Raw genomic sequence first — 131,105 nt, forward strand, 5'->3', positions numbered from 1 at the left:
AACTCCTTGTTTGTTTTGAAACATTGTTTGTTTCAGCAAGTTGAGCATCATCTTCTCTAATTAGATAAAATGGATCGATCTTATTATTAGGTGTCAGATATTATTTTACCAGAATTACATCTAACACAAACAACGAAGGTTCATTACATAGAACAATATGAATTGAATTTGAAATAGAACAATCCATAAAACAACGCCTGTAATACTATTTTCAATGAAATGCCCAGAAAACCATTTTAAAACGAAATGCCCAAAAACAATGCAATGAAAAGCAAGAACATTGACATCTTACTTTTTCTCTTAGCTTTATTTCAAATTAAAAAAAATAAATTATAGATTAAGTTTCAGGTCACTGATGACTGGTTCACATTTTCTCCATTTTCTATTTTTTGATATTATTGTTTTGGTGAATTGTTAGGTTCATTTTCATACCTAAGACTAATAACATAACATAAACTGCAACAGCATACATAAAAACTTGCAAAGTAATAATGCTAACACTAGATTTAATTGTGAGAAGATATTGATTAAGATTTTAGTAAGATTGGAAACAAAGGGTTTATGTTTCATGAAAAAAAAAATAGGTCAAGCCATTTCTAGGAATGGCTCTATGATAGACACAAATAGGGCTCAAACCAACAAGTTATGAAATCTAAATCTAAAAAAATAAATTTACATCATAAAAAATGAAAAAAAAAAATCTAAACATAAAAAATCACAATTTTTTAGGCAAATTGAAAAAGAAAAAAATCAAATCAAGGTGAAGTACGAAAAAAATAGAGAAATGATGAGAGTACCTAAGATGAGAAGAAGAGAGGACTGAGAGAAGAAAGGTGTGAGAAGTAGAGAGGGGAAAGTTGTCATGTCTCAGCTAGAAATGCTAAGCCTACAATGTTGTGTAATGGAATGGAAAAGAGAGCAACTAAAAACTTAGGCCTTGAAGGTGTCGTTTGTGTGAAGATGTCTTATACTAGTAAGATATGGCTTGATGTTAGGAATTGGCGTGATTTTTTTTTGTCTAAAATTATATTTGAGCTTTTTAGTAGTGGGATTGAGAAAGTTTATATGGGTAGGCAAGGAAGCACATGGACCTAAAACACATCTTAGCCTTTTTAGGTGCGGTCTAGTGGAGGCCTCACCTAAAAATTCTCTTGAATAACGGATTTTTCTAATCCCCGCCAAAAGCTTGTCACAATATCTCCACTTTCTAGTACTGTAAAAATGTACATTCATGAAAACTATGGTCATACTAGTTCCCTAAGTGAAACTTGACATTATCTCTTGGAAAGCTAAGGCATGTTAATTAAATGCACATTAGAAGGATCTATAACTCAAGGATAGTAGAGGTAGTCTTGAAAGATTGATAGTTTTCACCTTGTTAGACTATGAACACTAGTTCATAGGGAGATTGAATGTAATGAATAGAAGTTCACAGACTCAAGCACTTAGTGTCTTGTTGTTATTTACATAAGGTACTGGAGTTCAATTGATTCCTTATAGTGGGATACTGAATCAACTTCAGAATTAGATTATGATAGGGCTAGTACTGTCCTATGGGTCCCAATAGTCCCCATTCGAGCTCATGTACCTTGTTGATACAAATTATTAAGGTTGGATGGACTTTAGGTTCACTTTTGTGCATAAAGGCATTTTGGTAATTATGTAAGGTTGCACTATGGTAAGTGAACAAGGTCTCTAAATTGGGCTAATTGATTAATTAGTAGGTCCTATTAGGTTAATTAATCAATTAGAATCTATTTTGGTTTAGATTAAGTGACTCAAGCCCTTAATGGGCTCAAGTCACTTAAGTCCATCAAGGAACCCTATAAATACCCCCTTAGGTGTTAAGGTTTCTATATTTTTTTCCATAGAGTTGACTTCCACCTCTAGAAAGAATGAGAGCCATAGCCTCTACCCTTTCTCCCCTTATTGGAAGTGTATCAAGATCAAGGAAGAGTCATCGAGTGGAAGATCTTGGGTCTACGAGACTTCTGATGACATTTATTTGATTCTTCAACACTTAAATTCAAGGTTTGGAAACATCTAAACTTAAGGCTAGTATTTTAACCCTAAAGATCAATTTTTTTAAAAAAATAGTATTGTTTTCATTGCTTAAATCTAAGATGCCAACAAAACAAAATATAAACAAATCATCTACTTATACATACATTTACATATTATTCTCATCAAAGAAACCATGATGGCTAGAATAGTAGTAAAATTGTAGTAGTGCATTTATCTATTGTGGTCATGATGAAAATGGTGTTTGTTTTTTTGACTTAATTCTATTTCAATCCAACAAAAATTTAAAAGAAGTAATAAGTAAAAGGAAAAAAAAAACAAATCATTTGAAATCTGAAAGTAATTAATTTCTTTCAACAAAAAGTTAAAAAAACAAATGCTATGTAACATTTGTGAGTCATCAATTCAATAGTAGCATGATTTAACTCGTATAGCAAATTGTTTTATGTGTACATTTGTTTTCTATTTTCTAGAAAGTGAATCATATTGTTTTTTCTTGTTGCATGTTTATTTGCATAATTGAAATTTTTGTGCAGTCTTGTATACATAATAACATATGGGGTTGGATCCTTATTGCTTTCCTATTTCAAAAAATAAAAATTAATAATTGATGTTTTTTTTCAATAGAGAAATGACTCAAAATATTGAAATTAGTAGGACAAATTTGATTGATTGCATTCAAAGAAAACACTTTATTCATCTTTATCTTCACAAGGCAAATAAAAGCTTTAGATCAAGTAGAGGTTTAAAGCTTAATGTTTGACCTCACATATCTCAAGAGTTGGAAAAGTTATTTAGATGACTTTATACTCCAAAACAACTTAAGATTGGGTGAGATTACATGAAAAGGCAATATCTTGCATAGAATAAATTGATGACTATGACAAGACATGGTTACCCCTCTTTAATTAAAACTTTTGATTTGCCAATTAAAAGATGGGAAGAATATGTGTAGGTAATTTTCTTATTGATTTGAGTAAATTCTTAAAATGATTGTTTTATTTATATGTGTGACTAATTCATCATTTATTTTGTAAAATAGAAATATCTAGAATCTAAATAATTCTATTTTAAATCATTGAAAAATGCTAAGGAATTAGAGGGATTGTTTGGAGGAGTGTTAGCTACTAAGACTAAAAATTGGAGTTCTAAAGGAGTAATGGCGTCTAGTATTGAGGAATCATTGACATGTTCTACATACATGCCTAGTTAAACCTTAATTAGTTTAAAAGAAGATGAAAATTTGCCAAGAAATATTAATGATGAAGTACAATGTTCTAAGAAAAAATTGAAGAAATGAAAAAAAAAAAACCAACAAACAAACAAACTCAAGAAGAAGTGAATAAATAATGAACGTGTTGGAGAATTTTGAAGGATTGTCAACGAAAGAATGCATGAAGATTTTGAAGAAACTCTTTACTTATGAGGATTCATTGTATTATGTAACAATTGATGCATTTTGCAAGAAGAAAGAGTATCAATAGTTGTGGATGGATATGGAAAGTGCCAAAGAGCAGATGAAATGGATTTAAACCTTGCGAAAATTTTAAACATTTAGTTTGGATTTGTGTAATTACTTATCATAATTGTACTATGTTACATTTGGTGTTCTTATTTTAAATATTTGATACATTTGAATTCTATTATCTTATTAGACTTCACATGATGATTGTAACATAGTACATTTGGCTTCCTTATTTTGAATATTTGATATATTTAAAATTTTACAATTACAAGAAATTTATCATTTTTTATGTTTCTTCATTGTAATAAGTTTGATGTTTTATGTATTAACACAAAATGTGATGTTGGATATTTAAAAATATATAATTGAATTGTTGTATTTTTTTTCTTTAATTTGATTTAGGTTTATTGATTTATTATTACCAAATTATAAATATTTTATATTAATTATATAAAATAAAATAAATATAACTTTTTAAGAATTATAATATAAATTATTTATTTATAATTTTGTTATTACAATAATTTCTATTGTCTTGATATTTTTAGAAATATATTAAATAATTTTTTTTTTGGTCAAACAAGAATGAATATAAAAGTAATTTTTCAAATATATTGATTTTTAGTTTATAAAAAAAAAACTCAATAAATAATGGAAATAAAATATAATAAAGAAGGAAACAACTTACTTCTTAAAGCTATTAAGTTATATTTTGATTTAAGTGAAATTAAATTCTATTTAAAATTGAATAAAAACAAACATCACCTCAGTCCATATAACTCTTTTCCATTTTGCAAATTCATTTGATCCCCTATTCTATTTAGGGAGAGAGAAATTGACAATCAGAAATCAACGATGGAGGCATTTGAGATGTTGGAGAAGGTAGGGGAAGGGACATACGAGAAGGTGTACAGAGTGAGAAAGAGGGCGATGAGGGTGTTCCTCCAACCACTCTCCATGAAGTCTCCTTCTTTGCATGTTGTTCTTAGATCCCCATGTCGTTAGATTGATGGAAGTTAAACAAAGCCTGAATAAGGGAAGACAATTTTATACTTGTGTTTAATTGAGTATATGGACACTGAGCTTAAGAAATATACTCAAAGATTCCTCCAAACTATGGAGAATATTCCCACAAAAACCATTAAGTTCAACTTGATGTACCAATTATGCAAAGATGTTGCTTTCTGCCATGGTCATGGGGTATTGCATAGGGACCTTATGTGTCATCCCCCGAATTTTGGACAAACTAGAATTCAACTCGTGATCCCTAAGTAAAAGATTTAACCCTAAGGGTTACACCTATCCAATCTGGTAATCAGTCTTGATAACTTGAATTTTTTTTTTTTTTGGAATAAATCAACATTTAATCCCAAATAAATTTATTAAGCTAAGATTTATCATATGTTTGTTTGTTTTTTCAAAACCAACCATTACATGTTCACAAGTATAATAAATCCACCAATTATCTTATCACCCAAGGTAATAGCTCAAATATTTACAATAATCACTAAGTTAAAAATATTTCCCAAAATGTTTTACAAACTAACAAAATATAATTTAAGTTACAAAAGTTCATATAACTCAAATTAGTACATGCCAAAATGGTAATATAAATTAAGAACAACTATTATTAGTATTTTTTTACTCTTGATCTTCCTATGCTTCTTTAGAAATTATATTTGCATCTAAAAATTTTAGAAAATAAAGGGATGAGCATTTCGACGTTGCTCAGTAAGGTGTTTTACATCCAAATGGATTCAAAATTATAGGTCAATAGAATACAATCATATATCAAAATATAATAGGGGGAATCATGTAACTATGCACTATTTAAAAAATATTTCATTTTTTGAAACTTTTACTTTTCACTTTTCAAAGCTCATGTATTTTAGAAAAAGTAATACTTTAAACATGCACTCAAATGGTGAAAAGTATCAAAGTTGCCAAACTACCCTTTCTATCTTTTTCCCTTCCCATCAGCCATTTTTTTTTTTTTTTATTACTTTGACATGAGAAGTCAAAAATTATTTTATTGTCTTTAAACTTGACATGTGGCAACCAACATGATTTTTTTTTTTCTTTTCCCTCTTTCCTACATTTTAATATTAACAAGTTCAATATTTCAATCTAATATATCTTACAATATTATAATATATAATATATAAACATTATTATAAATATGTATTATTACTATTATATAATTAAAATATGCATATAATAAATATTATTATTTAATTAAATATTTTATATTTTTAATATTTTAATTTAATAATTGATAATTTAATTTAATATTTAATAATTTTTAGTTCTTTATAATGCTATTAAATTAATGAACATTATAGTTTTTATTGTATATAATTATAAATTTCTTTTTTTTTATGTGTTAGCTTTATGAATTTTTTTTTCTTTTTTTTTTTTCCACTTATCCATAATACCTCCACTTTTTTGCTATTTTTTTTTTTCAAAAAAAGAAAAATGATAGTTTCATGATATTTTTTAATTTTAAGTTTTTTAACTATTTCATCTTTTCATATTTATTGGTTTTAACTTTCATTTTCGTTAAAATGTTTACTATTTTTAATTACATAAGATAAAAACTTTGTTGTGGTTCTAACATTTTGTTTTCTTAAATTTTTTATTTTTTTATTTTTGTATTTTATTCATATAAAATAAAAAATAAAAAATATTTCTCATAAAAAATTATATTAAATCATTTATATTAATTTTCTCTTAATTTTTACATAATGAAGTTGCACATAGACTGACACAACCCTTTGAAAATAGGGTGCTATTCTTTTATAAAAAGTTATGGTAACTCTACACTGAGTTCAATTATAAAACCTTGTTTTTCAGGAGTAATGAAATGTTTTTAAACAATAATGTGTTCTAAAGGTTTGTTTCTCCATATAGACATGGTTTTTGTTTCTCCAATGAAATGAAATAATTTATTTCGGGTTGGTCTAAAATCATAAATTTGAAAGGCTCTAAAGCAAGTAAAAAAATTTGGAAATTCATTTAAACAGGTCATTTCCCATTCTAGTTCTTGTTGAGGGATGAGTGGTTTTTTATTGTGTTTTATATAAACATGGTGATAGGTTGGCACTATTGATCCATTGGTTTGAAATAAAGGTGAAATGGTTTCTAAAGAATTGTAATACGGCTCCTCTAAGGGTGATTTTACTAAATTCATAAATTTCTTGTTGATTTTCAAAGGATTCTACTATACCAGCTAAATTTAAGGATTATTCCCAATTTTATATAGCTTTCTTAAGGTTTTGTGTATTATCTATATCTAATATTGTTCCATATTCATATATTGGTTGTAAAGAACTAGAAGGTTCTATTCTGGTTTTCCATTGAAGTCCTTTTGGCTTACTATACGGCTTACTATACCTTACTATTTCAGTTTTTACATTTACGAATTCCTTTTCTATATTTATTGTATTTACTGACTCATTTGAGATTGTTTATAAGTTTTCTTTAGCTTTTGGTTGAATAGTAAATTGATTTATTATTTCTATATCTATAAGTTTTTTTATCAAATTGGTTTTATAAGGTTGTTTAATTATTTGTTCATCTGTATAGGTTTTACACATTATATCAATAAAGTTTTCTTGATCTACCTGTTCTTCTAGTAACGTTGGGGTTCTAAATTCTTCTAACATTATATTAACTAGTTATGAATTTTTGTATAGGTTTTCTACTGTTTTGATGTTCAATAAAATATCTTCTTGTATAACATTTACAAATTATATCTCACTATTTGACTCTACCTCTACATTTACAGTTTTATGGTTTCCAAAAGCTATACTTGGACGTCCATCTTAATTTTCATATAAACTACTAGATGTTATATATTTTATTACTGGATTATTTATTTGGGGTAATTCTCATTCTCGTCCTAACAAATAGTTTATCTTTACAGGTTCTGCTTCTATCATATTTACAGTCTTACTTCCAAAGCTTTTTACTATATCATCAAATTCCATCATACATTTTAGACTTAAAGCATTAGAGGTTTTTCTTATAGATCCTATAACTATGCTAAGGTTCTTACTTCTTAATTCCATATCATAACCTTTAGTATTTACAATTATTTTTATTTTTTATGTGAATTCCTTAATATCTATTTACGATGCAGTCTTATTATTCCTATTAGAATTATTCCTAAATGCATATATTTATCGGTTTTATTTTTTAATAGTTTATGTTTTGTTTTTGGAGATACTAAGTCTAAATATACAATATTTCCTATTGAACTTATAGTATGTTGGTTTAAAAATCTAGTTATTTTAGAATTTTGAACTAATTATTTTTTGTAAGGTGTTGCTTCATTTATTGCTTTTGTTAATTTTTCTTCAATAAATTCTTTTACATTATCTTTAGGGTTTATAGCTTATACTATTTCCATGGTTTTATTACTAAATTTTTTGGTTCAAAATGATTTATTTTTTGTTTTATTCTAATTATTGATTTTTCTCCTAAACTAAAGTTTTCAGATTATTTTAAAAGGTTATTTAATTTTTGTTCTTCCAATGATCCTGTCTTTCTTTGTTTTAAAAATTTATCTACTTTTTGGTTAACCTTTTCTAGTGTTTCTTTTAAATTTTGTTGCTCTAACTTTATTTGTTCTATTTCTTTTCTAACTTCTTTTCTAATTCTAAGGACTGTATTTAATTTTTCTAAGGATTTTCTTTGTCTTCTTTGGATTTTTTCTAAACAATTGATGCTATTTTGGTTGATACTATGTTTGTAATACTATGTTGTTGTAATACTATGTTTGTTATCTTTAATTGTGTTTCTACTAAAAAAATTAACTATTTTACCTCTTAGGTTTGTAGATGAGGGTTCATGAATTTTTAATGTTTTCTAATTAGATGAACTATTATATAAATTATCAATGTAATATTTTATAATTTCTTTTCTAATTAGGGTTTCTATAGCACAAAGTGTTGAGATATTAGGAATGTTTTCCTTATATCATTATTTCCTTATATCATTTAGTATTGAGATATTAGGAATGTTTAGATATTAGGAAAGTTGAGATATTAGGATATTAGTTGTTATTTCCTTATATCATTCTTTCCTTGTATCATTCTTTCCCATTCTTAGAATGGCTATTACCCTTTATATATACTCTGTACATGAACGAATGAAAATATGAATGAAAAAACTATCATTTATCAATTTGAACATGGTATCAGAGCCATGGAACTGAAATCCTGGATATATTGTCGCTATGGTAGTCCGACAGCGATCAACCATCCTAAGACAAACCCTAATATTGATAAGTCAACCTTCAAATGCACTCACTGCAATAAGACTGATCCCACCAGTCTGGATATCCCACAATTTCAAAGCAACGACTCTTGGTATATGACCAAGAAAAAAATGAGGAACCGAGGGTTTGAACCATGGACCTTTAGATCATGTTTAGGTTATCAACACTTTGCTATTAATGATAATAATCGTGATCAACGGAAGAAGGATTCCAAGAAAACCTCGACTGCAACTGTTGCCAAAATAAAAATAGAGGCTAATGTTGCTGAGAAAGCCTCTGCATTGGTAGCCGTTACAGATCATGGTGGTAAGTTTTTAAATACTTTTACACCTGTTATTAATAGTGCATGGATAATTGATTCTGGTGCTACAGATCATATGACTTTTGATTCTAGACAGGTTTCACCTCTTAGACTTTCCTCATAAAAAATTATTTCCACAGCCAATGGTAACACAACCCCAGTCATTGGGGAAGGATCCTTAACTCTTACTAATACTTTGAATTTGGATTCTATTTTAGTTGTTTCATCTTTAGATTACAATCTTTTGTCAGTTTCTCAAATCACTGCAGCCTTATCTTGTATTGTCATTTTTTGGCCTGAATTTTGTGTGATTAAGGACATCCAAACAAGACAGACGATTGGTTGTGGTATTAAGCGGGGAAAACTCTATTACTTGGACTTGCAATCAAAGGATTCAAATAAGTTGCAACAAGCCTTGATGGCAGATGGATGTGAGGGGGAGAAGAAAAAATCTGAAATTTGGTTGTGGCATCGACGTCTGGGACATGCTTCCTTTGGTTATTTAAAAAAATTGTTTCCTAGTTTGTTTGCAAAGAGTGATATTTCTGGTTTCCGTTGTGATATTTGTGAATTGGCTAAAAGCCATCGTGCTTCGTTTCCGTTAATTTTGAATAAAAGTCCGTTTCCTTTTATGGTTATACATTCTGATGTTTGGGGCCCATCCAAAGTCCCAACTTTGAGTGGCTCACGTTGGTTTGTTACTTTTATTGATGATTGTACCAGAATGACATGGTTATGCTTGATGAAGACCAAAGATGAAGTGAACTTGTTGTTTCAAAATTTTCATAAAGTGATTGAAACTCAGTACAATGCAAAGGTTCGGGTTCTGCGTAGTGATAATGGTGGAGAATATCAAAGTTCTGATCTTCAAAAGTATTTGGAAGGACATGACATCATTCATCAAACTACTTGTTCCAATACACCCCAGCAACATGGAGTCTCTAAACGAAAAAATCGGCACTTATTAGAGGTTGTTCGTGCTTCCTTGATAGCAACAAAAACACCGATATCTTATTGGGGAGAAGCAATCACATCTGCCGCATACTTGATCAATCGGGTACCTTCTAGCTCAATTAACTTTCAAACACCTCTCCAAGCTCTTACTAATGCTGTAGTTGCCCCAACCGTCCCAAATCTACCTCCTCGTGTTTTTGGTTGCGTGGCATTTGTGCATCTACACAAGCACCAACGCACCAAGTTAACTTTCCATGCATTGCAATGTGTGTTTGTTGGATATGCATTGCACAAAAAGGGATATCGATGTTACCATCCTCCAACTCGACAAATGTATATTACAATGGATGTGGTGTTTCATGAAGATTCGATGTATTTTTCATCTGAGTCTGAACTTTAGGGGGAGTACCATAAGGAAATTCAGACTTTAGATTATGATTATCATATCTCTGAGGAAGATGAATCTGGACAATTTGAACTAGTGAACCAGAAAGTGAGTGAGTTGGATATGAACGGTCAACAATTTGGGTCCGAAGATGTCTTCACTGAAATACCAAACCAATCGTCGTCTGTTGAGGGTGTTCTTAATTTGGAACCTGATCCATTCATGAAACGGTTACCACACCGTCATAATAGAGGTATTCCTAAACCCACATATGAACCTGAATTGTCTACTAAAGTCAAATATCCCATGAGCAACTATGTGTCTAACCATCGTTTGTCTGAATCAAATAAGTCATTTGTAAATCAATTATCTACTGTAGCTATTCCTAACAGTGTGCAGGAAGCCTTAGCTGATCCAAGGTGGAAAGCAGCCATGAATGAAGAGATGAAATCATTGCAGAAGAATGAAACATGGGAACTCGTAGAATGTCCACCAGGAAAGAAGCCAGTTGGGTGTCGTTGGATCTATACTGTGAAGTATAAGGCAGATGGTAGTATTGAACGATTTAAAGCAAGACTAGTAGCAAAAGGGTACACTCAAACTTATGGAATTGACTACATAAAGACATTTGCACGTGTAGCTAAGATCAACACAGTTCGAGTATTACTATCTTTAGCTGCAAACCTAGATTGGCCATTACAACAATTTGATGTGAAAAATTCCTTTCTGCATGGCGAGTTATCTGAAGAAGTATATATGGATCTTCCACCAGGATGCATGGTGTCAGAAAAGCAATGTCAGAAGGTGTGCAAATTGAAGAAGTCATTGTATGGGTTGAAGCAATCCCCGAGAGCATGGTTTGGAAGGTTCACAAAGTCAATGAGAGCTTTTGACTATCGTCAAAGTAATTCAGATCACACTTTGTTCCTGAAAAAGCAACATGGTAAGATTACGACACTCATCGTATATGTGGATGACATGGTAGTTACAGGAAATGATCCTGAAGAAAGAAAAGCTTTGCAAAATTATCTATCTAGAGAATTCGAAATGAAAGATCTAGGTCATTTGAAATACTTTCTTAGGATTGAAGTTTCTCGATCAAGTGAAGGAATTTTTATGTCTCAAAGAAAGTATGTCTTAGATCTTTTACAGGAGACTGGAATGTCGGGATGTCAACCTGTTAATACACCAATAGAAGAAGGTCTGAAATTATGTGTTGAGCCTAATCAAGTATCAACCGATAAGGGAAGATACCAGAGACTTGTGGGGAGATTAATGTACTTAGCTCATACAAGACCAGATTTTGCTTATGCATTGAGTGTAGTGAGTCAATACATGCATAATCCTGGAGAGCAACATATGAATGCAGTCATGCATATTTTGAGGTATTTGAAGAATGCTCCTGGGAAGGGAATTTTGTTCGCTAAAAATGTTGATCATCAGAGTATAGAAGTATATACTGATGTTGATTGGGCCGGTGCAGTGGATGATAGGCGATCTACATTTGGTTACTTTATCTTTGTAGGTGGTAATCTTGTGACATGGAAAAGTAAGAAGCAAAATGTCGTCGCTCGTTCAAGTGCAGAAGCGGAATTTAGAGGTATGGCTCTAGGACTTTGTGAGGCATTATGGCTAAGACTCCTCTTACAGGATTTAGGTTACTTATCTAGGCAATCAATCCAATTGTTTTGTGACAATAAAGCCGCATGTGACATTGCTCATAATCCAGTATAACATGATCGTACAAAGCATGTCGAGGTGGATAGATTCTTCATTAAGGAAAAGTTGGATGATAAGATTGTGGAATTGCCTAAGATTCGATCAAAAGATCAATTGGCTGATATCCTTACCAAAGATGTCTCAAGTCAAGTGTTCTCAAAATTTTTAGACAAGTTAGGCATGTGTGACATCTATGCACCAACTTGAGGGGAGTGTTGAGATATTAGGAATGCTTTCCTTATATCATTATTTCCTTATATCATTTAGTATTGAGATATTAGGAATGTTTAGATATTAGGAAAGTTGAGATATTAGGATATTAGTTGTTATTTCCTTATATCATTCTTTCCTTGTATCATTCTTTCCCATTCTTAGAATGGCTATTACCCTTTATATATACTCTGTACATGAACGAATGAAAATATGAATGAAAAAACTATCATTTATCAATTTGAACAAAAAGTTCATCAAAGGTGTGGACCTTCACCTGATCCACCGGACCGACGCGACTCGCTTTTAAAAGAAAAGAAAGAAATGAAAACGGTGTTGTTTGGAGTCGCCACTTACTTTTTATTTTTGTTTTTAAAATAGGGAAAATTAAGTAAGAACAAAAACCCCTAATGACCCCAGTATGGAAAAAACGGTCTACGAAAACTAGATTCTGGATCCGGGGATCAGGTTACCCGTTGGAAAGGTACCTCATGCGATGTAGCACCCCTCTAGGCCCGAAACTCGGTCTCTACTAATGAATTGGGTATGTGGGAGCATATGGGTCAAAGGTCAAATGAAACCCTAGGCTAAATAGATGTCATGAATCACACAATCCTAATTGGTATTTGGCATGCATATGAATTCAACCAAACAAAACAATGGGTGCGTACCTGTGGTCCCTAGCCAAGCGCTGCATAAAAGGTCAGCCAAACACAGATAAACACATAACAAACATTCAAGATTAAGCACCATGCATGCATATGAATTTAACAACCAAAGCCAACGATGCGTACCTGTGGTCCCTAGCCAAGCGCTGCAACAGAGGGTGAGTCAATCACGCAACATGTATTCAAAATCAAGCATCAAAGCTTCTGCCAAAAAGGAAGATAGCTGGTTGAAATGAGGCAAGGGACTCCCAAAATGTCATACAAATTGAACTGGACTCATCTAGACCACACCACCCATAACTTCCAAATTGCCCATACTAACTGAAATCAAACACTGACTTAAACCTTCAAGATGGCTCACAAGTGCCCTATAGCAAATGGGTTTGAGCCCCCATGGATAAGGGCTAGAAAAATGCCAAAATCGAGGGCTACCTAAAGTCCTCCAGCAGAACAGGTTGAACTAGTTTTCAACTGGTACAACCTATTGAGAAGAATTCCCAAATTTTTCTAGAAAACTCCTAAATGAGTGAGGATTCAAACAAAAGAAATGACACTCAATCCCGAGCCCGGATGAGTGAGAACCAGACAAAGAAAGGCAGGTGTTCCTCATGGCTGACAGAGGCTGCCAGCTATGGTGCTGAATCGGTTCAGCCGATTGGTAAAAAATCCCAAATTCGGTTAGAAAATTCCTAAGTGATAAAGGAAGCAAACAAAAGAAACGACACTCAATCCCGAGCCCGGATGAGTGAGAACCAGACAAAGAAAGGCAGGTGTTCCTCATGGCTGACAGAGGCTGCCAGCTATGGTGCTGAACCGGTTGAACCGGTTCCCAACCAGTTCAGACGGTTGGTAAAAAATCCCAAATTTGGTCAGGAAGTTCCTAAGTGATTAAGGAAGCAAAAAAAGAAACGGTTCTCAATTCCGACCTTGTATGAGTGAGAACCAGACAAAGAAAGGCAAGTGTTCCTCATGGCTGACAGAGGCTGTCAGCTATGGTGCTGAACCGGTTGAACCGGTTCCCAACTGCTTCATCTGGTTGGTAAAAAATCCCAAATTTAGTCAGGAAGTTCCTAAGTAATTAAAGAAGCAAAAAAAAGAAACAGTTCTCAATTCTGACCCCGTATAAGAAAGGCAAGTGTTCCTCATGGCTGACAGAGGCTACCAGCTATAGTGCTGAACCGGTTGAACCGGTTCCCAAATGGTTCAGCTGGTTGGTAAAAAATCCCAAATTCGGTCAGGAAGTTCCTAAGTGATTAAGGAAGCAAAAAAAAGAAACGGTTCTCAATTCCATCCCCGGATGAGTGAGAACCAGACAAAGAAAGGCAAGTGCTCCTCATGGCTGACAAAGGCTGCCAGCTATGGTGCTGAACCGGTTGAACCGGTTCCCAAATGGTTCAGCTGGTTGGTAAAAAATCCCAAATTCAGTCAGGAAGTTCCTAAGTGATTAAGGAAGCAAACAAAAGAAATTTTTCTCAATTCCGACCCCAGATGAGTGAGAACCAGACAAAGAAAGGCAAGTGTTCCTCATGGCTGACAGAGGCTGCCAGCTATGGTGCTGAACCGGTTGAACCGGTTCCCAACCAGTTCAGCCGGTTGGTAAAAAATCCCAAATTCGGTCAGGAAGTTTCTAAGTGATTAAGGAAGCAAAAAAAAAAGAAACGGTTCTCAATTTCGACCCCGGATGAGTGAGAACCAGACAAAGAAAGGCAAGTGTTCCTCATGGCTGACAGAGGCTGCCAGCTATGGTGCTGAACCGGTTGAACCGGTTGAACCGGTTCCAAACCGGTTGAACCGGTTCCAAACCGGTTCAGCCAGTTGGTAAAAAATCCCAAATTCGGTCAGAAAATTCCTAACTGATTAAGGAAGCAAACAACAATAATCATGTGTGGCCCTTATTGTCCACACCCAAGCAATACAATCTTCATATCAAAGGGAAGAAAAGATGATGAGGAAGGAGAAAAAGCATATGAAGACGAGGAAGATAAGCTGTAAGTAAAGAAAATTTAGCATGCTTACCTCAGAAACTCCACCAAATATGATCCGTGTATGCAGATGATGACTTCCAAAACTGAGATGCTGTCACTCTCCTCTTAAAAAAAAACCACAGTGCTGATGCTTTCCCCCACACTCTCAACTCAGAAGATGCTATTGACCTTTTGTTTTTATCACCAGCAAAATTTTCCCTCTCCGAAATGTTCCCTCCTCTCCTTTGCTCTCCTATCCTTGCACCTTTTATACTCATCCCCTCTTAGCATTTGAGCCTCCTGGATTCCTTCCCCTTCAGCACCAAAATGCCCTTCATCAGCATGGGTACCACACCCCTCATTACTTCTCTTAAACTTATAAGGCTAGCTCACTCCTTCAGTTTTCAGCTTGCTTCACCACCAAGAATCCATATGGATTCGTGGTGGGCTGTAAGGAACCCAAACCAAGGCCCAAAATGGACCCACAACATTGCCCAAAACCGATCTGGAGCTTACAGGCTTGAGCCATGTAGGATTTGGGCCTCAAAATTACTAGAATTAGTGTTTTACCTCAACTGACTCAATGAACCGGCTGAACCGGCCGAACCGGATGCCAACTGGTCGACCCGATGGAAAAAAATTTTGAAAATTTGACAGAATGTTTCTAGTAGAGTAAGGAATCCATTAAAAAAATGGTGCGTGATTCTAAGTTCGAAAAAGGGAGATATGATCAAAACAATTACCAAAAATCAGTGTTCTACACCGGCTGACCTGATGAACCGGCCGAACCGGCTGAACCGGCTGCCAACCAGCCGACCGGTTGCAAAAAATTTTGAAAATTTTACAAAATGTTCCTGGAAGAATAAGGAATCCATAAAAAGAAACAGTTCTTGATTCTGAGTTTGGATGAGGGAGATACGATCAAAACAAGCCCGAGTGCTCCGAACCTCAACATGCCCCTATAAACTCCAACTAAGCTAAAACATCGGGATGACCCCACTTCCTTCCTATAGCGTGATGTGAACGACTAGGAAAATGGCCATGGTGACCCTCCAAAATGAACCACATATGCACCACAATGGACCATAGACAAACCCACACGAGGCTCGGACACCGACAAGCCCAAAAGGGGCCCTAGTGGTGCCATATGCGAACGATGGGTGGATGTGACACCCGAAGGATAAATGCCAGTGTCGAGGGACAAAATTGAGGGTCTACAAATATGCCCCTCTTCAATAGAGTGAATGAACGAGTGAATTGTGAGTGCGAAGTGCATGTAATGCAAGAGTGAAATGAACTCTAGTGAAGAACCCAAATGACCAACAATTTTGTCCCCTCCCAACAATAAAGAAGGCTAAGGGAAATAAGTCATGCTGACCGAATGGACTATGGGATCTAGGCACGATGTCGGAGAAAGATAAAAGGAGACCCGATCACGATGCCGGGAAAGATTAGGGATTTGATCCGGGCAAGTACCGGAGAAGGGTTTGGGCAAGTACCGAAAAACGGTGGAATCCGGGCAAGTACCGAAAAAGGGTTAGGGCAAGTACCGAAAAATGGTGGAATCCGGGCGATTACCGAAAACAGGTAAAATTCGGGCGAGTACCGGAGAAGGGTCCGGGCGAGTACCGGAGAAGGTTCCGGGCGAGTACCGGAGAAGGTTCCGGGCAAGTACCGAAGAAGGGTTCGGGCAAGTACCGAAAAAGCTCCGGGCGAGTACCGGAGAAGGCTTCGGGCAAGTACCGAAAAAGCTCCGGGCGAGTACCGGAGAAGGGTCTGGCCGAGTACCGGAAATGGGTAAAATTCGGGCGAGTATCGAAAACGGGTAAAATTCAGACGAGTACCGGAGAAGGGTCCGGGCGAGTACCGGAGAAGGTTCCGGGCAAGTATCGGAGAAGGGTTCGGGCAAGTATCGAAAAAGCTTCGGGCGAGTACTGGGGAAGGCTCCGGGCGAGTACCGGAGAAGGTTCCGGGCAAGTACCGGAAACGGGTAAAATTCGGGCAAGTACCGAAAAAGGGTCCGGGCGAGTACCAGAAAATGGTGGAATTCGGGCGATCGAACTCGGGTACGATGCCGAGGAACCACCGAACTAAAAGGGGGTAGGGATGCCATTACTAAGGCTCAAAACACCTAAACAGACAGAGGATGCCTTAAAACAAAACTCAGAGCAAGATAGGGGGACTCAAGATGCAACCGCTGATATACTAACCATGATAACAAAGGGGTATGCCCCAGTATGACGTCCAGGGACTGCCAACAAATGACTCGAAGAAGCCAGAAATCAAACACCTTCATCATGACAAAAGAAAGGGGTATGCCCCAGTGTAACACCAGAAAATGCCGATAAATGACAAGCGAGAAATCACAATCACCACTAACAAATGGAAAGAATGGGGTATGCCCCTATAGGACAAACTCACAAATGTGACCAAGGGTGAAAGAAAGGAGTTATGCCCCAGTCTAAGATATCAATATCATGTCAGAATCCCATAACCGCACATATGGTTAAAGCTAGAGAGCTGAAAATATCACAATCATCCATTTCTAAGGAAAAAACCCTCCACTCTAATCCACAACATCCAATATCCACAAAAACTGATAAGGGATATGCCCCAGTGTGTACATCTGAAACTCAAATATCTTAATGAAAACTCTGGAATACATCACTAAAGACCCACTCATTTGAACTAACGAACAACACAACGAATGGGGTATGCACCCCTGCTGGGTCAATGAATACCGTGAATCTGATCTCAGGTCAGACCCCAGAAGCACTCTGCTATATGAAAAAACTGAGCTGAATGCGGGTCTTACTCAAACTTTGATGTCCATAACATTGCTAGGTGAAACGGAATGCCTGCGTACATGTATAAAGAGCCAAAGCCAGCATGCAAGGATGGGAGCATGCCCTAGTATAAACGTGTCAAAACATCAGGCAGAGGTGCCCTTAACGGTCCCAACTCTCTGTATCATCTATCTCTGATCATGGATCTGAGGCAAGTAAACTGAATGGAAAGACAATATGTGACCCTCGATATCCCCCGAAGTAATGGAGACCTGTCAACATCCCATACTCAATCAGTAGACGAAGCCTGTCTGAATGAACCACATCGAAGCAAACACGAGATCTCATGGCCTCAGGGTGGTCTTACGACTCGGACCGTAATGTAGGCCAGGGGTAAAAGGTGAATGAAACAATGGGAAACAAAGGCCCAAATCTCCCAATAGATAATGCCAAACCCCTGTGTGCGCAATGTCAAATATCGCAGAACCATGTGAGCAAGGTGACTCAACCCTGCATCCAAATAAAAAACAAACAATAGGTGATACGCACCAAAGAACTCATCGTTCATGAAGTGAAACGACGATCGACGAGGATAGAAGCAGACGAAAAGAGACAAGATGAATGATGAATGGGTGTAGAAGAAAATGGAGAAACCAATTGGGATACAAATATAGCAATATGTGACAACGACGAACAACTCATCCTAAGAACGCCAAATCAAAGCAAGTCACTATATGATGGGAATGGTGATGTAGACAATGATCCAAGGGCCTAGTGCCAAGGAAACCCAAACCTTACTCCCAATGTGTCACCTAGATCCATGGTGAGAAGGATCGTACAATGCTCTCATCCGACTCTTAAAGGAAAAAGAAATCTCTTAAACCCAAAACCACCTCTGATGATCCCAAGTATATCAACGAATACCAAACAAGCACAATTTTTCCTTTTTTTCATTTTTATTTTATTTTATTTTTTCCTTTTTCCTTTTTTTTTTTTTTCTTTTTTTTGGGCCGAATTCCATACTATCACAATCCAACAAAAAGAACCCCAAACCTCCAATCTTGACCGACCCCTTCAACCTAAGAATCTTGGATCAAAGCCTACAGGCGGAACGAAGGGTGTGACAAACCTGACTGGTAGCTCTGGGACGAGAGCGCATCATCATCACACAAGGGAAAACAGAAGCGAAGTGAATAGAGATGATAGAAACTGGACTAACAGGTAGACGGTGTGAAGATGCAAAATGGAGACGAAAAGAAACAGGTAATGATGCAAGAAACAACAAACGAAGAATGACACCATGCCCACAATGCTCATAGATCCAATCAATAAATACAAAGCGCACAAGGGTAGGCCCCCAACCCAGGTCAGAAAAGGTATGCAAGGCTGAATGAAAGAAAATGCCATAATAAACCACATAAGGCTCAAAGGGCTAGCAATAGTATATATCAATGTATGGGTGTGCAATAGGGAATATGGCTACTCGAAGTGACGGCCACCCATCCTCTGGCCATGATCTCACGCATAAAACTTCTTCAGCTGATCCACATTAACTAGCTCTATGAACTGATTTCCGTCTAGGTCTGTCAACCAGGCAGCTCCCTCTCGGGTCAGATCTCGGATGACATAAGGCCCGCTCCAACTCGGTCTAAACTTGCCTCTAGGGTCGCTGATCAATCCCCTGAGGACTTTCAAGACTAGGTCATCTCTCTGGAATTTCCTAGGCTTGACCCTCTTTCCGAATGCACGGGTCATCTTCCTCTGATAGGCCTAAACATGATCTGCCGCCCTCAATCTCTTCTCATCCAACAGGCTAAGCTGATCATAACGAGACTGGGCCCACTCGGCCTTGGATATATGCTGTTCTAGTGCTACTCTCAAAGATCTCATCTCAATCTCAATAGGTAGCACTGCCTCCATACCATACACCAAAGAATACGGGATAGCTCCAATAGAGGTACGAAAAGATGTACGATAAGCCCACAATGCGAAAGGAAGCTTCTCTGACCAATCCCGAGAGGTCTCGACCATCTTTCTCAAAATCCTCTTGATATTCTTATTTGCGGCCTCAACTGCTCCATTAGTCTACGGCCTATATGCAGACGATCTATGATGTTGAATGCCATACTCTTGAATCAACGCGTCCACCTCGCCCTTGAAATGCACCCCTCTGTCTGAGATCAGCTCATGAGGGACCCCATATCGATAGATAATATGCGATCTAATGAACTTGGCCACTCTGGCCGCTGTCAACCTAACATAAGAAACAGCTTCCACCCACTTAGTGAAATAGTCAATGGCAACCAAAATGTACTCATGCCCACTAGAAGACTTGGGCCAGATCTTCCCAATAATATCAATACCACATACTGAAAATGGCCAAGGGGATGCAAGTGCATGCAACTCAGAAGGTGGCACGTGTATCAAGTCTCCATGCATCTGACATTCCTGACATCTCTGTACAAACTGGCAACAATCTGTCTCCATAGTCAACCAAAAGTAGCCAGTCCTCATGATCTTACGTGCTAGCATATGACCTCCCATGTGTGGGCCATAGACCCCTGCATGAACCTCTCTCATCACTCGATCTACAGATGCACGGTCTAAACATAATAATAACAAGCCATTAGGTGATCTCCTATACAACGCATCCCCGCAAACAACAAATCTGGTGGCCAACTGTCTCAATGCTCTCCTATCCTTGGCCGAGGTTGACTCTGGGTAAGCGTCGCATGACAGAAACTGATAAATATCATGATACCATGGCAGCTCAATCTGATCCTCTATCTCTCCAATCAGACAATAGTAAGCTGGTGCAGACCTAGTCTCAATCAGCAATGGCCTAACATTCACCCCCGCAGGGATCACAATCAGAGAAGCCAAGGTGGCTAATGCATCGGCAAACCGATTCTCCGCCCTAGGCAAATGTATATACCTTAACACATCGAATCTATCAATCAACAGGTCCAAGTAAGCATGGTAGGGTTTCAGCTTCTCATCCCGTGTCCTCCAGATACCCTGAGTCTGCTTTATAACCAAGTTGGAATCCCCGTGGATCTCCAACTGTCTAATGCCAAGATCAAGTGCAGTCTCCAAACCTGTAATGCAAGCCTCATACTCTACAATATTATTCGTCAACCGGTGATGATCAGAAAATGCTAACCGGATTGATCTGGGGATATGATCACCCTGTGGTGATATTAATAAGATACCAATGTCAAACCCCGACTGATTGGCAGCACCATCAAAGAACAAACGCCACCCCGTAATACTAGTCATTGAAACAATCTGCTCATTAGGGAAATCATCATCAACTGATCGGTCATCGGATATCGGCAAAGAAGCTAGATGATCTGCAACAATGCTTCCCTTTACTGACTTCTACGTGACATAATGAATATCAAACTCTGTCAACAATACCAGCCATCTCATGAGCCTACCGGTCAGAACAGGCCTATCAAATAGATACCTCAACGGGTCCAATCGTGAGACTAAGAGCATAGAATACTCTGTCATGTAATGTCTAAGTCTCCTAGTGGCCCAAACCACTGCTAAGCAAAGGCGCTCAATCATAATGTACTTGCACTCATACTCAAGCATCCTTTTACTCAAATAATAAATGGCTCGCTCCTTCCCCAAATCATCAAGCTGAGCTAACATGCATCCTAAGGCCATGTCTGAAACTGATAAGTACAGAAGCAAAGGACGCCCCGGTGTGGGAGGCACTAAAATCGGAGGAGAAAGGAGACACTCCTTAATCCTCTCAAAAGTGCGCTGACAATCATCATTCCAAACTGTAGGCTGATTCTTCCTCAGAAAGCGGAAAATAGGCTCACAAATGTCTATCAGTCTAGTAATGAAACGACTGATGTACTACAATCTACCTAGGAATCCCCTTATCTCTTTCTCAGTCCTCGGGGTAGGCATGTCAAGTATGGCTCTGATTTTCTCTGGATCAACCTCTATACCTCGCTCACTAACAATGTGTCCCAGCAATTTTCCAGAAGTCACCCCAAAGGTGCACTTCTTGGGATTCAATCTCAGCCTGAACTGTCTGATCCTCTCAAAAAACCTTTGTAAGGCTGCTAAGTGATCTGCCCTGTCTCGGGACTTTACTATCATGTCATCCACATAGACCTCGACATCTCTATGCATCATATCATGGAACAGAGTAGTCGCAGCTCTCTGATAAGTGGCTCCTGCATTCTTCAACCCAAATGGCATAACTCGGTAGCAGTAAGTACCCCACTCAGTAATGAAAGAAGTCTTCACCATATTCTCTGGAGCCATCAAAATCTAATTATACCCAGAAAAACCATCCATGAAGGATAACATCGGATGCCCTGCAGTGCTATCAACCAGCATATCAATGTGTGGAAGGGGAAAATCATCCTTAGGGCTGGCCTTATTTAGATCTCGAAAGTCAACACAAACTCTAACCTTGCCGTCCTTTTTGGGAACAGGGACGACATTAGCCAGCCACTCAGGATACTCAACCACTGACAAGAAGCCAACACTGAGTTGCTTCTGAATTTCTTCCTTAACCTACAAACTCCATCGAGGGTGTAGTCTCCTCAATTTCTGCTTAACGGGCCTAACATGTGGTAAAATGGGCAGGTGATGCTGCACTATGGTGGGGTCAAGGCCCGGCATGTCCTCATATGACCATGCAAATACATCCAAGTATGACCTAAACAGGCCAATCAATCTACTCCTCTCATCAGGAGATAGAGAAGAGCCAATCCTAATCTCCTTGGGCTGATCTGGTGCCCCAAAATCTATCAACTCTGTGCTACTAGAAATGGGTGTGACTTTCTTATCCTCTATATCAGAATCACACTCTGACTGACCACCCAGTGGGTCATCTGTATTTCCCACATCATCAACATCATATATATGTGTCGTGGGTGCTGGTGGTGCAATCAAAGGAAAATGTTGTGACACATTCAAGTACTCGAAAATACTCATATCATTATTACCATCAGAAATATCATCAAAGCGGGTGACAAACCCGAACATAGTGTCAAAAGAAAGAGGTGGGTCCACAGAGTCGGACGCTCCCTCAACAGAAGCAAAATCAGAAGTAACGACATCAAGGACTGACTCATCATCAAGTACGGAAACTCCAGATATGTCAAAAACAGAAAGAGGCCCATGTGGGGCTGCATCAAGGATACGACCAATGCCTATAAAATCCATATCATCAATGTAGGCATCAAGAATAGAGTCATCCTCATCAGTCTCAAGTGCAAAAACTCCGAACATGTCCAAAATAGTATGGGGCCCTTGTGGCGCTGCATCGAAGATACGGCCTATGCCGGTCATGTCCATCTTGTCAGTGCCATATCCCAAATCCATAGGTAGGTCATAGTCAGGGACCTTCTCGGGGAAACACATAGAGAACATACTAGCTCGGTCCGGTGATAGGGGCGTGACTATCATGGCACCAGGTGCCTCAGTAGTCCCGGTGTCCAAATGAATCTGACCCAGGGCCTGCTGGATGTCCTGAATCTCAACTGTCTCTGGAATGTGAACAGTCCCCTCTGTGCGAGGTGTATGCTCTGAACCCCTAATGAAGTAGTCGGCCAACTGGAAGGTGTATGGGCGGAGGGGATAATCAAATGGAATGCCAAACATGCGAGCCCTCACCCTATCCCTGCGCAGCTGTGACATATAACGTGCATCAGCCTCTGTGGGTATGTAACCTAATCCGTAGGGCGTGTCGTGATCAACTGTGAAAGTAAACTCGTGGGGCCCCTGCTGGCGACGACCCAATCCCATACCAGGCAAATAAGACATGCCTCTCATCATGCTGAGCACCAAAGTGCTGCTGTGCTGGTCAAATGACATAGGTACCATATCTCTGTTGCCATCCTCTAAGCTGACAACCTGAACCTCATCGAACGTAAACCCGGTCAAATGTAAGTCATCCTCACTGTGACTGATATGTAATACTGGCTCAGACGAAGTGATAATATCTCTATCAGACTGTATTGTGATAATGCGCCCCTCGTGTATGAACTTCACCTTCTGATGAAGGGAAGATGGTACAGCACTGGCCTCATGAATCCACGGGCGGCCAAGAAGCAGGTTAAAGGATGACTGAATCCTCAAAACCTGAAATACTATGGAGTAACTAACTGACCCAATCATGACATGTGTACTGAGTGTACCCATAACTGTCCTCTGAGTCCCATCATAAGCTCTAACAGTCTATGTAGAAGGCCCAAAATCATCTGGTGAAAACCCAAGCGCAATGGCAGTAACCAATGGACAGATGTTCAGGGTAGAGCCGTTGTCCAATAGAACAAACGGCACCCGACGGCCTAAACAAGCAACATCAATGAATAAGGGTCGAACATGATTTGATCCCTCTGGTGGCAAGTCATCATCAGAAAACACTATACATGTAGCTCTATCAGCTGTCAACATGTGAATAAGCCCCTCTGGGGTAGTAGCAGTGTCAACCCTAATCTGGCCAAGGGCTCTGACTAATGCATCTCTGTGTGTACTAGATGAGGCCAAAAGGCTCCAAATGGATATGCGAGCCTGAGTAGTGCGTAGCTGGCATAATATCTCATCATCTTCTCTCTGAACCTCCTCTCTAGCAGCTATACCAGCAAATGGCCTGTCAACGGGTGGAGGTTGTGCTACCCTTCCACTCCGTGTAACTATCTGAACATCTCTATGAGGGGGCTTATATTCCTCTAGGAATAGAATGAAGGGTGTCATAGGTGGCACATGCTGTAAGTATACTAGTGATACTGGAGGCGGCCCATAAATCCTGTCCGGGGTCAAACTGAATGGCCTGGGGATCTGCTGTCTAGGTATATATCCAACAAAATCTGACTCCTCATATAGACTGATCAGCTGAGGAGCCTCTCCATCCCAACCCATCATAAATATCTCATCCCCTGCAAACTCAATCAAATGTACCCCTTCCGGGGGTGGAGGTACTGCTCTAGTGTCATGAGTAGGTAGCGGGTCTGTGGCTACACCCGGGCGCCCCAAATCAACCAAGCCCTGATCAATCAAATCCTAAATGGCATGTCTCAGTGCTGAACAACTGTCTGTATCATGGCCTGCTCTCTGATGGTAGGCACAATGAAGATCTGTCCTGAATCCTAGGGGGGTAGGCTGTAGTGGTGGTCTAGGCGGTAGTGAGGCAATCAGTCCCCCCTCAACCAATCTCTGAAAAGCTCAGCTCAGTGGCATCCCAAGCTGTGTGAACTATCTAACTGGCCTTGGTGGAGGCGATGCTCTATACTGATGATGGAACTGCATAGGCGGCCTCTGGGGTGCCTATGTTGCATATACCGGTTGTGGTGGCAGATGTAGATAAGTAGGCCCTACTAGCCTAATGGGAGCAACTGGTCTGTACTGATCATGCTGTATCATCTGATAAGGAGTGCCTAAAAACTGACACTAAAACGGAAGACGACGTGAAAACTGGTGTCCTGTCATGCCAATAGTACCAACATCTGAGGGCTTGGAGCCTGATCCCGACTTCTTCCCCTTTGAGTCTGAGGGGAAAGAATCTGCCCATAAACCTCTAGATATACCCTCCTCAATGCCATAGAGGCCCTGCACTAATGAGCCAAAGTCTGTCTGAGAGAAGCCCATGAGATGCCTAGCAAAGCGGGGTTGAAGGCTGTGCATAATCATACTGATCTGATCGCGCTCTGAAGGTCTATCAATAATCTGTGCTATCTTTTCCCTCCAACGGGAGATGAATGAAGTAACTGTCTCATCCGGTCCCTGCCTAAGGGCCTCTAACTCCCTCCAGGATACATCCACTATAGTATTGAAAGAATACTGTCTAATAAACTCCTGTCCCAAATCAGCCCATGTCCTACGTCTCGAAGGGTCCAATGAGGCAAACCAACGCTGAGCAGCACCATTCAATGACAGAGGGAATAACATAATCATTTGTGCATCATCCAGTCTATGCCCGCACATAACAGTGTTGTATAACTACAAGTAAATACGGGGGCACCCTATCCCTGTGTATCTCTCAATGTCCGGCATGCGGAACTCAACAGGCAAAGCTGCTACTGGCATATCATCATATCCATCCCAACCCATAATCCTATCAGAAACATGTAGTGATCTCATTCTCTGCTCAATCTTATCAATACGAGCCTGGGTATCATCAACAATCTGTGTCGGTGCCACAACAAAATGCGGCGTAGTCTCAGTCTGACCATGCAACACAAATACTCCAGCCTAGGGAGCTGACTGAACCGGTGGTGGTGGAACTATGTAGTCCTGTTGTATAGTAGGTCCAGATGGCCCAAATGGTGGTGGTGGTGGTGGTGGTGGTGGTGATGGTGGTGTGGTAGAGTCATGCAGGGTGCTCCCTGGAATCGGCAATGGTTGGGCCTGGTGCCCATCAATCCTATGACCCAATCCTAAGATAGCGTCCCTAAGTGACGCCATGGTATCGGTAATCTCAGCCAACTGGTCAACGGTAGCGTACTGAGGGTCCATATCTCTATGATCTGGTATCTGCTCTAACTAGCTGGGTGAATCCGATCCTCTAACCAGTCTATCTCCAATCCGAATCCAAGCTCGGGAACCCAGGTCGATCTCAATCAATAATCCTACAAAAGAAAAGGGGTATGTTAGTCCCCGTGACTATCAATCTTGAAATCAAACTAGGAACATATAACTAAAATCTTCCGAGAGAATGAACTGACATGTGATGTCAATAGTTAAACTGATATACGGTTCCACAGGCAGGAACAGGATTCTGACATGGTGATACCTCAGGGATAATGTGGCTCAAAAGTAAAAAAAAAAAAAAAAGACAAGTCCTAAAAGACTAGATGACTGTACCCACAGGGATACGCAATCTAAGGTCCTAACTAACAATCAATCAACAATCAAAGTGACATGCTGGCCACGCATGTATCCATGAAATCCAGCGCAGGGCTATACAGGTCTTCATTGCTCAGATATCCATATTTTCCATAGTGCTCCCAAACATCGATATAGCCCTTATGCTAGACCCTATTCCAAACCCCTAGCTTGGTCGAAGGCGAACAATTGGGAATGACTCCCAAGAAACACAAGCAATCCATGAGGAATAGTTGACCAAGACTAGTGATTCGGAAGTAAGGGGATACACACGTGCCCCACAAACACAAGCAGCAAGCAGTCATGCAAGGGAAGGAACAGTCATACAGCAAATAGTCATGCACAAAGAGATAGCCTACCACACATCTACACACAATCTAATCATCTAAGTCTAATCCCAAATGTCATAGCTAGATACCAATCAACAATGAGCAAGCATGCTAGAATCCAACAGGTGAACACACAAGCAACAACACATCACAGGTGCAAGCCAAATACCAGCCAACTATGTGATCATCAGTCATCTATGTAGCCTAAGAGTCTACTTATCAATGAACCATGTGCTCTGATATACCCAACTCAAGTTCAAGCTTGATCCTTTTATGAAACTAGAGATTCTGGGTTCGATCCCCAGTGGAGTCGCCAATTTGTGGACCCTCACCTGATCCATCGGACCGACGCGACTCGCTTTTAAAAGAAAAGAAAGAAATGAAAACGGTGTTGTTTGGAGTCGCCACTTACTTTTTATTTTTGTTTTTAAAATGGGGAAAATTAAGTAAGAACAAAAACCCCTAATGACCCCAGTATGGAAAAAGCGGTCTACGAAAACTAGATTATGGGTCCGGGGATCAGGTTACCCGTTGGGAAGGTACCTCATGCGAGGTAGCACCCCTCTAGGCCCGAAACTCGGTCTCTACTAATGAATTGGGTATGTGGGAGCATATGGGTCAAAGGTCAAATGAAACCCTAGGCTAAATAGATGTCATGAATCACACAATCCTAATTGGTATTTGGCATGCATATGAATTCAACCAAACAAAACAATGGGTGCGTACCTGTGGTCCCTAGCCAAGCGCTGCATAAAAGGTCAGCCAAACACAGATAAACACATAACAAACATTCAAGATTAAGCACCATGCATGCATATGAATTCAACAACCAAAGCCAACGATGCGTACCTGTGGTCCCTAGCCAAGCGCTGCAGCAGAGGGTGAGTCAATCATGCAACATGTATTCAAAATCAAGCATCAAAGCTTCTGCCAAAAAGGAAGATAGCTGGTTGAAATGAGGCAAGGGACTCCCCAAATGTCATACAAATTGAACTAGACTCATCTAGACCACACCACCCATAACTTCCAAATTGCCCATACTGACTGAAATCAAACACTGACTTAAACCTTCAAGATGGCTCACAAGTGCCCTATAGCAAATGGGTTTGAGCCCCCATGGATAAGGGCTCGAAAAATGCCAAAATCGAGGGCTACCTAAGTCCTCCAGCAGAACAGGTTGAACTAGTTCTCAATTGGTACAACCTATTGAGAAGAATTCCCAAATTTTTCTAAAAAAACTCCTAAATGAGTGAGGATTCAAACAAAAGAAACGACACTCAATCCGGAGCCCGGATGAGTGAGAACCAGACAAAGAAAGGCAGGTGTTCCTCATGGCTGACAGAGACTGCCAGCTATGGTGCTAAACCGGTTCAGCCGGTTGGTAAAAAATCCCAAATTCGATCAGAAAATTCCTAAGTGATTAAGGAAGCAAACAACAACAATCATGTGTGGCCCTTATTGTCCATACCCAATCAATACAATCTTCATATCAAAGGGAAGAAAAGATGATGAGGAAGGAGAAAAAGCATATGAAGACAAGGAAGATAAGCTGTAAGTAAAGAAAATTCAGCATGCTTACCTCAGAAACTCCACCAAATATGATCCGTGTATGCAGATGATGACTTCCAAAATTGAGATGTTGTCACTCTCCTCTTCAAAAAAACCACAGTGCTGAAGCTTTCCCTCACACTCTCAACTCAGAAGATGCTATTGACCTTTTGTTTTTCTCACCAGCAAAATTTCCCCTCTCCGAAATGTCCCCTCCTCTCCTTTGCTCTCCTATCCTTACACCTTTTATACTCATCCCCTCTTAGCATTTGAGCCTCCTGGATTCCTTCCCCTTTAGCACCGAAATCCCCTTCATCAGCATGGGAACCACACCCCTCATTACTTCTCTTAAACTTACAAGGCTAACTCACTCCTTCAGTTTTCAGCTTGCTTCACCACCAAGAATCCATATGGATTCGTGGTGGGCTGCAAGGAACCCAAACCAAGGCCCAAAATGGACCCACAACATTGCCCAAAACTGATCTGGAGCTTACGGGCCTGAGCCATGTAGGATTTGGGCCTCAAAATTACTAGAATTAGTGTTTTACCTTAACTGACTCAATGAACCGGCTGAACCGGCTGAACCGGCCGAACCGGATGCCAACTAGTCGACCCGATGGAAAAAAAATCTGAAAATTTGACAGAATGTTTCTAGTAGAGTAAGGAATCCATTAAAAAAATGGTACGTAATTCCAAGTTCGGAAGAGGGAGATATGATCAAAACAATTACCAAAAATTAGTGTTCTACACTGGCTGACCTGATGAACCGGCCGAACCGGCTGAACCGGCTGCCAACCAGCCGACCGGTTGCAAAAAATTTTGAAAATTTTACAAAATGTTCCTGGAAGAATAAGGAATCCATAAAAAGAAACGGTTCTTGATTCTGAGTTTGGATGAGGGAGATACGATCAAAACAAGCCCGAGTGCTCCGAACCTCAACATACCCCTATAAACTCCAACTAAGCTAAAACATCGGGATGACCCCACTTCCTTCCTATAGCGTGATGTGAACGACTAGGAAAATGGCCATGGTGACCCTCCAAAATGAACCACATATGCACCACAATGGACCACAGACAAACCCACACGAGGCTCGGACACCGACTAAGCCCAAAAGGGGCCCTAGTGGTGCCATATGCGAACGATGGGTGGATGTGACACCCGAAGGAAAAATGCCGGTGTCGAGGGACAAAATTGAGGGTCTACAAAAGGATTCTTGTATAGCTATTTCGTATTCATTCAAATATTTAAGAGAAGTTAGGTTTTTTATATATGTGGTTAAATCTTTTGTAGTAGTCCTTAAAGTATGCAATTTATCATAGGTTTCTCTAAATTCTTTACGTTGAGCATATAATCTATTATTAAGTTCTTTTACATGATCATAATCTAAATTATATATACCAGGAGAATAAGGAATAAAAGACATTAATTCATATGAAATTAGAAGATCAAATGAACAAATCAAGTAAATATAATATCTTCTTACCTCAGCGATGACGCATCATTTTGGGAAAACCTTGATGACAAAAGTTATTATAATATGCAAAATGCAATGGAACGTTGATGTCAGCAATGATGACATTGAAGCAGTAAATGCATCTCCAACTACAAGAATTTAATACAGTAGGAGAAGTTCATAATCAACAAAGCCATGTACAAAACCACATATACTACATGTGATAAAAAATAAGAAAGGGATAAGGAAAAATCCACTAGACAGATGGTAAAGAAGAAAGAAAAGTTAAATTTCATAAATCTTACCATATTTACATTTATTGTTAACCAAGCCTCCAAAGACTTTGTAAAACTTTGTAAATATTTTTTTCTGCCATCTACCAACTGCTAACAACCCCAATTAAATTTAGTTTGTCGTATTGTAAAAATTTTGTCTATAAATGAGTTGTAAACTGAGAGAGAAAGCGAGTGATCAGAGAGCAATGAATAGAGAGATCAAGAGAAATACAGTCAGTTGTATCTTTAGCTTGTAAATTTCTATATTCAGCAATAACAAGTAAGAAATTTCTATTAAATTTTTGTTCTTATATTATTTGCAATTTAATTTATTTGTATCTTTTTTCTCATCCTTAAAGGGTAAATGGGGTAAACAGATAAAGTAGGGAAATGAAAATTAATTGAATCATAGTTCTTTTTTTACTAATTAATATTTGCAATATACATAGATCCTCATATATATATATATATATATATATATAATTTAAAAAATAATAAAAATAAATAAATAAATAATAAAATAAAAATTAAATAAATAAAAATAAGAAAAAAATTGGATTATTGAAAAAGTTTTTGGTGTAAAATCAGAATTTTTAAAACTAGAATCTTTAGTCTTAACCCTTGTTTTACTATAAAAGGTCCAGCTAATCTAATAGAATCTATAAATGTTATACAAGAAGATATTTTATTAAACATCGAAATAGTAGAAAACCTATACAAAAATTCAAAACTAGTTACTATAATGTTAGAAGAATTTAGTAACCCAACGTTACTAGAAGAACAAGTAGATCAAGAAAACTTTATTGATATAATGTGTAAAATCTATATAGACGAACAAATAATTAAACAACTTTATAAAACCAATTTAATCAAAAAAACTTATAGATATAGAAACAATAAATTAATTTACTATTCAACCAAAAGCTAAAAAAAACTTAGAAATGGTCTCAAATGAGTCAGTAAATATAATAAATGTAGAAAAGGAATTTGTAAATGTAAAAACTAAAATAGTAAGGTATAGCAAGTCGTATCGCAAGCCAAAAGGACCTCAATGGAAAATGACCTTTAAAATACCAATTAAAAACCCATATTTAACAATAAAAACAACAAATATAGTATGTAACCTTATAGATACAAAGGAATTCAAAATTCAAATAGAAGAACTATTGCAGAATAACCTCATCAAACCAAGCTTTAGTTCTCATAGATCTTCAACCTTTTTAGTAAAAACCATAATGAAGAAAAAAAAAGAAAAGTTAGGATGGTTATTAATTATAAAATATTAAATGATAAAACATATGATGATGCCTATAAAATTCCAAATAAAGATTCTTTAATTAATTATATTCAATGATGTAAATAATTTTCTTAGTTGTAAAAGTGGATTTTGGCAAATTAGATTAGAAGAAGATAGCAAACCATGGACAACATTTTCATGTCCCTGTGGATTATATGAATGGAATGTAATGCCATTTGGACTAAAAAATACTCCTCAAATATTTCAAGGAATGATGGATAATATTTTGGTAAATATTCTTTTGTTCTTGTATATATTGATGATATTCTTGTTTTTTTGTATACTTTTTAGAAACATAGAATTTATTTTTGAAAAAATAATTAGTCATGGATTAATAATAAGTAAAAAGAAACTGAAATTATTTAAAACCCAAATAGAATTTTTAGGATTAGAATTGGAGGATGGACAAATAAAACTACAAGATCATATAGTACAAAAAATAAATAATTTTACAGATAAACTCAAAGACTTAAAAACCCTTCAAAGTTTTTTAAGATTATTAAACTATGTTAGACTGTATATTAAAAATCTTAGTAGATTAGCTGGACCCTTTATAGTAAAACAAAAAATACAAGACATAGATATTTTAACCAAGAAGATATTAAACTTGTACAAAAAATAAAGGAACTTGTAAAGCATCTCCCAACTTTACATTTACCCTTAGAAAGTGAATATAAAATAATTCAAACTGATGCTAGCCAAACAAGATGGGGAGGTATACTTTTAACAGTCACTAACATTGGAGAAGAAAACTTTGTATATACTATAGTGGAACTTTTAATGATTATCAAAAGAACCTTAGTTCTACAAACTTAGAAATTGAAGCAATAATCTTAGTCTTAGAAAAATTTCAATTATTTTAAACCAAGAATAATTTACTTTAAGAACTGATTGTGAGAATATTAAAAAATTCTTTGAAAATAAAAAATCTTCAAAATTGTCCACCGAAAGATGGATAAAGTTTCAAAACTCTTTAATTGGTTTCAGACCTAAATTTGAAAATATTAAAGGAAAAGATAATATATTAGCAGGGTTCTAACATTTTGTTTTCTTAAAATTTTGTATATTTTATTCATATAAAATAAAAAATAAAAAATATTTTTCATTAAAAATTATATTTAATCATTTACATTAATTTTCTCTTAATTTTATTAAAAATTAAAATTTTTATATACTGAAGTTGCACATAGATTGACACAACCCTTTGAAAATAGGGTACCATTCTTTTATAAAAATAACAAATATATATATATATATATATATATATATAAAAGTAATACTGAAGTGTGTTAAGAGTACCATTGTAGTGGAAAGTATGTACCACTATTCTTTAGTTCATGGAAAGGCATGTTATAATATTTAATTTTTTTAACATATATGTAATAATGAAATAACGTGGATTTGGTGGATGTTATTACATTAGGGTCTAATGGGTTTCAATTGACCTCCAAAAAATGTACTTTTTTTGTCAAGAATGTACATATTTTTCTTAAGGATATATGTGGTGTTCCAAATCACATTTTAAGGTTGGAGAAGGGCTCAAATACATTACCAAGGTTCCCAAATGAATATTGCACAATAACATTTACTCAACTCATCTTATTTCATTATTACATGAGACGTTGAACATATAACAGACGATAAAATACCTTATCATAAACAAAAGAAAAATGGTACATACTTCCCACCACAATGGTACCCGTAACATACTTCAATGATGCCTTTTTTTATAAAAGAGTGGTACCCTATTTTCATTTTCAAAGGAGTGCACAATTTCAGTATGTATAAACTTTCATCTTTAATATAATTAAGAGAAAATTAATATAATTAATTAAATACAATTTTTTATGAAAAAATATTTTTATATGTTATTTTATATAAATAAAATATTACAATTTTTAAGAAAGCAAAATATTATAACCACAACCAAGTTTTTATCTTATATAATTAAAAATATTAAACATTTTAATGAAAAAGGTTAAAACCAATAAATATGAAAAGATGAAATAGTGAAAAAAAACTTTTTAAAAAAAAAAAAGGTAAAAAGGTGGAGGTATCATGGTGGGGAAAAAAGAAAAAAAATGAAATAGTGAAAAAAATAAATAAATAATTCATGAAGCTAACACATTAAAAAAAGAAATTTATAATTATATAGAATAAAAATTATAATAATAATTAATTTAATAGGATTAAAACAGACTAAAAATTTTAAAATTATTAGATATTAAATTAAAAATATAAAATATTAATAAATTAATATTTATTTATTTATTATATACATATTATATTAATATTCTAATTATATAATAATAATACATATTTATAATAATATTTATTAAAATACTATAACATATATATTATATTAAAATATTGAATTTGTTAGTATTAACATATATGTAAGAGGGGATAAAAAAGGAAAAAAGAAAAATCATGTTAGTTGCCATATGTCCAACTTTAAAGACAGCAATATGGCCTTTGACTTGTCATGTCAAATTAAAAAAGGGAGAATTATCTTTTGGGGGTAGATGGGCCCCCAAATTAAAAAAAGGTTCATATAACTCTTGAAATTGAGTTGAAGGATATGAAATAGTAATGGACAAATATACCCTTTAAGAACACATATAAAATATTTTATAAAATTAAGTTAAATAATTTTTTTCAATAACTTTTTTTTTTCAAAAATACTAAATTAAATAAAAGTAGTTTTCAAAAATATTAAATTAAATAATTTTTTTTTCAAAAATATTAAATTATTTTTTTTCAAAAATATTAAATTAAATTAAAGTATTTAAAAAATATTAAATTAAATATTTTTTTAAATATTAAATTAAATAAATTTATTTTAAAAAAATATTAAATTAAATAAACTTATTTTTTAAAAATATTAAATTAAATAAATTTATTTTAAAAAAATATTAAATTAAATAAAAGTATTTTAAAAAATATTAAATTACATAAAAGTATTTTTTTAAAATATTAATTTTTTTTCTCAAAATCATCAAAGGGCATTTTTGGAAATACTGAAAGATGATATCCTTCAACTCGATTTCTATACTTTCATTAGGTCTTGGGCTCAATTTGAAGAGTTACATGAACCTTTTGTTAATTTGGGGGTCCATCTACCCCCAAAACATAATTCTCCCATTAAAAAAAGGAGATGGTTGGTGGCAAAAGGGAAAAATGATAGAAATGGTAGTTTTGGAACTTTAATGCTTTTTACTATTTGAGTGCATGGTTGAAAAATTACCATTAAAAAAAATCATGAACTTTGAAAATGAAAAGTAAAAGTTTCAAAAAATGATATATTTTTTAAACAATGCATACTTCCATGATCCCCCAATATAATATTATATTTACATTATATATATTAAATGAAATATTAACCATACAAATTTAGACCAATCAAATTTAGACCAATCAAATTTATCGCTTTTATTATTCAATCATATGTCTAGCATATCAACAATTTTAAATTTATGAAATAAATAAGTCATTTTAGTCTTGAATAATATATTCAAACATATAATTGACAAATATTACAAATCCTTCTTCCAAATGCAAACATGATGCAAATACTTACATACAATCGAGTAATGCACTATTGTTCTTGGGTTTTTACTAAAAGATACACGTCCGTACCCAAATACATTCCCCATTTAAAACCTTCTCGGACTAAACTTTTGAGTCTTTCACCCTAGGAATCTCACTCCCTTCTTAATTTACCCTCTCTAGGGTCCGTTTATTTCTCATTTTTCTTTTCTTTTCATTTTTACCCTTTTCGTAGTCTTTTCATTCTCATTTCCATATCACACAACTAGTTCTTCAATTATTTTTTTCTTTCACACAACCATGATGCATATAAAATGCAATAAACTCACATGTCATCATCCACAATTTTCCAGGATATAATTTTTATTTACTCCAAACATGCTCAATAATCCAACAACCAACACAATAATTTATCTTCAATTAAATCACCACAAACATGAAAAAAAATTCACAATAATTCATATATCATCAAAACATAGTCTAAACCCAAATTATATAAATTTCATTTATTCCCAACATACTTAATAATTTGCAACAACCAACACAACAATTTTTCTTTCACTAAATCATTTTAAATATCATTAAAAAAAATCCATAGTAACCCATATATCATAAAAAAATGCAACCTAACCATAATTATATAAATTTTGCTTGCTTAAAACATGCTCAATAATTCCTAATAATCAACACAACCATTTTTATTTAGTTAAATCATGACAAAATTTAAAAAATAATAATAATAATCCTAACAACAACATATTCCAAATAGCATATAGCACAACCCAAATAGCTCGTATTCATCTTCCAACAATTAAATCTATGATTTTTTTTTTCAAGAAAATATATTAAATAAAAGTTTTAGGATTAAACCACTTTACCTAAAAGAAGGAGAAAATTTAACCATTGAAACTAAAATCGAACTCTATAGGAGTGTTCCTCATTTTAAATAGAGTATTCTCTTAACATTTTACACGAAACAAACATTGTTTGGTAGGTTAATCGGCATCCCCAAAATAGAGGCCCTTTTTCTTCCGCTCCCAAGCGACCTCCCCTATATATTCCCCTTCTCTGTTTTGCTTTCTTTTATTCTTTTTTTTTTTCTTTTATATTATTATTATTATTATTATTATCATCATAACAAATTCAAAATACCACACATATCATTTTTTAATAAATTAAACTACTATTCTCTATCTCATATTTCATAATTATAAATTACTCAATTTATAATTTTCTATCTTACAAAAAATACCATTATATTCTTAATTAAATTTACTACAAGTCTATTCTTCAAAATATATAATTTGACTTTTACTACCTAAAACATTTTTTTACTCTGAAATTGACTTATGACATAATTCTATTAACTAAAAAAAATCAATTTCATAAAATGTCTAAAACATAAAATAATTTTTAGACATCCCAAAAGTTGAAATTCATAATAACCTTTAACCCGTTAATTTTAGTCATTCAATTCATAATAATCAAATTCTCAGCCTTTTGGTATAACTTTTATTTAATTTACTTAATTTGTCAAATTCCTCAATTGAATTAAATTTTCAAAATTTACATTTACCCTTTTCTATAATTTTCTAAATTCATATATCATAATTTAATCTTAATTTAATTTCAAGTCAACTCTATTTGATGTTTTGTAATTCTATAAGGTTTAATTTCAATTATAAAATTTAAATTCATTCGTTATAAAATTAAATCCAATTTCTTTTTAATAATTCATTATAACAACTTGATATAATATAAATTTTTACTAAGTTTTTCTTACTATGATTCTCTGATAGTCACTAAATAATAATTAGATCAATTCTCACAATATATTTAATATTCAAAATCTAATCTCGATTATTTGATATTTAAATTTTCCTTCAAATTTAAATCTAATTTTTGAAATTCCCACTCTTTATATCATGAAAATTTTTTCAAATTATTGACTTTTGATCAATTTTTTCAAAATCTCTCCCAGTTAAATATTAGCACATGGATTTTTATCATTTTTTTTTTTTAACCATTTGACTAACAATTTTATAAAAACTTTTTTGATCCTGAATCTAACGTGTGATTAAAAACTCGAGTATTACATTAAGCCTCATAATTTCTTGATGGACCTAAAGACAATGATGTTGAAAATAGATCTTGGGTTGGCTAGGGTTTTTACTCTTCCTACTAAGAAGTACACTCATGAGATACTCTTTGTGGTATAGAGCCCCTGTAGTACTTTTAGGTTCCACCCATTACTCAATGGGAGAATTGTGTTTTAGGCCCAGCTAGGCCCAAAAATTAACATTTGGTCCTCCAACCACCCATATTTAAGTTCAAGACCCAAACAAAGTATGAAAATTAAGATGAAGGATATTGTCTTTCATTAATTCCTAAAATACCCTTATCCCTTATATGCCTACAAGTGAGTGTGAATTTTAATTTTTTTTTTTGTGTTTTTTTTTCTTTTTCTATTCCCTATTAAATATTACTCATTTCTAACTTTTTTTTTTCCTTTTTATTCCAATATATATTTCTATTTTATGTCAAATAAAAAACAATAATATTTTTTTATTTTTCATTTTTAAAGATATTGAATCTTTTTGCTTTTATTAAAAGCAATGATAAAAATTTTGGGATTTTTCATCCAAATATTTTTTATCTTTTTGTATTTATCTTTTAGTTTAATTTTTATTTTTTCTTTTAAATTTATATTACCCTTTCATCTACATTTTTCTCTTATTTTTAATTATTTTTTATATTTTCTACATTAACCATATTTTAAAAAAATTTTAAATTAGCTATCACTTCACTTTATTATATATATATATATATATATCTTTTTAGCTTTTTAATTTTTAATGTTTTTATTTTAAAATTTTAAAAAAGATAAATTTGTTGAAAAAAAATAACTAAGATATGAAGTTCTAATATTATATTAATAATTTTTCTTATCTAGATAGACTAATGCAAAGTATTTTGACTCACAACAAGAAAATTGTCAATACAATTTTTTAGTTAAACTTTAAAAATTAAGTTTCAAATAAAATATATTATATAAAATTTTATCTAAAAATGATTGAAAGTGGTATTTAATTTTTTTATTTATTGACTTTGAAACTTATCTAATTTTTTACTTGAAAGGTAATAGAACATGTTTACAAAAAAAAAAAATTAGTTTTTCATTTTTTAAATAAATGAGTATAAATATATTAAAAGAATTAAAGATAATCTTAGTAAAAATTTTGATAAATATGATTATAATTTTAAATATAGATTCATTTGGATAAAATTTCACAAAAAAAAAAAAAAACATATATAGTGAAAAGAAATAACATTGCTAAAACTACAAAAACAAAATATGCAATTACAATTTTTTTATGATGAAAGTTAAAAATAAAATTCGAAACAATTCTTGAGTGAGAGAATTTGAGTGGGGGAAAAATCTTTGAGTGGAAAAAAATAGGAAATTTTTTCAAAATCACTTGAAATCCTTAATAAAAAGTAGTCTTGTACAATTAGTAAATTTGTCTTGTACAGTTAGTGTAATACCTTGTATAATAACTCAAAATTTTATTTCTTATGTGTTAATTTTTGTAGGGAATGTCTTAATGAAATAGTTTGGTAAAAAAAAGAAAAAAAAAACTATCAATAATCGTCTTAATATCAAATTCAAGTTATTTAAAAATTGTACAAAACCTATTAGGAGCCTTATACACCTTTGTACACTTAGCACATTTCTCTTGTACAATTAGTATAATACCCTTGTACAATGACATTAATTTCATATTTGTCATAACTTAAACGTATTTTCAAAAAGAGGCAATATAGAAAATAAAAATAAAAACTAAAAAAATATTTTAAAACCAAACTCAAATATAATCTATATAATTTTTAGTTACTTGTTTTCATCTAAAACAAGTAAATATACCTTTCAACCCTTTTATATATATAAAAAAATCAATCTCTACTATGTATTGATATAATCCACTTCTAAAATTAGGTCATATGAAAACATTTTAATTGAGTATTTAAAATAAAAACTCTCCATCCATCCTCATTTTAATCGAGTACTTAAAATAAAAACTCTCAATCCATACCCTTTCTTTATTTTTCTTTTTCTTATTTTAATAAATTTTCAATTAATTCAAATAATTAAAAAAAAATCCTTAATAAATAAATTTGTAGCATTTCATATAACTTATTACTAAAAGTCATGTTCAAAAAGTTGTTAAAATAAGGAAGGAAGAAGATTTAAAAAAAAATTTGAACTTTTTATTTTATAATAGTAAAAAAAAAAATTAAAATACTTTTTAGTATAAAAAAAATAAAATAGTGAATATATTTATTTTAAATGGTATTTTAATCATTAAATTATTTACTTCTAAAATGTAAACGATAAAAATAAATATAAAAGATAATTTTTATTTATTTAAATTAATATTTTTTTAAAAAGTATTTTCTAAAATAGTCTTTGAATCATTAATATAATTTTTGTTTATTTATAATTTAAAAATAAAAAATAATGTAAATTTTCAATTATTTATAAAAGAGTTTTTAAAAAATGAAAAATCCAAAAATGGTTAAATAAGAAAGAAGAGTGGCAAGTAGTAGAATAAAGACAAAAATGAGTCAAGTGGGTATTTTTTTCAATTATTATCTCATATCCTTGGACTTAAATATGGGTGGTTGGAGGACCAAATGTTAATTTTTGGGCCCAACTGGGCCCAAAACACAATTCTCTCTTACTCAATTGTGGTAGATATGTGGTATGTTGGCTAGATTCAGAACTGCAGTAGCTCCTACATATTTTCAAGTTATTGGGTGTCCCCAATGAAGAAATGTGGCTAGGAGTGACCAAACTACCAAACTGGCATGAGTTCCCCTAATGGAGCCCAAATCCCTAAGAATTCATCAACGGTTTTTCCTAGTATGTCAACAGTTGTTCCTAATATGGATGAAGATGAGCTTGATCTTTTATTGAAAATGTTGAAGTATGACCCTTCAGAGAGGATTTCACCAAAAAAAAAAAAAAAAACTATAGAACACCCTTACATTGACAATCTGGACAAGGACTATCTTCAAAGCAAAAACAATGATGACCCTATAGAATCACTTCATTTTGTGAATCTAGATTAATGAATTAAGATGAGTAGTGGTAGCATAAAAAATAGGTACCTGCCAATCGGGCACCTCTTGCAAGTATCTTTTGATTCAGTACTCTTCTTTGGAGTACCATTTACGAAAGGGTACTACCGTAGATCCATAACTGAACATGGCAGACAAAGCTCGTGATCTTTGAATTGGAATTTAGCAAAAAAAACTGCCATCACTGTCAATGCCGATTTGAAAAGTCAACCCACATATCACTATATAAAAGAAGAAAACCAACTCGCTATACAGATAAGAAAGACAGAAGAAAAAATTGCTTCCAGATTTGGTGCCATCTATGAGAAGTTATTTGCTAAAGAATCTTTTTTTCAACCAAAATAGCGAAACCATGACTAAAAACGAAGAATCGGTCGAAGAGAGATTAATCCATGAAAATAAGATAAATGAACAAGACTTGATGCAAAATCATTTTTTACAGTTGCAACATCAGATGGATCAATTACAACATGAACATCATCGACAACTTGAAGATCTTTTGGCTAGGCAAGACAAGCTGGCCTATCAATTGTATGGCCAACAAAGAAAAGCAAGTACTCTGTCAAGGAACCCGACATGGCGAGAAGATGATGTGATGAACTATACGTTGAATTCAAAAATGACACGTAAGTCATCGACGAAATGTCTGCAATTCGCAACACCAATATCAGGAGAGTTGGAGCAAAAGTATAAGAGGTTAGCAGTAGAAATACATAAAATCAACCTGCAAGCGAACATATAGCCAGGAACAGACAGGAATTAGACAAGTATGTTGCAGTCACCAATATTGCCACAGCTATTGCAAGAGGGGTTATTTGTTCACTACGTGCCTCATAAGTTTAACCTTGTGACGGGACTAGGGATCTTGCTGAGCATATCTATCATTTTCGCTTACTGATGGCTCTTGTTGACTATCGTGAGGGCTTACTATGCTGAGTTTTTCCTGCCAGTCTACAAGGGTCGTCCCTAACCTTGTTCCATCAACTCCCTACTTGTTCTATTCATAGTTTTACTCAACTATGCGATTAGTTTATGAGCCATTATGCATGTAATATGCATCCTCGGCGTAGTATTGATCACTTGTTCAACCTCAAATAAAACTCGAGACAATCGCTCTATAAGTTGATCCATCATTTTTTTACCAAGATAATGAAAGTTGGAAGTGATGACCCCAAGACTGTTATTATTGCCTTAAAAAAGGCCTTACTACTTGGTAGCCCCTTGCAACGGTCGCTTGCTAAAAGTAGACTTGTCATGATGGAAGCACTTTTATCTAAAGCCAATCACTATATGAATATGAAAGAAGAAATGGGAGTGGTGGAGAGCAGAAGAAAAATGTTGTGGTGGAACATACACAAGTCTAGGGACCTTCGGCTCAAAGGAAGGTTGAACCTGGTAAAAGGTCATTTAGGTACCCCATGAAAGAGGTACCTCATACTGAGTTCACCATCTCTCCTAAAGAGCTTTTGATGAAAATAAAATATAGACCTAATTTTCAATGGCCTCCTCCACCATTTCAATCGATTGATCACCCTAATTAGACTAAGTACTATCAATACCATCGCATGCATGGGCATCGTACTAACCAATGTAAGTCTTTACGTCATTACTTGGAAGGGTTAGTACAACAAGAGGAACTACAACAGTATGTGAAAAATCAATCGGGCCAACCTCTTTTACTTGTAGATAAGGAATAAAAAAGAGAGTCAAGAGTTAAAGATGGTACCCTCCCAATGATACATGTGGTCAACAGTACAACCTCTAGTAGAACACAGGCTTTTATGGAGCGATGTCAACACCAAAGGTTAGTCCGACGTTGGGAACACTTCTAGTTTATCCCTCAAGTGAAGTGGATAGGATGTGTTAGAAAAGAAGACCATGTTATAAAGTTTACCTCAAAAGACTTGTACAAGTGTCCCTCCCTCATGAAGACCCCCTTATAGTGACCTTACAAATCGAGAAGTATCAAGTTCAAAGGATCTTGGTTGATACCAAGAGCTCATCCAACATCCTATTTCATCACTGCTGGTTGATACCAAGAGCTCATCCAACATCCTATTTCATCACTGCTTTCGATCGATGAGTCGAGAACATGAAAAGTTATGTCTATCTCAAACCTTCTTAGTAGGATTTAATGGAAAAGCGACTCATGTAGGTAGACAATTAATGTTGGAAGTGGTCACAAGGGAGGTACAAGTAAACACCCTATTCTTGATTAATGGTTCAATTTCCCCTTACAACGCAATTTTTGGACTTCCTTGGATTCATGCAATAACAACTGTCACTTCCACTTATCATCCAAAAATAAAAATAGCAACACCTAAAGAGACTATTGAGATAGCGAGTGACCAACTGACAACCCGAAAATGTCATTTTTCGATGCTTAGTACTAAGGTATGTTCAAGGGGGACTCAACCCTCAACACCTCTTTTGACCCAATAGCAATTGAAACCTCATCTCCTACTTGCTCCAAAAGAGCCTTGACGTCAATAGGAGGTGGGAAAAGTCATGCAAGAGGTGCTGATTAGGATGCAGAATAAACAAGTCACTTAGCTTGGTTAATTGATTCCGAAACTTTTACAGAAACAAATGGAGATCTGCTTGCAACCCATGGCAATGTGATTGCATGGTAACCGCAGGATATGTCGGGTATAGATCCAACATTTTTCAGCCACAAGCTTAATGTGGATCCGTGCCTAGTTCATATACAATAGAAACAACATCGGGTAGCTCCGTTGAAGGCACATATTATCAAGGAAGAGTTAAACAAGTTGTTAGCTGCCAACTTTGTCCGAGAAGTACGATATCTGACTTGGCTTACTAATGTGGTTGTGGTGCCTAAAAAGAACAGTAAGTGGAGGATGTGCGTTGACTACACTGATCTTAATAAAACTATGTCCAAAAGACATCTATCCTCTTCATTGCATTGATCAATTGGTAGACTTAGTATCTAGACATGAAGTGTTGTCCTTTCTAGACACCTACAATAGGTACAATCAAATTCCCATGCACCTTGAGGATGTCAAAAAAACTGCCTTCATCACCAAACATGGGACTTATTGTTACACAGTGATGCCCTTTGGGTTGAAAAACACAAGCGCAACTTTTCAGTGTATGGTGGCATGTGTCTTTGAAAAATAGATTAGTGAAATGGTGAAGATTTATGTAAATGATCTGGTAGTCTAAAGTAAGTGTGCTCAACAACACCCACAACACTTGGTTGGGGTGTTCACTGTCTTACAAGACCATCAGATTAAACTTAACCCCACTAAATGTACTTTTAGGGTTACTAGTGTATGCTTCTTGGGTTATCTGGTCACACAACAAGGAATAGAGGCTAATCTAGATCAAATTCATGCTATCCAAGAAATGGAAATCCCGACCTCCCAAAAAGAAGTGCAAGAATTGACTGGAAGAATAGTTACATTGTCACACTTTTTGTCTCGCTTGTTAGACCAATGCAAACCTATTTTTTTTCTTACTAAGGAGGAAGAAGAGTTTACAGTGAGATGTTGAATGCACTGCCACTTTTAAGCAACTCAATGAGCAATTCATTCACCCTTTTATCATTTCGGCACCTAAACTAGAGGAGATTTTGCACATATACCTTTCTATTTCAAAATATGCGATCAATGTCATGCTGTTTTGAAATAACGAGAATTAAGAAAAGCCATTTTTTCATGTGAGCAAAGCCTTACTTGACCTTGAATCAAGGTACGCCCATTTAGAACAATTAGTTTTGGCACTACTTGTAACTACCCAAAAGTTGTGCCCATATTTTCAAGCTCATTCAATAATCTTACTAACCACGTACCCATTGTAGAGCATGCTTAGTAAGCTCGACCTCTCTAGATGGATGTTACGATGGTCTGTGGAACTAAACAAGTATGATATCAGTTGCTGGTCGTAAATTGCTTTGAAGAGGCAAGTATTAGCTGACTTTCTCATTGAGTTTACTCATGAGCAACACTCAAATGAAGATAAACAGTCTCTACAAGAACCTGAAATATGGGTACTTTATGTTGATGGTCCCTCGAACCAACAAAAAGCAAGGGTAGGCGTGTACATGGAAACTCCATGTGGTGAGATTGATAAGAGTGTAACGTTGGGTTTTGAAGCCTCAAACAATGAAGCTGAGTATGAAGCAATGTTGCATGGCTTGGAGATGGCCCAACTGCTTGGTACGCAAAACCTACATCTCCGATTCGACTCTAAACTTGTGGTGAATCAAGTGCAAGGGCACTATAATGCTAAAAATGCACAAATGGGAGCTCACCTTTGGCAAGTGAGGTAGATGATTCAAGCATTCCCAAAATTTTGTAATGGCCAAATTCCCCGTAATTAAAACATGGTGGTCAATTTTTTAGCCAATTTAGCAATATATCACAGTGTAGTGGAGTGAAAGAGAATGAGTCTTGAATATCAAGACCAGCCCTATGTCGAAAAACCGTTGGTTAAGGTAAATTCGAGTACCACCTCAAGTGATGATTGTCGATACCCTATTATGGAATTTCTTTTGCATGGAACCACCCCTCATGATAAGAAAGAGGCCCACAAGTTGCAAGCACGGGCCTCCAGGTATGTGATTATAGATGAACAACTCTATCGATGATCCGCTCAAGAACCATACTTATGATGTTTATCTTGAGCTAATTTGCAGTACCTATTGGCTAGATACATCAAGGACAACACAACAATCACAATGGAAAAAGAACCTTGGCCCATCATGTTATCAATCTCGATTATTACTGGTCGTACATGCAAACAAATGCAGCTCGTTATGTATGTACCTGTGACTGATGTCAAAGGTGTGCTCCTTAGTAGCATCAACCTCCACTTAAATATCATGTCACGACCTCAATCTGGCCCTTTGCACATTAGGGGCTAGACTTAGTGAGGCTTTTTCCAATAGCTATTGAACAAAAAATGCTTCCTGTTGGTTGCCATAAATTATTTCACCAAATGGATAGAGACAAAACCCCTTTATTTGGTAAAATGGAAAAAACATCCGAGGTTTCCTTTGGAAAAGCATAATTTGTTGATTTAGCATACCTCAGGAGATTACTACAGACAATGGGACGTAATTTGAATCTTAGGAAGTTAAAAAACTATGTCAAGAAGTACACATTCAACATCACTTTTCTACTCTTACCTATCCACAAGGAAACGGACAAGTAGAGGCCAACAATAAAACCATCATCATGGCATTGAAGAAAATGTTGGAGTCATATAAGGCTAAGTGGGTTGAAGAGTTACATGTTGTTTTATGGGCTTATCGAGCTACCCCACACAATGCTACCAAAGAAACTCCTTACTCGTTGGCCTACGGTACAGAAGCGATCGTACCCTTGGAAATAAGACTACCTTCTCTATGAGTACAAACATATCAGAGCCAAGCTAACCAAAAAGCTATTTTTGAAATTGTTACATTTCTTGAAGATAAAAGGGAAATGACAACTGTACAAGCTATAATGTATCAATAATGAGTGGCTCAAAACTACAATCCAAAAGTGAGACATCGTCCAATAAATGAAGGAGATTTGGTACTCTGAGCTATCTTGGATATCAACATACACTCCAAGGATGGAAAGCTGGCTCCAGCCTGGGATTTTTTTTCGGTGTTTTGAGGATGGCTCCTATGAGTGCCTGTTGGCTCATCTACCCAAATGGCATTTAGCTACCACAACCATGGAATCAAGTGTACCTAAAAAGGTACTACTCTTAACTTAAATCACTAGTTGACCCTTTTTGAAAATCCACTTTTTGTCTTTGCATGTGTTATGTAACTAGAGAAACATGCACTATATAAATAATATAGCATGTCCTATGTAAATAATGAATTCAAAACCCCGTCCTTTTAAACTTCCTTAATTTGTTTCAACAACCTTGGAACTAAAATAAGAGCAGTAACTAACAATGTCACAAGCCTCGAGGTTCTATGGGTGGGCCATGTCTTTTCAGCACAAGTCTAATCATAAACCCCAACTCTATCGTGGTGACCCGCCACAAAGGGATCGATGCATAATTAATTGGATTATGAATGACTAATTGGTTTACACCTTAAACAGTTGGTGTGTTGATCATTTTTCCTCATGAATCTAACCACAATCCAATCTCTATGCTTGCAAGGCATCGAGAACGAAAAGTTGCGTACATCCAGTACACAACATATAACCAAATCAAGCCATATACAAAATAAAAAAGTGTCCAACTTGGCATCTTAAACACAAGTACCCAAAAAACATTACACCAAAAAAAAGTATTTTATCATATTCTCATAAACAACAAAAGTAAAAAAGGCTAAAGGGATGCACTGCCATCCTATAATCAAGAAGGTTATGGCGTGAGGGGATTTGAAGATGAACCCGCATCCTGTAAGGAAGGTCTAACAGTTGACTTTGACGAATCACCCATATCTTTATAAGGCACACCCGGATTTGTCACAACCTTACCAACTTCAGGTACCTCCGTAGGAACTTGCTTATCACCACCAGACACATTTGAGGGCACTTTGGTTTCTTTCACCAAGTCAAATGAATCATCTAAACCCAATCCCTATAACAGCATAATGAGACTAGATATCAACCAATGAGCAAAACATGTAAGAGAAATTAAGAAAAACATGATGAATACCTCTATCTTAGACCTGGTAAGGTCTACCCCATACCTAAAGGTGTACTGCTAATAAAAAATTGGCCAGAAGCACCATTTGATTTGCTATTAGTCCCAAATTTTGGTGGATCAAAGGTCTTAATTTCTAATTTCAGGTGCACTTCGCTCCATCCGAGCATGTATCCTTCATTTTTTATTTTGTTCATCACAGACCAAAAGATCATTTGTTAGTTAGTTAAACACACTATTATGGATATTTTCTTTATCTTTTAACCAATTTTCTTATAATTGATATAAGTCAGCCCCATACATCATCTTCACACAATGAGTGTCTTCTAGAAAATCACTCAGTTTTTCTTTTTCTTTGGTTAGAAATGTGACTTGAGCCTCCAAATGAGTAACTTTTGCCTCAGCCAAAGACAATTTATTTGATGTTTTGCTTGTCAATAGAGTGGATTTTCTAACTTGGTCTCTTAAGCCGATTTGAGTTACACCCGTGGCAGTGAGGCGTCGACACATTTCCAAGCCAAATTGAAGAGCCTACTAATAAAGAGGTGTACTTCAACATAAAGGGGTTCAAAGATGAAAGTTTACATTATCAAACAAAGTGATACCTGGTAACTGATTACTACTCAAAAAGTGCTATTTGATAGCTTGTAATTAACTCTTTTAAACACTTTTGAGTAGTAGTTATTACTTTTTAACCCAATTAACATATTAAGGACCTTTGTAATCATTTCTAATCACTTTGTGTAAGTTTTGGTGTTTTTTTTTAGTAATTTGATCACCAAAGCAATCCAAGATTGAGGAGAGTTCTTTGGAATCCATGGAAAAGCAATGGAAAGCTCAGAAACATGAAGAACCAAAGCTCTGAAGTCCTTTGCCATAAGCAAATCCGGAATGCAAGGAGGGGAAGCAAAGAGAAATCTAACATGAAGTATTCTTGATAACAGTCATGTCAGCCACTTTTGGAGTACTTTCTGGAGTTCAATTTATGCATGCTATATGTCGTTTCGAAGCTCAGGAAGTCAACAATCCAATGCTTCAAACAGTGTGCGATTCGGAGTTGAAATGAAGGAGTTACAGCCATTGGAAGCCGATCACTCCAAGCTGAAGGAAAATTTTGCACGGTTGCGAAATCACCCTTTTGCTGCGAAAATGTTGTCCTTTGGTTGCGAAATTTCGCAACCCTCTTGCACGCACAGCTGCAATGTTCTCCTGAAGCTTCCCGATATTTGCGACCGACATTTGGAGATATTTTGCTTTAGATATTTGATGTCTAAATCCCCAAACTCTCCTTGTAACCCACCTATCATAGGATTCCTTAGTCATTAAGTAAGAACAAAGGGTGAATAACCTCTTATATATATAGTTTGTAATTTTCTTTAAAGAAAGGAGTCGGGAGCTTGTTCTCAAAAGCATCCTTTGTACAATTTTGCAAGGAAGTAAAATATAGAGCCTTTGTTCTGCCTTACCTTCTCGTTTTGATTGTATTGTATATTATTTACTTTTTATTTCTAGCCAATCAAACTCTGAGGATTTTTCCTCAGAGGATGAGCGGCTAGGCTCTTTATCTCTTGGAGTGAAGAAAACCGGGTAAGTTTCCTCATGCATAAATTGGAAGTTTTGTTGTTTTAGTTTTTAATGAAGAGAAAGTGTGACCCATTAATGGTTTTTATATTTTTAGTTAACTTAAAACGCCTTTAAATCACCTGGGCCAACACTTGGTAAGGCAAGTGATCTCCGTCTATTGAGATGCACTAGTTTATCTCTTGCGAGCCTTTGGGAGGTGACTTGAAGGTAGGATTTTCTAGAATAGCCAACACTTGGTAAGCTTTTGGACTCTAAGGAGACATCCATTAGTTATCTCTTGCGAGCTTTTGACGGGTAATCCAAGGTTAATGATCACCTTGAATGGCAAATGCTAGGTGAGAGGCACGAGCCATTGCAAGATGCATCAGTGAGAGGAATTTAGTGTTTAAACCCATTAAAGGGAAGCATATGTACCACACCGGTTCGGGAAATAACTATATGTTAAATCCCCAACGCGAGGAAAAGAAACAAGTGACCGGAACTCCTTTTTTGTATGAGGAACTTGAGCCTAGTGATCTAAACTCTAAGAAACACTTTTCTTTGTAATTAAAATCAGTTACTATTTTTGGTTAGCTTAAAACCAACATTTTCAACCAAAGTTTATGTTTTCTTTTAAAGCTAACCTTGAAATGAAAAGGCATCAATTCATCTTTGAATTTATATCAATTGTGAAGTGAAAACTCATCCCAGTGAACGACCCTAGAGCCACTATGCTATGCTAGCTAAGGCTATCCTAGTACATGGTGTAATAGGTTATAAATTTTGTTGATTACTCCCTTCTGAGGACCATAATGAAGGAACACCAGCTGGACACGAATCAAATGGTACCACTGTCAAGGACCATTGAGAGGATATGAATCAGCTGAGACACCAATTGGGAACGTATCAGTAACTCAAGCCAATAGATTTATCCATTATAACAAAATAAGATATATTAGCAAGGGCTCTAATGTCCTCAATGGAAGACGACTGCTTAGAGGCATGAATTGCTAGGAGAAGATCCTTGCCAATTATAGATTCATCGTTTATTTATTTTTGTTGTTTCAGACTAAACAGGAATGGAATATAAGAAAACACTTCTTTAAGACTTCGCCTTTTAGCCGCATGTGCCTCTAAGTGCTAGGCTGTTAGACAGGACCTTTTCCCTCATCAGTTATGTTGGTCAAGTCAATCGAGGTAGTTGATGATGTAAAGGGTACTTTACCCGCTAAAGTACCTATGCAAGATCTAGTGACGTAGCCACCGAATCAACTCTTGCCTGGAATATAGTGAGCCAAAGAGGCACTCGCAATGCTAGATTCTATATTCTAAGACTTACCTTCATAAGAGGTTTTTGTCATAGAAGAAGCCCCTATTTTCCTCTTTAGTTGATCAACAGCTCGAGGAGGAGGCGGAAGAGAAAATTTCTTCTCCATAGAAGATCCCTCTTTAGTCTTTATAAAAGCTAAACAAGGTACAATTGAAATCAACCCACGTGATACAAATGTGGCATAAATTTAACAGTAATTTATGATCCTGCAATCCAACGTCTATTCGAAACCACCCCACAATTTCTTCTTAGTGTGAATCTTCTAAAGTGAGAGCTTCAGTATCCTCTAGTCAAGTTTTTTTTTGTCAAGAACGTAAAAAACCCCAAACCACAACAAAAACACGAAAGAGAAGTTCGAAATACTTACTTGGAATGCCATGTACCCGAGATGCCCTTAGGAGCCCTTCTAGTTTGGAAGCCCTGAACTCCCAATGACCAGACACAACGACGATTTCTCGGTTTACCTCCTTGTTTGTGGAAAGACCACCAATGATGAAAGCACCCATGACACTCTAAGGAAACAAGTACCATTAATGTAGAATGCAAGATCTCTTAGCATGACAGATATACATGACATCTCTTGCTAAGATATGCAAACATTTTATATGGTCCAATACCACCATAGACATAATCAGGCGAATGATATTGACATAAAACTGGTTTGGTGCTAGCTGCTAATGGCGAGCAAGGTCTTTAAATAGCGAAGGAAGGGGCAACCTTAGACCCGCCTCGAAGTAACCCTTCGGTAAAAACAGTTCATCCTCTACAGGGCTACTTTCAACCAAATTCACATCATTCTCCTCTAAAAACCTAAGCCCGATCGACATAGGGATGTTAAACTCCGCCCGAAACTCTTCTATAGAACTAGATGACTTCATCTTTTTCCCCTTCTTTTTCGACATTGTTGAGAATATGGATATAAGCATGCTGCTAACAATAAATGCAAAATATATGCAAAGTGAAAAAGACCTTACCAGATCAAAGACGCTGCAATTAAGGAGCAAGGCAATCGCCGAATGAGAGAGAACAATAATAAAAACACATTTTGAAAAATGGTGGTTTCTATTGGGGGTTTGATATCTTGAGTGACATGGCAACGTCTCAACCACACAATGTGGTGCACCCCATTAATTGCCTCGGGCCTTGAAGATTATCAAGTGCCTTTAGGCATCTTTGAACCTTAACAGAAGGTTAAAGTCAAACGCTCAGACTGGGTTTCAGACATTAGATCACCGAAAAGACCCACGGTCCCAAGCTTCTCCGAAAATAACCTTGGGACTAGGGAAAGGGAGTGGGGTGACTGGTAGCACAAAAAATAGTTACTTGTATCTTTTGATTCAATATTAGGAAAATTCTACAGTACCACTTCGGTACCTACCCAAAAAACAATTTTGACCATTGGATGAAAATGGTTCAATCTGGACCGTCCAATTGGTTTATATATTTTGAAAAAATTTAAAAATATATAAAAAAAAATAACAACAAGTTGCCGGTCACCTGATTTCCCGCTTCTATCTTGCTTAATCTTATCTAAAGACAAAAATTTATCTGATGGATATTACACTTGACGCCTATTTTCGGAAAGGTGAGCTATTAGTTTGATGGGCATTACAACTTTCCCGGATTTTAGAGAGTTAAGCTTCAGCAATTTGAGGGTGTGGAGATGCAATTTTCGGGTGAAATGAATATTTACAGAGAGAGTGAGCTGAGTGGGGATTTTGAAGGAGAAATCAGCAAGAAAAGAATCAGGCGGGCTTTGGCGGATCCGAAACCAATCTCCCCCTGCAGGCAACTCTACCTACTCGCCCAGAACAGGTACTTCACTCATTGAAATGTCAAAAATTTCTGGCAATATTTCTGAGAAAGACTATTTTTACCGAGTTTTTGGAAAATTTCCCGATATTTCCTACCAGTCCAGGCCACGCACAAACATGATGCAGTAAAATTTTGGTATTTTTACTGATTTTTTTTTTTTTGGAAATTTCCCTATATTTCCTACCAGTCCAGGCCGCACACAAGGATAGAAAATCTGTCCAATTTTTTTTAAACCGGCAAAGGTTGTGTTTTTCAACCTGGCTAAAAAATCGTGGATTTAGGGTTCATGAAATTTAAATCGAATGGCACAAAAGCAAAAAAACACCTCAAACAGATCCAAAAATGGGGGATGGATTTTGTTGAGAAATGGGTATTGAAAAAAAAAAATGATAACATGATTAGATTAGTACCTGCGAGGATTGAGAGTGGCCGGCTGGAGCTTTTTTAGGATTGAGAGTGGCCGGCTGGAGCTTTTTTAGGGATTCTTGGTCTGGAGGCTTTTTAGGGATTCTCGGTCTGGAGGAGAAAATGCCTTCTTTGACGCCCCATCCCCGAGTGTGAGAATCACTACCATTAGTAAAATCAGAATAGGGCATTTTAGGAATTTATCTTTGTATATAAATAATTAATAATTATCCATTTATATTTTGATTAAATTACTACCATCAGTAATTATCCATTTATATTTTGTTTAAATCATTACCAATAGTAATTATCCATATATTTTGATTAAATCTTTAGTATTGAACTTTCCAATTTTATTACTGATATTTTATGAATTAAAAATAATTTGATAAGATAAATTATTAATAATTTTAATTATTTAAATATATTAATGTTAATAAAAAAAATTGTTATCACATATTTTTAAATAATTAATAATTATCCATTTATATTTTGTTTAAATCATTACCAATAGTAATTATCCATTTATATTTTGATTAAATCTTTACCATTGAACTTTCGAATTTAATTACTGATATTTTATGAATTAAAAATAATTTGATAAGATATATTATTAATAATTTTAATTATTTAAATACATTAATGTTAATAGAAAAAATTGTTATCACATATTTTTAATAAAATTTTAGAAATTAAATATCAAATAAAATATTTTATATAAATTAATTTTATTTTTCATTTAATATAATAAAATTCTAGACTTTTGAGTGTTAGAAATAATAATAAAACATGGATTTAAACCTAAATCTCAAATAAAATATTTTATATAAATTGAACTTTCGAATTTTATTACCGATATTTTATGAATTAAAATTAATTTAATAAGATAAATTATTAATAATTTTAATTATTTAAATACATTAATGTTAATAGAAAAAATTGTTATCACATATTTTTAATAAAATTTTAGAAATTAAATATCAAATAAAATATTTTATATAAATTAATTTTATTTTTCATTTAAAATATAATAAAATTCTAGACTTTTGAGTGCTAGAAATAATAATGCTACATGGATTTGAACCTAAATCTCAAATAAAATATTTTATATAAATTAATTTTATTTTTCATTTAAAATGTAATAAAATTCTAAACTTTTGAACCTTTTAGTGTTAAAAATAATAATGCAACATGGATTTGAACCTAAATCTCAAATAAAATATTTTATATAAATTAATTTTATTTTTCATTTAAAATGTAAAAAAAATTTAGACTTTTGAACCTTTTAGTGTTAGAAATAATAATGCAACATGGATTCGAACCTAAATCTCAAGTAAAGTACCATGATATGATATAAAATACCATTTATTAGTGTTATATTGTTTATTTGAAATTATGAATGTTGACTTGTGTATAAAATAATAATAAAAATTTGAGGGACAATAAAAGACCTTTTGTTTTTATAATTGTGTGTTTCTAATTAAAATTTCATTTGTTCAAATATTTAATTAAAGTATGAGTATATGTTACTCATTAAAATTAAATTAAATTCTTTTGATCAGGTGCAAAATGGTACGATTGAGGAGAACTAGGAAAGTACTAAGGGGTAGTGGACCTTGGCCGCGTTTGGATACAATCTTGAACTACAAGAGGGACCCTAGCCATTCTACAAATAAACATGTGGATCATGTGGCTAATATATTCAAACGTTTCGAAGAGGAATATATCTTAGAGTCAAACCGTAAAATGCATATTCTACAAATGTCATTAACAGAACCTGAGAAAAAAGTTCTTGAAAATTATGGGAATCCATTCAAGAGGTCTCATGGTTGCACAAATAGGTCTTTTGATGACCTAGTAGCTATTTTCAAGGAACACTGGGAAACATGCTTCGTGAAGAATGCCATCAGACGAACAATAGTGCTTTCTATTTCTCCTAACTTGCGAAATGCAAGATTTTCAAATTCTAGTAAGCATAAAAATCTTAGAGGGTTATGGTTATTGAAAACAACTTCTAGAGTTATAGAAGACACTGTGTATAATCCTAACATTGTTTCTTTTAATTTCAAGGGAGAAGATTAGTTTTCCTTCTATTTATTACATTTTTTTTATGTTTTGTACATAACATGTAAATAATTTGATATGTCAGACATGACATATATATTTATCTTGTTGATGTGGCATCTCTCACAAAAAAATTCTTTAGCTCGCATAACGTTATTAAGTTGTATGCAAGATGATCTTATGATTGAGTATGAGGTATATCAAACTTCTCATGAAATGTGGGAAATGTTAAAAGAAAAGTATGGTGGACTTTTAGCTACGAAGCTTAAACGACTTGTAATGAAATTTGGAAATTACAAAATGCGACTAAACCATACAATGAAACAAGATCCTAAGGAGATGAAAAGAATGATAAAAGAGCTTAAAACATTTGGACATTATTATATTTAAAAAAATTATAAATTAATTGATATAATTTTAAAAAATGCCTTTTTGCTATGCTATGTAAAAAAGATAAAATAAAATAAAAAGAAAAAAAGATTTAAAGTAAATAAATTATTTTTATTTGATAATTTAAATTTATTTTAATTAGTTTAACTCATCGATCTAATGATTAAATAATGATTAATATTTTTAGAAAAAAACTCCATTTTGTTACAAATATTTTCAAACTCATTGTTGTCAAGTTCAAAACTTAATTCTTATCGGTATGCTCACTATGTTGCAGGCTACACAGTTGCTTAATATAAGAGGAGTTTATCTTATTTTGAGCAGTCTTACTGCATCTTGACTTAGAAAGCCAAATATGTAAGATTTTATATTTGTCACTTAATTATTTGAATATAGTACATAGTTTTAATTAGTTGTAAATTACATTCATAATGTTGTGTTTTAAACAGGAGCAAACAATCATTTGAGGAGAATGATCCCTCTTCAAACCCAAAACTTCCTATGGGTTCATGGCTTTATTATTTGTAAGAATATATATACATATATAGTTAATTCATTTTGGATATTTATTCATATGTTGAAAATATAATCATTTTTATGTGATGTTTTTTGCAGTCAAGAACAAGTACTCGCAAGAAAAAAAGATAACAAGGAATTAATAATAAATAATGATGTAAGAAAAGAAATGAATATTTGCATAATATGTTTTTTAATCAACTTTTATACTCTATATGATAACTAACTAATTTAATATTACAGTTGCAAAAAGAGATTGGGAAAAAGTGGCAATCCCTTTCAAATGGAGAAAAAAAAGAGTTCATAGAGAAGTCTAAAAAATGCCCTCATGAATATATAAAACAAAAGGGTCGAAACTCAAAAAATGCATCAAATGTAAGAAATTCGAAATTTATGTTTTTAAATTATGATAATATTTCCTTTCAATTTAAAATATATATGCTTATGTATATTTATGACTTCCAGTCATATCTTCACACGCATTGTTCGCCTGATCGGGTATATAAACTACTTCAATACTTGCAACCTAATCAAAAGGTCGTCATACAAGAAATAGGGTTTGGAGGTATTTTAGGATTGCGATGTACTAAACTTGATCATAGTTTATGTCATTGGTTGGTAGAGAATTTTGACACTCTTTCATGCACATTAAGTGTGCATAACACTTCCATTAAATTATCCCCAATGGATGTTGAGTTAATTTTGGGCTTGAAGGCTAAGGGAGTGGAGGTAGATATAGAGAGATGCACAAGTAAACGAAATGATTTATACAACATGTATTGTGTTGGGAAGGGAAAATTGTCATTGTTGATGTTAGAAAACCAAATACGGCAAGAAAAGAAATGTGGGGATGAATTTAAAATTCGTTTTGTATTATTTGTTTTGGGTGCCTTGTTATGTCCAACGATGAAAGTTAGTGTCAAGTCTTCCTTCCTCCATCTCCTTCAAGACACCGCATCAATAAAGAAGATAAATTCGGCTCAAATAGTATTCTTCTTCCTTGTACGAGGCATAAACGACTTTAAATCCAAGAAACGAAGCAGTGGGATTTCTGGATGTTTATTTTTTCTAATGGTAATACACTTTTAACAAAGTTGATATATTATGATATTTTTAACAATAATAGATTTGTGATATATTCAACTCTATACTTATTTTAGAATTTATTTCTTGCAGATTTTCTACCTAGACCACATTTCCACAAAGAAGGGTATGAACTAACGTTTTAATGCATATAGCCCTCGTATAAATGAATGGGGAGATGATGAGGTTTCTAGGATGAAACGTAAAATCAAAACACTTGGAGGTTATGATGATCCAAAGGTAAGATACATTTACTAACTGAACAACTTATTTGTTTATGTGATGTTGCAATTATAATAAAGTTTATGGATAAATTATAGGTCACGATATGGATTATAAAAATTGGGCAAAGTGTGGATATAGAGCAAAATAATGGTGCGGAAAATGAAAATGATGAAAAAATGAAGGTGGTTGAGAAAGATGAGATAACAAGTGATCATAAAGATAATGATATGAGAAATGTAGAAGATGGTGATAAACAAGATGCAAAAGTTCATGAACAACAAGAAGAAGGGCATAAGATACTTTTTTCATACTATATTTATATACATTAGTTTATTCATCTCAAACTTTTTTTTTCATGATATTGGAAATTTTTATTTGTTACTAGGTTGAAGAAAAAAGTTTGATGGGTATGGAGGAAGCTTTTGAGAAGTTGAAAAAATTTGTGCTACAAACAAATGTTTCTAATATGGATGAAAGTTGTAAAGAATCAACTTTTAGAGAATTTGAAGAAAAATATATGGAATTGAAACGTTTGTTTTTTCCTATGAGCAATGTTGTCGTAGAAGAGAGATTGAGTGAGAATGACTCATGTGGTGACATGGAGTTACATGTTTCTCCCATTGTCAACAATCAATGTCACGATGAAAAGGTATTTGCATATTATGAAGACCTAGTTTTTTACAAAGTTCTATATATATATATATATATATATATATATATACTAATGTTCAAATACGTGATAGGTTAATGTTGATGTTCCATATGTTGAAAAACAAGAAGAACAACTAAGTTCATTGGTGGTGCTCCCACGTCAATTGAAGAAAACACGATCAACAATGGAACGTAAGCCTAGTAAATTCAAGGTGTCACCCTACATTCATCAATCCAATAAGATGCCAAAGCCTAAGAGATTCCCAAGCATAGTTGTTGGATCACAAAAGGTATTAGAGGTAATATGTTACTTCATTGGTGTAGTATTTTTAAAATACTTAATAATATAGTGAACGATAACTAATGTTTGTTAGAGATGTTTTCAATATAGATAATCCCCATGTCCATTTTGCCGAACGTGGAGGATTCACATTCCTTGAGTACACTTGAGTCTCTAGTTGTTGCTTATGTGTTTGATGTTTCATTGGACAAAAGGTGTGTAAACCAATTATTTTGACTATACTTTATGTATGTCATGTTTTAAAAGTTATACTTATTAAATATCTTATATTTTGCAGTGAACTTCTTGTTAATTTTCAATATGAGCATGCAAGTCGAGCAGACTTCTTGACTTTAGGGCCTAGACAAGAATTACTCGATGTGGTGAGTAATACAAGGATAAACCCAATTCTTATTAATTCTATTACATAATTAACATTGTTAACTTTTTTGTGTTTCATTTTTAGATCATAAATGTATTTGCATGCAAACTTAATAGTTTTGAGAACAAATTCAAAGGAATACGACCTACCAGATGCTACTTACCCACCACATTTGCGGTATGTTCATCCATTATATTTCTTATTAAAGAAAAAAAATAAACCTAATAAATATTGTGATATATATATGTTTTTTTTTTCATAGCAAATAATCTTACATGGTGGTCGAAAATTGGCAACTGCTACCAAGATGTTCACACATATTATCAAACACATGGATGAAATGAATGATTGCAATAAGGTACATATTTGAAGTTGGATTCATAGCATAGTTGTAAATAATTATCAATGCTAAAATGTGTGTTTTGTTTAGATATACATCCCGATGCACGATACATGTCCGGATCATTGGTATTTGTGTGTTATAAATCTTCATCAACATAATATTCATATATTGGATTCATTACCATCAATAGAAAGGGATGACATGCGAACTTCATCTGTGAGAACTGTGGTATGTCTTATATTTTAATGAATTTTATTACTTTTTAATGTTAGTTGTTAAATAGCATGTTTTATTTTGCTAAAAGATATAATGATATGAATATTAGGTTGAAGAGTGTGCACATTTTTTTAATCTCAATGGGCATCTAAAGAATTTATCAAGTGTTCCCATTGAAAGACCTACATGGGTAGATGTGCAAGCCAATGGGTAAGCAAGCATAATTGTTTCATCAAATATAATGTGTTCAAGATAATATTTGTATGTACTAACTAGATAAATGTTTGTTCATTTCATTTGTTAGGTGGGATTGTGGAGTCCATGTCATTAATCATATGCGAAGATCCGATTTCATGGACTCAAGTTCAACCCCTTCCCATTGGGACTCTACAGCTATAAGACACAAATTGGCAATCGAATTACTTCTTGATGATGAAAATAGTGAGAAAGCTATAATATTAGATAAAGTTCAGAATCATGCAAAAATAAAGAGAAAAAGAGTATAGAATACAATCAAGAGTTGATTTTTTTTTTTTTTGTGTACATAATTTTTTGCATTGTAGTACAACTCATTGGTTATGATATGTAGAACTTGCTCCCGAAATTCCGGATGTAAAGTGGTTCATGGTGACCTACATTGAAAATATTTACAATTATACATGATATTTTGAAAGAAAATCCATATGATTAAATACTAAATGTTAAGGAACTTCTGTCAATATATAGATATATGATATGTGGTGTAAATAATTTATTCTATGACTCTTACTTGGTTTGTGAAGTAATTTGGTGGATGTAACCCAAGCCATGAATCATTTAAGCTCGTTTCTGGACCATTCTGAAATGTGCCAAGTGTTGTCTGTAATATGATTTAATTTTTCAATTACTCTAATAAGTAATATTTTTCACATCATAATAAAAATTACTTAAAAAATGTTAAACTTACATTTTGAGAAAATTCATTTGTCCCGTGTCTTGATCCACCTTCCATGTTGTGATTTAGTAATGAAGGCATGTCTCCCTGTATTAATATAAAGAATTCAATTTTTTATTTCAACCAATTTAACCAAATAAAAATAACTATAAAGTGAATAATTAATGAATTTAGTGAATGTGTGTTTGAACATACCATATCTTCAATTGAATCTTCAATGTTGATAAATGCATTGTGAGTGTTGACGAACTCTGGGCATTTTCGAACAGTGTGTCCTACTTTCTTACATTTCCCACAATGCCTTGGTTTTTTAAATTTGTCTTTTAAGTTACCCGGATTACCTTTCGTCTTCACAATGATAAGATCTCGAACATGGTGTTTTGTAGCTTTCAAATCTTCTCGTTCACTTTCTTCCACTGAATATTTACAAAGTTCTTCCATTTGACAAGTGAGTCTTTGTATTTCACATCTAGCCTCTTCAAAAGCTTTTTCCGATTGAGATGCGAAATAAGACATCCGTGAGCACATAGAGCTGAGTGCACCATATCGTATGATGTTAGTCGCATCACCTTGACTTTCATTGTCATGATGAACTTGGACCGTTTCCTTTGCTAACTTAGACCACCTTTTCATAATACAAGTCTCAGGTATTTCTTCAAGGTGTTCTATCTTCATTACAACAATCATGTGGGGACATGGAAAACCAACTGACTCAAACATCATACAAGTACATTTCATAGACCGATCACTATTACCATAACATACTTTCCAAATCTTGTCAGGGCTTCTAAACTTGGTCAATGTATGGACACGATAACCTCCATGATTTTCTGTACTGACAGAGAAAAACAATTCTGCATTCTTCATCTCATCCCTAAATTTTAGAAAAGATTGCCTTGTGAAAACAGTCCCTGCATATTTCTCAAGTGCATAGAGTTTGGTTGTTAGAACAGCTGAAGAATGGTGTGTCTCAAACTTTGCCTTTGCCTCATTATGACGAATACGTGAGAGTGCTCTATCAAAATGCTTGACAAACTCAAACAGCTTCAAACGAGTTTTAAGGAAACGATTCAAGTATGCATTCATGCTCTCACACCTTTGTGTGCTTTTCATACCAGCAAAGAAATGCCCCCTTAAATAAGCCTCTGCCCATCTAGAACACTTAGCATATATATCTGTCACCCACTTATGTCCATGAAGATTAAACATTTCCAACATGTCATTCCATGCACATTCAAATTCTTCAACGGTGCCTTCCATGAACATGCACTTAGAAAAATGATTAGTAAAATCTTTGACATGGACATTAGTGAATGCATTGCGTTGAATATGCCAAGCACATAATCGATGACAAGAGTCTAGAAATATCCTCTTGATGGCTTTACGCATTGCTTTATCCCCATCAGTAATAACAGAAAGAGGCTTTTTGTTATTCATTGCGTCCAAAAAAGTCTCCAAGACCCAAGTATAAGTGCTAACACTCTCATCTACCAATAATGCAGATCCAAACACTATAGTTTGATGGTGATGGTTAATGCCAACTAATATGACCAACGGTTTTTTATAAGCATTAGTCCGATAAGTTGTATCAAATGCTAATACATCTCCAAAACAACTGTAATCCAATTTACTAGTAGAATCTGCCCAAAACAGGTTTGCTAGATGGTTGTCTTCATCAACATTGTACTTGTAATAAAATGATGGATCCATTTCAGACTTTCCACACAAATAAGCCAAAGCACCCTCTGCATCACCATCTCTTAGATGAACTCTACGATCAGCATCAACATGGTTATATAGATCTTTTTTTGTGAAGCCAACATTGTTATATCCACCTGATTGTTGCACCATGTAATCCATAATTTGGCTAGTTCCTATGCCAACACCTCGCATTGCATTCAATTGAGTTTTATCTGCATTTTTAATGACCCTATGGGATCGAAGGAATTGGACATTTTTTTGTTCCACCAAAGGATGATTATGATCAGCCATAAACTCTTTCACAACCCACTTGTTCATTTATTTGTTAAACCCAATCCGAAATGTTGCCTCACAACCAACTCGAGTTACTGCCTTAGGTTCTCGTTTTCGATTTTCATTCTCTAAACACACTCTATGTCGATATCCTTCTTTCGAACAAACCCACTTACGAGATACTATATTTTGATTTTTATCTCGTTTCACATCATCCTTTCTAACACTAAATCCGGTAACTTTAGCAAATAAATTATAAAATTCTTCTACCTCCTCTACTGAGCTAAACTCCATCTTCCATATATCTTCAACAGTTAAATCATTAAAAATCTTGTTCGAAACTAGAATGGTCTCTTCATCAGACTCAGTTTTAACAATACTATCATATTGGTAATCAAAGTCTTCATCGTTCAAATCAATGATAAATTCCTTTTCTTTGCCTTTGTCCATTGTATCTATGAAGAAACTGAAATATAAAAGATAGAGTAGTTAGGAAATTACATTATCTAGTTCGTACCCACTCTTACAAAGTTTGTACCCTCTCTTAGAAAGTTCGTACCCTCCCTTAGAAAGTTCGTACCCTCCATTACAAAGTTCGTACCCACGCTTAGAAAGTTCGTACCCACCCTTAGAAAGTTCGTACCCTCCCTTAGAAAGTTCGTACCCACCCTTACAAAGTTCGTACCCACGCTTACAAAGTTCGTACCCACCCTTACAAAGTTCGTACCCACCCTTACAAAGTTCGTACCCACCCTTACAAAGTTCGTACCCACCCTTAGAAAGTTCGTACCCTCCCTTAGAAAGTTCGTACCCTCCCTTAGAAAGTTCGTACCCTCCCTTAGAAAGTTCGTACCCTCCCTTAGAAAGTTCGTACCCACCCTTACAAAGTTCGTATCCACCCTTACAAAGTTCGTACCCTCTCTTACAAAGCTCGTACCCACCCTTAGAAAGTTCGTACCCTCCCTTAGAAAGTTCGTACCCTCCCTTAGAAAGTTCGTACCCTCCCTTAGAAACTTAGAAAGTTCGTACCCTCCCTTAGAAAGTTCGTACCCACCCTTAGAAAGTTCATACCCACCCTTAGAAAGTTCGTACCCACCCTTAGAAAGTTCGTACCCTCCCTTAGAAAGTTCGTACCCTCCCTTAGAAAGTTCGTACCCACCCTTAGAAAGTTCGTACCCTCCCTTAGAAAGTTCGTACCCACCCTTAGAAACTTCGTACCCTCCCTTAGAAAGTTCGTATCCTCCCTTACAAAGTTCGTACCCACCCTTACAAAGTTCGTACCCACCCTCAGAAAGTTCGTACCCACCCTCAGAAAGTTCGTACCCTCCCTAAGAAAGTTCGTACCCTCCCTTAGAAAGTTCGTACCCACCCTTAGAAAGTTCATACCCACCCTTAGAAAGTTCGTACCCTCCCTTAGAAAGTTCGTACCCTCCCTTAGAAAGTTCGTACCCACCCTTAGAAAGTCGTACCCTCCCTTACAAAGTTCGTACCCTCCCTTAGAAAGTTCGTACCCTCCCTTAGAAAGTTCGTACCCACCCTTAGAAAGTTCGTACCCTCCCTTAGAAAGTTCGTACCCACCCTTAGAAAGTTCGTACCCTCCCTTAGAAAGTTCATAAAATGCTCTCAATTTGATTAAAAATAACTCAGAAAAAAATTAAAAAATCTAGATATTATAAATCATTACATATTTAAATGTCATTTAACATGACATTTCTACCTACAATGGGTATATGTAAATGGAAAAAAAAAAATCAAATGTTACCTTTTAACACTTGTAATCACTTGACATCCTTCAAGACATATAAAGCTTCATCTTCAAATTTAATTTATGAACAAAAAAAAAATTATAAAAAAATATTAATAACAATTTGATAACAAAATTTTATAATAAACCCATAAAAAATTCTAAAATCATTATTTAGCATCACATTTCTTCCTACAACAATTATATTTGGATAAAAAAATATCAAATATTACCTTTGACACTTGTAATCACTTGAAATCCTTCATCTTCTTCATTTAATACAAAATTTAAATTTTCTCTCTCAAAAAGTTTTGAACTTGATCTTGAAATTTGATTCATCAAAATACATCTTACATATTTTGTAATTTGATAGTTGAAATTATTTAATTTTCATATTAAATTACTATCCTTTTTTTTATATATGAATAATGAGAGTATAAGAGTAGTAGGTAAGATTTTCTTTTTTTAGATAGAGTTAGGTAATGCATTAAATAACAAATTATATTTAATATTTAATAATAAATTATAAATAATTGTAATATTTAAATATATATGAAATGCATGTGATTATTTCTCACCAACAAGTCATCTTTACCGATTTGATAAGTTTTTATAAATTTTTTAATGATATGTACTTTACACATGTCATATTTTTATTGGGGTCAAATGTGGGTAGGTACCCCCAAAATGAAGAGTGGGTACCATAGAACAACCCTCAATATTATTCTTTGGAGTACCATTTACGGAAATGTACTGTCACAGATCCATACCTGAATATGGCAGATAAAACTCGTGATCTTTGAATTGGAATTTAGCGAAAAATTTGCAAACTGATCCGAAAATTCAACGCACATATCGCTATTTAAAAGAAGAAATCCAACTCGTTGTACGGATAAGAAAGAGAGAAGAAAAAAGGGAGAATTGTGTTTTGGGCTTAGCTGGGCCCAAAAATTAACATTTGGTCCATATAACTTCCATAATTGATGGAAAGGATATGAGATGTTAAAAGACCAATATATCCTTCAAATTTCTATACATTACCTTTTAAGGACATAAAATAGTGATGGACTAAAATACCCAATGACCTTTCACATAAACTTTTTTTTTTTGTCTTTATTGCACCATTATTCATGCAACCATAATAATTCTATTTTAACAATTTGGATTTTTCATTATTTAAATTTTTTTTTTTTATAAATAATTGAAAATCAACATTATTTTCTATTTTAAATTATAAATAAAGAAAAATTATGTTTGAAAGCTATTTTAAAAAATACTTTCTAAAAAATAGTAATATGATTTATATTTTTTATATTTTCTTTTTGAAAAAACATTTATTTAAAAAATGAAAACTATTTTAAAAAATAAAAATTGAAAACCTTGTTTAGTACTATTTTTTATATGAAAATAATAAAAAGAACTAAATTTCATTAATTGATTATCCATTTTTATTTTTTTTCATTAGTTATTTTAATAATAAAAAAAATATAGTATGTTTATGATTAAACAAAGAAATTGATCAATTATGTGCTTTTTGTGGGACTATCTTTTACATGAAAAATAATTAAATAACTAAATTATATATATTTATTACTCTTTTTAATTTTATTTTCTTTATTTATTTTTTATCGAAAATTTTAATATATCCATAATTAACAAAGTAATAAATCAATTGTGCACATTTTAATCTATTAAAATAAATTAATTTCTAATTTAATAAATAAAATGAAATAAGTAAATAAATTTGGGGTTATTTCTATTTTTTAATATATCTTAAATCAATTTTTTTTATGATTAAATAAATTTTTTATTTTTTATTTCTTTAATTCCAAAAATAAAATGAAATAAATAAATAAATTTAGAATTTTCCAACTAATCTTATATTCATATTTCTTATGGTTAAATAATTTTTTTATTCTTTTTTCTTTATTTCCAAAAATAAAAGGAAATAAATAAATAAATTTGACTTAAATAATAGTTTTTAAGTAATTTATTTGTCTTATTTTTAATTACATTTTGCATTGAAAATAAAATAAAATAACGTTTTTTTAGTCACTGTACAAGGTATTTACATTAAGTGTACATGACAAATATATTAACTGTACAAGGGTGTACAAGACTATTATTTGTGAAGGATTTTAAGTGATTCTAAAAAACTTGTTTGTTTATTTCCCTTAACCAATGATAAATGACATTCCTTACACACATTGGTTAAGAATACATTCATCTCATGTATTTTATCTAACTTGTATATGGTCATTTTAATAGGTACCTCACTTATGATGATTGTAAAACAAAATTATACAACAATTTTTTTTTCTTTTTAAAACCAAACCGATGCAAACATGGTTAACTGACCTATTGTTAGATATTCATAAAATAATGTATGAAATTTGAGTTATTGTACAAGGGTATTACACTAACTGTACAAGACAAATTTACTAATTGTACAAGAGTGTACAAGACTACTTTTTGTTAAGGATTTAAAGTGATTTCGAAAAACTTTCCCATTTTTTTCCACTCAAATAATTTTTCCCCACTCAAATTCTCTCACTCAAGAATTGTTTCGAATTTTATTTTTAAATTTCATCATCAAATTTTTGTAATTGCATATTTTGTTTTTGTAGTTTTAGCAATGTTCTTTCTTTCCACTATTTTTTTTTTTTTGGTGAAATTTTATCCACATGAATCTATATTTAAAATTATAATCATATTTATCAAATTTTTTACTAAGATTATCTTTAATTTTTTTAAATATATTTATACTCATTTATTTAAAAAATGAAAAACTAATTTTTTTTGTAAACATGTTCTATTACCTTTCAAGTAAAAAATTAGATAAGTTTTAAAGTCAATAAATAAAAAAATTAAATACCACTTTCAATAATTTTTAGATAAAATTTTATATAATATATTTTATTTGAAACTTAATTTTTAAAGTTTAACTAAAAAATTGTATTAACAATTTTCTTGTTGTGGGTCAAAATACTTTGCATTAGTCTATCTAGATAAAAAAAATTATTAATATAATATTAGAACTTCATATCTTAGTTATTTTTTTTCAACAAATTTATCTTTTTTAAAATTTTAAAATAAAAACATTAAAAATTAAAAAGCTAAAAAGATATATATATATAATAAAGTGAAGTGATAGTTAATTTAAAAATTTTTTAAAATATGGTTAATGTAGAAAATATAAAAAATAAGAGAAAAATATAGATGAAAGGGTAATATAAATTTAAAATAAAAAATGAAAATTAAACTAAAAGATAAATACATAAAGATAAAAAATATTTATATGAAAAATCCCAAAATTTTTATCATTGCTTTTAATAAGAGCAAAAAGATTCAATATCTTTAAAAATGAAAAATAAAAAAATATTATTGTTTTTTATTTGACATAAAATAGAAATATATATTGGAATAAAAAGGAAAAAAAAAAGTTAGAAATGAGTAATATTTAATAGGGAATAGAAAAGGAAAAAAAACATAAAAAAAATTAAAATTCACACTCACTTGTAGGCATATAAGGGATAAGGGTATTTTAGGAATTAATGAAAGACAATATCCTTCATCTTAATTTTCATACTTTGTTTGGGTCTTGGGCTTAAATATGGATAGTTGGAAGACCAAATGTTAATTTTTGGGCCCAGCTGGGCCCAAAACACAATTCTCCCAAGAAAAAATAGCTTCCAAGTAGCTAACAAAACTCTTTACTAAAAGTTAGTTGCTTGCTTTCCTCAAGCATATTTTCGTATTTTGGTATTTTGGTATGATTAAATTCAATGAAAATAGGTCTTTTTGCTTAAAAAAAAAAAAATACATTTCAAGTTTTTAAACAAAATTTTGTTTTTAAAAATAATTAAAAAATATTTTTATTTTTGAAAATGTTACCAAACGTACCTAAAAATAATTTTCAATAATCTTAAATTCTTGACTCATTTTCTAGAAAAATACTATATACTTGTATATAATACAAAGTTTTTTTAATATATATTTTATATTTTCAATTATCTTGCAAAACACTCTACAAAAAATAATTAAAAATATCTCAAATTTATTTTTTAAAATAAATTTAAGAATGATTTTCTATTAAAATTTTATTAAGTATCTTTTTTAAGTCAGTTTTATGTTATAAAAATATATTTTGAGGAAGAGTTATCAAGGCAACCCATTTGAACTCTCCGGTGAAACCAGATAGGTCGTAGGTGGGCCTGGCCTAGCCCAACAACCATCACGAGCAAAATGGATCAACAACTGGTGACCGGGAAATGCCAGTCACATACCATTTCCTAACTTGGCATTTGCTCCCAAAATCTCTGAATCAGTCAGTCAACCATTCAGAAACCGGGAGAGAAAAAGGAGAGGGGTTTACTCTTCTTGGTTCTTCGAGCTAGAACTAGAACGTGCCCGCCATGGTTTAGGGTTTCTGAGTTTCTGACAATCTCTTCGTCTTCGCCATGGAGTCCAACCTCATCTACCTTCTTCTGCTCTTCTTCGTCGCTCAGCTTCATCCCCCTCTCCTTGGTGAGTTGGCTTCAATCTCCACGCTGTACACTTACAGCTTCCGATTAAACACTGCAATTTCTAAATACAACACACAAATAATTAGTTGTTTTGAGTTTTTTTAGGAAGCAAATTTCAGAATATGACAGAATTTTCGATATTGGACTGTAGCCCGTTAGTGAGGCAATTGAATAATTGGTTCTGGGGTTTCTTGATGCAAAATGTTCAAATTTCACATCTAGGGCTTTAGCTTTTAAAATTCAATGATTTTTTTTATTTGTTTATCAGACTAATATTTATAGTTAATGTTTCTTATTGTTTCTTACTTTGATTATGTGTTTCTGAATCGAATTGGTTTTGCCTTTGGACAGCTGAAGAAGCGATGAGGTCTCTGGAGTCGGTTCCTGATCTTGAGAAGTCAATGTACATGGTTGTTGATGGATATCCTTGTGTTCGTTTACTCAACCTTTCTGGGGAGATTGGTTGTTCAAGTAAGTTGTACTCAAGAGTACATCATTTGCTTGCAGTAATTTGCTTCATCAGAATTTTCGGGAAACTGACCTTTTTCTTGAGGCTTTGTTTTGAGTCATGGAAAACAAGTAAAAAAGAAAAGCAAAAAGGAAAAAAAAAAAGTATGATAATAAAAAAATTAGTTTGAGCTTCTAAATTTTCTCTGATCGTTCTCCATTTTTATTCCCCTTTACGGAGAGAAAGAAAAATTAATGCATGCATAATTTTTAGGCTTGATAGTGATCATGTAAAGTTTGCGGGAAAAGAGAATAAGGAGGACAAATGCAAAGAAAGAAAAAGTGAAGGGAATTAGGGAAAAAAAAGGTTCAAGCTCATTAAGTTTTTTTCTCTCTATGGTTTTATTTATTTTATTTTATTTTTTTTAAATTTTTTTCTCGCTTTTATATGGAGAATAAGGAATTTAAAAGTGTATAAAGTTGCATTTGGTTTGGAAAACTTTTTTCTTGTTAAGAAAAGTGAAGACATTTTTAGAAAATGAAATCTGCAAACTCTTGTTTGTTTTTAAGTTTTCACTAACAAAAAGGTCAATGTAAAACATATGATTAAAAGTTTATATATAAATATAATATTGTAATAATACATACATACATACATATGTTATTCTATATGCATTATATGTGACCATGTTATTATGTTGATTTGTTCATTATTATTTTTATTTGTCTACTATACTTTTTATTTTAAAATAGTTTAATAAAATATTCTAATATACTTACAATTAATCAAATAAATTGTTGTTATATATATAAGATAATGTTTTGTTATTTGTATTCCCCCTGCAAAAAAAAAAAAAAAGGATTACTTTCAAGTTCTATGAATATCCCCCTAATTTATGTTATCTTTTTCCTCATTTTCCATCAAAACCATATAACAGAAATTGGTAGTCTCTTCCAATACTTTGTTGTTCTCTTTTTATTTCCAAGGTCTAGTTGGAGCCTTGATAAGTGCTTGGCCCATTATTTCTTATCATTGTAAAGCATTTAATACATGTGCTCAGATCCTGGACGGGAAAAGGTTGTGGCTCCTATTGTGAGATTCAAGAATGTGAATGTGTTGGCACAGTCATCTGCTATTTTGGTGTCACTGGATGAGATTCAAAGTTTCTTTACAAGGTAAATATACATCTATTTATCTATAAAGATATCTCATCCTTTTTCTTTCCTCCCTAATTTGTAGACATGCTTTGCATCATGCTATACAAAATGTATTCTAGTAAGTAATAAGAAACAATTATGATACAAAGTGGGACCATATTAATATGTATAAAATAATATTGAAGTTATTACTTCTAAATAATTTTAAATGTTCAACCCTACACACAAGCAAATACAACAAAGCTTTGTTTAGCTTGGGAATAGTGAACAAAATTGAAGATTTTGTCTTTATTCCTTTTTTTAGGATGCCACAAAGAATGCAATGAGGAATAATCCTCCAATCTTTCTACTATCTTTCTTGCTATGATGATGATGGAGATCAAGATCACTCATTTCAAATTTATTCTAGAAATATATGTAGAGTATGGGAATGATTCTTATTTGCACTCAAGTTAAGATTCCCATTTGCTTTAAAATTAGGATTTCTATTCTTATTGAAATTAGCATTTTAATTTAGTTCCAATTCTTATCACCTTAATTTAGGATTAAAATTGTATTTCTTTTAGGATTGCTGTATTCGTTTACTTATAAAAAGGATGATTATAACAATGTGTATTATTACTAGTTTTGAAAAATCTTCAAAGAATTTGTCTTTGCCGCTTTACTTGTTCTTTCATAATTTTTCATCTAATTTTATTTTTCTCTTCTCATTAAATACTTTCTTAGCCAATTTCTCTTCTATGTAAAAAAATGTTCTTCTGTTGTCCTACATCCATTTGGTGTTAGAGAAAAGGGATTTAGTACCATAATGGCTCTCGTTATTGATTGCATGAGAAAAGGGAGATTCTCTTGGAATGAAGGCACTCGAAAAAAATTTGAGGGGATAAAATGCAAAATGACTAAGGTAGTTGTCTTAAACCATCCGAATTTTTAAAAAGTCTTTGAGGTGGCATGAGATGCATTAGGTGTTGGCCTAGGTGGTGCGTTAAGTCAAGAAGAGTTGCAACATGCTTTAGTAAAAAACTCATTGAGGCTAAACAAAGGTGTTCCACTTATGATAAAGAGTTCTATGAGGGGTTGAAATTTTCCCATCAACTTTTTGCTAATGACACTATTGTATTTCGTGAGGCTTCTTAATATTAGATTACCAACTTATGTTGGTTGCTCATGTGGTTTGAAGCCATTTCAGGTCTAAAAGTAAATTTAGAAAAGAACGAGTTGATTCCAATTGGAAAGGTGGAGTATGTGGTGGAGTTAGAGTCTAAGATTGGTTGTGGGGTGGGACAATTTCCAACTACTTACTTGGGTATTCCTTTGGGTGCCCTTTTTAAATTGGTGGTGGCTTAGGATGGGGTGGAAGAGCAGTTCTTAAATAGGCTTTCAATACGGAGAAAAAGGAAAATATATCTCAAAAGGAGAGAAGCTTACTCTAATATAAAGCATATTATTTAGCTCGCTTATCTATTTAATGTCTTTGTTTAACATCCTAAGAAAAGTTAGATTGAGAGTAGAGAACCTTCAAAGAGATTTCTTATAGGGATGTGTAGCTATAGGGAAAAAACCACATCTAGTGAAGTGGTAGATTGTTTGCACATGTAAGAGGAAGGGGGTTTTAGGTGTTACGTGTCTCTCTTTACTTAACAAAGCCCTTATTTGCAAGTGAAGTTTGTGATATGCTTCCAAAAAGGAAGCACTCTAGAAGGAGGTTGTAGATGATATATATGGGGAGGAAGAAGGGGTGGTACTCTTGTGAAGTGAGAGATGCATATGGGGTCAGATTATGGAAAGCTATTAGGAAGAAGTGAGACTTCTTAGACAATAGAGCTTTTTTTTTTTTTTTTTCTTTTTATGGACAAAAGGAGGAAGGTGAAGTTTTGTAAGGATTGGTGGTGTGGTGAGGAGCCTTTATGTGTCTCCTTCCCTCATGCCTTCACCATTTGAAAAGAGGTGTTGGTGGCAAACTTGTTGGGCTAGACTTGTGAAGGGAGCCACTAGAATCCTTGTTTTTTTAGGCATTTAAATGAATGGGAGATGCACAATTTAGAATGTTTTGTCTATAGAGGCAAGGAAAGTCAATTAATAAGGAGGGGGAGGATATGGTGGTTTTTTTTGGATAGATTCTAGTAATGGAATATTCTTTGTCTAGGCTCTTTATTCTGTCATGTAGCTAGGTTTTTTCTTAATAGGCAAATGGGGAAAATATGCATTAAAGGTGTCTAAAAGGAGGCATAGTAAAGTACACATGAAGTATACAAAAAACACCTAACAGTGACTAGGGAAGAACAAAAGGCCTCATTTCCTTACTTTAAGCTCAACTAATCGATGAAATCTAATAATGACATTGTGTGATCCTCTATATACACCCTAGCCTAGATCTTATAAGTAGACAAAAAAAATAGATTTGATTGCTTGGTTAGATTACTCAACATCATTAAACGCTATTATTTACAGCCTTGTTCCAAATGCCTGATTCATCTCCATTTTTCCCCACTAAGTTTGTTTGGAAATCTCAAGTCCCTTTCAAAGTTAAGGCCTTTGTCTGGCTTGTGGCACGCAAGAAGGTAAATACCAATGACTTGCTACAATTGAGAAGACCCCACAAAGCTCTTAGCCCTGACATATGTAAGTTGTGTATGGAGCAAGGAGAATCAGCAGATCATCTCTTCCTCCATTGTTCAGTGACGTTGGGGTTGTGGCACAGACTTTTTTAGCTAGCCAAGATGGATTGGGTACCTCCGAAAAGCATTTCAGACATGATGTTCATCAATTACAAAGGATTTGGCAAGTCCAAGAGAGGGGTAATTCTATGGCAAAACGCGAGTATAGCGTTAATCTGGGTTGTGTGGCGGGAAAGAAATGCTAGGATATTTGAGGACAAAGCTAGGAATTCAGGGAATCTTTGGGATTCCATTCATTTCCTTGCGTCCTTTTGGGCTTTTTGTTCAGCGGGTTTTAAGGGCATCCCCCTTAACGTATTACAACTTGATTGGCTAGCAATGTGTAGATCCAATAGTTCCAATGGGACGGTCTAGTGTATTGTTATTTTTTCTTATTGTTTAGTTTTTCTTTTGGTGGGAGGATTCTTCATCCTCCTTTCGTACTTCTTTTTCTATCAATATATTCACGCGTGGTTTCCTATAAAAAAAAATAAACGCTATTCTATTTCTCTCCTTCCAAAGAGTCCACATCAAACATAATAGAGCCCTCCATGTTTTTTTCCTTTTTTCCCCCACAAAAGAACCACGCCAATCCAATAAGTGCCCTTTAACTAAATAATGCATAACTCACTCCACTTCAAAAAGAGAGAAAATTAGGTGACACACCATTCTTACTTTGGAGCAATGAAGAAGCAAGTGGTCTTGTCATTTCTTCCACACCTTTGCATAAGTAGCATCTACTCGGGAAAGTCCATCCCCTTCTTTTGAGTTGGACGAGAGTAAGGATTCTACACCAAGATGCTTCCATGGACAAGAGGCCATGGAAAATAAATTCAGAAAGACTTCTTTCAAAGTTTGATCCTTGCACCACAAGTCTTTCCAGAATTTAGCCTTTCTCCCATTTCCAAGTAAAAAGTGAGACCTACTTTTTATCGCCTCCCATTTGTGTTTAATGGCTTTCCATAGCCCCACTCTATAGCCGCCTCTCACCACTCTCGAACATCACCCCTTGTCCTCCTCACTGTACTTCCCTATTATAATTTGTTTCCGTAAGGGATCCCTTTATATAGAAAATTTCTAATTCCACTTGCCAAGCAAAGCTTTGTCAAGGATAGAAAGGTTGCGAATTTTGAGACCCTCATCCTTCTTTCCTAAGTGCATTAGATTCCAATTAACCAAATGAGACCTTTTCTCAAAAGCCCCACCTCTCCATAAAAAGTTTCTTTGGATCTTCTCAAGTCTTGTACTGACCTTATTTGGGATGACAAACAAGGACATGAAATATATTGGAAGATTTGTAAAGTGCTTTTGACAAGAGTGAATCTCCAACCCTTAGAAAGAAATTTCCTTTTCCACATCATAAGTCTTTTCCGAAATCTCTCTCCTCCACTACATCCCACACCCTAGAAGAGTTAAAGGGGGCTCCCAAGGGAAGACCTAAATAGGAAGTGGGTAGGTTCCCTATTCTATAACCTAACACTAAGGCTAAATCCTCCACATTAGCTACTCCCCCAATAAGAATAATCTCAGTCTTCTCTAGATTAATTTTTAGGCCAGAGATTGCCTCAAACCACATATCACCCAACTCAAATATTTCAATTGAATAGGATTGATGGCACAAAAAATCAAAGTATCATCGATGAACAAGAGAAGAGACACTTCCAACTCCTCTTCATTCCTTCTTCCTTGTAATGAGGCCCCTACTCTGTGCCCTAGTCAATAACTTATTAAGAGCTTCCATGCCAAAATGAACAAGTTAGGGGATAGAGGGTTCCCCTACCTCATCCCACCCTAGAACTCTTGAAGAAACATATGGAGTGCCATTAATGAGAACGAAAAAGGTTGCCATGGAAATGCATCATTTTATCCATCTTATCCACCTTTGCCCAAACCCCATTTTGGACATGATGACCAATAAGAAATCTCAATTAGCATGGTCATAAGCCTTTTTAATATCCATATTTAGGACTAAGCCAAACAAGTTGCTTTTTGATCTTGAGTCAATGGTTTCACTAGCTATGAGAATTGTTAGAATCTGTCTACCCTCTATGAAAGAATGTTGAAAATCTGAAACCACCTTTCCCACCACTTTCTAAAGCTTATTAGCTAACACTTTAGCAAGCAATTTGTGCAACCCTCCTACAAGACTAATAGGTTTGTAAGTCTTTTAAATCCTTTGCCCCACCTTTTTTAGGTATCAATACTAAAAAGGTGGTATTTAAGCTTCTTTGGAAAGGGCCATGAGTGAAAAAGTCCCTAAAAAAAACCCCTAAAAAAACCCATAATCTTAGGCTTAACAAAGTCCCAACAAAACTATCAAAAAACCATGGTAAAACCATCTGGACCTAGGGCCTTATCCCTGTTAAGATTGGAAAGAGCAACAAAAACTTCCCCCTCAGAAAAAGGCTCCTCTAATCTCCTGGAACTATCACCCCTAACACATCAAAACACAAGCCCTTGATAGTCGGTCTCTAGTCTCCTGACTAAAAAAGAGAGCAGGAAAAGCATTGCACACCCCATCCTTAATCTTGTCAATCTTCGTTAGATTAGCATCATTAACTCTCACTTTGGTCATCAAGTTTCTTCTACTACGAGTATTGACCATCTTATGGAAGAATTTAATATTCTTGTCGTCCTCCCTTAACCAGGTTTGTCTAGATTTTGGTCTCTAGGAGATTTCTTCCATTACAACCCATTTTTTATATTGCTCCAAGGCCACCCATTCTAGCCCTCTTTCTCCTCAGTTGAGAGAGGAGAAACTCTCTCTTTAGAATCCCAAAAGTTGAAGAGAAAGAGAGGGAGAGCCTTTGCCTTGTTAAAAGAAACATTCCCAAAAACTTCTTTATTCCACACCTTAAGATCCTTTTTGAGGGCCTTTAATTTCACTTAAAGAACCACAAACATCATACCCTACCGACCAAGATCTAATGAGATCTTTAAAGCCCTCAACCTTAAGCCACATATTCTCAAATCTAAAGGGTGTTTTGCCCAAATTGATTCTTTCCCTCTCAAGGACAATGGGGCAATGATTTGAAATAGGCTTTGGAAGCACAAATTGAGAAAGGCCAAAAAAGTGCTCCCGAACTCTTCTGAGACCAAAAAACAGTCCAACCTCGTGGCTGACTAAGAATTCAAGCCTTCACTCCACATATATAGACCTCCATACAAAGGTAGGTCCCTCAAATAGAACTCCTCAATAAAATCCTAAAAACATCTCATTTCTACAAAGAGCTTAAGCAATTCCTTCTCTCCCCAGGAAACCTGATAGAATGGAAGTCCCATAGGTCTTCCTATAAGCCTTTGATAGCTATGAGCTCTTCCCAGAAGACTTCTCTCTCTCCTCTCAAAATAGGCTCGTAGACACAAGTAAACATCCACACAAAGCCATCCTTACAATTCCTAAAATGGCAAGAGATGGAGAAACCTCTACACTCCATATACAGTAACTCTAAAACCCTATTGTCCCAAAAGACCAAAATGCCCCTTGAAGCTCCATGAGCTTCCATTGCTCCCTAGTCCAAAAACCTACGAACTCCCAAACTTCTAACCATTTGTAGTGACATCTCTTGCACTTTGGTTTCAAGTAGACATATTGCATAAGCCTTTTGCAGCCTAATCACAACTTGATCAATTTTCTTTTCTCACCACCATTGGCCCCTCTCACATTCTAAGAGAGAATTTTTAACTTCATCAGTCAATCGAAACCAAATCCTAATTAATTTTTCTGCCCCTCCTAACCACTTTGACAAAAGCTCCATAGTTGACCGAGCAATTCAATCTTTGTAAATCTCTCTCAAACCAAGAAATGGGAGACTTATTCTTCTTCAACCCTGTGTTTGAAGCACCATAACCAATTTTTGCCTCCATTTTCCTCAATAGGCACCAAATTTCCTCTTTGAAACCCTTGATTGGAAATCCTAGAAATCTACTGAAGTATGCTAAAGTGTTAAAGGCCTTATTTGAAGGCAAAACATCTGTCTTGATGATTGGAAGCACCTCTTTGTGTGGAACCTGTAGCATGTTGGTCCTTTGATCTCTCTCTACACTCCACTAGAGAGGAAAATTTTTTAGGGAAGACCCTTGTTGTTCCATCTAGAAGAACCATCCTAAAAGGGCCCCTCATTGGAACGACACCCTTTTTCAACTCAATCCTAACTAAAGAAATCCACTTTTCCTTTCCACTCTCTCTCTCCAAGTCCACATTTCACCCTCTCCCCTGAACAAGGAGTTCCACCATTGAGAAAGGAAAAGAAGAAGAAGAAGAAGAAGACCCTCCCCCAAAGAAGAAAAAGCCCTAGAATCCGTACCTTTGAACTTGTTGGCTTTGGCATTAAGGGATTCTTCATTAGTCGACTCCATCCCCACATCCGGGCTACCCATTTTTGAAGCACAGGGATCCAAGATGTTGTTGTCCTACGATGAACTGCCAGAGGGAACAAAGCAATGTCTCCCCCATGTTCTCTCATCTCTAGAAGAATCTATAGGCTTGGGCTTAGAGTGGCCAAGCCCAAAACTGCTCAGTTTCTTTGGGTGACCTAGGCCTAACTTATTAGAAGACAACTGGGCCTTCCCTATAACACTATTATTGCCCCCTATGAACTCTACTAGGCCTAACATGGCCTGTAAGCATTAGACATCTAAACAACAGCTACCAAGGTCCCCATCCTCAACTTCAAACCCATAAAGCCCATTTGCGGAAGTTGAAGGGATGAAGTCTAGCACACCTGAGGACCTGACTTGTCGCAACTCTGCACAACAAGTACCAAGTTTGGAACCACCCACATCTTTGCTAGAAGAAAATGAAACTTTGTTTGACACTTGTCCAACTACCTTTTTTTATTCTCGCTTCAACACATGGCCATTCCCCGCCATCTTCTTCTACTTGCCTATCGCTAAAGATCATGGAGGACACCCCTTCACTCCTCTAAAGAGGAATCTCCCACTATGGTTGGACTGCAAAACAGGAGTCTCCCACCACCACCTGCAGTGAGCTAGGCGCCTTCCACCCCTTGAAATTCATTAGAATTCTAACCCATTGCAAATTCCGACGCATTGTTGTCTTTTCATCAATTGCCAAAAACCCTTACCCACACTTCCTAGACACAAGGCACCACCAGATTCAAACTCAAAAATTATGAGGGTTCGTCCCCTAATAAGGGCAACTGAAGGTTCCCTTTGAGGTGCTAATTGTGCAAAGCCCAATTCCTCTAAGTTGTGAGATCCAGAATCATATCAGAAGGCCCCTCCTAACTGCCCACAAGATTGCGATTTAGAACTTCTAAATTCTTATCAACTATCTCCCTTTCAATCTGAGTCTAAATGATATTACTTCTCTACTCTTAACTTTGGACACAACCCACTTTTCTAACCCCATGGTCATAGGAGCCTTGTACTTTCTTAGGAGCTACAAAAGGCCCCTCTTTGCTCTTTGCGAATAGGGGAGACACTTAGACTCCTTAGCTTGTTGGACAACAACTTCCAACCCCCTAGAAAACCTTATCCTTTAGGGAAAACTAAAGAGAATCTCTTCTCTTCCATTGAGGTTGCTATGCAAACAGAAACCATCCGACTCTATTTCTATGCAACTCCAATTTATAACTTCTTCCACTGTCCACTCAATCCATTCTAAGGGTTTCCCCTCCTTATCAACATAGCAAACCTCGACATTTTCCACCAGCAAAGCTAAACCCTTACCTCCAAACCTAATCCAAGCAGAAAAAACCTTGACCCCTTTCACAAATCTTCCCAAACAACTTCCCTTTGACCTTCTCTATCGAAATCTCAAAAGATTTCAATTCAACACCAAACTAACATCTCCCTTTGGGTGACTCCACTGCCATTATAGCTTTTTATAACAATCAACTCGGTTTTGTATTATTGTAACCTCTTGTGAGATACTAGTTTGCATCATCAACATAATAGGATCTTGCTTGTTGGTGAGTGCTCAATTCCTTTTCCATTGAGGAGAATTTGGAATTCCTAGGTTCCATATAAGGTGAAGTTTTTTGCTTGGGTCCTAGGAGGCTAGTTGGGGTAAGGTGTTGATTTTAAACTAGTTCTAGAAAAAGAGGATGGTTGTTGGTTAACAGATTCTTTCTTTGTAAAATTGATGAAGAATCCATTTATCATATTGTTCTTCACTGTGCCAAGACAAAGGTTTTATGACAATTGTTGTTCTCTTTATTTGGTTTTTTTGCTTTATTTCTTCCTTGGTCAAAGAGATTCTCTTAGGTTGACATGACTCCTTTGTGGGGCGAAAGAAGATTTGAGGAGCTGTTTTCATATTCGGTTTTTAGATAATATGAAAGGAAAGGAATCGAAAATCATTTAAAAATGATCTAAGCAAGGCCTCAAAGGCACTTTTCATAGCAATTTCTTTTGGTGGATTAAGTTGTACATAGACAAAGGTATAAGTCTTTAGTTGATTGGTTAGGTTCTCGTTGAGGAAGTAGGTATTTTGTGTTCCCTCTTTTTTGGTTATGCCTTTTGGCCCATGTTGTATATGTCTTGTGTACTTGGTGTGCTATTTCCTTTAGCGCTTTCTATATGATATTGTCACATCATTTGCCTAAAAATAAAATAAAATACACCAGGCAGAATTAAGCTTAGTAAAGCTATTATAAACTAAGAAACTAATGATTCTAACATCAACCATGGGTAGAAGCTTTGCTCTTCACTTTACAAAGATTGTTATGAGCTGATTAAATGACTAGATTCTCCCAGAACACAAGCTAAGCTATATAGTTTTTGACTTCCTTGGAATCAAATCAATAAGCTTTTTTATTTTTTTATTCAGGTGCTTAATGCCTTCTTCAAACTTTGTGGGGTTGAAAACCTTAACTTTAGGCTTGCTGAGAGCACATTACCTCTCTGGTGTGGATCGCAGGAGCAACTAGAATTTGTTTTGGTGCTTATAACATCAGAAATTGCTGTTGTCTGTGCTCTGGTGTGGAAGTCATGCATAGTTGTTGGATTATATTCAACGTAAATTAGGAAATTTTGATATAGATCTTCTGATTCTATCACAGTTGTTAGCTTTTAGTAGCACTATATAAAAAGGTATGAAGTTCTCTAGACACCTATAGGGTTCATTATGCATCTTATGGAAACTCTTCCATGTAATTAATGATCCAACAATAATTGTCTATGGCTATCTATGTGTTTTTTGGTTCTCATTGTGTTCATTGAAGATGTGATGTTTGTATGTTAGTAATTTTTAATGTTTTTATGTTTCAGGCTATCACATGATTCAAATTTTGCAAGGAATGTTGGTGGTGTTTTGGTTGAATCAGTGAGTGCAAGCCAAAATAAGTTAAAAGGTAAAAAAATGCATTTATTGACTTGTTATTTGATTTTAAGAAGGGTGAGCATTTCACCAAGAAGCTATTAATAGTGGCATTTTTTTGTTTTATATCTCTTGTAGGATTCTCTCCAGTTGAAAAGTTTCCACAAGCTGAATTCGCTCCTTACCAAAGCATCAATTATGAATGGAATCCAATTGTATGTTAAGTTAGATGCTAGTTCTTCTCTAAAAATATTTCTTCTTAGAAGTTTTGATACCAAATTTTTTGAACATGGATTCTTGATGCACAAGTGCTACTATGGATTCTTGATAAAAATAAATAAATAAATAAAATGTTGAAACTGGAAGTGCTACATATCCTAATTTTTTTTTTTTGATAGGAAACGACAAAGAGATATATTGATAGAAACAAGAAGTACAAGAGAAGGATGAGGAATCCTCCCACCAAAGAAAAACTAAACTACAAGAATACAAAAACAAGAAAAAAAAAACAATGTAAAAACAAACAAACTCTCTAAATTAGACCACCTCATTGGAATTACACTGCTAGCCAATCAAGTCGTAACACATTAAGGGGGATCCCCTTAAAAACCTTGGAACAAAAAGCCCAAAGAGAAGCAAGGAAATGAATAGAATCCTAAAGATTCTTTGAATTCCTTGCTTTATCCTCAAATATCCTCGCATTTTTTTCTTGCCACACAACCCAAATTAAAGCAATGCACGCAGCTTGCCACAAAACTATCCCTCTCTTAGATAAACCAAAACCCTTATAATTGATGAACATGTCAGAAATGCTCATCGAGGAAACCTAATCCATCTTGCCTAACTGAAATAATTTGTGCCTCAACTCCATAGTCAAAGAGCAATGTAGGAAAAGATGATCTGCTGATTCTCCATGCTTCATGCACAACTTACAAATGTCAGGACTAAGAGCTTTGTAGGCTCTTCTCGATTGTAGCAAGTCATTAGTATTTACCTTCTTGTGTGCCACTAACCAGACAAAAGACTTGACTTTGAAAGGGACTTGAGAATCCCAAATGAACTTAGTAGGGAAAACTGGAGAAGCACTAGAAAATTGGGATAAGGCAAGAAAGAAAGATTTGACTGTAAAAAGCCCTGAAGAAAATAAAGACTAGGATCTCACATTTGAAACCGATGGTGATAAATGCAGACAATCAAGTGACTGCATGAGGCCTTCTAAATCTTCTATCTCATAATCGGAAAGGTTACGACGGAAATTAAAGTTCCAAGAGAAGGGACGAGTAGTACTGAGAATTGAGGATATAGGAATACTTTTATCCATGACTACTCTAAATAGTCTTGAATATTGGGATCCCAAAGGTTGGTTTGTCCCCCCACCAAAAGTCTTCCCAGAACCGAATTCTTTCCCCATCTCCTACCACAAACCGAGTATACTTAGAAAATTCCTGAAAGATTTGTGCAATAGCCTTCCAAGGACAACGATGTGACCATCTGACTATAGTGTTGGCATCCCAACCATTGGAATGTGACCCATAAATGCTTAAAATAACCTAATGCCATAGAGCTGAACTCTCCCTAGGGTACCTCCACAACCATTTCCCTAAGAAAGCGAGATTCCTTAGAGAAATCTTCCCAAATCCCAATCCCCCTTTTGCCTTCGAATTACACATTACATCCCAACTAACAAGATGATCTCTTTTACCTTCCCCAACTCCTGACCATAAAAAATCCCTTTGCAATCTCTCAATTTTTGCAGACACTGAAGCGGGTATCTTAAACAAGGAGAGAAAGTAGCTAGGCATGTGGATAAGGCAAGATTGGATAAGAGTTATCCTACCTCCAAAAAATAAATAAGCCTTTTGCCACTCATCTAATCTCCTCGAGATTCTCTCAATCACTGGATCCCAAAAACCACAAGCCTTAGGGTTCCCTCCCAAAGGAAGACCCAGGTAGAGTACAGGCCAATCAGAAGCCTTGCAATCAAGCAACTCGACCAACCTAGAAAGATGATTCTGATCAAGATTGATGCCAAAAAGATTCCTCTTGTCGAGGTTAACCTTAAGCCCAAAAATATGCCTAAACACTAGCAATAAACTCTTGAGAGTCTGCAGTTCTTCCTCACAAGTGTTAGAAAAGAAAATGGTATTATCTGCAAATTGCAAATGGGACACCCTTGTTCTGTTCCTACCCACCCTGAAACCCTCTAACGAATTTCTTTCCTTTGCTCTCAATAACATCCTGCTCAGTATATCTGCGACTGAAGTAAACAAAAAAGGGGATAAAGGGTCGCCTTGTCTTAAACCTCTAGCTGCCTTGACCCACTCTTTAGTGTTTCCATTCACTAAGACTACAAAAGAAACTGTGGACAAACAACCTCTCACCCATTTCCTCCATCTAGGACTAAACCCCTTCTTCTCCAACACATGATCCAAAAAATCCCAACTCACGTGGTTGTAGGCTTTTTCAAAGTCAATTTTGAAGACAACTCCTTCCTTCCTTGATCGTCTTTTCTCATCCACTATCTTATTGGCTATAAGAACTACATCCAATATTTGTCTTCCTTGAACAAAAGCACCTTGAGTAGAATGGATAGTTTCGTGTAGTACCCCTCTTAGACGCCCTGATAGCACTTTGGCTATTATCTTGTAGAGACCAGTGATCAAGCTAATAGGTCTAAAGTCTGAGATTTTCTTTGTCATGCTTTTTTTGGGCAACATAACTATGAAGGAGGCATTAGTACTTTGATTGATGATCCCGTTTTTGTGAAACTCTGCAAACACCCTCACTAAATCCTCCTTGATCACATTCCAACAATATTGAAATACTATAATGGTAAAGCCATCAGGACCCGGTGCCTTATCCCTATCCAGTTGAAAAATGGCCTTAGAAATCTCTTCTTCAATAAAAGGGGAGTCTTAACCTAGACGCACTCTCCTTAGATAAAGGGGACCAATCTAAGCCTTCAACTCTCTAAGACTCTCCAGGAGGACTCGAGTAGAGCTTTTCAAAGGAAAGTAAAATCTCCTCTGTAATGCTCTCGGAATTATTCAACACTAAGCCTCTTTCATTCTCCAACACCTTGATAAATTTCCTATTCTGCCTACCATTAGCCATTTTATGAAAAAACTTTGAATTACAATCCCCTTCTTTAACCCATTTCACCCTAGTTTTTTGTCTCCAATGAATTTCTTCCGTCAATTAATTCTTCTAGCTCCCCTTTTCTTAAAGCTCTTTGAACTAAAAGTTCTGAAGTGAGAACCCCTTCTTGCTCAATGGCATCAAAGTTAGCTATTTCATTTAGGATTCTTTTTTCCCTTTCATTTAGCTCTCCAAAAGAAACCTTATTCCACTCTTTCAATTTGGCCTTAAACAAATTGTAATTTCCTCATGAACTTGTGACCTTCCCACCCATTTCCTTGAAAACCTCTCCACCAACTTCTAAAGCACTCCTTGAAACTAGGATGTTGCAACCACATATTCTCAAACCTAAAAGGTGTTGGGCCTCACTTGAAAGGGTTGGTATCCAAAACTATCGACCAATGATCCGATGTCCATCTAGGAAGAACTTCTTGAAGGCTTTGAGGAAAGAAAGGCTCCCACTCATTTGAGTAAAGAAACTGATCTAATCTCTTACATACGGGAGACTCTTGCATGTTTGACCTAGTGAATGGTGTGTTCCGTAAAGGTAGATCAAACAATTCACATTCTCTTATAAAACCATCAAAGTCCTTCTTGCTTGAAGTTAATCTAGAACCTCCCAATTTTTCTGAACTTCTCCTTATGACATTAAAATCACCACCCACACACCATAAAGGATAAGAGAGGCCAAAAATGTCTAAAATCTCCGCCCAAAAATCCTTCCTAAGTAAGGAACTGTTTGGGCCATAAACCACGGACAGCCACAGAGGTCCGCATCCATCCAACGCAAACTTGACTAAGATAGAAAAGGAGCCTATTACCACCTCCTCGCTGCACAGTTTTTTAGAGTCCCAAATAATCAAATTCCCACCTGAAGCCCCGCACGCCGGAAAAGCCGCCCATTCCTTATTTCTGATCGTCCAAACACTACCAACAAACCTTCTGTCACACACCACCTATTTTGTTTCCTGAATCATCACAACATCTGAATTCTCTAACCTCAGAAAATCTTTAACCACCCTTCGCTTTTTCCTTGATCCCAAACCCTTGGTATTCCAACTAATTATTTTCATGGTAAAACCTCACAAACCCTAAACCTCCAAACCCTAAACCTCCAAACCAATTCCAACATGTCTCAAATACTTGTGGAGCATCTGCTCTTCCTCCTAGAATACACTTTAATATCCAGAGAGATTAAGACCTCACGCACTTTAGCCATTTTCCTGGGGGACAGGCCTTCTAATTAGCACTACATATCCTAAATTGAAAGTTCATTTTTGAAAAATCAGACATTATATGCCTGTTCTAGGGCTGCATGATATGTTTCTGATTATCTCAGTTCATATCAGTGTATTGTTTCTTATTTTAATAGGTCTCTTACGATATAATATGTTTGGTTTCTGTATATTAATACTTTATGGTGCCATGTCCATATAGAGTGTATTTGTGTGTTTTTCCTATAATACTTCACAGTGCTTTTTCCATATCCTAGATCTTTTGGTATTGTCATATCAGTGTCTTTGCATTATGTTGTGTTGGATCTTATGCTGCATGCTTGCCTCAAATAACTTATGACTGGCTGATGGTCAGTTAGCCATTATGAAAACTGCTTCTTTAGTTTTGATTTCTACTGTTAATTATTAAGTCTCTTCTTGTTTTATATCTTAATATTTGTAGTAAATTGATGGAATGCACTCAGGATAATTGCTTAGCATTGAGTGTTCATTATGTCGTGATAGTATGTAGGATGGTTCCTTGGGGAATAATTAAGGTGAATCAGTTGGAATTATTTTTGCATATTGATCATTGAAGAAATATAATGGCAAGTGTCGGTCAGCATTTATGACTATCTGTTTTATGGATAAAGCCTGGTGCTCATTCAAAAATTTCAGTGGGGTTAATTTCTTGGTAATACCACATGATTGCCATTGGTGAGTTTAGGAGGCCTAGGGCTTGTGTTTCATATTCTTTTTAACATCAGTTTCCATTTGCAGGGATCTGGTATCATGTGGAACACTTACAATTTTCCTATGTTCCTGCTTTCTCAGTCTAGCACATTGACCCTGCAGGAGGTAATGCACTGTGTTTAAAATTTCTTTGCCTCTGACATGAGCTTGCTGTTATGATTAGTTGGTCCAATAGACTCTATTCGTTAGTTTTATGTTGGGGTTATTTCAATCACTTACAAAAGTGAAAAGAAGCTTCACAGGGAAGCATTGTTATCATGATTTTGACCAATAAAATTAGAGTAAATTATCTAGACAACAATTTTTGTTGAACATGAAGACATTAACCCTGGATTCAGTGAATTACTTATACTTCCCCTACAATTTGACAAAAAGAGGAAGTCCTATTTTTTCATAACAATAGATGCACCTGTTTGTATTCGTCTCGAGTGGTAAGTTGGTAGCAAGGTGATATTGCTACAAAGGATTTATAGTACTAGACAAACCACTAAGTATGTGGAACTGTTGCAAATAAGAGGGCTTTTAATGTATCTATGGCAAGTTCTATTGGATCATTGCATTTTTTATGGATTCTGGTGATTTCTTGATTTCTTCTATGGTATCCTATGGCACCACCATAACTGCAGGTTGCCATCAAAAATGAGAAGAACAAGAAGGCTTATACTGCAGATGTTGCTGAGTTTGATCTAGTGATGCAAGTAATTTTCTGATGCACTTTGGTTATCTTTTACATGTTTTAAGGAGCTCTGTACAAGGTATGGTTTTCTGATCCATGCTACACTTGGATTTTTTAGACAACAAAATCTGGGACTCATGATTCAGAATCTTGTCTGAAAGAAGAGACTTGTCTACCTTTAGGAGGATACAGGTGAAGTTCCTTGAGATTTTCTTTCTCATTACGTTGTTTGTTTACCTTAAAAATCTTTTTTTTCCCTGGTTGGAAACATTAAATTTTATTGGGATGGAGAGAAATATAAGGATGAGTATCCTTGAAAGAAAATGAAAAATAAAAGTACATAACAGCCATACAAACTACAGCATACAAAAGATGCAACCTTCAATCTATCAATCTCTAGGGTAAAAATCTTCCACAAACTCTATAGAGATAGAAGGCTAGTTTGATATAAGCTGTTTTCCTGTTCACCACTTAGGATTTTGGGGCAAGTGGTAGTTTGACATGATATAATCAACCCTGAGTCTATTATCCAGCAGGTTTTATATTTTGGGCTGCTAGCTCTTAGACTTTTTTCGTTTTCTTTTAATAATTCAGACCTTCTGTTAGTATTTAAAGTAACTCATATTTTTTCATTCGATCATGCTATTTTTTTCTGTCCTCAGACTTCTCTTTCAGTTCTGATGGAGGTTATTTTTCCTATTACTTCAGGCTTGTGGGAAAGATTCAATTACTTCCACTGTTTCCATGACTTTGTGTTGCATTTGGAGGGATTAGAGGCACAGTAAAATGGGTAAAAAAAAGGGTCTTGGACTTTCAAAAAAACCTAAGCTTACTGGGCTATTGGAGCATATTAGTCATTGGAAAAAGGGGCCAACAGAGACCCTTTCATTTAGCTAATTAGAGGCTTGTCTGTGTTCTTAGATTTTGATCCGAATACCATCACCACCAACTAGCCTAGTTGTAGGAGCTTCAATGAAGCATGCATGCAACAAGACAGCAGGGTCGAATTCATGAATATTTTTGCTACTTCCTTAAAATTTGAGGAGTTTAAGATTTTATTTTTGGTACATTGTAATAATGTGTCCAATTCACCAAAGTTACTTAGTGTATCTCATTACAATCTCCCCAGTTTGATTTAGCTATAATTAATTAGATTACAACATTTAGGATAATTTCTTAGGATAGCTAGGTTTTAAGGCTTAAATATAAGTGCTTTGAGGGTTAATTGTAATCATAAAGCTATTATTCAATAAAATTTTTAGTTTACTTTTTAATGGTATCAGATCTTAGGTTTCTGGAGTTTGATTTCAAGTTTATCTTTCAGTTATAAATATATATGCTCATTTATGTAAAATGCAGTGAGCATTGACTTTGTATGCTTTTGTGGGGTGTCCCTTGAAAGTTATATTGTGTGAACTCTTCAAAGATGGAAGCTTGTTTACATCTGTTTGTGTCTTTTAGGTGTTCTTGTCTCCTCCTTTCCTGCTTTGATGACTTTTATTATAACTTTTTGAGACATTACTTGGTTTCTTTAAAGGGAGAAACCAACATACAAATATGCACCAAGGAAAATGGGCTTGGTTGTTGTATGAAGAAGAATTTGATATGATAGACGATAGAATTGTTGTCCAGTGTTGACCCAAGACTGGAAACTTGAGAATTTATTTGTTGCAATTAGAACTTTGTATGATTTCCCTGGTGGAATATTTAGTGTTAATTCTATGGACAGGTTTCTGATTAGTGGTCAAAAAGCACTAACTGAATGTTATTATTGTCATTATCAATTTTAGTTTAGAGAAACTATTAATTTTTGCCCCCTTTCCAGGATGAACAGATCTGTTTGTTCAGCATTAGAAAAGGCACATACATAATTTTTTTTCCTTTTTGCTTCTTTTCCAAGGTACCATTTATGATTTGTATGCTGTTATTTCCTATTGCCTAGGAATGTCATCCATATGGACTCCCTGCTTGGCTGGGAAGCAATGGCATTAAGTCACAGAGCCACTAATGTGGATATTTTGAATTCATTGCACTTTATATAGGAATTTTCCTGTGAACTTTGTGGTCAATGCCTGGGTAATCCATGAATCACATTGCTTTATCCATTGTTTTAAAGAAGGAATAGGTTGGTCACATATGGGGCAATGGAGGAATTATTTCCTGGAAAAATGATTCTGTATTTTTTTTCAAATAAAAAACATAGTAAATGGTTTAGTGATGAGTTATGGTGCTGCACGGATGGTAATTTTCTTTTCATTATCTATTGATTATATTGACTGTATAGACTGATAGTTAGGAGATTTGAGTTCTTTTCTACCTTTTTTCTTTTATTTTTTATTTTAACCTTTGATTTTTTGTATCTTAAATATGAAGGGCAGTGTTTGGTCGTCACTTCCCCCAATAAATGTTTCCTCCTCAGATCAGTCAAAGCCTGTCATATTAACAGTGGCATCTATGGATTCTGCTTCATTTTTCCGTGACAAAAGCCTTGGTGCAGATTCCCCTATATCTGTCAGTTCAAGTCCTTTGATGCAAATTCATTCATGCAATCTAATATTTTCTTTGCTTCCTCTGACCTCATTTAATGCTGAAAGTTGTTCTTGTATTTAGGGTCTAATTTCATTGATGGCAGCTGTTGATGCTCTTTCTCATTTGGATGGTTTAAATGACCTCAGCAAGCAGGTGTGTGTAATTGGTATTTGTTGCACAACAAAGTTTCTGAGAAATTTCATGTTCTGGAGTTTGTTTATTAAAAGGGTCTTCTTTTGTTAAAAAATTGAATCCTCCCATTGGGTTTGGGGCAGGGGGTTTAGGGGTTTGTGGTTATGGCATGCGTGGGATTTGTGGGAAGAATTCCAACAACCTGGTAGGTAGTGCAAAATTTTCAGACACTTTCCATCCCCATTTGAATTTGCTCTAAAATCATGTTACATGATATTGGCCAATACATAAGCACATAGAGGCTTTTCATATGATAATATCCTTTTCTTCCTTATTTCTAATTCTTTTCCTTGGAGAAGGCACTATTCTTGTTGATAGCAGAAGAATGAGGAAATGGACAGAATCGTCTCAAATTGGTTTCCTATGAGTAGAATAAAGAAGTGTTGGCACTATAGATAGAAAGGTAAGGACTTAAGAAATTGAGTAGGAAATGAAGAAGGGCAAAGGGTTATTTGCAAAATAAGTAGGGCAATTAATATAAGGATGTTGAATAACATATATTGGTGGAGATGGGAGAGATTAGCTGGACAATGGTGAGTTTGGTATCTTCAAGTTGTAAATATCTTTTGCGGTTCGTGTGTATTTCTCGCCTATCTAGCTTAATATGAGGGTGTGATATTAGATTTTTTCGGTTTAGTTTTCACTAAATTCATTCTTAAAAGTTGTTTCTAGTTCTACCAATTCTTTTCTTTTTGTTCTTGTTAACTTCATTTGGGAGTCTGAAGCCCCATTTAAAATAAAGACCTTTTCATGGTTTATGACTTATAACGAATGTTAATGCCAATAATATGCTTTGAAAGTGGGAGGCTTCTAGGCGAGGTGAGTGGAGTATCAATTGATTATCTTGTTTTTAATTACCTTATAATTTTCAGTCTCATATCCTGTTCAACTTTGTTTGGATTGGTTGGGTTCCACTCAGAAGTGTGGTAAATATGATGATAATTTCCTTTAATGTTTTTGGAAAACTTCCTAGAAGCAAGTTTTATGGAGTATTTCTGGCCTCACTTCTATTTAGACTGTATGATAGGTAAAAAATGGAATGATCTTTTAGGATGCCTGGGGGAACCAGATATATTTTAGGACTTGTTTTTATTCTTTGCCCCTTTAGGGTTCTGCTAGTGAAGTTTGCGAGGGCACTCCTTTCAATTTTTTATCATTAGATTGTATCCTTGTAAGCAAGTCCAAGGGGTTGCTGAGGAGACTTTTGTTGTATGGTCACTATCTGTTGAGAGAGCTGTTAAATTCAATTTTGATTGATGTTATTTTTAGAATTTTAGAGCAGCTACTGTCTGGAGGAGTGCTTAGAGATCATGGTGATACAGTCACATTAAAGCCTCTTCTAAATTTGCATGTGTTATTCTTTTTGTTGAGTTTGAGATTCTAGTTCTTCTAAAGGGCCTTGTGTTTTCCAATCTTGTAGTAAGGGGAAAGTGGTTGAGATGGTTTGGATTTTGCTTTTGTAATTCCATGGTGAGAATAAGGAAAGAGGTTCTTGAATGTTTGGTACAAACTTCGCCATGTTTTTCTATCACTAAAGAGTTGGGATATTTCTTTTCTTAGGCTCCTCGCTTATTGATCGAATGGTGAATCTTGTGTAACTTGTTTTGCTTTTTTTTTTTTTAGAGCTTTTCTTCTTGTTTTGATCAAATTTTATTATGGAAGAATGTATGGCTTGACCGCCCCTTTCTAGAAGTGGAGGTTCACAATGCCATTTTTTAGTGACACAAGGAAAAGACCCATAGGCCTAGTGGATTCACCATTGCAGTCTTTCAAGAGTGTTAGGATGTGCTTAAAGAGGATCTACTACTAAGGGTGTTCTCAATTCATTGGAGAGTGGAGTAGCTGGTAAGGAGAGGAGGTTAATCGCTGCTTTCTCGAAGGGGAGAGGAGTTTTGAAAGGTGGTAAGAGTTGGTTTGCAATGGAATCTAAGACGTTCGAAATCTCCATTGAAGAGGTCCGAGGTAAACATAGAGGGATTATTTTGGAAAGGAGCAAAGGCTTTTCATCTTGGATAAAATTTGGAGAAAAGAGCTTAAGCTATCTGTTGGAAGGTGTGGAAGACTGGTGCAGAGGAGAGTCAAGCTCAAGGTGTCTAAAAGTTTGGGAAGAAGGAGGAAGAAAGTTTAGGCTGGAGTGTCGTTCAAATGAAGCTGGTAGGTTTTTGCTTTGCTCGATGAGAGATTTGGAAGCTAAGAGGTTTTGCCTCGTTTTTCCAGAAGGAAAAGGCTTAGTAAGGGGGTGGTTTCTATTGGCTCAGAAGTTAAGGCCCTTGGAGTTTCCACTCCAGCTTTGAGCAAAGGTGATTTGGGTACTTCCAACTCTAAAAAGGATGGATATAGTGTCAAAGGGAAACGAGTGTACGCAAAAGTCGCAAAAGTGAAGACAGGGGAATTAGGGGATTCTTTATGGGTGCATGTAGGGGATCGTAACCTGCGCAGTAGGGAAGAGTAGCTTAGTCGTTGCCTGGTAGGATGCTTTGGAGACAGTTTTGAGTTCGTTCTTCCTTTGTCCTTCTTGAAGGAGTGGGTGTATGAAAGGTGGTCTCTCAAGGGAGGTTTAAAAATTTCCAAGTTGGGTAGGGCCCTCATGTTGTTCGAATTTGAAAATAAATTTGAAGCTGATTTGGTGCTTTTAAGGGGTGGCAAATGTTTTAAGGAGAGAGTTTCTCCTGCAAAAATGGGGACCTGAAGTGGGGTGTTTTAGGAATGGGAGCCATGCTAAGGAAGTTTGGGTGAAAGTTGTTGGACTTCCACTTCACCTTTAGAGTAGAGAGGTGTTCAAGAGTATTGGAGAGAGCTGTGGGGGTTTCATAGCTTTTGATGAGGAAACAACTTTCATTTCACAGTTGCAGTGCACAATGTTAATTGGAAGATTGTGTGTACGGAGAAGGAAAAGGGGGGGCTTGGCTTAAGGAAGCTAGTCCCGTTAAATAAAGCTTTGTTGGGAAAATGGATTTGGAGGTTTGCTTGTGAAAAGGAAAGTTTGTGGAGACATGTACTTGTGGCGAAATATGGGCAAGAGGGGTTTGGTTGGATGACCAAAAAGACTAATGGGACCTTTGGAGTAGGGGTTTGGAAGGAAATTATGAAGGAAAAGGATTGGTGTTGGGAGAATATGGCCTTTAGGATGGGGAATGGTACCAGAATCAGATTTTGGAATGACCTTTGGTGCGGATGTACTGTGCTGTCCCAAAGGTTTCCTCATCTTTATGGGATGGCTGCTCATAGGAATGGTACAGTAGAGGATATGTGGGACCAGAATGTGGGCCAAGGTGATTGGGATATAAGATTTGTGAGAGGATTTAATGATTGGGAGTTGGATTTGGTAGGGAATTTGCTTCATACATTGAGGGGGCTCAATCCGACTTTAGAAGAGGATGCTGTTTTTTGGAAAGGGGGGAAAAACGGAAAGTTTAAAGTTAGTGAAGCCTATAACTTGGTGGTAAATTCTGGGGCTAGCAATTTTCCGAAGAACAACATTTGGGTGGATAAAGTTCAAACAAAAATTTTGTTTTTTGCTTGGGAAGCTACTTGGGGCAAGGTGCTCACGCTTGATAGGCTCCAGAGAAGAGGGTGGCATCTCCCTAATCGGTGTTTCTTGTGTGGATGTGAAGAGGAAACTGTTAATCACATACTAATACATTGTATAGTGGCAAGAGTTCTGTGGGATATGATATGTGCTTTGGTTGGTATTAAGTGGGTCTTTCCAGAAACTGTAAAGGAGGTACTATTAAGCTGGAGGGGCCCTTTTGTAGGGAAAAAAAGGAAAAAGATATGGAAGTCTATACCGTTGTACATTTTTTGGACTCTTTGGAAGGAAAGAAATAGACTTGCTTTTAGGGGGGGGGGGTGTTAGATATACAGAAATTAAAAAATTCTTTTGTCTGTATTTTATGGGAATGGGCGAGAATGTATAGTGGAGAGAGGTCGTTGTCTCTTATAGGATCCCTGGAGTGGATAGCCGCCATATAAGGGCTGGTGGGCTTTTTGTTGTTTTTGTTTTCCTGTGTTTTTTGAGGCTCTAGCTAGATTGTATACTCCCTGTATGCGTGTGGCTTTCTGGCCTCTTTTCAATATATTATATGCTCACTTATCAAAAAAAAAAAATATCTTGGTGAGAGCCTCTGGGAAGAATAGCCCAAGTTCTTTGCAAGTGGTAGTTGGAAATTTTTGTCGGACGGTTAGTCTATGGTGGGAAACTCCCCCTTGGTTTTCCTAGGTAGTGGCAAGGTCCGCCTGGTATAAAGATGAGGGGCGGGAGGTCAGGGATGAGGGTGGGGGTGATGCACGCGCAGGTGTTAGCGTGCGGGATTTTCAAATTGGTATTTAGTCTTGGGGGATAGATGAGTAGGTTGAGTGTGGCAGAAGGCATAGGGATGCAACGGATGCAAAGGGCAGGCTACCTAGTGTAGTTGAGTTGGACTCAACAGCCTGTGGGCCTGGGCCTAGAAAAGCAAGTTGGGAGGCTTACAAAGATAAAGGCTTTATGGGCTTAAGTAGTGGAGTGGATTGGACCAAAGGCCCAATTCCCATCAGTTCAGAAGAGGCGGGCCTGGGTGACAGATTATCGGGGCCTCTTAGGCCCACTTTTAATAAGGTTGTTACATGCTTGTTGGGGATTCCTTCCTTTGCTAGGGCTCTGTTTGTTCCCATTGGGGGGTGTTGTGGGGATGGAAATAGAGCTCTTAGCTGTTGAAGATGCAGTTGTCGAAGAGTTGTTGTCGGGACGTCTGAAGTTCACCGATGAGGCTTTGATGGAGGAGGCTTCCAGGTATTCCGCTGTTCCCAAAACTTCTTTTTCTTTGGGGCTTCGAGGTTCCACTTCTTCTTCTCCTCTTTGGGGGCACGTCGAAGCTTTAGGGGTGTTGGAGGGGATTTCCAGTGGAGCGGAAAGGGAGATGGGCCGAATTCCGCTGTGCGTAGTGCGGATTGGAGTTTTTTCAGCTCTCGGTGGCTGGAGTGAGCCTTCTTGGGGTTCAGTTGACATTGTAAGTGTGAATGAACTAGCACTTGTCCCAGTTGGGTTGGAGTTTGCGAGTCCTATTGAGAAAAGGATTGACTGTCACCTGGAAGAAGGGAGGAGTTCAAACTGTCTTGCGAAGTTCAGTCGTTGCCTGGGTTTGCCGACGGAAGGTTTTGAAAAGGAAATTTTGTACCTCTTAAGGAGGATGAAGGGGAGAATTGATCAAAAGGGTAAGGAAGGGGTGTCTAGGAAGACGTGTTTAAAATCTTCAAAATAGTAAGGAACTCAAGAAACTGGAGTGGATTGTAAGCTATAAAAAAAACTAAAATGGGTTCTAGCGTGGGTATTTTTGAAGGGGCTTCTGGATCAGGGTGTAAATGAAGATAAGAATTTTATAGTGGAATGTTAGAGGGGCTAATGATAGAGATAAAAGGAAGATCTTTAAGTCAGTCATCAAATCCCAAAGAGTGGACGTGATTTGTTTACAGAAAACTAAAATTAAAGAAATGACTACGGGGCTTGTTCGTAGTTTAGGGGTGAGAAGACATCTAGACTGGAGAGCAATCAATTCTAGGGGTACAGCTGGTGGTATTCTGGTGTTTTGGGATAACAGATTGGTGGAGTTGGTTGATTTGGAAGAAGGGGTTTTCTTAACATCGTGCCGGTGCAAAAATTGTGTGGACGGTATAGTGTGGGTGTTCACTGGAGTGCATGGGCTGGTCTGCAGTAGAGATAGAGAGGATTTCTAGGAGGAACTTGGGTCAATAAAAGGTTTATGGAGTGACCCATGGTGTGTGGGAGGGGATTTCAATTTGGTAAGATTTCCAAAGGAGCATAGTAGGGGAGGAGGGCTTACTGCTTCAATGAGGAGATTCTCAGAAGTGGTAGAGGATTTGGAGTTAAGGGATTTTCCTTTGATGGGGGGCCTGTTTACATGGAGAGGCGGCTTGAATAACTAGACCCAGTCTAGGCTTGACCGGTTTTTAGTGATAGACAACTGGGATAACCTTTTCAATGGGGTTGTGTAGGGAATTCTTCCCAGACCAGTCTTTGATCACTTCCCCGTCCTACTAGAAGGAGGAGGTTTGAAGAGGGGACCTTCCCCTTTCAAATTTGACAATATGTGGTTGGAGGAGGAGGGTTTCAAAGATAAGATGAAGACGTGGTGGGGGAGTTTAAATTTTACAGGGACATCCAGCTTTATCTTAGATGCAAAATTGAGGGCCTTAAAAAATATTTTAAAGAATTGGAATAAAGAAGAGTTTGGTCTCATTGAGACTAAAAAGGGTGAAGCTCTTAGGCAGGTTGTGTATTGGGATGAAAAGGAGAAATGTTTAGCTTTAAATCTGGAAGAGTGGGAAGCAAGAAAAGAGGCAAGGGAGTCTTATAAGTCTTGGGTGTTGAGGGAAGAGATCTCCTGGAGACAGAAGTCTAGGGAGTTGTGGCTAAAGGAGGGGGACAATAATACCAGATTTTTTCATGAGATGGTGAATGCTCACAGTAGAAGAAATGGGTTGTCCAAGTTGAAAGTGAATGGTTGTTGGCACTCGGAGGAGAATAATTTAAAAAACAGTGTGGTGGGGGCGTTTCAAAAGTTGTATTCAGAAGAAGAGGGGTGGCGTCCTTGTATTGACGGGTTGTCCTTTATGGGGTTAGTTAGCAGTGAGTCTGAGGGGTTGGAGATTCCTTTTTCGGAAGAAGAGATGTTTGCAGCTCTATCAAATCTAGGCAAGGACAAAGCCCCCAGGCTAGTTGGATTTACCATGGCTTTTTAGCTTTTTTGTTGGGATGTGGTGAAGGGTGAGATTATGGGTTTTTTTTAGAGAATTTCATGAAAGGGACAAATTTGTAAAGTCTCTAGATGCCACCTTCCTGGTTTTAGTCCCAAAGAAGGGAGGTGCAAAAGATTTGAAAGATTTCAAGCTAATTAGCCTTGTGGGAAGCGTTTACAAGTAGTTGGTCAAGGTGTTGGCAAATAGAATCAAGAAGGTTATGGGGAAAGTGATTTCGGAACCCCAAAATGCCTGTGGAGGGTAGACAAATTCTAGATGCAGTTTTGATTGCAAATGAGGCTATGGATTCTAGGTTGAAAAGCAATCAAGGGGGTGTGTTGTGCAAGTTGGATATAGAGAAGGCCTATGATCATGTCAGCTGGAAGTTCTTGTTGGTAGTGCTTAGAAAAAATGGGCTTTGGGGAGAGATGGATTAAGCGGATAGAGTGGTCCATCTCTACTATGAGATTTTCTGTTCTTATAAATGGCTCTCCCTCCGGTTTTTTCCAAAGTTCGAGGGGTTTAAGACAAGGAGACCCTCTCTCCCCTTATCTGTTTATGATAGTCATGGAGGTGTTTAGTTGCTTATTGAGAAGGGCTATTAGTGGGGGCTTTTTATCAAGGTAGAGGGTGAGAGGCCAGGAAGGTGAGGGGATACTGATCTCACACTTGCTATTTGCGGATGACACTTTGGTGTTTTGTGAGGAGTCTCATGATCAATTGACGCATCTAAGCTGGCTTCTCATGTGGTTTGAGGCTTGCTCAAGGTTGAGAGTTAATTTGGAGAAGAGCGAGCTTATCTCGGTGGGAAGGGTGCATGATATAGAGGATTTGGCCTTAGAGTTGGGTTGTAAAGTGGGTGGTCTGCCTTCCTGTTATTTGGGTCTGCCTTTCGAGGCACCCTTCAAATTAGAGGTGGTTTGAGATGGAGTTGAAGAGAGGTTTCGAAAAAGGCTTGCAATGTGGAAGAGACAGTATATATCAAAAGGAGGAAGACTCACCTTAATCTGGAGCACTCTCTCTAGCATGCCTATTTACTTCATGTCTCTCTTTTATTTGCTTAGAAAAGTAGGGTTGAGGTTGGAGAAGATTCAGAGGGATTTTCTGTGGGGTGGAGGAGCTCTTGTACAAAGGCCACATCTTGTTAGGTGGAACTTGGTTTGTTTGGAAAGAAAGAAAGGTGGTTCAGGTGTGAGAAATTTAGCTTTAATGAATAAAGCTTTCTTGAGTAAGTGGAATTGGCGCTTTGCCATCAAAGTGAGGTTTTGTGGAAGCAAGTTATCAGTCACAAATATGGTGTAGAGGAGGGGGGATGGTGTACTTGGGCCGTAAGTGGGAGGTATGGTGTCGGTCTTTGGAAAGCAATTAGAAAGGAGTGGTTGTGTATGAACAGTAGCTTAGCCTAGCGTGGGTTGTGGTAGGAGAGTGAGATTCTGGAAGGACAAGTAGTGTAGAGATGAGCCTCTTTGCGAGTCATTCCCTTCATTATTTGCCATCTACTTGGCTAAAGACGCTTGGGTATCGGATGTTTGGAACCCAGATGGTGTAGGGGATGGTTAGACCCCTTCTTTCTCAAGGGTGTTTAATGATTTGGAGATTGAGATGGTGGAGCGTTTTATGCTTAAAATCCAAGCCTTTAGGGTGCAAAGGGAGGATGAGGATAAAGTGGTGTGGACAACATCTAAGAGTGGAGCTTTCTCAGTCAAGTCGCTTTATTCTATTCTGGAGCCCCAGAGGTTCTTCTTTGTTCCCTTGTGGTAGTATTTGGAGGGCAAATGTGCCTCCTAAAGTAGCATTTTTTGCTTGGGAGGCTTCCTAGGGTAAAATCTTAACTTTGGAGCAACTCCAGAGGAAGGGGTACTCTTTGGCAAATAGGTGTTTTCTATGCCTTTTTGAAGAAGAAATGGTGGATCACCTTTTACTTCATTGTGTAAAGACGCGGGCATTGTGGAATCTTCTTTTCTCCCTTTTTGGTGTGGCTTGGGTTCTCTCTGGTTCAATAAAGGAAACTCTCCTTGGGTGGCATGGAGCGTTTGTGGGGAAGACTTGTAAAAGGGCTTGGCAAATGGCCCTCTTATGTATATTTTGGTCAATCTGGAAGGAAAGTAATTTGTTAGCTTTTGGGAATGACGAGCTTTCGCTTCAAAGGCTGAAATATTCTTTTGTATGTAATCTTTAGTCTTGGGTTAGGGTGTTTATAGTTTTGAGCCTGTCTTCTCTTGTTAGCTTTTTTAGTGGCTAGGCTCTAAGTAAGGGTAGGGGTTGTTGTTTATTTCCTCCTCCCTTGGTTTCGAGCCTTTGGGCTACTTTTGTATACTCTTTGTATATTTAGAGTGCACTATTTTGGTGTTTCCTCTTTCCGTTTAATATTATTCTCTTTATCTATCAAAAAAAAATAAAAAACTACTAAGGGTGTTCTCAAAGTTTGATGATAATGAGGTAATAAACCAAAACACCAATGCTACCTTGATCGCTCTTAGGACAAAAAAGAGTCAAACCAATAGAATCTCAGATAGACTCATTAGCTTGGTCACTAGTCTGTACCAAACCATAGCTAAGGTCTTATCAAGGCATATGAGAAAAATCCTCCATGAAACCATCTACATCTCCCAAGGAGATTTTGTTGAGGGGAGGTAGATTGAAATGGTGGATGAGGCTTGGATGTTATTTTGATTGCCAATGAAATGGTGGATGAGAAAATACATTTAGGAGAGGAAGTAGTAGTCTTAAAAATTGATTTTGAAAAGGCTTATGAATATGTAAATTGGGGTTTTCTGGTCTATGTCCGGAGAGAAATGGGTTTAGTTCAAGATGGAGGTCTTGGATGAGGGGTTGCTTGTCTTCGACATGTTTTGCAAGCTTAGTAAATTGAAATGCTAAAGGATGGTTTAAGACTTCTGGAGGTCTAACATAAGGGGATCCTCTTTCCCCACTCTTTTTCACCATTGCAGTTGATGTTTTAATTAGTATGATGTTGAGAGTAAAGGAGAGAGGAATAGGACTAGATTGTCTCATTTACAATTTGTATCTAAGGTCAAGGCCTTTGCTTGACTTATAGAGCACAAGATGATAAAAATACCAATGACATGTTATAGTTGAGAATACCTTTCAAGTCTCTTAGTCATGATTGGTGCATCTCATGCAAAGAGAGTGGTGAGACAATTGACATGTCATTTTACATTGTTCAACAATTTTGAGAAAATGGTACAAGCCATTTAGACAAGTTATGGTGAATTGGGTTCCGCCCAAGAGTATTTGCGACATGTTGATCATTTCATATAAGTGTAATAGGAGCTCGATTAAAGGCAAGACCCTTTAGCAAATTGTTTGTCTCACAAGAGAGAAATGTTAGGATTTTTGAGGATAAGTGAAGGATGACAAAAGTGTTGTGGGATCTACTTAAGGTTTATTTCTCTTTTTGGGCCTCTTGTATCATTAATTTTGGAGGCATTCCTCTCAATGTTATTAAGCTCAATTAGCATTCAATGTATATATCCAAAGGGATGTGGGCATCAATGAGAGAGCTTAGTTCAAGTTTGTGGAGATGATATCCATGTATATTCTTGTGCAGTCTAAACCATTTTGGATAGGTCCCCTTTTATAGTGGAGGAATTTAACCATATTTTGACAAGGTTTCTATAATAGTTAGGAGGATTTCTCATTCTTTTCCTGAACCTTTTTTTGATAATTAATATATCTTTGTTTTTGATAAAAACAATCTCTCAAGTTTCTGATCTTAGAATCCAGGAAGTGGTGAGCTTCCTTTTACTGACTGGCACATAAATCTTCCTGAGAAGATGAGAGTGTTTCCAAGGGTTTGAAAAAGGTGTGTAATGGATACTCCACTATATAGGAGTTTCATAACAATCAATAAGGGCTCCAAGCCCTTGACCCCAAATGTTCATGTGGACTAAAATAAAAAAGATAAAAAAAGACTTAGATTGACAATCATGACTATGATTTGACAAGGAACTGAGGTGATGCTTGTCTAATTGACAAGCTTCACATTGAATGGTGGACACAAGACTTAATAGGTATAACAGAACACAACTTGCTAAAGATAGAGGACCCAGATGGAAATGCTATTGAAGAGGTAAGACTTTGCACTCAATATTGATGAAGAGGTTTGTCAAGGTCCAAATGATGCAAGTCATTGTATGCTCAAAACTAATCATTGTTTTTGTCTTAAGGCCTTGAAGAATGAAGGAAATGGGAGAAAAGTTATGCAACAATTTTAAGTCTTTAAATAGTTCACTGATAGAAAGTAAATAGAAAATTAGGGATGCAGAGACCATGATAATAATAATTTGTTGAATGAGAGAGAAAAACATTGTCTTCTTCTTAAAGAAAACAGTACAAAGTGGATATATATATATATAGATTTTTACAAAAAAAAAAAAAAAGAAAAAAAATACTAAACTATCCATTACTAAATAACTACTACTAACCCTTTAACACTCCTCAAGTTGAGGTATGTATACTTCTAAGATCCACGTTAGAACTTATAATGGAAAAAAGATTTCTCCCTAAAGCTTTAGTAAACACATCACCTAATTGATCTTCAGACTTGATATAAGGAATTATCGCTTTCTTGCTTATCACAATTTCTATGAAAAATTGACAGTCCACCTCAATGTGCTTGGTTCTTTGCTGAAACATTGGGTTACTGGCAATGTGAATAGCATCTTGGACATAGTCATAGACTTTTCAAGAGAAACTGCAAGCTCCTGTACAAGGTTCTAAATCCACATTAACTCACAAGCTGTATGAACTATGGCCCCGTATTCTTCTTCATCACTAGATCTCGCTTCTAAATTCTACTTTTAACTCCTCCAAGTAACCAAGCTACCACAAACAAAGGTACAATACCCACTTGTGGACTCTTGCCAATTAAGGATCCTATCGAATCCACATCCAAAAAGTGACAATGCCAATGCTGGAGGTGGACCTTCTTCTATAGAGTACTCGCATACCTATAATACCTTTAAGATAGCTTAGGATTCGACACACTGCTTCCCAATGAATCTGCTTGGGTGCTTCCATGAATTTACTCACTTTACTAACAGGAAAAGTAATCTGTGACTATCAAATAAATGAGCTTGTCCATTAGACTCCTATATCTCATTTTATTTGAAAATAGAGAGTTATCGTCTCCATTAAGATTTGACTTTTCTCCTTAGGAGTGTCAATTCACTATTCTTCTAACACATCGGTTTCATTAAGAAAATCCAATACATACTTCCTTTAGGATAAAACAATCTCACCTCTACTATCCACAACTTTAATGCCTAGAAAGTAATGCAATAGATCGTTTGTTTGAAAGGCCTTTTTCAAGTAACCTTTCACTTCTTCAATACCTATAACATCACTACCAGAGATTATAATATCATTCACATATACAATGAGTACTACCATGCAAGTGTCTTCTTGAGAACAAATGCTAAGTGGTCAAAATTACATCGTCTAAAAACAAAATGATGGAAGAATAGTGCTCAATTTATCAAACCAAGCTCAAAGAGATTGTTTTAATTTGTAAATAGCCTTATTTAGTTTGCAAACTTTAACCCTCTACTCCCCCTTAGTAAAAAAACTCAAGTGGTTGCTCCATACGGACTTCCTCATTCAAATCACCATATAAGAATGCATTCTTCACATCTAACTGATGTAGACTCTTCCAAAATTAAACCTAAGGGAATCGAAATACATATTGAATTAAGATGAGCAACAGGGGAGAGTCTCAAAATAGTTCACACCATAAGTTTGAGCATACCCCTTGGCAATTAACCATGCCTTCATCTGTCCTATAGTCCCATCTAGATGATAATAAAAAAAACCTGGTGGCGGCCTACAACATCGGTGCCTTGAAGCAAATCAACGAACTCTCATGTACCTTTATTTAGGAGAGCATGCATCTCTTCTTCCATGGCCTTTGTCTATGTATTATGATTTAGAGCTTTCTGATAAGACTTGGGGATGGAAATAGAAGACAAGGCACAAGCAGAGTGTTGGAGATCACTGCACCTACACTATAATGTATTGTAGTAGTCAACACTGTAGCAATACTATAGAGACATTGTAGCAGTTGATACTGTGGCAACATTGTAGTGGTATTGTATTTTTCCCCCTTTTTTGGGTAGGGTTCCAAATCAAACTTACTTTGATACCATTTTGGATGGGAGAGAAAAATGGTATCTCCTACAAGAAAATGGTACAAAGCATATATATATCAACGTTTACAAAAAAGATAGGGACTAAACTGCCTCTTACTAAATAATTACTAATAATCCTTTAACAGTAATAAAAGTGTAAAGCACTTGGAAATGGCCTATCATATAAGCCCTCTTCCTCATTATGTTGGGGCTTAGTGATGATCATTGTGTTGGCAGTCACCATAATAGATGGTTAACATTTAGCTATTACACCTTGTTGTGGGTAATCTATCTTGGTTGGTAAGGAACAGGCAGTGGTTTCTTGTTCTAGTGTTGAGATTAAGTATCAGATATGACACATGCCTTTGAGATGTTATGGATTTGCTTTCTTACGGAGATGGGTATTGATGTTCCCACTCCTATGTAGGTCTGCTATGGCAATCAAGTTGTTATCTTTATTGTTAATGATACTGTCTTTAATGAGTATCCCAAACATATAGAAGTAATTGCCATTTAATTTGAGATTTGTTCATGCAAAAGCAAATTGTTGCACCTTATATTTAATCTGCTGACTAGTTGGATTGCATTCTTATACACTCGTTAGCTCATGCCTATGCTCTAACTTGAGGGTGAGTGTTATAGTTTATTTTAGTTTGTTTTGTTAACAATTATTTATTAGTTATTAGTGTACTATTGTTTTATTGTAATCTTGGGTGATAAAATAAATAGGTGAGAAGGTATGGGGAAGTCAATTTAGACAAACCTAAACCTTTATTCACTTTCTTCTCTCCTTTCTTCTTCTTTTTCCTTTTCCTAGCCTTCAACTTAATCTCACAAGTTTTTGCCTCAAATATATTATCATTTAAGTGGCATTTCCTAATGTTTATTGATTTTGTGATGGGCTTGTTTGTCTCCAGAATTGGTATTTGCAGCTTGTTTTATTTAAACATTTTGATTTGCATGCTTGGTTTCTTTACTGATAGTCGAAGGCCACTAATGCAGCTTGTTTTCCTCGTTTTCACTGGAGAGGCCTGGGGCTATCTTGGTAGCCGGAGATTTTTGCTTGAACTTGATCTACATTCAGATTTTGTCAAGGGAATTGATAGCACGTTGATTGAGATGGTATTCTTTCCATCTCGTTAAAATAGAACTGATACTTAGTTTGGAATGTATTTGTTACTACATCTTAATTTTACTCAGTCTGTTAGACTATTGATTCCTCTCTCCTTTTTTTTTTCTCCTAATTGTGGAGAAAAAGTTCTATATGCTGGTAAACTTGGTAGCTTTCTATACTTTCATAGGCTTTGATTTCCATTTAGTTCATATTGAAACAACCCTCAACTTCAATGTCAATTTCATGTGATTAAGAATGGATTATGAAATAAAGTTTATGATGCAGACTATGCAGTAACTCTTAAATAGATTGAGGGGAGGGAGAGGAGATTTCTCACATCCTATTCGTGGATGACACATTTTAAAAAAAAAAAATCTATTTAGTATTCCTACTTATTTTTTCTTTTTTTATTTTAGCTTCATTTTTTTCTTAACACATATATCTTAATTTATTTTCATTCTTTCCATATATGCAATTCATTTTATTATAATTTTTCTAACAAAATTAAATTTTTGGTAATTTCAATTTTGTATTTGAAATTGTATTAAACAATTTTTTTAGTGATGTGTTCTCTTCACTTTCAATTTGAAATTTTTAATTTTTAATTAAATAATAAATTATTTATAACTGAACTATATAATTATATTAAATTATATCCTATTTAATTATTCACATTAAGGGAGTTTATATTTACATTTAGACTTATGATAGATAGTTTTTAAGTAAGAATTCTGTTACTTTTAATTGATTTTATACTTATTTTAAAATAAAAATAAAAAAAATAAAGAAAAACTCAAAATCTATTGGACAAATGAATAAATCCTTTAAAAAAAAATTTGAGATTTTTTTGCTACAATAATTACTAAAATTATTGTAAGATTTCTTTCTAATTTTTTAATTCCTTTTGAAATATTTCTTTGATTTTTTTAATCTAAAAATTTTTTACTTATATTTTTGGCATTTTGATTGTACCTTTAATTACTTTTCAAGTTTATAGATGACTTACTGTAATGCTTGTTTTAACCCTCCCCCATCCACAGACACACACAGCCAATGTTTCTGGCTCTGCCATTGCTTTGCAACACCTCTTACATTCTTCCTCCCTGCAACAAGCTTCCATGCCTTCCAGCAAACAACAGAAGCTTCACTCCCCAAACTGAATCCAAGAAGAGAAGTCTCTACCTCCCTCCAAAATGAATTCCCACCAACCACCTCGACCAAAAGCTCAAACGACTTAGAATCCACTGCAAACCAGCACCTCCCCCCTCTCATTCTTCAATGCAGGCTTCCCACCAACCACCTCTACTGAAATCAACACCTTTTCTGGAGTGATATTGATATCTTCTTGCATTTTAATTATCATATATAATCCATATTTATATATAATGTTATGTACACTTCATGTCCTATTGAATTAGGTGATTGCATATCTTGTAATTCAGTTGGAATTTTCATCATTTATACTTGGATAAATGTTTTTTTAACAGTTTATTGTTGGCTGATTTTGCATAGGTCATGGAAATTGGATCTGTTGGGAAGGGCTTTAGTCAAGGAGTAAAAACCTTTTTCGCTCATGTTGCAGAGGTGGGTAATTTATATTCTTGGAACCCATTATGTCACTCATCACATGACTCATGCAATTTTTTTTGAAAATCTTAGGTTCAAATATTATTGTTGTGGTCCCTAATTGGCGACACTTGTTGCATCTGTGCAATGTAATGTTGATGTAATGGTGGTGTACTTGGTGTTTTCAAGATTCAAAAAAACAAATAAATTGGGTCCATCAATTCATTGGCAATGCTATAATGTACGTTATTCCAAATACAGGTAGAAATTTACAAGCATTTAAGAAACTTAAGGGAAAGATGCAAAACTTTCACCATTTTAGTAAAGCCTTGCAAGAGGGTACCTTTTCTAACACATGCGTAGAGATTCAGATGGTACCTAAAAAATGTGTCATTATCTGTGGAGCAAATAATGTTTATGGAACCATAAATCCCAATACGAAGCTCCAAATATAACATCCAAATCTAAGACACAAGCCAAAGGCAAAGGGATTATAAATTTCTACCCCCTTCAGTGGCTGCAAAAATTGAGAGATTGCAAAGGGATTTTTTATGGTTAGGGGTTGGGGAAGGTAAAAGAGATCATCTTGTTAGTTGGGATGTAGTGTGTAAGCCGAAGGCAAAAGGGTGTTTGGGATTTGGGAAGATAGCTCTAAGGAATGTCGCACTCTTAGGGAAATGGTTGTGGAGGTACCCTAAGGAGGGTTCAGCTCTATGGCATAAGGTTATTTTAAGCATTTACAGATCACACTCTAATGGATGGGATGCCAACACTATAGTCAGATGGTTACATCGTTGTCCTTGGAAGGCTATTGCACAAGTCTTTCAAGAGTTTTCCAAGTTTACTCTGTTTGTAGTAGGAGATGGGGAAAGAATTCGATTCTGGGAAGACTTGTGGTGGGGGGATCAACCTTTGGGTTCCCAATATCCAAGACTATTTAGAGTAGTCACGAATAAAAATATTCATATTTCTTCAATTCTCGGATCTACTCGTCTCTTTTCATGGAACTTTAATTTTCATTGCAACCTATCTGATCCTGAGATAGAAGATTTAGAAGGCCCTCATGCGGTCACTTGATTGTCTGCATTTGTCATTTTCGGTTCCAGATGTAAGATCCTGGTCTTTATCTTCTTCAGGGCTTTTTATAGTCAAATCTTTCTTTCTTGCCTTATCCCAGTGTTCTGGTTCTTCTCCAGTTTTCCCTACTAAGTTTGTTTGGAAATCCCAAGTCCCTTTCAAGGTCAAGTCCTTTGTCTGGTTGGTGGCACACAAGAAGGTAAATACTAATGACTTGCTACAACTAAGAAGACCCTATAAAGCTCTTAGTTCTGATATTTGTAAGTTGTGCATGAGGTATGGAGAATCAGCTGATCATCTTTTCCTACATTGTTCTTTGACAATGGGGTTATGACACAGATTATTTCAGTTAGCCAAGATGGATTGGGTTCCCCCAAGGAGCATTTCCAACATGTTGTCCATCAATTACAATGACTTTGGTTTATCGAAGAGAGGGATAGAATTGTGGCAAGCTGTGTGCATCATAGTTTTAAAAGGCTCAAGGCGCACCAAGGCGCAAAGTAGTCCTGAAGCCTGAGGCGCAAGGCACATCTAAGGCGCGGGCTTTAGTGAAGTGAGGCGCACCCTAATTTACATATATATTTTTATATAATATAATCAAATTTAACAATCATTTATTTGTCCTAAACACATAAATCATCAAATATCATCCAAAACTTCAATTTAATAAACAAAAAACATAAAAATAAAGAACTCCAAGCATAAAAACAAATCCAAATCCATATTGCTAATTGCCTAATACATATCCAAATCCAAAGTTTCCAAACCTAAAGGTCCAAAACATGAAATTTGTCCACAATTCAAAAACATCATTAAAAAACACTTAAATCACAAATTTGTCCACAACAAGCAATCATCACTCCTCCTCTAAATCAACAAAATCATCATCATCATCATTTCCATCACCACATTTGTAGCCTTCCCCATCTTCTTCATCTGCTGAATCAACCATGTCTCCATCTTCATCTTCATCTATTAGTGAATAAGAAGGCAAAGTTCTAGAACTTGAAGCTATCCCCCTTGTTGGTGGTATTATGCTTGAGCTTGCTCTAGCTCTAGCTCTAGTATCAAACCTGGCCTCCTCAGCTCCAGCAGCTCTAGCAACATCACCCCATGTCAAATTGTCATCATCAAATACAAAATCATCTTGTGCACCTCCATGAGAATCCTCATCTTCCATTCTCCCTATCAACCATTCATTGCTATTATCTATATCTTTCAAGGAAATTGGGTCAATGGTGTTACGTTCATTGTATCTTCTCTTCAAGGCTCGATTATACTTGATGTACACCAAATCATTCAAGCGTTGATGATCTAACCTATTTCTCCTCTTGCTATGAATCTGCAAAAATTCATAAGCTCATAAATATATTTTAAAATTTTAACTTTTAAATTACATTCAAGACTCTATTAGACTATTACTTGTAATTATTTTGGATTTGGTCACTCACATTCTCAAAGATGCTCCAATTCCGTTCACAACCTGATGCACTGCATGTTAAGTTGAGGACTTTCATTGCAAACTTTTGCAAATTTGGAGCTGAAGCTCCATATGCAGCCCACCATTCAGCTGTAGTATAGATATTAACAATTTAGTGAAACAATTCACCTATTTTAGCAAAAATACAATCTAATCATTTAAATAAACAAAACTAAATAACTAACCTGGTGCTCTAGTCTTTCTTGTCCTAACAGCTAACTCATTCCCGAATAGTCCTTGGGCATTTGTGAACAAACTCACTTCGGCCACAACTTTTTCTTGCTTAGCAGGGTCTCTTGTTAGCCTTAAGATGCATTTATACAAATCACTCATAATGTCGGCATCATGCTCTATTTCTGGCTTATCATAGAAGAATTCCGGGTTCAAAAAGTACCCTGCTGCATGCAAAGGCCGATGAAGCTGAATCTCTCACCTCTTATCAATGATGTTGAAGATTTCTTTGTACTTCTCTTCATTTCCATTAAAACTTCTCACAATTGCATCTTTAGCTCTATTCATGGCCTCATAGATGTATCCCCTAGGAGCTTTTTTTTCACCATCAACCAAACGAAGCACACGAACTAGGGGACCCGAAACCTTTAAGCAAAACACAATAGTGTTCCAAAATGAAGGCATTAGAACTATGTTGGCTATAGTTTTCCCCTTCTGCTCTTTTGCCCATTTACTATCTGACCAATCTGAGCTTGTAAACATCTTCCTCAAATTGTTTTTTTGTTCATGCAATCGCGATAATGTGATGAAAGCAGTTGCAAACCGAGTCTTAGCAGGCCTAAGCAATTCCCTTTGTCCAGTAAACCGCCTCATCATGTTGAGTAGCCCTGAGCGATTATAAATATACCCATTTAGTGATATAGCCCTCTCCAATGTCCTCTTGATGTTTGGTAGCTTTCCAATATCTTCCAACATCAAGTCAAGGCAATGTGCAGCACATGGTGTCCAATACAAATGTGGACGCTTTAATTCTAACAACCTCCCTATATGAAATTGTAGATAATAAATTTACATAAGTTCTCAAGATAAATAATTCAAATTTTAAAAGTAAATAAAAATTCAAGAAATAGTATTTATTACCTGCCATCACATAACTTGAGTGATTATCTGTTATAACTTGAATAACATTCTCTTCACCAACTTGCTCTACCCATTTGTCAAGTAACTCAAACATCTTTTCTCCCGTCTTAATCATTGAAGAAGCATCAATGGATTGCATGAACATGGTTCCCTTTGAACAATTAACCAAAAAGTTCACCAAAGTTCTCTCTTTCCTATCGGTCCATCCATCCGACATAATTGAACATCCATTTTTCCCCCATTCCACCATATGATCTTTCATCAAATCTTTTGTGAGAGCCAATTCTTTCTTAAGGTTGGTAACTCTTACCTCATGAAAAGTTGGTCCCTTCATACCCACACCATATTGGCCAATAGCCTCAATCATTGGTTGGAAACTCGGATATGTGACTGCATTAAATGGAATAGCAGCCTCATACATCCATCTTGTGATAAGCGTGCAAGCTCTTTCTCTTGCTTCCTTTTTGTAGGCATCATTGATGGTAGTTTGATGCATCTTTCCACTCCTTTGATTTTGAACAACCATCTCTGCATTAGGAGTGAAAAAATGATCCATAGGACCTTTTTGTCTTAGTTTTTTTGAAGAAAACGTCCTACCACCACTTCCTCCTCGGTTACTACCTCCACTAGAAATGTTGGTGACATTCGTTCTACTATTAATCTCCTCACCAATATCTTCATCTTCCAAACCAAACAAATCTTCATTAACATATTCGCTCCCCATATTCATTTGCTCTTTTTGATTTTTCTTGGAACTCATATACTCTTCCATTTTTTCTCTAACATGTTCCGGACATTTTCTACACTTTTTAGCATTTCTATATCCACCAACAAGATGTTGTTTGTGTCTATAGATGCCTCCTTTGGTTACTTTCTCACAAAAAATGCATATGATGGTGTTCAAATCTTTTTCATTAACCAAACGACCATATTTCCACCCCGGATCTCTTCTTCCACTTGCACTAGAGTCCACTTGAGTTTCACTCTCATTATCCATCTTGCAAACAAATTATCTATACTCCACAATAAAATAATTATAATTAAATTAAGAAAAAAATTTGAAAAAAAAATGCATATCACATTATCAAATATCACATTAACAACAAATATGCATGAGTGCTTTTTATTTATTTATTTTTATTTTGTAAAATTTCCATGTCAAAAACTCAAAATATAATATTTATTTTTTAAAAAAAAAAATTACCAATGAGAGTTATGAGGTAAGAATGGAAAAAAATGCAGAAAAGTGAAGAAAAAAGAAAAATACCGAGGTCCGGAAGGTACGTGGCTATTTCCCCTTTATTTTTCTCCTATTTTCCCCCTATTTTTCTTCTTCTTTTTCTTCTTCTTTTTCTTCTTCTTCTTCACTTCTCCAGCACGGAAGAGGCTAGGGCAAAAAATGGCAGTGGTCTCGGGTTGAGAAAGACCAGAAAAGGGGGCTGGATGGAAGAAACAGGTCAAAACGGCGTCGTTTTGGCCTCTTTTTTTTTTTTAAAGAACAGGGTCCAAAACGGCGTCGTTTTGGGCCCAGAAATTAAAAAAAAAAAGCTAGGGCTTGGGGCATCTCTGCAACCCGACTGCTGGAGGAAGAGGAAGAAGAAGAAGGAGAAGAAGAAGAAGAAGAAGAAGGAGAAATGTTGTACCTGGTCGGGCCGTCGAAGGCGACTTGGGCGACCGCCTCGCGCCTTGCTGGAGGCGAGCGCCTTGCGCGCCTAAGCGGCGCCTTCGTGAAGGGGCGTCGCCTCTCTTCAGGCGAGGCGCCGGAGGGTGGCGTCGCGCCGCCCCGAGCCTAGGCGCGCCTTAGGCGCACCTTTCAGAACTATGGTGTGCATAGCTTTAATTTGGATTGTGTGGCGGGAAAGAAATGCGAGGATTTTTTAGGATAAAGTAAGGAATTCAGAGAATCTTTGGGATTTTATTCATTTCCTTGCTTCTCTTTGGGCTTTTTGTTCCAAGGTTTTTAAGGGGACTCCCCTTATTGTGTTACAACTTGATTGGCTAGCGGCGTGTAATTCCTTTGGGTTGGTCTAGTCTAGAGAGTTTGTTCGTTATCACATTGTATTTTCTTGTTTTCGTATTTTTGTAGTTTAGTATTCTTTGGCGGGAGGATTTCTCATCCTTCTCTTGTACTTCTTTTTTCTATTAATATATTACTTTGTCGTTTCCTATCAAAAAATAAAAAATCTAAGACACAAACCAAATGCTTATGGCAAGAATCCTAAAAATAAAGCCAACTTTACTATCATTTTAACTAGAGTTTTTAAGGCAGCCTTTATTTTTATTTTTTTTTCTTTTCCCTTTTTTCAATTTAAGGGAGCTCAAAGTCATAATATGATGTTATGATGATTGTTGAGCATGAATAACATAATTGTTTCTCAACAATAAAATATTTTCCCAAGCTAAATGTGGAGTAAATGTCTCTGGATTTTATTTTCTCCAGCTAGGGTTGTGTTTAATTGCCATAGGCTGTCTGCATGTGTGCTCTTTTATTGATTTAGTATTATTTAGTTGGGTGTGGAGTGTGCTCTTCAACCATTTCTATGGTCAAGTGCCCAAACACCACTGTCTCTCAAAAATTAGGATCATATTTCTGACAAGTAACGTTACCCAAGTTGATCATTCCACAAGAATGACTATTGTTGAGCAATCAATTTTTCTAAAAGCTTAAGTTGTTAGGAGTTTGGCATATAATGCATATCATATTTTCTAATAACCTTCCTCATTTGTGGCCCCAAATCTGCAGATGAAGAGATAGATAGGCCCATTAACAAACAAATCATGAAAAGTCTCCTTTGGGCTGGAGCAAGGGCTCAAGAAATTGAGGAAATAAACATGCAGTGTGGTGTGGTTTGAGTTCACCATCTCTTGCTAAACCTGGCTCTAATATTATAATAAATAACCAATTTTCCTTAAAGCTTAAACTGTTAGTATTTGGAACCATAAAGAATACAATGCTTTCTAACAACTATGGTATATGTGAATCCAGTTATTCTGAAATGGGTTTAGTTTGAGTCTTTTTTATTTGTTTGTTATTATTTTCATAAGACCAATACATCAGGGAAGTTTATAACTTGCTTTCTTGTGAATCTATTAAACTCTGTTGTAGTGACAAGTTTCTAACTTGCACCAGAAGGTTTAAACAGCTCTACTGGGAAAGAATAATGAAAATACAATAAATGATATTTTTTCTTCCTTGAAATTTTTTTCAGTTGCCTGTTTTTCTTAGAATCACTGACATTAGAAGGAAACACGAGAACTGATTCTAGGCATCCACTTATCCCACTCTATAATGTTGTCAGTGAGCATTGGAGTTAGGCACATCTTGAATTTGGTTTGTGTAAGTTCACATTTCATTCAGTGATAAAAGTAACTTGTCTGGGAAGTTGTTCAAGTGCTAGCTATTTAGGTTTATTACTTTCTTTCCTTCCTTCAACTATGGTACTTCTCATTTTTCATCACACAAATTATGGCTATGATATTGATTTTGGCATAAGGATTTTTCTTTGTAATCTCCTCTACTAGTGAATCTCCAATAAAACCAGATATTCAGTGGTTGGAAATTTCTATTATGCTACCTGTTATTCTTTCAATGTATTATAAGATTTTCCTTCATAATCAGCATGGCGGTTTATTGCTGTAGGTTTCATCTGTTACAAATGAAACATTGAATGCCTTACAGCAAGCTAAAGATTCGCTTAAATCTGAAAGCATCATGATCTCAACAGCAAATAGCTCAAATCCTGGAATACCTCCATCATCATTGATGTCATTCTTGAGAAAGGTTTGGGACACAAAATTAAATTATTGAATTTTCTGTCACCATCTACAGTTCTATTCTTATACCATTGAATATGTAAAAAGATATATATTATCTCCGTATCTTTTCCTTCTTGTTTCCCTCCTTTCATTTTCTTTTTATTGCTCTCTTGAAACAATTTATGAACAATATAATTCCGACTTCCTTTCTATGGCAAATTGAAGATGTTCTATTGCTAGAAGTATATCCTATGTTTCAAACCTTCCGGTTCATGTTTTCGTAGTTGGAAGACTTTAGGAATACTAACCAGCTTGACAACTCTTGTCCTCATTACTTAGCTTATTCAATCTTTATCTCCAAGACCTGCCCCATTTGAGGAGTTACTAACTAAACTGAATTAAGGTAAACATCTATTTATCAGTAATATTTTTCATTCCATGTAGGAGTGTTTGGAATCATCTTAGAAACTTTAAACAATCCTAAAATTTTGCCTGAGGGGACCATTAATTATTATTTAGAAGCAATAACAATGCTTTAAAATACAGAATAGAAATCCTACAAGCTGATTTCTGATATTTTCTAATGAGCAAATTTTCCTTCTAACATCAATTGCACTCCTTCACTTCTTCATTTTTTTATTACTGGATTCTTTTCCAAAAGCATCCAGTATACTTGCCTAACTTGGTTAAAAGTAGGAAAACTGCCCTCTTGTCATTTGTAATTTGAACTAGAATTCCTTGAAGCTTCAGTGAGTGAAGAAAAAAAAAACCATATGTTTTAAAACGTTAGAAAAAATACTGGATCCCACAACTGTATCTTAAAAAGTTGGAAGGGACACAGAATCCCTGCAGCCTACCTTAAAGGACAGGTCCAATATTGTTTACATGATGGCAAAAATACTTGAGTACAATGTCAGCCCTGCATCATTTGGAGCAGACAAATAAATGAGCATTAGTTGTTTGGTCTATTTTTAGGAAAAAAAACCGTCAGGCTGCATCAAACAGTATAACTAAACACTACAAAGGTCTCCTCAGTTTAACTAAACAACCTCCAACATGTGGAAAAAGTTTGGACTGACAAAATAAAAAGGGTAGGAAAAAGAAAAGGGAAATAAAAGGTAGGAAAAACAACCTCCAACCTGTAGCAAGTCTTCTTATAGGCATCATTAGATTTTGTGTCTCTATTAGTTACACAATTTCTGACACATGACATTATCAATAGTTGACAGTTAAAGGTAGGAAAAAGAAAATGGAAATAATAGTAGTCCACAAACATAATGTTTTCAAAACAAAAAGAGTATGGGATTTCATCAAAAGTTTGGGTTGACATTTGGTCTTGGGGAAATTTTTTTATGTTATTATCTGCTTTTTCTTTCTTAACAGAACTCTTCGACTTCTGGAATTGTTTTAGAAGATTTTGATGCTACCTTTGCTAACCAGTTCTATCACAGTCACCTTGATGATCTTTGTGAGTTCATTTATGTTCTTTATACTCGTTCTTTGTTAACTGATTGATCCATCTTGAATATTGGAGTTATCACAAAACCTGTTGTTTCCCATCTAATATGTCGTCTTTATGTAGCAAATGTCAATTCTTCAGCGATAGTGGCAGCTGCTTCCCTTGTTGCTCGTACTCTTTATATTCTTGCCAGTGATGACAAGGACTTAAGCACTTCAGCTCTAAGTGCTATCAATGTGAATGCTTCTCTGGTTGAAGCACTTTTGGGTTGTCTATTGAACTGTGATCCAGGTCTATCCTGTGATCTGGTGAAGAAATATATTGCACCCCGCACAAACTGCCCTAGCAACTATGTTGGCGTTCTTTTGGGGGAACCTTCCGCCACACTTTATCCTGGATATGTGAGTGATGTTTCTAGGTTTATATGGAACTTTCTTGCTGACAGAACATCTATTCCAAGGGAAAATGCTACTTCTGCTTGTCCAAAAGACTGCAGCAATGAGGGTGAAGTATGCATTGGAGAAGAATTAGATGGAAAGGGAGTTTGTGTTATCTCCACAACCAGGTACACTAGCAAGGATATAATAAATAATTAGAACTGTGTTGCGGATATGCAGGGTTGATCTGATTCAGTTTGAAATAGGTTCTTTTATTTTTTAATAAGCCAATGATAATATAATAAAAGCGCTAATCATTAGGAGCACAACACAGGAAGAAAAAAGAAACAGCCAATAATTACAATCCCAATCTAATACCTAGTGCGCAACCACTCAATGAAATCTATGAAGGATGGGGAGCCAACTTGAACATCATCTTAAGAGAACCACGAGACAATGTATAGGTTGGAAATTAGGGAGTCCTTAAGAAATTGATTTGTGTGTGCATCCCATCGAATGGTATTCAGTTATGTTCCTTCCAAATTGTTTAGAATAGGCAAAGAGTTGTTCTGCAAGCCTTTCTTCACTTGTTGCTCACAAAACTCTCCTAACATATTAGCAAATCTTTCACTGAAAGAGGAAGAATCCACAAAATGCCAAATGAAGAGAACAAGAAGTGTCATAGCTCCCTTGCTTCCCTACGTACAACAAGAACTCACCACAAACCAACCAAAGCTGCTTCCCATACAAAGAAACCCATCTTGGTGGGTGTCACAAGAATTTCATGCCACAAATCTTTTTCTTGTGATGGCACTCAACTTAGTGAACCCACACACATAGCACAAGCAACACAAGGCAAGACAAAAAACTTACAGGAACTCACTTCCCATCTTGTATTATTGCTCACAAAATACAAGAGATTTAGGCCTACAAACCTAGTACTCAGCCTATGCAGAGACCCTCTGCCAAATACATGTTATAACAGGGTATTTATAGGCAACCAATGATTGCTACTATTTTGGACTTGTTTTGTAGACTCAGTCCATACTCTACCACTTGTACCACCTGTCTTGGCACTTTCTCCATGCCTCTAGCTTCCCCTCAAGTGTTACCAGGTGCCCCATGCCCTTTTGCCTTTCTTCAGGTGCTGCCAAGTGGCCATGCACCTCTGCATGCACAACTCCATGTTACTGATGGATAGGAAACCACCTCTCCATTCAGTTATCAGTCACCCTAATGTCTGTTGATGAGTGGTGCCACTTCTTCATACATTAGGCCCTTTGATAATTGTCCATACATGTCAAGCATGAGCCATGCATCATGCCTCAGCCAATCAGCTCACGTGCTTTGCATGCTTTCCTTCCTTGGGCTTGCATGCTTCAGCAAACTTGCCCACATGTGTATGCCCTCCTTGGGTCTGCATGCATGCTCATGTGTGCTTTGCTAGAGCCTTTCATCAAGTTGTTACAGGGCCTCATGATCATGCTCACAAGTCTTGTGCATGGCCTTGCTCATTTACAACTCATGCACCAAGTTGTCCCCATCCAACCTTGTCTTAGCCACATCGCCCACGTCCACATGTGCCATGCTCCACTGATGACTCTGTCTCCACACTCTTATGCCTTGCCCAAGCCATTGTGCACTTGGGTGTGTTTAAGCCCTAATGGTGCCTTGCTCAGGTCCATGGAGAGGCCCAGTGCCCCACAGGTGTGCCACCACCCATCCCAGCCCCCCAGTGCACTTTTTAAAGAGCATTCCAAGTCATTTCCAACTACCAGGAAGGAGAGATATCAGGGATGCTTGCACAAGCATGATGGATTATCTGTAATTATAGAAAATCCAGAAAAATACCTCATTTGGAAAATTCAACTTAGGCCTCCAGGAACACAGGGAACCAATCAAAGCACCAACATCCAACACTTGCTGTGTGCTGCCATTACCACACACATGCCAATGTTGTTGCAACTCATGTCACAAGCTGCTCTAATCCTTCAACACTGCCTCAACCTAGTTCCCACCAATGCTCATTATTAGAAGCCACACTATGAGTAGTATTTCCAAGTCACCACACCTTACTCAAGTTAAGCCATGCCACCACCAACATGCCTTGAGCCATGTGGGTGCAAGGTGCCGCCTTGCCCATGTTGTGCCCTCCAGTGGCTACAGCACTAACAGTAGAACTTAACTAAGAATACCCTATTCTTGCAACCCTTCCAAACCATTCTGTCCTCTCTGATACAGCTTCCTAATTCCGAAGCAACTCTTCAATGTTTTCCACCTCTCAATCTTGGAGAAGTCTCAAGAAGCACAGAGTCCACAAGACAGTTTGAAATGGGAATGTGGTGGTTATGGGATGAATAGATCAATGCTACCTTTACCTTCTCTTTACCTAATCTCAACATTGGAAAATTCCAAACTGAACCAACCACTACTACCATTATCTATGGATTGACCTTATCCTAGTAGTATTCAAGTATGTTGCTCAATTTACCCATTATGCTAATGTATGTGGACAGCAAATAGATGGACAGGTTTCATTGCACCCTAAACCTGATCTCGCTGAACTTGGATTGGCTTTGATGATTTTACTCCAGTCTGTGCCTACACCTTATGTGTATCATCAACCTCTGTCTGAATAGGGTTTGGGCAGTACGGTTTAGCCATCATCTTCAGATGAGATGATTAATACCTAGGAATTGTAGATCTTCATGGATGCATTTGAAAGATTGGGCTATACGGTTTGTCTTTGATGTTCTGTGTTACCAGTTGCATTGACATGGCAGATCCCATAGTTTGTATGTCTAACATATGCTTGCTCAATGCACGCATTTTTACTGCCTTGACAGCAGGTTTGATGGGTGGTTTTGCTTGATTAAAGTAATCTATTAATTGTTGACTCAAATTGATACGTTAGCTCCTGGAATAATATCATATGCTCAACTGAGATTTATATTTGAGCTTCAAGATAGCTGTACATATGCCTAATTTAATAATATAAAGTTAATCATTTCAGGTATGTTCCAGCATATTCCACCCGGTTAATGTTTGAATCTGGAATTTGGAAGGTAATGCCCCTGAACTCCTCTAATTCAATGGGCACGGAGGACCCTGTTTGGACTGAAAGCAATTGGGATGCAATTGGGCTGCGGGTCTATACAGTACAGAATGCAGCTTATGACCGTCTTGTCCTACTGGCGGGTTTGGTTGTCACAGTCTTGGCTTACCTTGCAATAGTAGTCGCCAGAGCCTTCATCACAAAGGCCCTGAAACAGGATTGACTGGTGGTTTTTTCTGGTAAATTTTTTTTAATCATACTGATATGCAATTGGTGGAAATATGAAGTTTTTGGGGTTGGGGGAGCCAAAAATTGATAAGATTACTTCCATGCATCCAAATGAACTGATAGTAGTGCAAAAATTTTCAAGGATGTTACATAATTTGAGCTGCATCCTTGAATATTCCTCTGGATTTAATAGGTAGTGATATTGAAGCTCATGTTATTATTCCCGAATGTATTGACGAGAACAGAAAAGTGAAATGAAAAGCTCACATTTTCCTTTGCTTCTTTCTGAGCATGTGCCAAACAACACTGTCAGTACTGTGCTGAGAATCTTTGGCTTCACACACACAGATAGATACCTATATATCTACAGACACAATTACACTACAAATCTATATAAGCTTTAGGGTTTGTCAAATTTGGATTTGGTTGAAGTGCTCTAATTGGATGGAACAAACCCACTTGTATTTAGTGAAAGGAAGATGAAAAACATTAGCCCTCTTTTATTCGTGAAAAAATTAAGGGAAAAATTAAGGGAAAGAAAATAAAGAGGATGAACAAAATGAAGGAAAATAAAAGAATAATTTGAAGTTCATAAATTATTTATAGGTGCTTCATATTTATTTTACTTGTTTTAATCCTCTTTATATAAAGATTAAATAATTTTGAAAATTATTATGAATAAAAGTAGTATTTCCCTTATATGATCATCATGGAAAAAATATATATAGCAAAATAAGTCATGACTATTATCATTATTAATAGAAGTAGTAGTAAAATTTAGAAAATCAGCATCTGGCAGAGTTTGTATTTCCACTGGCAACAACACATCCATGTTGGAGCCAAGTTCAGGACATCTGCCTCCTGGAGATGACAACAAGCTACTCTGAATATATATTTTCTTGTTGCAGTCTCAAAGCAGTTCCAAGTCTATTTACTTTCCATTTTTTAGCATAATTCTAAACGATAGTTGCAAAGCGGATTCCAAAAGGCGGTTAGTGATTCAAATTCACTACCGTAAACTGTTTTTGGACATTATCATGAACAATTAATAATTCAAACTCATCCTTCTTAACATGCAAGTCCACCAAAGCATTCTTTTATAAAATATATATTAGATGCTAAATAGTTGAAGTAACAAAGCATTCTTTATGAAATAAAACATTAAATGCTAAATGGTTGAAGTAATAAGTATGATGCACTATTCACCCCTAAATTTGTCTTCGGTTGTACAATGTAGTACTAGTCACTCTTTGAGTGCATTTGGTAGTAATTATAACAAGCGTTTCTAGCATTTTTAACAATTGAAAAATATTAAAAAATAAATAAAAATACTTTCTAAAATAACTATCAAACAAGTTTCTCGTCTAATATGATTTAGGTTGTTTTGTTGTTAGCCTGTGTACTTTAATATTCATCATTTTTTATATTTATAATAATTTTTATTTTTAATTTATTTATTTGTTTTCTTTTATTTTTATTTTGCTTTTATCTTTTATCCTCCTTTTTAACCTTTATTTTAGTCTTAAATTTTCATGATGCATTTTTTTCTTTCACATGTGGAAAAGAGAAGAGGAAGGTTGAATTTGAGTACAAAAGAGTGAATTATGAAGACGAGAAGTTTTAGCCCGCAGAAGCAAGGAAATTAGTGGTTAGTTGAAGAAAAAAAGTTAAAAGAAGGAAAATTCTAAGAAGAGGTTGACAAAAGGGGAAGAAAAAATGAAGAGGGAAGTATAAAAGAAAGAAAGACTTTTTGAAGGAGTCAATATTTTCTATGAAAGATTTAAATGAGAAAAATTTGATAACATAATTTATTTTAGATAAATATTTTTCAATATTTACATCTTGTATTGATTATTTATTTGTGATATAGAAATTGAATTTTTTTAGTGGTTTTTCAAAAGATATTTGTGATATACATATATATATATATATATATATATATATTAAAATTGATATTTAGTGTAATAATTTTAATGGACCAAGACATAATAAAATAACTTGGGTTAGATGAAGTAAGCTCTTTAAGTTAATATTCATGATTTTTTTCTCATTTAATTTATTTAGTAAAATATTTTATATCATCCAAAATAAAGTTGTTTTTCTTTTCTCTTCTTTTATGTGTATTTGATAGTAAAATTATTTTATGACATTTATGCACAGATTTCAAATAAATTAAAATATAGTAGTATAAAATAACTAAAATAAAATATTTTTTGGTGATTAATTAATTGTTATATTTATAGTTTAAAGTTACTAAGGGTCTCAACACTAACTCAATATTCTCTTCAAATTAAAAGTTAAAAGTTCCTATAGCTTAGTAGTTTAGTGAAATTATGACTATCCAATAACCAATGTCATGACTTACAATAGGTCCTGACCAATCTATAATCATATATATTAGTGCATTTATAATATGAAACTTATCTCGGTGATCAAGACAAATCATCCATTCAATTAAGAAGTAGTATACTATAGCCTCAAATGAATTGTATGAGTTTATGAATCAATTATGAACAAGTCATCAACTTGTAAAAAACCTATGATTTGAATCTTCCATACAACTCATAATGCAACTTATATTGCAAGCTTAAATTCTCAATCATAAATAATGCACAAATAAGATAGTGAATGGAAAACTAGAATCATAATATAAATATTAATGACATCAATTTATTATTACACCATATCATGATTTTCAAGGCTCTATCCTAATAATTACACGTAAGTTAAGTTTTTAAAAAAAAAGTACTAAGAGTACACAAAAAGGGGTTAAAGAGCAAGAATAATCACAATTACATATGATTATCCTCACACAATCCTTGTATCAATTGACATAAAAGCTAAGATGATCATAATTTTGCACACATGACCCTAAATTAGTGCACATCCTTACTCTAAAACCTTATGCACATAAAACTATAGTGCACACCTGTTAACAATTATGCAAAGCTTCCATCCTCTACATTATGATCAAGCGAATTGCTACAATGTGTTGAAATGATCAAGCAATATGCTTTAGGAAACTAGTGTGCACATGATTACACGTAAGCCACTTGCATTGAAATTGTATTGCACGTACTTGATAAGTCTTGGGCATGACTCCAAATTTGGTTTCTTGAAGTTGTACTTGATCATTAGCCAATCCTGTTTGACCTATTATGATTGTAGTCTAAATAGATTATTCAAGATGAATGATAAGCTTGCATGAAGTAACAAGAAACAAAATGCTTCATGGATACATTAATCAAATGTAACAATTTGGATAATAAACTCTAAATACAAGTTTTAGATTTGAAACAATCTTTAAATGCAATTTAATCATATATAGTTGACTTTGGTTTCTAATCAATGGGATAATTTGCTCTCTTATAGTTTGAAATTGATATCTAAATTATGAATCTCTCTAGATTCATTATTTTTTATTTCTTAAGCTTATTAGATAGTTTATATATTTGTTATTTGAATTTCATATTTATTCATTTAGGTTCAATTTTATTTAGGTTCAACAAACAAATGAATTTTTTCAACTTAAACAATTGAACACATTAGTCTAGTCTTAAAAGGATGGCAACTTGGATACGACAAGTTGTAGTGATTCTTTCTTTAATTTTTCTTTTCCAAAATTGCTACATATTTAAGGCTTTAGTAAATCAGAATAGAGAAAAATAGTCATGGCTCCCTTAGAATTGCTAAAGTTCTATAATTAAGCTTCATTATGCTAAATAAGACTAACATTATTCTATGACAATTAAATTAAGCATAAGTTATAGTCCATAGACAACTACAGTATTGTATATTGTCCCTAAGAATTGATATCTACAACCCAATTTAGTAAGTGATATCAACTAATTAGATTGCATTTTAATCCTTGAGTTGTAAATTCACATTTTCTATAATCACTTGATATTTTTATTTTCATAACGATAAATATCAAAATCTAATTTAATGGAATTGTTGTGACCATGACATGATTATGATCTTTCACCTTTGGGTTACTCAATATTGTCTCATCAAAAGAATAGAACTTTAAGGATCATATTTTTCCATTTCTCATTGATTTATCCTTTTTGAAAGATGGAGGAGAATCAACTTGTAAAGACCTCTCCACAACAAGAGACATTCATAGCATGAGTGGCAACTAAGAGTGTACCCTCAAACACTATTTCATCTCCTCATTGTCACTATACTATGCCACATTTTAGTAGATCAAACTTTGCATCTACCGATTGCAATAAGCCCTTTATTGCTCCAAATGATCCTACACTTGGGAGGAAGAAGAATTATCGTCCACCTATCTTCTTGTCCTCCATTTTTGCTCTTCTCTCTAATATTTTTAGAAAGAAAGTTGTCCATAGATGGCTCTAAAAGTGTGAGTCTCAAATCTTATCAATGCCACCAAATAGTTATTCATCTTTTGAACCTTTACTCATAGAGAGAAGCTAGAACCTTTTCACTTCTCCATATTTGCTTCCTACCTTAGTTTTAGGGAGTGGATGAAGCGGGGGTTTTTGTTGCATATAACATCCAATAAAATGGGACACAAATGTCTAATAGATTGAATTGGAACCTATTAGGAACAATTTTGAGTACTATGACATTGTATCCAAGCTATCTATAGTGGGAGTTTGAGAAGTCAGTGGAACGTGGAAGTGTAGAAGCTATTTTATGAAAAAATCACCAAAAATCTTCAATTAAATTGGTAATAGATTGATAGTATTTTTCAAGAATCACTATCATCATATTGATCTCCTCATTCCATATTTTATCAATTAATTGTCAATTTTTTTTTTTTGAAAAGAAATCACCAAAACACCATTGCTATGAGACTCCTCGATTTTGTTTGGAGATGGCCGAAAGTTGATATATCATCCAAAATTTCAACAATTTTCCTAAAAAGTTGATACTTCGGAGTTAACAAAACATGACCTAAATGCAATAAAAGGCAACAAAAAGACCAACATGTGTTGGTATACCATAGCAATTGAAAGGACCACAAAATTAGTCCATGAAGAGTCCCAACATAGGGCCCAATTCAATAAACGAGTAAAAAATTGAATTAATTGGCTAAAAGGGATTTTAAAAAATCTCCAAATACATGAATACAACATTTTCCGCATTTTTATTTGAAAAGTAATTAATTTTTGACAAATGCCTTTTATCATTTCAAGTATTTACATATCTATACTATATATAAAAGTCGGAATGCAGAGAGTTTTGTTGTGACTTTCTTTTACCCATATTTCCATTAAAGATTTATGTGGTTGTCATTCCTTTCCCAGTGTGCCTCCTCTTTTGTCTCACATCACTTGCAGAAGTTTTTTCCTTTCAAAATAAACTTACCTATTTGTCATTCATTCGCACCACATGAATCATTTATTCTTCTTTCGCATATTAGGGTCTCTTCTTATTTTGTTCAACACCACCGTTGAACCCAAAACCTCACAAAACTCTTGTGATTATTTTTTAGCCCCATTCCATCCAAATATTTACGTGTTTGGAATTCATTCACACCATAAGAATCCTGATTTCTTCTTATTCTGGATATTAAGGTTTCTTTTTATTTTGTTCAACACCACCGCTAAACCCAAAACCTAAAAATATGAAGCAACTGTGAAGTGTACTTTAATGCCAGAAGAGACAAGGAAGAGAGTTGGATTTACAGAAGACAATAGAGGAGACAAGCAGATCGGGAATTGTAGAGATCGATGGATCGGAGATAACAAAGTTTTATATGTTTGATTTCAAAGATATACGAATTATATTTTATTAGAATTAATATTTCTTTCATTTGAGGAAACCTAAGTCAAAAATTTGTTTGGTCCTATGCTTGGTTTTGGTTGTTCTTTGTTTAACATGTTTGATTGTTGAGAAGATGGTGGCTTTAAGCACTTTAATTTTGGAGTTTTGTTGTTTGGGACCTAAGAAAATTAGAGACTCTTATGAATCTCAACTCGTGCTGATTTTTGAGTTAGGTTTTGCATTTCATTAGAAAAATATAATCGATTCACTCTGATTTTTAAGTTGAATCTTGCAATTTTTAGCAAACCTACAATAATATAGTAGATTTTTGCATTGAGTTTTGGATTTTCTCCAAACTTTGGAAGATGGTGGCATTGTTTGTTTTGAGTAGGAATCTTACACAAGAAAATGGCGAAACCAGGGAATTCGAACCAATCCAGAGTCGATCTTCGTTGAATGTGTCACGATAGGAGAATGGCAAATTCAGAACCCTAGGAGAGAGAAAATGCTTAGTATGTGCTTCTAAAAAAATTGTTACCTCCTCTATCTCTATCTATCTTCCCCACTACATTTAGTAGATAAGAAATTTACTATAATTTCTTTATTTATATCATTGTAGACCCCCAAATTTGTCACATTTAATTTATTTATTATTATTTGTTTAACCTAATATTTTGAACCTAATTTAATTTGATTTTAAATTTTAATTTTATTGTTATTATTATTATTATGTTCTTTTTTCATTTTCTCTTTCTTACTTTTCCATTTTTTTTTCTTATTTCCCCTATTCTCTCTCTCACTCCCACGACAACCCCCATTCACCCCAATTTTCTTCTCATTTTCTCTATTTTCTTCCTATGTCTTTCCTCATTTTCCTTTTTTACTTTCTTCCTTCCATTTTCCCTCCACCCACCTTTTCCTTCATCTTCTCTCATTCCCCTCTCTTTCCTTTCATTTTCTTTATTCTTCATCTCATTTTTCTTTCTTTCTTTCTCTCTAACCCGTGGTCGCCTCTCGTCGCTGCCAGTGGCTCCATTGTTGACGATAGTCCTTTCCGATGCCGACGGTCATTCCCCTCTTCGACCATATTTTCTCTCTCTCTCTCTCTCTCTTTCTTCTTTCCTACCCATCATTATCTACCACGATCTCTCACCATGGCCATTATCCTTCCATCTTTATCAGGTGATGGTTGCTATTATTGTAGTTACCCTCTCACTGCACCTTTCTCCACATGACTTCAAGACCATGGGTAAACCCTACCCTTTAATCTTTATGGCTTGTATTTGGGTTATTGGATTTTGTTTGTGGGCTTGAATTCGGGTTGAACTTAGTTTAAATATTATTTGGGCATTAGGCTTATTGGTATTTGGATTGCGTTTTGGGTTAGGCCTTCTTTGTTATTTATGATTTGAGATTTGGGCTTAGTATGTTGTTTCAGAATTGCCATTTTCAATTGAATTGCATTTGGGTTTTCCTTTTATTTTTATGGGGCTTGTATATTATTTGGGCTTTGCTTATTTCTTTTGTTTCTTCATTTGGGTTTTTCTTGGCGTTTAGACAGATGTTTTGGCATTGTGCTGAGAATGTGAGAAACATTGAAGCAATTAGGGCAGGTGAAGACAAGGTATGGGTTGAGCTGACTGACGACTAGAATTTTTGGATTAAAAAGGAAAAAAATGAGCAGAAAAGGCAAAGGGGGGAAGGACGGCTCTGGGGGGACTTTTTTGAATCCTCTCTGTATTTTTTGTGAGTGTTTTGTGAGGGTTGAGAGTTGGGATATTTTTTAGCTTCATTTTGGAAGCTTTTGAAGGCAATGGGACTGCACTTCTAAGTTTATTTATTAATCTTTGTCCTTTTATATATTTGTTTTTAATTTTTTTTTCCTATATATATGTCAATGGATCTGTTTAGATTTTTATTGTGCATATCCATTTAATTTGTTATTTATGGATTTGTTTTTTTTTTATTCGTGTATTTGATATGCTCGGTTAGCCTTTGTTCAATTATTTATTTATTTATTGTTAATAAAAAATGTATGGAAAGTGTAATTTATTTGTGTGTTTATCCCTCTGTTTGTAAAATAATCCTATAATAAGACAATGATTTTTTCTTTGAATTTTTTTATTTTTTCTTTGCACCGAAATTCATTTTGGAATTAAAAAATAATTCTTTTAAATAAATATTTGTTTACTAATCTAAAATCTTTGTTTGATAAGGTTTATATATATATATTAATAAATACAAACCATTTGCTAAAATTATATCAACTTGTATAAATAAAACTTTTCAAAATTTAAAAAAAAAAAATTGAAAAATTGATTTTTAATAAAAGTAAGGAAAATGAAGTTTTTAGAATAAAACTGACAAAAAAAATCTTTTAATAAAATGAATTTTCTCTTTTTAACAAATTGAAATATTCTTTTAATAATTTTTTTAAAATAAATAATTTTTTATATATATAATTGGTTATTACGTTTTTAATAAATTTGAAATTGTGAAAACCATTTTTAATAAATATGAGATAAGTCAAGTTCCTTTTAGATAAACTTGTATTTTTATTTATTTATTTTTTTAAGGAAAATTAAATTTTCTTTCTTTCTTTCTTTCCAATTAAATTTGTAAAAGATTTTCTTTTAATAAGTATTAAACAAAAATTCTTTTAGATAAACTAATATAAAAAAAAAATCTCTTTTGGAAGCCAAGATTATGTCTTTGTAAATAAAATTATAAAAAAGTTTTTGTTTTGAAGTGAAAGACAAATTTATATATATATAGATAAAAGGATGTATATTAAACGAGAAGAGGAAGCACCAAAAACAGTTCCCTCAAAGTATACAAGGAGTGTACAAAAACAATCCAAAGTCGCACTCTGAGGGGGGAAGGATAGAAACACACCACCTTCCCTTACTTAGAGCCTAATCAATTTAAAAAACTTATAAGAGAAGAAGGGCTCAAAACTATAGACACTTTAAACCAAGACCAAAGATTACATACAAAAGAATATTTTAGTCTTTGAAGCGAAAACTCCTCATTCTCAAAAGCTAACAAATTCATTTCCTTCTAGACTGACTAAAATATACATAAGAGGGTCATTTTCCAAGCCTTTTTACGAGCTTTCCCCACAAACGCTCCATGCCACCCAAGAAGAGTTTCCTTCAATATATAGGAGAGAGTCCAAGCCACACCAAAAAGAGAGAAAAGAAGATTCCATAGAACCCGCATCTTTACACAATGAAGTAAAAGGTGATCCACCGTCTCTACTTCAGAGAGGCATAGAATACACCTATTTGCCAACGAGTATCCCCTCCTTTGAAGTTGCTCCAAAATTAAGACTTTACCCCAAGAAGCCTCCCAAGTAAAGAAAGGTACCTTAGAAGGAACACTCACCCTCCAAATACTTCCACTAGGGAACAAATGAGAAACATCGGGCTCCAAAAATAGAATAAAGAGACCTGACTGAGAAAATGCCACACTTTGATGTTGTCCAAATCACTCTATATTCCTCCTCCCTTTGCACCCAAGAGGCTTGGATCTTATGCAAAAAAACGTTTCACCAACTCAATCTCCCAATCATTAAACAACCTTGAGAAAAGAGGGGTCCAACTATCCCCATCCCCATCACCATGGGGGTTCCAAACATCCGACACCTAAGCATCCTTAGACAATGAGATGGAAAATAAAGAAGGGAATGACTCACAAAGTGGCTCATCCCCACACCACTTATCCATCCAGAATCTCACTCTCTACTCACTACCCACTTGGTAGGCTAACCTACCATTTAAAAACAACAATTCCTTCCTAATTGCTTTCCAAAGCCCAACACCATATCTCCCACTTACTGCCTGAGTGTGCCATCCCTTCTCCTCTTCACCACACTTGTGACTGATGACTTGCTTTCAAAAAGCCTCTTTTTCATTGGCAAAACACCAATTCCACTTATTTAAGAGAGTTATATTCATCAGAGCTAAATTTCTCACACCCAAACCACCTTTCCTTTTTTCCAAGCAAACCAAGTTCCACCTAACAAAATGCGACTTCTGTACAAGAGCTCTGCCACCCCACAGAAAATCCCTCTGAATCTTCTCCAATCTCAACCTCACTTTTCTTGGCAAGTAAAAGAGAGACATGAAGTATATAGGTATGCTAGATAGAGTGTTTCGGATTAGAATGAGTCTTCCTCCTTTTTGAAATATACCGTCTCTTCCACATTGCAAGCCTTTTTTGAAATCGCTCTTCAATACCATCTCACATAGCCACTGATTTGAAGGAGGCTCCCTAAGCAAACCCAAATAGCAAGAAGGGAGACTACCCACTTTACAACCCAACTCCAAGGCCAAGTCCTCTATATCATGCACCCTACCCATTGGGATTAACTCATTTTTCTTCAAATTGATTTTCAACCCTGAACAAGCCTCAAACCACATGAGAAGCCAGCTTAGATAAGTCATCTGGTCTAGAGACTCCTCACAAAACACCAACTTATCATCCGCAAATAACAAGTGCGAGATTAGAATCCCCTCACCACTCCTACCTCTCACTCTCCACCCAGATAAGAAGCCCCCACTAATAGTCTTTCCTAATAAACAACTAAACACCTTCATGACTATCACAAACAAATAAGGGGAGAGGGGATCTCCTTGTCTCAATCCCCTCGATCTTTGGAAAACACCGGAAGGAGAACCATTTATTAAAATAGAAAATTTCACAGTAGAAATGCACCATTCTATCCACTTTATCCATCTCTCCCCAAAACCCATCTTTTTAAGCACTGCCATCAAGAAACTTCAACTGACATGATCATAAGCCTTCTCTATATCCAACTTACATAGCACACCCCCTACATTACTTTTCAACCTTGAGTCTACAGCCTCATTTGCAATCAAAATTGCATCTAAAATATGTCTACCCTCCATAAAGATATTTTGGGACTTCAAAATCACTTTCCTCATATCCTTTTTAATTTTATTAGCCAATACCTTGGCCAACAACTTATAAAGGCTGCCCACAAGGCTAATTGGCCTGAAATCTTTTAGGTCTTCTGCATCCCACTTCTTTGGGATTAAAACCAAGAAAGTAGCATTCAATGACTTTACAAATTTGCTCCTCTCATGAAATTCTCTAAAAAAAACCCATAATCTCAACCTTCACCACATCCCAACAAAACAACCAAAAATTCATAGTAAAACCATATGGATCGAGGGCTTTGTTCTTGCCTAGATTTGAGAGTGTTGCAAACACCCCTTCTTCCGAAAAAAGAATCTCCAGCCCCTCAGCCTCACTACTAGCTAACCGTATAAAAGATAGCCTGTCAATACAAGGAAGCCACCCCTCTTCTTTTGAATGCAACTTTTGAAATGCTCCCACCACATTATTTTTTAAATCATTTTCCTCCATATGCCAACAACCATTCACTTTCAACTTAGGCAACCAATTTCTTCTACTGTGAGCATTCGCCATTCTGTGAAAGAATATGGTGTTATTGTCCCCCTCTTTCAACCATAATTCCCTAAATTTCTGTCTCCAAGAGATTTCTTCCCTCAACACCCAAGACTTATATGACTCCCTAGCCTCATTTCTAGCTTCACAATCTTCCACATTCAGAGCTAAACATTTCTCCATTTCATCCCAATACATCACTTGTCTGAGAGATTCTTTCCGTTTTTGGTGTCAATGAGACCAAACACTTCTTTATTCCAAGTCTTCAAAATATCTTTTAAGGCTCTCAATTTTGCGTCTAAAACAAAGCTGAAGGTCCTAGTAAAATTTAAACTCTCCCACCACGTCTTCATCTGATTTTTAAACCCCTCCTCCCCCAACCACATATTCTCAAATCTGAAAGTGGAAGGACCCCTCTTCATACCTCCACCTTCTAGAAGAATGAGAAAGTGATCAGAAATTGGTCTGGGTAGAACCCCTTGCATAGCCCATTAAACATGTTGTCTTAGTTATCTGTCACTAAAAACCGGTCAAGCCTAGAATGGGACTAGTTATTCAACCCGTTTTCTAATTAAAAGGACCCTCTTGGAAAGGAAAATCCCTTAGCTCCAAATCCTCTACCACTTCTGAAAATCTCCTCATTGATGTAGAAAACCCACCTCCCCTACTATGCTCCTTTGGATATCTAACCATATGAAATCCCCTCCCACACACCAAGGGTCACTCCATAAACCTTTTACTAACCCAAGCTTTTCCCATAAGTCCTCTCTATCTCTACTGCACACCGTCCCATACACACCAGTGAACACCCACACCAACCCATCCACACAATTCTTAAACTGGCACGAAATTAAGAAATCTCCTTCTTCCAAATCAACTAATTCAATCATTATGTTATCCCAAAACACCAGAATACCTCTAGTTACACCCCTAGAATTGTCTGTTTTCCAGTCTAGATGTCTTCCCACCCTAAGACTACGAACAAGCCCCATATTCATTTCCTTAATTTTAGTTTCCTGCACACAAACCACGTCCACTCTTTGGGATTTTATGACTAACTTAATGACTTTTCTTTTATCTCTGTCATTTGCCCCTCTAACATTCCATGATAAAATCCTTATCTTCATTTGTACCCCGACCTAAAAGCCTCTCCAGAAATACCTACATTGGTAACTACCCTAACTTTTTTATAGTTTACTACCCACTCTAACTTCTTTAGTTCCCTACTGGATTTTGAAGCCGATAATTTTGTCTTTCTAAACGCCTCGTTCTGGCTCTTATGTTCAATTATCCCCTTCATTCTCCTCAATAGGTACAAAATTTCCTCTTCATTCTCCTCAATAGGTACAAAATTTCCTCTTCAAACCCTTATGTTGGCATACTGAGGCATCGACTAAACTTTGCAAGACAGCTAGAGCTCCCACCTTCATCTCGCCCTCCTCTCCCTCCTCTTGTAGTTGAAAGACCATTCTTTCCACTATTGGACTCGCATAACCCAATCTAACTGGGACAAGTGCTAGCTCAGTTGCACTATCACTGCCATTCGAACCCCAAGGAGGCTCTTTCTGACCATTGAGGGCTGAAAAATCTTCAACCAGTATTATTTGCAGAAGCTCCCGGCCCATTGCCTATTCTACTGACCCTTTTGATCCACTAGAAGCCCTCTCCGACACCAATAAAGCTTTGGCGTGCCCCAATAAAGGAGTAGTAGAAGAAGAAGAACCCTGAAGCCCCAAAGAAGAAAGAGAGAGGTTGTGTAAAACAGGATACCTAGATGCTTCATCCAACAGTGCCTCGTTGGTGAGCTTCAATCGACCAGGTATCGATCCCCCAGCGTCAGCATCTTCAATGGGTAGGAGTTCCTGTTCCAATCCCATAGCACCCCCGACGAGCTCAATGGAAGCCCTAGAAGATAAAGGCCTCCCAAAAACACTCAGGGAGGCCTCATTTAAAATGGGCCCAAAAGGCCCCTTGGTGCTCTCTCCTAAGCCCGTGCCCATAGGACTGAAGGGTTTTGGGCCCTCGGCCCAGCCCGCTCCACCACTTAAGTTCGTTTAGCCTTTACCTTTAAAAACCTCCCAGCCTGTTGTCCAAGGTCCAGGCTCACTCGCAGTTGAGGCCAAATCAGAAGCTTTAGCTGACCTACTTTCTACACCCGTTGCAACCCTAAGCCTTTTGCCACACTCAACCTACTCATCTAACCCCCATTTCTTATTTTCAATTTGAAACTCCTACACGCTAACACCAACGCGTGCACCACCCCGACCTTCGTCCTTAATCTCACGTCCATCTCTTTTATGCAGAATGGACCTCGGCACTACCTGAGACTCCCAAGGAGGAGCTTCCCACCATAAACTAACCGCCCAGCAAATATTTCTAGCCACCACCTGCAAAGACCCTGGAAAATTCTTCCTAAAAGCTCTTACCAAGATCCGAGCCACTACAATTGAGAAAAGAAAGTTGTTTCCTTATCAACAACTATAAACCCCGCACAACTCTCTCCAATTCTCTTGAACACCTCTATACTCCAAAGATGAAGATAAAGTCCTACAACCCTCACCCAAACTTCCTTAGCAAGGGTCTCATTCCAAGAACACCCCACTTCAGGTTCTCATCTTTGCAAGAGAAACTCTCTCTTAAAATGTTTGTTACCCCTTAAAAGCACCAAATCAGCTTCACATTTATTGTCAAACTCAAACAACACAAGGACCCCACCTAATCTAGAGATTTTTAAACCTCCCTTTAGAAACCAACTTTCAAACGCCCACCTCTTCAAGGATGACATCAGAGAAAAATATTCAAAACTATCACCAAAACAGCCAACCAAGCATCTACTTAGCTACTCTCTCGTGCAAAGAAGTTCTCGATCCCCTAAATGCACCCATAAAGGACTCCTTTAGTTCCCCTGTCTTCTTTCTTCCAACTTCTGCAAACGTTCCTAACCCTTTCTCTATCCCTTTGACACTACATCCCTCCTTATTAGAGGTGGGAACACCCAGATAAACTTTGCTCAAAGCTGGAGTGGAGACTCCTAGGGCCCTTAACTTCTTAGCCAACAAAAACCAACCCCCTACTAAGCCTTTTCCTTCTAGAAATACGAGACAATACTTCTTAGTTTCCACATCTCTCACCAAACAAAGTAAAAACCTACCAACCTCATTTGAACGACACTCCAGCATAAACTTTCTTCCTCATTCTTCCCAAACTTTCAGACACCTCGAACTTGACTTTCCTCTACACCAAGCTTCCACACCTTCCAACAGATAGCTTAAGCTCTTTTCTCCAAATCTTATCCAAAAGGAGAAGTCTTTGCTCTTTTCCAAAATAATCCATTTCAGTTTTCCTTGGACCACCTCAATGGAGATTTCGAACTTCTTGGATTTCACTGCAAACCAACACTTTCCACATTTCGAAACTCCTCTCCTTGAAGCACTTTCCATCTTGGAGACTAGAGAGCAAGATCCCCCAAGATTGAAAGACAAATTAAATTTTATTCTTAGATAAATTTATAAAAAAAATTCTTTTTTTTGTTTTAAATGTAGGGCAAATTTCTTCTCTTAATAAATGTTAAATAAATTTTACCTTAAATAAAAATTGTAAGAGATTTTTTTTTCCTTTCCACAAATAAAATTGTAAACAGTTTCTTTTAAATAAAATTGAATTGGATTTTTTTTAACAAAAAATCTTAAAAATCTTTTTTGTTGTGGTGAAAATAAAAATAAAAAATTTGTGAAAATATAAATTTTTCTTTTTAAACAAAATATAAAATATTGAAGTTCATTTTTTTAAAACCAATAATCAAATTGTATTACTCTTATGAATAAAACTTGAAAAATCATTTTTAAATAAAATTAGATAAACTTTCTTTTTAGTTTTTTTTATTTACCTTTAGTCCTGATAAAATTGAATAAACCACTCTTTTTCCAATAATTTTAATTTTTTTAATAAAATCAAACAATAAATAATTTATGGTAGATAAAAAAAAAAAGGATTGAAACATTTTTTTAATTAATTTTGAACATATTACTATTATTTTTTTTGTATTAATAATATGGATTTAATGTTAATTTTTTTTAATCAAAATGTAAAAGTCTTGGTATTTTTTTAATTGAAACATTTTTCGTTGATAAAGTTATAATTTATTTTTTAATAAGGATTGAACTTGAAATACTTTGTAAATAAAATTATAAAAATTCAATTTTTTTTCTAACAAAGGTAAATAATTTTTTTTTTTTTGTAAATAAAATCAATTTTTTTATTTTCTTTTTATATATATTATTTTTAATAAATTATTTTAACAATATTAAGTGTTAATAACTTGAAAATTGAACACAAATGAAATTGAATCAAATCATTAATTGAAAATAAATTGAATTTTTTTTGTAAATAAATAAATTGAAATAATTAATTTGAAATTATTTTTAATAAACTCCTTTGAAATTTCTTGAAAAAAAAATATTTTTTTATAATCAATTTGTATATATCCTCTGGTCACTTATTTCGTGTATTATTGTAACTAAG

General features: G+C 35.3%; 3 protein-coding genes and 1 pseudogene across 4 annotated transcripts; 2 read left to right on the top strand and 2 right to left on the bottom strand.

The window, feature by feature from the left end:
* The first annotated feature begins 4,342 nt into the window (after nucleotides 1-4,342).
* Nucleotides 4,343-37,354, top strand: LOC132255066 (cyclin-dependent kinase B2-2-like; annotated as a pseudogene).
* A 22,357-nt stretch (nucleotides 37,355-59,711) lies between these two features.
* LOC104881576 (protein FAR1-RELATED SEQUENCE 5-like) lies at nucleotides 59,712-60,921 on the bottom strand. Its single transcript, XM_010662148.1, has 2 exons — nucleotides 59,794-60,921; nucleotides 59,712-59,735 (listed from the first exon to the last, which is right to left on the bottom strand). The coding sequence occupies exons 1-2, from the start codon at nucleotides 60,919-60,921 to the stop codon at nucleotides 59,712-59,714; spliced, it is 1,152 nt and encodes a 383-aa protein (XP_010660450.1).
* Nucleotides 60,922-66,928: 6,007 nt separating this feature from the next.
* Nucleotides 66,929-115,695, top strand: LOC100241276 (nicastrin). Its single transcript, XM_002264108.4, has 16 exons — nucleotides 66,929-67,273; nucleotides 67,624-67,743; nucleotides 68,781-68,895; nucleotides 78,771-78,853; nucleotides 78,958-79,034; nucleotides 83,952-84,029; nucleotides 84,551-84,622; nucleotides 84,719-84,792; nucleotides 86,979-87,111; nucleotides 87,211-87,282; nucleotides 101,208-101,327; nucleotides 102,832-102,903; nucleotides 110,175-110,315; nucleotides 111,674-111,758; nucleotides 111,873-112,314; nucleotides 115,140-115,695. Exons 1-16 carry the CDS (start codon nucleotides 67,207-67,209, stop codon nucleotides 115,402-115,404), a joined length of 2,016 nt encoding a protein of 671 aa, XP_002264144.1. The 5' UTR covers nucleotides 66,929-67,206; the 3' UTR covers nucleotides 115,405-115,695.
* LOC104881534 (uncharacterized) lies at nucleotides 104,665-107,631 on the bottom strand. 2 transcript variants are annotated; one of them, XR_009467740.1, is made up of 4 exons: nucleotides 106,535-107,631; nucleotides 105,628-106,437; nucleotides 105,414-105,532; nucleotides 104,665-105,304 (listed from the first exon to the last, which is right to left on the bottom strand). XR_009467740.1 is itself a non-coding variant. In XM_059742929.1 (4 exons), exons 2-4 carry the CDS (start codon nucleotides 105,773-105,775, stop codon nucleotides 104,819-104,821), a joined length of 753 nt encoding a protein of 250 aa, XP_059598912.1. In that variant the 5' UTR covers nucleotides 105,776-106,437; nucleotides 106,535-107,611; the 3' UTR covers nucleotides 104,665-104,818. The 2 variants fall into 2 exon arrangements, 1 of the variants encoding a protein (XP_059598912.1); XM_059742929.1 differs by having other exon boundaries at nucleotides 106,535-107,611.
* Nucleotides 115,696-131,105: the final 15,410 nt, after the last annotated feature.

This window comes from Vitis vinifera, chromosome 14, assembly GCF_030704535.1.
Source record: "Vitis vinifera cultivar Pinot Noir 40024 chromosome 14, ASM3070453v1".
Lineage (NCBI taxonomy): Eukaryota > Viridiplantae > Streptophyta > Magnoliopsida > Vitales > Vitaceae > Vitis > Vitis vinifera.

Excerpts from the sequence above, each read along its gene's own strand:
- LOC104881576 (XM_010662148.1), bottom strand. The coding sequence starts at position 60,921 with ATGCGAGGTGTTGGCATAGGAACTAGCCAAATTATGGATTACATGGTG. Across the intron at positions 59,736-59,793 it reads GCCCTGACAAGATTTGGAAA|TTGGTTTTCCATGTCCCCAC; the intron begins GTATGTTATGGT and ends TGTTTGAGTCAG.
- LOC100241276 (XM_002264108.4), top strand. The coding sequence starts at position 67,207 with ATGGAGTCCAACCTCATCTACCTTCTTCTGCTCTTCTTCGTCGCTCAG. Across the intron at positions 67,274-67,623 it reads GCTTCATCCCCCTCTCCTTG|CTGAAGAAGCGATGAGGTCT; the intron begins GTGAGTTGGCTT and ends GCCTTTGGACAG. Across the intron at positions 110,316-111,673 it reads TGATGTCATTCTTGAGAAAG|AACTCTTCGACTTCTGGAAT; the intron begins GTTTGGGACACA and ends CTTTCTTAACAG.
- LOC104881534 (XM_059742929.1), bottom strand. The coding sequence starts at position 105,775 with ATGAGTGATTTGTATAAATGCATCTTAAGGCTAACAAGAGACCCTGCT. Across the intron at positions 105,533-105,627 it reads AAGAAAGACTAGAGCACCAG|CTGAATGGTGGGCTGCATAT; the intron begins GTTAGTTATTTA and ends TCTATACTACAG. Across the intron at positions 105,305-105,413 it reads ATTGGAGCATCTTTGAGAAT|ATTCATAGCAAGAGGAGAAA; the intron begins GTGAGTGACCAA and ends GAATTTTTGCAG.